General features: G+C 40.1%; 1 protein-coding gene across 4 annotated transcripts; it reads left to right on the forward strand.

Annotated features, from left to right (window-relative positions):
- Positions 1-3,304: 3,304 nt before the first annotated feature.
- On the forward strand, positions 3,305-76,199 carry Ibtk (inhibitor of Bruton tyrosine kinase). 4 transcript variants are annotated; one of them, XM_060384672.1, is made up of 29 exons: positions 3,305-3,443; positions 9,047-9,732; positions 24,048-24,144; positions 25,657-25,781; positions 26,695-26,805; positions 28,120-28,290; positions 30,378-30,495; positions 30,585-30,765; positions 32,917-33,040; positions 33,650-33,827; positions 35,310-35,487; positions 36,499-37,101; positions 37,879-37,965; positions 38,675-38,757; positions 38,837-38,874; positions 40,095-40,191; positions 42,729-42,830; positions 44,747-44,864; positions 46,259-46,319; positions 46,847-46,968; positions 51,485-51,597; positions 54,512-54,660; positions 56,206-56,372; positions 59,722-59,814; positions 60,308-60,451; positions 67,404-67,550; positions 74,104-74,175; positions 74,586-74,715; positions 75,019-76,199. In XM_060384672.1, the coding sequence occupies exons 2-29, from the start codon at positions 9,412-9,414 to the stop codon at positions 75,148-75,150; spliced, it is 4,062 nt and encodes a 1,353-aa protein (XP_060240655.1). In that variant the 5' UTR covers positions 3,305-3,443; positions 9,047-9,411; the 3' UTR covers positions 75,151-76,199. The 4 variants fall into 4 exon arrangements, with proteins under 4 accessions (XP_060240655.1, XP_060240656.1, XP_060240657.1 ...); XM_060384673.1 differs by having other exon boundaries at positions 35,313-35,487; XM_060384675.1 differs by lacking the exon at positions 3,305-3,443 and adding an exon at positions 18,782-18,938 and having other exon boundaries at positions 9,604-9,732.
- The last annotated feature ends 67,980 nt before the right edge of the window (positions 76,200-144,179 follow it).

The following is a 144,179-nucleotide window of genomic DNA, read 5'->3' on the forward strand; positions in this document are numbered from 1 at the left end:
TTTATTTTTCATCTGTTTATGTTACTTATATCATTTTTATCTAATTTTCATTGGTCATATACACTAGGAGTTTTTTTCTTCCAGATTTTCCTTTTTTTTTTTTTGAGATAGGGTTTCTTTGTTTAGGCTTGACTATCCTAGAACTAGCTGTGTAGATGAGAGACCAAAAGATAAATTAGTAGCTATTATTAAGACCTGAAGTAGGTGGGTGGAGAAGTCCAGTAATGCCCTGAGGGGAAGAACCGCCTTACTGCATTCTTTCCCCACCCACTAGAGATACAGTTGCTAGGAAACTGGCCCATCCCCCTAGGGAGGGACACCAGATCATTAATGGCCTGGGAACCTTCCTATAGCCAATTGATTCAAAATGTAGCATCTTGACCAATAGATGCTTGCCAGGCAGGAATCGCCCCTGCCTTGGGCATGCTGGGATGGGCCAGAATCTTTAAATCACCCAACTAACCTGGGCACAGCATGCTCAGCTCCCTCCGCTTTGGCGGTGGGGCTGTGTAGGCCCAAGCTGCAGCTTGTAATTTACAATAAAAAGAATCTCATGTATTTAGAGTGGACTCTGTTTATTCCTTTTGGGGTTCGTGAACTGGGTAGAACATAGACAGGAAGACTGGCTTCATACTCTTAGAATTCTGTCTCTGACTCTTAAATACTGGGATTAAAGACATGCACCACCATCACCAGGCTGATTTTCCAGGTTTCCTGAAATTTAAATTTCAAAATACTCCCCCAACAATTAACACTATAATAGTCTCCCGCTTTTAATCTCTGACTTTATTAATTTGGGTCATCACTTTTTTTATGTTTCTTATTGTGTATGTGTGTGTTATAGTTTTTACATCTCTTCATTGGAATATCTTTCAAAGCATTTTAGTTGTATTTAAGTATTTTCTTATTGAGAATCCTTCTCCTGAGTGCTTAATACCCAGTACCACTGAGAGAGAAAAAGATAAACTATTGTAACAGCAACCACAGCAAACTGTGCAAAGAAAATAATCGCCAAAACCAATTAAGTGTCAGTAGTATATCACCAATGACATAAAAAAGAAAAAGGCAAAACTAATGTGGAGTCTGCTAAGAGATAAACAGTTATTTATGGTTAATATTGTAATAAAGGAGTCAAGGACTTAGAAAACTGGAGGAGAAACAATGTTAAATGAAGGGAATAAAAAAGAGGAGTGCAGAAGAATGTTACAGAAGGAAATAAAAATAAGCAGTTAACAACAGAAAAGAAAAGAAGAATTCTTCAATACTGAGAAAATTCAGAAATAAAATTAGATAAGAAGGGAAATAAAAACAGAAAACATAAGCTTTTACAAATAAGGTAAAATCCAAACCATTTCTAAAAGAAAGGAAAAAGGGAAGAACAGAGAAAGCAAGTAGGAAAAGGAGGATCAAAAAGAAAAAGGTTGCCCAGAGGTGAAAAAAAAATGCATAAATTTTTTAGGCAAAGGCATAAAAGAGGAAACAATACTGAAAATATAATGAGTTAAATATTGATAAACATGTAATAAAATAAAAAGGGGGAGAGCAAAGGGGATGGGAGAAGAAAAAAAATGAGTTGGAACAGTGTCTCTCTATCTCATTTAAAGATAACCCAGGCTATTTACTTTCTGGTATAATGTGGTTAATTTTCACCTTGGGCTAAAAGTTGGACAGCTTGCTTTCAGTCTGCAGTAAAAGGTTAAATTTTCGTTAGCTTGCAGTTTCTTAATTGACATGGCCACCTAAAAACAGTGCAGTAATGATTCCGGTTAGTTCCACCAACTAGCATTCCTTCTGCTGCGTCATCTGGTGATCTTCTACTTCTTACCAAGTTTGTCATTTCTTTGGGAAGTCAGATGAAATCCTACAGTATATCATTTCACATATTTGTTAAGAGTTGCAATTAATTCTTATATACATGATTATGGCTATATGAACATGTGTACTTCAATGTCTACAAGTGTTGAGACATGGCAAACTTCTAGATGAATGAATACTTAGAACAATTTAGCTAAGGACATATTTTATGTGTAAAAATTAGTCTTTTTTTGTGACATGTTATTGTGTTCTTGCCACTCTCCTAAATGCTACATATGTCTATCAACACATTTTTCCTACAGCAAAACACATTTTGTTCCCACTTTGCAGATGAGGAAATTAAGGCTTCAAAAAACCTCAATGACTTATCCAGATACAAGAAAGAGACAGAGAAAAGATGTGAACTCAGGTCCACGCATTTATTTACATTATTAGCTTCTGGATCACTGAGCTTCTTTGTTCATGAATGTGTCATCACACATAGCTTCTTTTCAAGTCATTGTTCATATAGTACAAAGTGGTTTTTGTGACATGCCAAAGTAGAAGTAGGAAAGCAAAGAAAATCTTTACACTGGGAGAGCTGGGAAGCTAGGTCTCAAGCTTTCATTTCTCCTTCACTTTGATCTAGCAACTTACCTTCCTACGAAGTCTGCAAAACAGGCAATCAGGCTGAACTAGTGTAAGAAAATACCGAGTTTAGAGTTTAACTCCGTTTAATAGATTAGAGTGGTGATGGCTCATACAGTAACACCATCAGGGCAGAGGTCCAATCAACTCTGGGCTCCTGGTGCTGCTTTTCTCTGAGTCACGCTACTCCTCCCTGAATGCATGTTTACTAAGGCGCTTCTCTATCAGACTTCAGCAGCATATGTTTCCCATTTTTGGCTGATCATTGGCTTGCTTTCCTCCCTAACGGTTTCCAACTTTTAGAATGGCCTTTAAATTTAAAGGGAGAAATCCTCTTGCAAGCCTGGCATCAGGCACTGAGTGATGTGACCCAAGTCAGCAGCTGGTCGCACAGGGGCGATCTGCAAAAGCTATGGTGCCTTCTTATAAAGGTAGTGAAACTCAAGACAATCCGGGAGGCAACTTTTCTAAATGCCTCTGTTTCTACTGAGTGGTGACGGGTGCTTGGGCGTCTAGCCAGGTCCTTGTTTCCTCCATCCTGGCCTGAGTCTCGACCTGCTAGGAGACAAGTCTACTAGGATGACAGCTAGCACCAAGGGGACAATACTGGTTGTGTGCCTAGGGCGGCTGCCCGACTCTACGGCTCCAAGGCCAGCAGGGTCAAGTTGCTCTAGGACTCCCGGGAAAGGCCACTGCTGAGGTGCTGCCACGCTAGGCCTTGTGGGCAGGCCCCGACCAATCACTGTGGGGCATACACGAACTTCAGCCAATCAGCGCCCGTCTTATTCCCGAGTCCCGCCCGCTCGGAGCCCAGGTTCCCCCGAACCCCGTCCCGGTGCCGGCAGTCGCGGCCGTCGCTGCAGCCGCCTCTGGAGCTGACTCGGGTAGCCCCGGCTCCTGGCTCCCCTCGCTGTCCCCGGTCGCCTTCACTGAGGATGAGTCCCCGCGCGGCCACGCGCCTTTCCCGCGGAGACCGCCGGCGCACCTTCATCTAGCGACTGGTGAGGGCGGGGGCGACCGCGTCCTGCCGGCCCGGCGCGGGGGGGAAGCGGGGCCGGGGGAGGGGACTCGCGTGGGGGCGGCCGCGAGCCGGGAGGCGCGTGGCGCGGGCGGGTGGCCCGGGAGCGCGGCCCCGCCGCCCCCTTTGCCGCTAATGAATGGCCTGGTCCGGCGAAGTGCTACGTCGCCAGGCTGCCGGACACGCCCTCCGGCGACGTCGCGTTTCTGGTTCCGAGGGCTGTCTGGTGTCACTTCCCTTGGAGCCCTTCCTAGAGACGCCCAGGCCCCTTAAACCCGCGGTGGAGTTGACAAAGTTTTGAGTTCGCGTGGGCCTTGCTGAGTTTGCAGAAGCGGGTCTTAACGCGTACATTTTGCTGCTAGGTGGAAAGGGACCGGGGTCTGTTCTGCAGAGACAGGATAGAGGGGTCTTTTGTTCACGTGTACCGGGTTGCAGGGGAATTTTAGTTCCAAGGGGAAATGCCAGAGATAAGCGGTCTCCCACTCCTATCTAACGTCATCGTAAAACTTGAGTTGTTCTAGCCAGAGGGGGTATTTTTTTTTTCGAGGAGAAGTTGAGCAGCACCTGTTTCCTTTTACCTCGAAGTAGGACTTTTGGAGTAGATCTCCAGAAATACCGAAAGGGTCAAGAGTGGTGTTGGTCTGTCCTTCCTCTCTCTATCTCTCCGCCCCCCCCCCCATAGTGTCACTACCTTCCTGATCTGATACGCAAATTCGCAAGCGTTTTTGGTCAGTTTTTCACTTCTCTCTTGAATTAACATTTGTTTTTATCGTTTAGAGGCCCACTTCACAGTACGTTACAGCAGACCTATTTTTTTTTTTTTAAATAAAACGTGTTTTTTAAAAAAGTTTTTGCAGAACTTTAGTCACATCTCAGCTTTAAAAAAATACAATTAGCTATGTTGATTTTCACTTCTTTTTTTAGTGAAACTTGTTTGAAGGGCTTTCAGTATGCTAATTTTTGTGTACTGATTTCATTTCATTTTTAACTGTGAAGATGCTTCTGGATTATAAAATTCTAGACTAAGTACACCCATTAAAGGATGTCAGTATGATTTGTTATGTCCAGTGACACAAACTAGTTTCTTACCACAGAGGAATAATTCCTTGCTGCATCCAGAGGTGCACTTACTCCCTAAATTTTGGGCAAATTTTCTTTTATGAAAACGAGATGAGTATTGTAAAGTATTGCACTAAACTAAGTTTCTGGGTCTTTTACACAGCGAATATTTGAGAAAAGCATTAGAATGCAATTATTAGTAGTGCTAAGCTACTTAATGTCCTAACATCTTAAGTACTTATTTTTAAAAAATGTCTTTTAGGGTTTATAAAAACTTCTCTTTGATTATGACTCTGTATTATAATCTGTAGCTTATAACATTTAAATTAGTACAGATACAAGTGTACACGGAAGGTGTTTTGGTTTTAAAGAGCCCAGTTAACAATTTTCCTGCTAACTGATTATGAAAACTATGAAGAAGTATAACATTCTTCCCTTGTATGTGTGCAAAGCATATATGCCCAAGGGAGGTTATGGTCACTAGTCCATAAAGGAAGAAAAGGAGGAATGGAGAGCTCAAGTCCCCTGTCCATGGTCTTAGGGGTAGCAACCCAATTCGTAGGACCTCAAATAACAGTTTTTCTTGACTACCCTACATTATATCCTGTTGACATTCCTGTTTTGAGAGAGCCAGTTGATTGGCAAATGATATCTAGAATACTCATTGTATGATTTTTGTTTCCTTATAACAAATGAGGTGAAGGTGTTTTATTATTTTTTTTATAGGGGCAATAATGGAGTTGAAATGAGACATAGTTTATTTAGATAAAGTTCTGTACATACATGTCCACATGAAAATGTAAAAGATGGTAGCATTGTGTTTATAACACTGAGAAGTAGCCTTTTAAAGATGTAGATGAAAAATATTTCAAGTGGTAAGGGTCCTAGTATAGTATTAATATTTTCTGATTTATTTACCAAGATGTCTTATTTTCAACTTTAACTTTTGGTAGATGTTTGTATCATATGGATGAAATATTTCTTTTAGAACAGGTCAAGAGAAAATTTTTAATCTTGTTTTTGCAAATGAAAATATTGAAGCTTAGAGAAAATTCAGTGGTATGCTCAGGATCCTTAGGTAGTTATGTACTTGGGTTACCAGCTCAGGTATTCTGAATCTGAGCTTTATGTGTGATGCATAATGTAGTCTTAGTTACTGTTCTATTGCTATGATGACACACCATTACCAAAGGAACTTACAAAAGGAATTATTTAATTATTGGCTTACTTACAGTTTCGGAAGATTTGTCTATGATCATTTTGAAAGGGGGCATGACAGCAGGCAGGCAGGCATGGTGCTGAGCAGCAACTGAGAGCTCCCATCTGATGAGAGGGAGAGGAAGAGGGGGGAGAGGGGGAGAGGGAGAGACCGAGACTGGGCCTGTGTGGGCTTTTGATACTTCAAAGCCTACCTCCAGTGACACAGCCCTAACAGGGCCACACCTATACATAGCCTCACCTCCCAGTCCTTCCCAAATAACTCAACTAACAGAGGGACCTATGGGGTCCATTATCATTCATACCACTGCAAATATGTATGCCCTTCTGAAACTACATGGGCTTTCAAGAATTGTTTTTCCTTTGAGAATTTCTTATATGCATATATTATGTTTTGTTTAAACCCACTCCCCATATCTTCCCTTCCAATTTCTTTCCTGTCCTTCCTATCACCTTTCTCTCCTGTTTTAATGTGATCTAACAAACAAACAGACAAACCCACTGAAACCACTTAGTTCGGCCAGGTCAGTATGTGCATCTGCTGGGGTCATCTGCTAGAGCATGGGCAGCTTCTTAGGAGCCACACCCCTGATGAAAACTGACTTTCTCTCTCCCATTAGTTATCAACTGTCAGCTAGGGAGGTGACTTCATGACTCTCTCCCTGCACGATGCTAAGATTTTGTCTGTTCAAATCTTGTGCATGCAGTCAGAGTGGCTTTGAGTTCTTATGTACAACTATCTTGTGTCCAGAAAAACATTTTTTGCCTGTAGAATACCTCTGCTTCTTAAATTATTTTATCCCCTTTTCCACAACCATCCCTGAGCCTTGGGGGGATGGGGTATGATATTGATGTCCGCAGTCTCTTACTTAGTCTGTGTGTTGACCAGTGTGGGTGTTAATCACCATTTACTGCTAAAAGAAGCATCTCTGATGAGGTTTGAGGGGTGCACCAATCTGTGGCTAAAGTGAAACGTCCTTAGAAGTGGTTAAATATTATGCTCATTTATATTGTCTGCTATGGCCAAGACCTACCCAACCATGGGTGGCTGGCCTCTTAGTGGTGCTAGATATGAGTTCTATTTTATGGAGCAAGCCTATCATCCAATCATAATGTTTACTCTGTGACATTTGTGACACTCTCACAAGCATGTCTTGTCAGGGTGGTTGTTGAAATTCAGAGTTCACAGTTGGGTAAGGCTGTAGATTACTTTCTTCATTAGTAGCTAAAGCTGTTTTTAACATGTGAAACTTTTTTTTGTTTTGGAGAGGGATTGGGATATATGATGTATTAAGGGAGTTAGGTGATTAACTATGGATAAATGTAAGGCTCACGAACCATTGTTCAGGACTCAGTGTTGACTGCCTTAAAACCTTTGTGGGGTTGAACCATTACCAGTAGCTAAGCTAGCTAGCTAGATTTTGCTCAATTTCTTGTTAACATTTCGTCTGTGTCACATAAAGATAAAGTTATTTATAACTTACTTATTTGTGGCTTTAAGCTTTTGTCTTAGTTTCTTTTTTACTACTGTAATAAGACATTATGACTAATACAACTTGGAAAAGAAAGTGTTTATTTGGGGCTGTCATTTCAGAAGGGTAGAATTCATGATCATGGCAGAGCTAAAGCATTGTAGCAGGAACAGCTGAGAGCTTACATCTTTACCTACAAGTAGGAGCCAGGGAGAGACAATGAAAATGGCTAGAGTCTTAAAACTTTAAAGTTGGCCCCCAGTGGCATGTTTTCTCCAAGGCCACATCTCATAAACTTTCTGAAAATGGTTCTACCAACTGGGCACCAAATATTAAAAAATATGAACCTGTGGGGCCATTCTCATTCAAACCAATATAGCTTGATATATTTTTTTTCCTTTGATTTTCGAACTATTTAGCTACCACCCCACCCTTTTTCTTACCCCATCACCCAAACCAGACACCTTGCATTATCAGTTTATCCTGCCATTTTAGGATTCTGAGTATAACTTTGAATTGTCTATTTCAAGCACAAAGGCTGTTTAACATCTGACCCATCCTGATATTAAAAAAAAAAAGAGTGGTGTAGTTTTTTAGAGCTTGAAAGAGCAGAGTGAATAATTTGATATTTTGCTATATATTGTGGTTTTTAAACTACATGAGGCATTGGTTCGTGTGTGTGTGTGTGTGTGTGTGTGTGTGTGTGTGCGCGCGTGCGCGTGCACGTGCGCCAGATAAATGCCAAAGATTTAATTTTTTTTTTCTTTTAGGTTCAAATTAACATTTTGAAGTGGGTGTTTTGTTGTTTTTGGTTTTGTTTTGTTTGGTTGTTTGCCTTAGTGGGACCATGTTCAGTTAAAAACTATAGGTTTTCAGAAACAGACCTGGAGTTAGAAAGAATTAGAAATCAAGTAGTACATTGCTCTCATTTCTAAAAAGTGAATCATAATAGTCAATATCAGAAAGCTAGTTAGATGTTAACTTCTGCCTATGATTGTGATTTCAAGTGGATGTGGAAAATAATATATTTGGACTCTTCCATTTTTGTATCTATCTATCTATCTATCTATCTATCTATTTGCAAGTACACACACACACACACATAAAACCAAAGTTTCCCCAGTTCACACAGTAAATTCATGCCTGTGAAGTGCCTTTTTTTTTTTTTTTTTTTAGTTCCCAAAGATCAGATAGTAAGGAAAGGTTTACATATTAGAGAATGTTTTCCATCTTTTGTATTTAAAAGTATCATGTAACTTTAATAGTTATATGGAATCTCATCATCACTTTATACGCGGAGGTTTCAGGTAATGCTTTTTGTATGTGGTGGTTATAGAAAACCCTCTATATGTTGATGGCTTAATTTTTTATCTTTGTCTCTGAGCCATCTAGAATTTATATTAATATAGGTATAAAGTGTCAAAAATTATTTCTTTCCAGTTGCTTTCTAGTCTAGTTGTTCTTATACCCTTAGTTTAATTATTTCTCCGGAAAATGGGACCTTTCAGGTGAGAAGATACATTGCCTACCATGAAGTAATGGGTGAAGTGTTGATTGTTTTGGTAATGGTTATGATGTAGTTTTAGGCGGTGGCCATTTGGAAGAGGGTTCTCTTGAAGATTATCGATTCTAATGTGCTCCTAGCTTCTGGGGACATAGCTAAGGGAGTGTAAAACACAGGAGATAAAGATTGAAGATTCTGGAAGAGGCCAGCATGAAAAGCTGAATGCTTTTTTTTTAATGAATTAAGGACATTTAGATGTGAAATTACTATATTGTCAAGTACTTCAAGGGAGAGTTAGATTTGTAATTTTACTTTTGCTTTGTCTCCATACAGGTCACCCTCGCAATTATGGATATTTGAAAGGCTCAGACAGTGTGGAGGGGGAGTTCCCCTCCTCACTCCCCCTTGGTGCTTGACTACAGGAATAATTTATAAACTGGGATTATTTTTTAAATGAAGAACTTGTATTTGATATGAACTTTCTAGAACTGTTTATAAATTTTTGATTTAAGTGCCAAAAGATTATACAAAGATATATAGTTTTATATAATTGTTGTGACTGTTTAAATTATAACACCCAAAGGGTCATCTCTTCTCGATAATTCTTCCTGAATGATATGCTTGTGTCCTGACTTTTCATTTAAAAAATTTACTTCAGTGACTGTTCTGAAGGAATAAGCAATATAAAAGCAGTTAGGATGGATTCTGCCACTCCTGACTGCACGGCAAAATGCAGATCCTTGAGGCATGCTCTGGATGTCCTTTCTGTGGTGACAAAGGGGAGTGAGAATCAGATCAAGAACTTCCTCTCCAGTCACTGTCACAATGCTGCAACTGTCAAGGATGCCTTTGGCAGGAACGCCCTCCACCTGGTTTCTTCCTGTGGGAAGAAAGGAGTATTAGATTGGCTTATTGAGAAAGGAGTAGATTTGCTGGTGAAAGACAAGGAGTCAGGCTGGACAGCACTGCACAGGAGCATTTTTTATGGACATATTGATTGTGTTTGGTCTCTGTTGAAGGTAAGTGCCATTAGTTTATTTAAAACTTATTTATCTAGGTACGTGCTTTTACTTTTTTCTTTCCTTTTATTGAAAATAGATTTTCCCCCCTCAAATTATATAGTATGATTATGGTTTCTCCTTGGCCTACCTCCTAGCTCTCTCCCCTCCCATCCAGATCCACCCCCTTTCCATCTTTCATTAGAAAACAAACAAGCCATGCCATTAATCCTAGCACTTGGGAGGTAGAGGGAGACAGATGTTTGTAAGTTTGAGGCCAGCCTGGTATACAGTGTGTGTTGCAGAACAACCAGGACTATATAATGAGATCCTGCCTTGAAAAAAAAAACAAAAACAAAAACAGAGGGAGAGGGAGAACAGGAGAACACACAGGTTTCTCTGGGATAATAATGAAATCTATTAAAACAAAACAAAAACTAACACAGTGCAATTAGACAAAACAAACAGAAGGAAAAGAGCCCAAGAAAAGACACAAAAAAACAGACCTACTTGTTTGTGCACTCAGGAAACCTATAAAAACACTAAACTGGAAGCCATAATATATGCATGAAGGAACTGTAGGGTAAAAAGAAAAATAAATAAATAAATAAATAAATAAAAGTGAAATTAAGCAGACAAACAAAAGCCCAGACATGGCATTGTGAGGCAAGGGACCTCCAACGATGCTGTTTAGTTCATTTTCTTTTCACCATCTACTGTTGAGCATGTAGCCTGTCCTTAAGAGTAGTTTGTTTCCTTAGTAAGACTTCCTAGGAGAAAACGAAATTGTCATTTGTAGGTGGCTATCAATTGGCGATAGTTTCTAGGTTAGAGATGGGGTATGTGAACACTTTTTTCATCTCTCAGACCCAATCTGGTGCTGACCATGGAGGCCCTGCCTATGCTGCCTCAGTCTCTGTGTTTTCATATGTGGTTAGTTCCTATTGTGTTTAGAAGGCCTTGTTTCATTTGTGTCCCGCATCCCTTCTGGCTTTTACACTCTTTCTACCTCTTCTTCTAAGAGGTTCCCTGAGCCCCAAGGAGAGGGATTTGATGGAGACATCTAGTTTAGGGCTGAGTGTTCTAAAGTTTCTCACTCTGCATGCTGTCTGGCTGTGGGTCTCTCTGTATTTGTTCCCATTTGCTATAGGACAGAGTGTCTCTCTGATAATGGCTGAACAAAGCACTTAAGTGGCTGGACTTTAGGCATGTGCTTTTTTTTTAAATTTATTTTATTTTTTTTTGTTAATTACAGTCTATTCACTTTCTATCCCAGCTGTAGCCCCTCCCTTGTCCCCTCCCATCCCACCCTCCCTTCCTCCTCTCTTCCCATGCCTTTCCCCAAGTCCACTGATAGGGGAGGTCCTCCTCCCCTCCCCTCTGACCCTAGCCTATCAGGTCTCATCAGGACTGGCTGCATTGTCTTCCTCTGTGGCTTGGTAAGGCTACTCCCCACTCCGGGAGGTGATCAAAGAGCCAGCCACTGAGTTCATGTCAGAGACAGTCCCTAATTCCCCTTACTTGGAGACTGAGCTGCCATGGGCTACATCTGTGTAGGGGTTCTAGGTTATCTCCATGCATGGTCCTTGGTTGGAGTATCAGTCTCAGAAAAGACCTCTGTGACCAGATTTTTTTGGTTCTCTTGCTCTCCTTGTGGAGCCCTTGTCCCCTCCAGGTCTTTCGTCTCCCTTTCTTTCATAAGTACTTTAAAGTCCTAGCTAGAGCAATAAAACAACTAAAGGAGATCAAGGGGATACAAATCAGAAAGGAAGAAGTCAAGTATCACTGTTTTCAGATGATATGATAATATACATGAGTGATCCCAAAAATCAAACAGAGAACTCCTTCAGCTGATAAACACCTTCAGCAAAGTGGCTGGATACAAAATTAATTGAAAAAAATCAGTAGCCCTCCTATATACGAAAGACAAAAGTGCTGAGAAAGAAATTAGGGAAACTACACCCTTCAAAATAGCCACTAATAGCATAAAGTACCGTGGTGCTAATAACCAAGCAAGTGAAAGACCTGTTAAAAAAAACCTTCAACTCTCTGAAGAAAGAAATTAAAGAAGATATCAGAAGATGGAAAGATCTCCCATGCTCATGGCATGTGCTTCTCTTAATCTGTTTTATGTTGTATTTTTTAAGAGAGGTTTGCATATGTTTGATACTCTTATAACTCATCTTTAGATTTAAAATCCCATATACCTTATTTATTTACGCAGTGTATAAAATTTCAAATATACATCAAAGCTTATAATATATAATGAACTATTGTGCAATTTTACGTTATGTGCACTGTATGTTATTGGAAGAAGAAATCTTAAGCAGAATTTATTTGAACAAAGAATGATTTATGAATTGGGTGTTACCTAAAACCAGAGAAGTTCAGTGTGGGGGTGCAGTTGAGGGGCAGAATACTTGCCTAATATTGTCAAGGCTCAGGTTCTCACCTTCAGCGTTCTGCTCATCCCAGAGAGCTGTTTTGGAAGCATGGGCAAAGTGGAGAACCTCATTAGAGGTTAATTAGTACCTGCGACTGGTCAGGTCTGTTGTCTGTTTCTCTCTGTTGGGCTTCTCCTTGCCTATCCTGAAACCTACTGTTAAAGTGACTTCATTGTAATGTAATTCCACTGAAAAAAATTAAATAAAAAGACTTGTAAATTACCAGTGACTACTTTATAAGGGTTCTGCTTGTTGAATATGTTACAGGTATGAATCATGGTTTTGAATAATATATTCACTTTTTGTTTAACTAGATTAAAATGTTTATTTTAAAAATTTGATAATTAAAATCAGCTTAATTTATACAAAATTTCTCATTCAGTAGATTCCATCTGGGTTTTTTATGAGAAAAGCCAAATCATGAAGTACTTTGAAAAATAACCAGTGAGGGGTAGGAGAGATGGCTCAGAGGTTAAGAGTGCTGGCTGTTCTTCCAGAGGTCTTGAGTTCAAATCCCAGCAACCGCATGGTGGCTCATAGCTATCTATAATGAGATCTGGTGCCCTCTTCTGGCCTGCAGGCATTCATGCAGGTAGAACATTGTATATGTAATAAATAAATAAATCTTAAAAACAAACAAAATACCTAGTGTCATTGTGTTAGTGAATACTGAGTCATGTGTTTTAAACACATAACTTTGCTTTTTCAAGTTTTTGCAGGCCTAGGAAACAAAAAAGGTCTTGTTTCTAAATTAGGAATCTTACCATTAGTATTTTCATCTATTTAAAAAAAAATCCCTTATTTTCATATTTTTGTGCTATATGTGCATCAAAATAATTTCTAATGTATATTGATAGTACAATATCCTTTTTTTCCGTAGCTAAATTATGTAAGTGTCCTGCTTACCCAGTCATCTTGGATAAATTTCTAAACATAGCACTGTTGTTTTTAAGAAAATTTCAATGATTCCATTTTACCAATAAAGACACAAGAGCCAGACACTGGTGTGAAACCTGCCAGCTCAGAGAGGCAGAGAAAGCATCCAACTGACCTTCTTCTTCAGCTGATGTCCCCAAAAGAAAAGGACACCTCCTTCCCCACACAGTCTCCAAAAACTTAATGTCCCTCAAACTTAATGTCCCTCCCTTCTACTTCCTGTGTGTCGCTTTATCCATCATCCTGACTTCCTTTCACTATGTTTTTTTCCTATGTTTGCTTCTTGTTAACTGGTTGCTTGCTCTGCCTCTTGCTCTGTGGTTGACTTTATTTAATCCTGTCTTGGATTAAACTTGTGTGTTAGGGCCAAGCTACACCATGACTAAAAACAGGCTTTTTCAGTAAATAACAATTTTGGGGTTCACAATGTGATCAAATATCCTGTGATATAGAACCTTGGTTCTATCTGTAGAAGGGACATTACTAGTCCTTCCTCATAGCTGTCCCTACTTCTGTCAGGATCATCACTAATGCCTTCTCTGTCCATGTAGGGAAAGCTAAAGAGTTAAAGCTTCATTTGGCTCCAGTCTTAACCCTTCTTCACCTCTGAATCCTTGCCTGGACTATTGGACTACTATTGGACTACTGCTAATTCTGTTGAGGTTTTGAAGGTTCTTTGATTTTCTTCTATCTGAGAGGTTACTAGTTAGGTGTCTCCATTAAGTACTTCAGTTTGAAACTTTTGTGATGTGCCCTGGATTATGGACTTTGCCTGCTTTAGATTTTCATAGTGGTGTGGGTGTGTGTTGGCTAAGAAAAGCTAGGAAATTGTGCTTTGGCCACCTTGCCCTTAGCTTGACTGTCTTATCAGAGTCTTATTGGCCACTGATAGATAACTAACAAAGAGTGAAGTTTACTGATACACCTTTTCGACCAAATAAATCTTTGAAAATTGTTCAGAATTCTGTTGTAAGATACCTCCTTAGTATGTTCTTTCTTTTGGCCTTGCAATTCTCTTTTCAGTGGAAGGGATGCAGAACTAGTCTTTCATTGAGGAGCTTCATGTCAGCTCCCTGAGGTACACCACAATTCTTCAGCTGTGTCTCATTGGCAAGAAGACACTGTAATCATGAATGCAGGTTCAGTGAATTTGCATCTAATGAAACTTCTGAGATAACAATTTTTATGTCAATTGCCAAAATGAATTGATCAGTAAATACACACCTGTACTGTCCACACTGTCAGTCCTTGATTGCCAAATACAGGAGACCTTGGCAGAAATTTTTTGCCTACATAAAGCTACAATAGAAATAGCAATTTTAAGTAACATTGCTTTGACAGCTTTATTCCATGATGAGATGGAATGTCAAAGACTTCCAGGATTCTGCTGCATCTGTTGCAGAGTACCTTAAATTTGTAGTTTCATTTGTAGTGTGGTGACTTCACACATGGTAGGCAAGAACTCTATGGTTGAACTATAGTCTTTTTTTTTTAATTTGAGACTGGATCTTTCCCAAGCATAATTCAAACTTGTAATCCTACTGCCTAGCCAGGGTTGTACTCAGAGTCACCACACCTTATGCTGCTGGTTACTCACTGGTCGGGGAAACTTCTTCCTATTGTTATAAAGACAGTAGAGTCCCAACATTTTATTGGTTGAATAACTCAGTAACTGCAAAGTATTTAGAACAAATATCTTTTGTATGGTACATGCCATAGAGTGATTGATGCATTACAGACATTGTAGTGAACATGACTGGATTCTTTTTTTTGATTAAATTTTTATGCTGGTATGGGGAGATAGGCAAAGATCAAATATAAGTAGCAAAGTGCTTTTAACAGATTGTAGTGTTAGGGTTTTGCACATAACAGAGACCAACGATGCTAAGAATAGCAAAAAGATCTTAAGAGGATATCAGACAGCACAAAAGAGACAGCCAGGACATCCAATTGACCGTAGACCTGTAGACAAAAACCACTTTTCAGGCTAATATAGAATTAACTATAAATCTTTAACATTGTTTAACAATTATAACTATTGATCTGAAATTTTATCTTCCTCTAAACACTAGGAATGAAATGTTTTACCTGACACTGTTTTAATACTTTATAATCAAAAGGAAAACAGAATTTGTCTCAGCATCCTTGAGAGTGAATCTTATCAGGGCCCCTTTAACTTCATTGGCGTCTGGTCGTTTTTAGCTCTGAAAACACACAAACTTTTGAAAGTAACAGTATAGGGACATTTTTGTATTAACACATGTATGAAATGCACAGTGTGCACAAATCAGCTAATGATGATTTTTTGCTGTATGCCTGAGCAGGTGAAAGGCATCTGTAAGTTAGTTTTGACTTCATAACCGAACTTTTATACCAATCTCCCGAGCTGTTCCCACAAAGTGATCAGCATTTGCATCACCTGCTTTGCTGTCCTTCTGGGTCTCTTCCTTTGTACCTTCCATGCTGGCAGACAAGATTTTCAGGTCTCTTGTGGTTAAATCTGATCCTTATTAAACTTTAAAGGAGTCCATTTCCTGTGGAAAAAAGGCATAGCCTCTTTTCCAATGCACTGTATTTTCATTCTGAGATTAACACATCCTTAAAGTATACACGTTGATTTTTATCAGTCCTTTTAAAATCCAGTGTTTTTCAGTAGCACTTGTGTTACCTGTCTTACTGACATTTAAAAAAAAATTGAAGTTAATACAGTGTTATGTAATCTATTTCTGGGAGATCTCATATTCTCTTTTTGTTTTCTGAGCATCTCCTTTAAAGTGTGGTTTGATCTTTCCACAATTGCTTGGACTGTAAGGACTGTACTGTGTTTTATGTTATGCTATATAAAAAATAAAAATAAAAGATTTATTTTCCTGATGCATAAGCCAGAGTATTATCAGTTTTAATTTGTAAAGGTATCCCCATGAGAGTCATCACTTCTAATAAGTATGTAATTACAGAATCACCTTTTCAGAACTCAAGGCAGAAGCCCTTTGGAATCCTGAATAGATATTAGTTGAAACACATCCATCTGTCAAACTTCATTTCTTTGGGTACTTTTAGGGATACCTCTTACATACATTTTTTTAAAAATAACATTTAATTTCTGCCCCCTTCTGAGTCCACTGATAGTGGAGGTCCTCCTCTCCTTCCATCTGACCCTAGCTTATCGGGTATCTTTAGGACTGCCTGCAATGTCTTTATCTGTGGCCTAGTAAGGCTGCTCCTCCCTCCGGGGGGGGGGGGAGAGTAGTTCAATGAGCCAGTCATTGAGTTCATGTCAGAAATAATTCTTGTCCCCCTTACTAGGGAACCCATGTGGATACTGAGCTACCATGGGCTATGTCTGAGCAGGGGTTATAGGTTATATACATGCATGGTCCTTGGTTGGAAAAACAGTCTCACAGAAGCCTGTGCCCTGGTATATTTGGACCTTGTGGGGCTTCTGTCCCCTCTAGGTCATAGTAACTCCCCCTTCTTTCATAGGATTCCCTGCACTCTGCTGAAGGTCTGGTTATGAGTCTCAGCATCTGCTTTGATATACTGCTAGGTAGAGTCTTGCAGGTGCCCTCTGTGAGAAGAGATGAGGGAGGGAGGGGAGGATTGGGAGGGAAAGAGGGAGGAGGCTACAGCTGGGATACAAGTGATTAAAAAAAATTGAAAAATGATTTCTTTGGCTTGTCTCCAGGTTATAGAAACATTGTTCTTTTTTTAAATTTAAATTTTATTAATTACAATTTATTCACTTTGAACCCTCCCCCCCCCCATAGTTCTCTTCCTTCTCCCCTCCCAATCTCATCCTCCCTTTCCCTTCTCCTCCCATGGCCCTCCTCCAGTCCACTGATAGGGGAGGTCTTCCTCCCCTTCCTTCTGATCCTAGTCTATCAGGTCTGGCTGCATTGTCTTCTGTGGCTTGGTAAGGCTGCTCCCCCTTCAGGCGGAGGTAATCGAAGAGCAGGCCAATCAGTTATGTCAGAGACAGTCCTGTTCCCATCACTATGTAACCCACTTGGACACTGAACTGCCATGGCCTACATCTATGCAGGGGTTCTAGGTTATCTCCATGAATGGTCCTTGGTTGGAGTATCAGTCTCAGAAAAGAACCTTGTGCCCAGATTTTTTTGGTTCTGTTGCTCTCCTTGTGGAGTTCCTGTCCTCTCCAGGTCTTACTATTTCTCACTTCTTTCATAAGATTCCCAGCACTCTACCCAAAGGTTGACCATAAGTCGTAGCATCTGCTTTGGTACCCTGCAGGGCAGAGCCTTTCAGAGGCCCTCTGTGGCAGGCTCCTGTCCTGTTCCCTGTTTTCTCCTTCTTTTGATGTCCATGTTCTTTGCTTTTCTTAATGGGGATTGAGCATTTTAGCCAGAGTCTTCCTTGATTAGTTCCTTTAGGTGTACAGATTTTAGTAGGTTTATCCTATATTATATGTCTAATAACCACTTATGAGTGAGTATATACCATGTGGGTCTCTCTGCTTCTGGAATACATTTTTCTTTAAGCTTCTTCTGTTTATATGATGTGCTTTATGAAAAATTGAAGCTTCTAATATATTTCTTATTAATAATAGATCTATCTCATTTCCTAGTGCCAATGGTCCTGGCAAACCTGTATGAGAATAAATATGGGTTATATATAATGGATGGCCTGTGTTTTGAATTACCTGTTGTAGTTGTATAAATAGCAAGGTTAATTCTGAATCATCTGGAATAAGTTCACAGTTTGGTTTCTATATGTAAAACAACTCTGCATATTGAGAGTCAGTAAGTATATTAAGATATTCTGCAAAATCTAATAGAACCATGAGAATAGCACATAGTTCCGATTTTTAAACTGAAGCATGTGGGCTTTGAATTACGTTACTTATATTTTCTGACTTACAACCTGGCATTCCTAAATAATTGGCATCTATATAAAGGGTAGGAGCTTTAGAAATTAGTGTTCCTCTTAGTATAAAAGGAAGAACTCAATTAGTTCTGTTTATAACTGAAGTTGCTTGTTTTTGGGGTCATTGTTGTTAATTTCATCCACCAAATTACTGCAAGCTTCGCCAGTTTTCACTGATTACTCATAATGAGGTAATTTTCAGCATTAGTATAAGGCACTACAATTTCTGCTGGGTCTGATCCCGATAGTTGACAAAGTCTTATTATTCCTTTCACAGTTAAATCAGAAACCTTTTTTATATAGTTTTAAAATTTTTAACTCTGTTTATGTGCTGAAAATATCCATTCTAATATATTACCTTCCCTCTGCATAAGAATTCCTGTGGGAGTATAAATAGAAGGCAAAATAACTAAAATACAATCAAACTTGAGATCCAAGGAATCCACATGTACATCATGTGATCTCTTCTCTATCAGAGGCAGTTCTCTATCAACTTCAGCTGATACATATATATATGTATACATGTATATATATATACATACATATATGTATATATATAATTATATGTGTCTATATATAAAATTATTTAAGTTCAAATTACCTTGTAAGGTTTGAAGTCAATTACCTCTTGAGTGGTTAATACAGTGGTGGGCTGGAGTCAATTAATATTTACCAGTAATTTTTTGAAAGTCATTAAGAGTTTGTAACTGATTTCTTCTGATAGGAACTTTCTGTGGTTGAATTTTCTGTAGACCTATCTTATATCCTAGATAGTTGATAGAATATCCTCTTTGTATTTTTTTCAGAAGCAATTTGCAATCCCCAACAAGGCAAAATTCTTTTTCTAAAGTATCTGTATCTGAATCAGCCATCAAGATATCATCCATATAATAATAAATTATCGCTTGTGCAAACTGTTTACGAGTTATTTCTAATGGCTGTTGTACAAATATTGACGACAAGGTAGGGCTGTTTAACATTTCTCGTGGCAAAACTTTTCATTAATATCTTTTTATAGGCTGTTTATTGTTAAATGTGGACATAATGAAAGCAAATTTCTCTTGAACCTGTTACTGCAGGGGTATTGGGAAAAAAGCATCTTTTAAATAAATCACTATAATAGGCCATGCCTTAAGCAACAATTTAAAGAGACTCCTGGTTGTAAGGAATCCATTGGCCGAATTACCTTCTAATAGCTCTTAGATCAGTTAACATCCTTCATTTTCCAGATTTCTTTTTAATGACAAAGAATTCCAAGAGCTGGTAGACTCTTCTATATGTTGAGCCTCCAGCTGCCCTTGGACCAGCTGTTTTAGGGCTTGTAACTTTTTCTTAGTTAAGGGCCATTGCTCTACCCAGACAGGCTTGTTAGTTAACCACTTTAAAGCAGTGTCCCTTCTTTTAAATTTAGAGAGCTAACACCTGCTGTTTCCTGCCTGTGGACAACCTGGATGGTCTGTAATTGTTTTTGATAACACTTTTTATTACCTTCATCAGGCACATCTCCCATTTGACAGCTTGTCCCTGAAGTTGAAGTAATGTTAATCTGTGTTTCCCAGTGTTGTAATAGATCTCTTCCCCATAAATTCATGGCTATATCTGCCACATATGGCCCTAATCTTCCTGTCTGATTTTATGGTCCTATACATTTAATCCATTTGACTTTGTTTTACGTGCGACAATGTCCAAATCCTTTCGAAGTGGCCAAGTTGGATTGCAAAAATCTTGTGAAATTACTGTTACATCTACCTTCACATCCATTAGACCTTCAATGTCAGTTCCATCGCTAATTGTAATTTAAGTTTGGTCTCTGATCATTTATACATTTATAGCAGTTTGCTAAAATACTTGTTTCCTAGTACCTTTAAAATCTCATGTTCTCTCCATTGGATTAGTTAAGCTTATAGTAGCATTATCTTTCAGTCACTAATTTCTTTAGTTGCTTCTAGAACATTCTCTCTTTGGCTCATGTTCCTTGGTTTTGGTTTTGGTTTTTTTTTTTTTTTGAGGGGGCAAGTGAAGCCACCTCTGCAGTTTCCCAATAGTAAGGAATTGCCTCACATATTTCTGGATGAACTACATTCATAAGTCCTGTATCTGTCCTTTCCACATCTTTTATCTCAGGAAGCTTTCTCCCTGGATTATCAGGAGGGAAGATGTTATTTTAAGGAATTATTTGTCTACAGTCCTTTAGGAAATAACCTTTTCTTCCACCGGCAAAGCATTGGTCATTTTGAGCTCTATTACGTTTGGCAATTGTCTGTCCAGTCATAGTGGTATTGTAAGCAATGGATCCAGTATCTGTGATAGTTTTAATCCACCCATAATTAGGCATAGATTTGGCCTTGAAAGGTCTAATAGCCTTCTTGCATTTAGCGTTAGCATTCTCAAAAGCTAACGACTCAATTAGTGCCTTTCTTACATCTAGATCTGATATTGTTCTACTTACTGCTGAAGTTAATTTGTGTAAAAATCAGTAAAAGATTCATCTGAGCCCTGGGTTATCTTGGTACATGATTCAGATCATCTTCTGTGTTGTGCAGTCTTGTTCCAAGCATTTAAAGCTACTGTTAGGACATTGCTCTAAGGTCACATCATCAAACAGAATCGTCATTTGTAACTCAGCATAGTCACCTTCACCTAGCAACTGATCCTTGACAATATTAATAGCACTAGTCCTAGTATGTTGCTCCATAGCTGAAGCTGAGGGCTAGCTTCCAACAGGGCTGTCATTAAATGTTTCCAGTCTTTGGAATTATATGATTTTACAAGGCCCAGTTATTTAGCACTTATTTCATATAGTTATTTAGTACTTATTTCATATAGGATGAATGCATTCCATATGCTACCATCTTCTCTTTAAATCACCTTAGATCTAGCATCTCTTTGTGTTTCCATCCAAATTCACTGTAACCTCATGGGTTTCTCTTGTCTGGGGGTAACTGTCTTATAGAAGCTGGGGAAGCTAGGGTTTCTAACAGGTTTGGGCTGCCATCCTGCAATCTTCTCATAAGGTGGGAATGTAGGTTTTAGATTGAATTCCTCTGACCTAGCTTGAGAAAATTCTTGTTTCTAATTTAAAGGATCTTTTAATTTTTCTTCCACCCTTTGCCACTTAGCATTCTGTTATGGCCAAGTCTCATGGACCCCAAAGAGCTGATTCTGATGCAAACACAACAGGGTCTTTATTACAAGCTCGAGCTTAGCCTACACTGGCACTGATGCAGCAGTTCTAGTAGAGCCCAGGGTTCAGGGAGAGAGAGGTATTTATTGAGATGACAGGAATTCTAGGTATTCCAGCTTGGCAGTTCTGTGATTGATTGACATTTAGCCAATATTAGATGTCTGGAGGGCCATAGTTGTTTTACTCAACCTATTGTAAAGAACACCTGGGTAAACTCCAGGTATTCACTGATTAGCCGTCGCTAGAGGTAATGATTAAATATTACCTGAGGTGAATGGTTGAATCACATTTTTTGTGGGTTATCTTTAGGCTATTCCTTCGGCAGGAGATTTAATGGTCTTGTTCCTGGAACTGGTGACCTATGGCCTTGTTCCTGGGACTGATGACTTTGGGGATGGGGAGGAGGCTCAGGCCTGGTCCTCTCAATTCCAACTTTCAGTTCTCTATTTAAGTCTATTTTATTCTGTCTTTCTTAAGAGAGGCACAGAAAACTGTGATCATTATTGAACATACTGTAATTAGCTCCATGACAATAACTGAAACAAAACCATTTGGGGTCCAAGTATCCTCTGCTATAGTGTTTTTCATTTTTTAATATGTAAATATATTTTTTAAATTTTTGCTGATTCTTTCCTTTCTTTGGAGACTTCACTTTATTATATTCAAACTTAGTATTTTTTTCAAGGACTATCTATACTCAGTTTCTTTCCTTTTTTTTTTTTAAGCATCTATGTACATTTACAAAACATTTCTCCTATATCTCTTTTACCACTTCCAAACATATTTATTTGTGTACTTAAGCATCTCTAAACTCTGTCCTTTGTGGACTGATTATTTGGAGCATACACTACTTTCTCTGAGGTTGGGGGTTTCAGATTCTCTGACTCCGCCACTGTCTTTTCTCCACACTGATGTAGCAAGGGTCATCTTGTGCCTGGATCTCGTGCCTAATGTGGATATTGAGCCTCACATTGGTGCGACAGATATTGTTGGATTTTTTTGGGGGGAGGCACTTGAAGTTTATTAAAGACATGGATCCATTTGTGAAGTATACGGCTGTTAGCCTTTTTTGCTGGAGGAATCCCTCAGCTAGTCTTCTAAACTTAAATCTGACTTTCCTGTCATTGTGTTTCCACCACATGGCTCTCTCTTCCGTCCTGCTTCATTCCCATCTTGGCTTCTATCTCCTGCCTCTGTCCTTCTGCCTGGTCATCCTGCCTCAGCTCCAGCTGCCAGCTCTTTATTCTGCACAAAACTATACTCCTTACTCATCCAGTCTGAACCCATCAGCTACACAACTCCCAATCCATCTCTCTGTGTTTCCTTTGTCATTGTGGGGTGATGACCTTCACCACAGCAGCTTACTTTCTAACAGGACAGACTGAGAGAATGATCTTTTGGGCAGGTGAGGAAAGGACAGGCATTTACATATAGGAAGCAAGTAATAGGTCATAGAAATGACAATTCCAAATATCTTGCCAACACTTGGCTCTGCCTGCACAGCAGTTAACAATTGGAAATACAGAGGCACACCTACAGAGCCATTTGATATATATGTAGGCCATATATAGCCTACATACATGGTGTAGGCCATCCCAACAGCATATACTATGCTGAACATATATACCTTTAGCATTCAAGATAAATATATTAGGAAGTATGGAAGTCCATTAGGGTGACCTAGAGAATAACCGTTCAGATTCTTCCATTCTATTGAGGGGCAGCTGGGGATGATGCAGACATATGTGGTAAGGAAGGTCTAGTAGGAATACAAACAAGAGAAACTTCAGGGATCTGAGTTACTAAGTTCTCACTTGTTGTGTTTATAGTTTGGAATATTGTGCCCCTCAGTCTGCCTTTCTTTTTCTTGTAAGACCAGGGCAGGTGAGATGAAAGAGAACGGGCACCGGTGATCACATTATAGGAGACAAAAGATAAACCCTGACCACTGCTGCCATTGTTATGAAATCTTTGAAACCCTTACATTTATAGACGTGAAATCTGACTACAAAAAGTTAGTGTGTCTGTAAATGCGCTTTACTACACGCATAGAGATGTAGGTTCTTCTAGGTAATCAGATCTATTTCATCTGCTTTGTTTGATGTTCCTGTAACAAAATACTTGAGGTAAGTTACCTTATGATGAAGAAACTTTATCTTTGTGTTTTTGGAGATTTCAAACCATCACTCATGGGTCCCATTCATGGCTCCGTGAAAATACAGTGCATCATTGCCAGGGGCCTGTTGTGGAGCACTGTACTCACTTTGTGGTACTTACAAAGCACCAAAGAAGAAGAAACCAACGTTTTGTAGTGCCTTCAGTCGTACCTGTGTGATGGGAGACCACCCATTGGCCCTACTTGTCAAATGTTCTCCCACCTTCCAGTAGTGCCACATGTGGTATTTCATAGTGGAGAAATATTTACCTTGAAAAACTATCATACCTATCTCACTCTGCTTTCAGGGTTGGAAAAATGGCTCAGCAGTAAAGAGTGTTTGTTCCTCCTTAGTGGAAGAGTTCATTTCACAGCATTCACATTGGTGGCTCACAAGTATTTGTAATTCCAACCCTAGGAGATCAGGTGCCCACTTCTGATGTCAGTGGGCACCTGTACACACACACACACACACACACACACACACACACACACACTAAAACCACATTTTAAAAATGTTATTTCTTTTTTTTGATCTACCAATAATTGAGCATTTGATATTTTTTGGTTCTTTTGTATATCAGAGAAAAATGTTTGTAGATATGAGAGATGATTGTTAGATGGTTATTTTTCTGTTTTCAATGTGTTAATGTGGTTGATCATTTGATTTTGATATTGAAGAATAGAAATTACTGATTTGGAGTAAATGATATGTATTTTTTTTTTTCCCTAGCATGGTGTTAGCTTGCATATGCAAGACAGAGAAGGGTTGTCACCTTTGGATCTCCTCATGAAGGACAGGCCAACTCACGTTGTGTTTAAGAATACTGGTAAGAGCAGCTCACAGTCACTCAGTCCTGCGAGGTGCAGCTTTGTGTCCTGATTGAAATATTGAGGATTTGTTCATTTGAATATATACGAAGAACTTTTACTTTCCTGGCTCTTGATTATTTTTATTTTTGTACTCACAACAGTTTGTTTTGTCTTTTTAAATATGTTTGTCTGTAAGAGTTAAAACACAACCCGAAGGGTTGGCAGTTTATAATTTTAACTTATTTTAAAGTCATAAGGTGCATCTAGGAATTCACATTAGCATCTGAAATAACTGAAAAAAAAAAGAATAGAAATAACTATTTTAACCACACATTTTAAAACTTAAAAAAAAATTACTGAGTGTCTTTGTGTGAGTGTGCACCTGCACTTGTCTGTGAATGTGGGTGTGCTCATGTGTCACAGTGCACATGTAGAGGTCAGAGACTGGCCCTGGGGTTGGTACTGGCCTTCAGCTGGTTTGAGGTCGCACCCCTTATTTTTCTGTCGCATCTGCCGGAAGTTCTGTGAGCTTCTGAGATTCTCTTGGCTTTGCCTGCTATCGCCTTGTGGTAATACTAGATTGATTGCAGGTACTCACTCCATACCTAGCTTATACGTGGATTTTGGGGACTTGAACTTAGGTCCTCAGAGTTGTATGGCAAGCAGTTTTGCCCACTGAACTATCTCCCTAGTCCTACTTGCACATATAACGTCACTTCTTCCAGTCTCTTTGCCTTTTGGTTTTGGAAATGTGAACTTAAGGAAAGGAGAAGAGAATTAAATGGGGTATTACATAGTTTGTATCTAAGCTAAGTGAGAACATTGTCATCATCTCCCTACACATACATTCACATGGCATTGTACATGACAATCAAAATTTCATTCTAGCATTCATTCAGTTTTTCAGAATAAACATGAAGACATCACAGACTTCTCTCTGATTAAATTTTATAACAGTTTAAAGGCTCTTACCTTAGTCAACGTGATTTTGTGTATCAAGAGTGAACTGTGAAGGTTAATGTTAGACTTGTATCTGTTAATTCACAGTTGTCATGCCAGAACTTGTGAGGTGGTGTCCAGGAGGTCAAGGCCATGCTGTTAGTTACGTAGTGAATTCAGAGGCCATCTTGCACTCTGGAAATCCTATCTCAGTCCCTGCATATAGTAACAGTGATACTATGCTCGCTTTTATAAATGCAGATATAATTATAAATCTTATAGGTAGGTTTTCTTGTAAACAAGGTAGATGGCGGCAGGTGGTGGTTCGCTGAGCTGGAGGTGACATGTTAGCTCCCAGTGAGGACCAAATACTGTGATTGCTCACATCAGATGCAGGCTTTCACTATGATTTAGACTTTCTGAGGTTTAGAATTTCCTAGAGTTATATACTGTGTTAATAGATTTATATTTATACAACACTACAATCTTTCTAAAGATGGGAGCTACTGATAATTATTGTATATCTATAATTAGGCTAAATTGTCATTTGCTTAATCTATAACAGTCTAAAATCTTAATTTTTGTTTCAGATCCCACTGAAGTCTATACTTGGGGAGATAATACAAACTTCACTTTGGGTCATGGAAGCCAGAATAGCAAACATCATCCGGAGCTGCTGGACCTCTTCTCCAGGAGCGGGGTTTATGTCAAGCAGGTATTTTGAAAGATCATCTGTGTACTTGAGAGATAAGGAAAAAACTTTGTATTTCATAGTTTAGATTTTGCACATTTTGACTCATTTGAAGATCTAGTAACGTAATAATGATAAAACCCATTAGGAATTTCCTTCCTTCCTTCCTTCCTTCCTTCCTTCCTTCCTTCCTTCCTTCCTTCCTCCTTTCTCCTCTTCCTTCCTTTTCATTAGCTTCAGTCATATCAGGATTATATGGCACCCTGGACATATGAAATGTTTGTGCCAGGACTATTAGGGCATTTATTTTTTTTCAAATGCTTGTGTTGTAGGCCAGTGTGATTTTTTTTTTTTTTTGATTGTATGATCCAGAATTCTTAACCTTGCATGAGAATGTACTTTGAATTGTAAGTCGTGAATCTTTGCCGTGTGCTCTTCGTCCTTCTGTTGAATGATGTGTTCTACTTGCACAGACTGTGCCACTGTGGGGTCCTCCTCCTCTCTAGCATTCTGTGTGTGTGTGTGCTGACTGTCATTATTGTTACTCCTCCGCAGCTTTGTTTTCATTTTCTTATGGCAGGCAGTCTTGTCTTTACATTTAGCAAGTCTGGAGTCTTAGTTTTGCCACCCCCATTGTACTTGTTTTGATGCTAAGATATTGATGTTTTAAACCGCACATCACATTGTTTGAGTTCATTTTTATCTTATGAGCTATGTTAATATTTCTGTTTTTATAAAAAACACCTGGGATTTATTGAAAGGAAGAGAAAATTTAATTTGGATCAACGTTGTGGAGTTTATGTTTAATTTGCCTTGCTTTGGGTCTGGTGAGATAGCCTGTTAGAGACTGTGGTGGAAGACACAGCCTAACAGCAGCCAAGAAGCAGTGAGTGGACTTTTCAGAGAGTTTTAATAATATAATTCTGATTTTCCTTAGGTGGTGCTTTGCAAATTTCATTCAGTGTTTCTGTCCCAGAAAGGGCAAGTTTACACTTGTGGGCATGGTCGTGGAGGACGCTTAGGCCATGGAGATGAACAGACTTGCTTGGTAATTGAGTCATTACATAGTAGATGTCAGTAAAGCCATGATGAATTAGAAGCATCGGTTAATTTTTTGTCATTATTGTAAGGCCAAAATAATGTGCAAAACTAGTAAAAGCTTTAAGAAATCTGTTTCCTAGTATATAGCATACAAATTAAAGACTTAGCTACAAAATGAAAGTATCTGAAATATTTTACCTACAGTAAATATTGAGTCAGGAAATATATGTTTTTATAATATGTACATATGTATCATATATAGACATACACATTTATCTGTGTATATGTGTATATAAATTATAGAGTTGAAATTAATTATCATAACAGTTTTTTATTTCCTTAAGCTATTTTATTAAAATGTGTGTAAGCAATATTTTCTTTGTATAATAAGAATGCTAGTTTTTATTTCACTGAAACTTAGTGGTAATTGGAAGAAACTATTACATACCAGGAAAAGGCTGATTTGTCTTTATTTTTCTTTTTTGAAAGAAGACATGTAGAGAGTTTATTATCTATTAAAGGGAAAAGCTACATTGTTGATAGCTTCCACTGCTTGAAGATTTGGTATATTGTTTTTACTTTTAGTGAGCCTCACAGTGTTTCTGGGAGCTGCAAGCACTTCTGTCTGTATTTTGTGCATTACAGTAACACTAAGAAAACAGTCATTTATTGACTGCTTAGCTCTCAGAAAAGGAAAATGAGGAACAGAAAAGTAAAAATTTGATTGAGGTCAAATAGCTGGTAAGCAGCAGAGGTGAGCTTTGAGTCTAGGGTGGGCACCTCCTTGAAGGGAGGCTATATGTTTTCTTCTCTAAAATATCCAGTAGTGAAGGGGTCCTTTTTCTTTTATTCATGCCAACTAAATTTGCATTTAGGATACAGTAAGGGTTTAAAAATCACTTGAGATCCAACAGGATTGCTAAACAAGTATTTCTAGGACTGACATTATGAAATTGATCACTCAGATTCACAGACAGATGTCTCAGAAGTTTTACTCTGACCTCCACACATATGCTATGTGATGCATACATATACAAATACACACACACACACACACACACACACACAGAGTAATAAACAGTTTTTTTTTTTAATGTTGTAAAACTTTCTTGAATTATTTTGAATTATTTCCTATTGGTCTTAAGTCTGATGAAATTGCTCAATTTCATCAGCTTACCTGCTCTTTGATAAAATGTATGCTTAACCTCTAGAAGGTACAGTCTTCCATACCATTTGGGCATAGTGCCAAAGATTGTGTGCATTTTTTATAAATGGTCACTACAGACTAATGGATCATAAACAAAGCAGCTTTGTTTCCTAGGTTCCCAGGCTTGTGGAAGGACTGACTGGTCACAATTGTTCCCAAGTTGCAGCTGCTAAGGATCACACTGTTGTATTAACTGAAGATGGATGTGTTTATACATTTGGTCTCAACATGTTCCACCAATTAGGAATTATTCCTCCACCTTCTAGTTGTAATGTGCCCAGACAGGTAAGCCTCTGTTAAAAACAGAGGTATTTATTTGCTATAAATTTATATAAATAAAAGATGTAACTTACTAATGAAATAATTATTTACTTAGTTAACTTTGTCTTCAGTGATACATACTTTTCTCATACATACTTTTCCTGTGGTTTGGGTCCTGGAACCCTGGCTACAGCAGTGAGAGAATGAAGAAAGGACAGACAGACATGTACAGGAAAGCTTGGATCAAATGGTGGTGTGCTTACTCTGGTGGAGAGCACCTTCCACCACCAGTATCCTGGAGCCTCAGCACAGGGCAGGGATTAGCTGGCCTTGGTAGGAGGTCTCTGAAGGTTACAGTCTCAGGCTGTAAGCATCCAGGAGAAGGAGGAAACTCCAATTTCTAGTCTTTGCACACTGCTCAGTTGTTAATAAATAGTTATACTCAAGCTTCTGAGAAAAACTTTGCCCTTCTACTTGAGCCTCATCTAGGTAAGGCTTTGCCTTGGGTCTGAGGAATTAGAACCCTCTGCATAGCTGTGCCTGTCAACAATACACATTAACTCAGGACCTCACTCATGAGGGCTTTCTATATTTTTCATTTTCCATGAGAAAATTATGTACAAGTTAGCATTCATCTGAAGTTAGAAATAAAAGCACAGAGGCTTTTATTGTGCGATTACCTTGGGCGATTACCTACTAAATTACCATACATTTCACTTTAAAGAGCTAAAAACAAACAAACAAACAAACAAAAAAACTACTTTTATATGTGTATGTGTAGTTACAGGTGGTTGTTGTGAGCAACATGGCGTCCAACATGGTGCTAGTAACTGAACTCAGGGTCTCTGCAACAGCAAAATGAGTTCTTAACCGTTGGGCCATCTCACCTGTGTGTAGATTTAACTTTAAAGTGTTTTTAGAAGCAGAGATGAACCTGGTTTGATTTTTTTTTTTCATTTTTGTTCTTCCTTTTTTGGTGCGAGGCATTGAAGTCAAGATTCTGACAAGTGAGACAAGATTTTTACTACTTAAATTTACTCTCAGCTCCAGATTTTTTAGTTTGAAACTTAAATGATTTTTTTTTCTTAAAAAGAAATCTATCAGTGTACCATGTACCTGCACGAGGACACTAAGAAAAAAGCCTTTGCTTACTTAAATGTGTCTCTACTCAAATGTCACACCTGCTGGCATTAGGGTATATGGTTCAAAGTCCACCTTTCTCCCACTCTTATCAGCACATGACCACTATCATAAGGTACCCGATCCCCAAACATGGAAACCTTGCACAGGGAATAGGCAGAGTACTCTAAATTAATGTTGTTAGACTCATCACCCGTGACACATAGTTTCAGAACATAACACTTTACATCTTATATGTTAAATTCCCTTTTGGTTTAATTCTCTTTTTCTAAAAGTATTACTGAGTTGACATTTTTGTTTACTCTGTAAGTCTTCCTCTTTTCTCTTCTGGATTGCTAATGAGTGAGCAGTAGTACTCATGCTATTTGGGTGTAGTCTCTAGTTGAAAACTTTCAAAATGATCTGTGATCTCTAAGTTACTATCCATTTGTGGGTATTTAGGTTTGTAGAGTTATGACCACCTTGGAATCCTAAGTTGATAAAAAGCTTTGATTTCCTAGGGCTTACATGACAGTATTTGAAGACAGTTTTAGCAGGAGTGGATGTCGGAGCCAATGACATCTAGCTAGTGGGCGGAGTCCAAGTATGTGTAACACAGTCTATCATGGAAGAAAATTAAAATGTCAAGCATGCTACCCTTGTGAGACCCTGGATATGACAGATTTAAAAATCACCCTGTATTGTTTTTAAGAATGGTTGTTTTTATGTTGTTTATTAATTATTGTCAAAATTTTAATGATTTGGGTTTTGTGCAGTGCTAGTTTGGTTTGTGAACACTGATGATTGAAAGTGGCTGCATCAGTGTTTTCTGGGGATTTGGTCTTGGCAGGAGTGGTGACTCGTGTTAGCTATTGAGAAGGCAGTAGCAGTGAGGAGCGTGTTTCTTACCTGGAAGTACTGTTATCTTAGAGAAGATTGCATTAGATTTTAGATATGTGGTTGACTGCAGTCTTACGTGTCATTTTGCACAGATACAGGCAAAACACCTGAAAGGAAGGCCCATCGTTGGAGTAGCAGCAGGCAGGTTCCACACGGCGCTGTGGACCCGAGAGGCCGTTTACACACTGGGACTGAATGGCGGACAACTGGGTAAGGAATATTTCATGGCAATATCTAAAAACCACAGTATGAACTCAGACTGGGTATCTTAGGGTTTGCTTATCTGTGTACATTTTTAGGCCACTTACTGGATCCCAATGGAGAAAAGTATGTCACTACTCCTCGCCAAGTCTCTGCCCTTCATCATAAGGATATCGCTGTGTCTTTGGTGGCTGCAAGTGATGGCGCCACAGTCTGTGTCACCACAAGAGGAGATATTTACTTACTTGCAGACTATCAGTGCAAGAAGATGGCAACTAAGTATGTGCATTTCTGGAAAACCTGTCATTGTAAGCTCTGAGAACTCAGTTCTCCGGCCACTCACCGAGTGCTGCCTGCCTGCCTGCTGTGCTCCGTGAGAAGACAGAGAGGAAGGGAACACTAAGGGAGGAAGGGAACACTAAGAGAGGAAGGGAACACTAAGAGAGGAAGGGAACACTAAGGGAGGAAGGGAACACTAAGGAGGAAGGGAACACTAAGAGAGGAAGGGAACACTAAGGGAGGAAGGGAACACTAAGGAGGAAGGGAACACTAAGGGAGGAACGGAACACTAAGAGAGGAAGGGAACACTAAGAGAGGAAGGGAACACTAAGAGAGGAAGGGAACACTAAGGAGGAAGGGAACACTAAGAGAGGAAGGGAACACTAAGAGAGGAAGGGAACACTAAGAGAGGAAGGGAACACTAAGGAGGAAGGGAACACTAAGGGAGGAAGGGAACACTAAGGAGGAAGGGAACACTAAGAGAGGAAGGGAACACTAAGGGAGGAAGGGAACACTAAGGGAGGAAGGGAACACTAAGAATGGTTTTCGTTGATTTTTGTTCTTTGGTGGAGGTTCAATAGTCATATAAAAGTTGTGTTTGCCAATTGTAAAAGAATATTTTTCACTCGTGTTTAACATATGTTTCACAAGGTTTAGTTTCTTTTTTAATATATCTGGCATACAGAACTAGACTAATCCTCATTGTTGGTTTATAAAACACTGTTTCAGCTGAAGACTTTGATATCGTATATACTAATTATTTAAAAACAATTGTTCACCGTAAACACTCTATCTAGGCTCACTTTTAACATGTAACTGGTGTGCTATCCTTGTACAGCATAGCCTGATCTGTTTAGCAGGCCATAGTAATGTACAGAATCAAATTAAAGCATGGTTGCACATGCCATTGTAGCTCTCTGCCTTTCACTTATACACACGGTGTTTCACCTGTGATTTTGTTTAGAGTGATACAAACAGCAGGTGTTAAAAGATAATTGGGATGTAGTCTTGTATTTCTGATTCATTTTAGTCCTTAGTAGTTGATTAATTCATATGTGATTTGACAGCACTGTGTTGTTTTAGGTCCTTCTCAACTATTTACCTTTATAGAAAACCTTTTTCTTTTCATATTGATATTAAAGGGTTTTGAGTAATGCTTCATTCTTTTATATTTCATTAGAGTAGGGAATATAAGCATGGAAATAATTTTGCACAATTGTAACTGATTCCTGGAAAAACATAGCTTAGCTCTTAGAAACACTGCATAATTTACAAGGCAGTTAGGGATTTAAATCTGAATGCAGCAAACATTTTCTTGCTCATGTGTGGAAGTGATGGTGCGAGGGTGACTTCATCAGTGCTTTAACGTGAAGCTAGGTCTGAGCTGAACGTGCCAACATCATTTACCACAGCCTCTTCCCTATGTCGCATTGATTGTAGGTTGCATTTTAGTTTCAGAATCATTAAAATGTATCACGTGTTTCTTTGAGCTGATTAAATAGGTGTGAGTTGACTTATAGAGTGTTACGTTGTAGTGTTAATTAATGTTCATAAAGCATTTTAAAGTTCCCCTGAACACATTAAGTTGTGTAAATATACCTTTCTTCCAGATTTTTACTAAGAAATTGTTTTGGTACAGATTAAATTACCATAAGGTAACATTGCAAATACTGTTTTTACAAACTTTCTGGGAGGGAAGACAGTTGTAGAATAGCAGGTGGCAGGCTCTAAAATGTGTTCTTCACATCAGACACACCGGCAAACAAATGTGTGGCCTATGGGTGAGTTATTTATTCGTGGTAGCAATGATTTTCATGGTATGTGTGCCTGGTTAGAACTGGCCATATTTAAGCATTTCTATTTTATCTTTAATTTTTTTTTTCCTGTTAAGGTGTGGGTATGCTTAGGAGCTGATGGCCTCCCAGTGAATGAAACTTCCAAGTGAATGTGTGTGTACTTTAGCAAGCAAGGTGTGAGCGGAGGCTTTGAGAGACTTGCTGTTGGAAGAAAGCTGCTGGGAGGGGCTGCAGCAAGCACAGATGGAACCTTTCTACTTTCTCTATCAGTTACTGTTTGACCAGCTGTTTCTAAGAAGCCAAGGATGTGTGCTTTAGAGAATGTTAACTTAATGATTTTTTTTTTCCCATTCAGACAACTAAACTTGAAAAAGGTTCTTGTGTCTGGAGGTTGTATGGAATACAAGGTTGATCCTGAACATTTGACAGAAAATGGGGGTCAGAAAATATGCATCCTTGCCTTGGATGGAGCTGGAAGGGTGAGTAAAGGTTTATGGTGCAGACTACTGTGATTTGCACAGACGGTGATAATGTGGAGTGCCCGGTGTTTGATGGCAGCCACCGATGCTCCTTCCCTTCTCTGTAGTAGAGAACCAGGGTTCCTGAGATGCACAGGACTGCCTCTCACATGATGGTGCACAGTACTGTTGTGAAACCACAGCCTAAAGTTTGATTTATTCATGAAATGAAAACAAGAAGTTTGAAATATTTGGCATATAATTTATCATTTAAAGGAAGGAAAATCCCAACCATTCTATTTTACCGATAAAGATTCAGGAGCCAGATGCCGGGTGAAAACCTGCTAGCTCAGAGAGGCAGAGACAGTAACCACCGACCTTCCTTCTCAGCTCAGGTCACTAAAAGGTTCACTAGTTCAGCTGGCAACTCAGGAGCAAGAGGTCAAACACACACACACACACACACACACACACACACTCTTTTGTAGTATCCCTCTTTTCTGTGGAGGAATAATCATCGAAGCACACGAGTTTAGGATTTTATTTTGACAGCAGTGTTTCTCAATTCAGATTTTGCTTGTTCTAATGCTGTGTTGCTTTATATTGTGCTGTGCTTTGGTTTCATTTCAGGTATTCTGCTGGAGATCACTCAGCAGTTCTCTGAAGCAGTGCCGATGGGCCTATTCACGCCAGGTGTCAGTCTCTGATATTGCTTTAAATAGAAATGAAATTCTGTTTGTCACACAGGATGGGGAAGGATTTAAAGGGAAATGGTTTGAAGACAAAAGAAAGAATTCTGAAAAGAAAGGTCAGTTTGTATGGCAGCACTTCAGTACTGTAGTCAGCCCTTAATGTGTCAGGGGCCGCTTGGCTGACTGCTAAGATTGTGTCTTTGCCTGTGGTTAGTGCAGTGCGTGTCTCCTGCAGACTGAGCTCACTTATGGTACAGGGCATGGGTGACCCTCTCTCTCATTAGTATTTAATGTATTCTTTACCATTGTGGTCCTTCATTATGTTCTCTCGAACTACTGAATTACTTGTTACATGCTTACAGTATATCTTAACATTTATGATTACTCTGAGAGTTACATACTCTTCAAAGTTATAAAACATAAAATGAGGAATTTTACACAATACTGATACTGATTTGTTGTGTTGTTTTTTTTTATAGATGACTCAAGTCTGTAAACATGCAAGGTGTGTTTGATTATCTGCTAGATACAGCTCAGGGTTTTACTGATATTAAAATGTGGGATTTATAAGCTCTAAGTTCCACATTCTATGTATTTATTTATTAAACTGTGAGACTTAAAACATATAGAGCCAAAAGATACTTTTTACTTAAAGTTTCCTGAGACAGATAAGTATTTTAGTAAAGAAAATAGGGATGGGAGTAACTGGGTGTTAGAGGAAGCCTAGTGAAGTAGACTATGTTTGAAAGCCTAACTAGAGCACAGGTCTGTCTCTTAAGGAAACTTGCAAGTCTTTAAAGTGTTGCATTACTCTTTCAGTGAATGACTGTTCTTGACACCCCATGCCCTTTCCCTTACATCAGTACCAAGTTGTGCTACTCCTATCTTATATTTTTTAAAATTGTTCCTACCCTGCCTCTTGATTGATTGCTATACTTCCAATCTATATCATCTTTTATTATTCCTGTTGACTTAAAGTAATAAAGTCTTTGTGTATATTGTCTGATTTAAAATTGTTTTCTTCTGTAGTCAGAATCATTTTTTTTTATCAGTGCTGTGTCTACGTGGATATATTTTATATTTTGTTTTTATAAACTGAATTTGGCTAGTTCTTGGTCATTTTTTTATTGTACATCTATTGGTAGGTTGGACTTATTGAGGGTAGGGACATTTCTGTCTGACTGACTATCACTTGTCTTATATTGGTGATCACAGACTCACAGTAGTACAATAGTGTGGTCATTTGGGTAGTCACTGAGTGCCTGTGAGAGAAAGGAGGGAGCGTGTGGTGCCACTTAGTTCAATATGGTATGGGCAGACATGCCATTTTGAAAATTAACTTTTGCTGCAGTGTGGAAGGTGTGTTTGTTGGGAGAATAAATTATGGCTAATACTGAAAATTCTCTGTGTATATAGAAAGTACACAGCTCATAGTAATGTGTTAAAGATAGAGAGGTTCTAAAATCTTTAGAAGGAATTAATGTGTATTAAAGATACTTTTATATTTTCAAATAATTTTTTATTCCAGTTACTCCTAAATTTTTGAAATAATTTCATTGTAGCCTTGATTAATGATAGTTCATTTATTTTCTTTTTAGCAGACATTTTACCAAACCTACATCATTCCTCATCAGATGTGTCTTGTGTCTCTGATACAAATAGTGTGTATGAAAGAATTCGACTTGAGAAACTTCCTTTTGCCCATAGAGCTGTTAGTGTCAGCACAGATGCAAGTGGGTGCAACTTTGCAATCCTACAGTCAGACCCTAAAACAAGGTATAATTGTCTTTAATATATTTTATTTTTAGGAGGAATAATCATTAGACCTTTTGTTTTCAGTAGCTCCTGATACAAATTTAATTGCGGAGCTGTTACCAAAATCTGTAGATATCTTAAATAAATACTCATTTGAGTGTGTTATAAGGGCAATCAGAGGGAGTGTTTGCTATACTTGGGATAGTGTATGTTCCCCTTAATTTATACTGGATTTTAAAAACATTCAAGACAAAAGTGTATGCCTACATAGGGTCTGTCTTTACCACATGCTATACTTGAGGGTCTCAGGTCCTGAAGAATGTATTATAGGTATGTCTTAGTGTGTAAAGTAGTGTGTAAAAGTTTCTGACTCTGATTATGATAATTGACAAATAAGAGATGGTGTGATCACATCCCGGTGAACATGTTCCAAGTACATTAGTAGAGAAAGAAGATCAACGTCATTGGCATTGTGGAAGAGAGGAGAGTCTAGAAGTCGGGTCACCATTCATTCTGGTTTGCCCAGATTGCCAGTTTGCACTGAAAAGTGTCATAAGCTCGGAAACCCCCAGCCCGAGGCACAGCAAGAGCATTAGTCACCTTCATGGTAGGGAGAATGGACAGGGTGTGACTACAGGCCTACAATACTCAGGGTCGTAGACTGATTTTACATATAATTTCACTTGTGTGGGTAACTATTCCTTCATCTGTGACCTTAGTTTTATTTGCTTAGCTCTTGTTCTTTTCTTCACTTGTAAAATAAGTTATATAAGAAAGGAAAAACTTGGGAGCGTTTCTTATTTTTATTGTTTTCAGTTATGTTGCTTAATATGTGTAAAAATGAGTAGAAAGCATTAGAGTTTGTTAGACTAGTTTACATTTTGGGGGGGTGATATTATTGTATTGTAGAAAATGCCAGAACTGAGTGTTTCTAAGTCTAATTTAAGTAAGCCATTTCTTTTCTAGGGAATCAGCTTGGGATCCATTTTCTTGTTTTCTTCATTGTAGTAATTATCTTTGCTTCATTTCTAGCCTTTATGAAATTCCAGTTGTGTCTTCATCATCCTTTTTTGAAGAATTTGGCAAGCTCCTGAGGGAAACAGATGAAATGGACAGCATCCACGACGTGACCTTTCAAGTTGGCAACAGACTCTTTGCTGCACATAAATATGTCTTGGCAGTGCGTTCTGACTTCTTCCAGAAATTGTTTCTTTCAGATGGCACTTCTTCAGAACCAACGGATGTTTACCGCAAAGATGAAGATGGTGCAGGGTGCCATCTTTTTGTGGTGGAGAAGGTTCATCCTGACTTGTTCGAATACCTCTTACAGTTCATGTATACAGATACTTGTGACTTCCTAACTCATGGCTTCAAACCAAGAATGATCGTGAACAAAAAGTCAGAAGACTGTAAGGGCTCCCCAGATTCTCACCTGCATACAATAAATTGCCATGAGGACGATAAACGGAAGTCAGCATTTGAGGTTTACAGAAGCAACCAAGCTCACACAGTTAGTGAAAGGCAGAAAAGCAAACACAAATCTTCCAAAAAGGGAAAAGGTGTTGGGGAAGATGACCCTGTAAGGATGCTGCAAAGTGTTGCAAAGAAATTTGGCCTCAGCAATTTGAGTAGCAGGTACAGCTCCTCATTCTGTGCTCGTGGGCTTGCCTCATTCAGCTCTCCTTTGAAGCATTTGCTGCCTTTTTGTTTCTTTTGACTTCCCCCTCTGTCTTTCCTTTTACTCTTGTCTTGGGGAGAGGTACATGGATGCTTACCTTTCTCTCGCTGCTCTCTGGTATTTACCACTAAGGGACAACCTCATTTTAAAGTGAAAGAACAGAAAGGCCGCTGGTGGGTTTCAGTGCTGTGTGGTGAGTTTATAATAGCACTGGCAAGTCCCATCATGTGCTGGAAAGGTCTTGGTGTTAGAAAGACCTGTCCAGTGTATGCTCTGTTGCTCGGCTCACCCTGGTCAGGGCAGTTTTCTATGGACCTCAGTTTCTCAGTATGTAAAGTCCTTTGTTGTCGATAAAGGCTTGCCATAGAGTTATCCAAAGTGCTCCTGGCACTTGTCACATTATGAGTCAGCATTGATGCTCTCTTTCTCTTACAACGCTTTTGCGTAAAGCTGCTTGTGCCAGGGTTGGGGCAAGGAGGATGTGTGTGGTGCGTCCTGTTGGAAAATACAGAAAGACTGCATTACAGCTTTAATTTGTGGGTTGTCAATAATGGCTCTAAGTATATTTTAAATTGTAATTGAAGCTGTGACTTATTATAGCTTAGAATGAGGTTTCTTGATATTTTTCCGGAGATGATGTAGCTGTTTTTAAGCCTGTCTTAGATTTTTGTTGTGTGTTGGTCTCAGGAGAGGACTATATCCACCTTTTGTTAATTTGTATTTTTCCTTGATAGGTTAGATGGAGTCAGATTTGAAAATGAAAAAATTAATGTTATTGCGAAGAAAACTGGTAATAAACTGAAGCTAAGTCAGAAAAAATGGTAAGTTAGTGAATGAGGACCTTGCATATTTAGGCTCTGGATTCACAAGATGGAAGTAGAGCTGCTTGCGGCCCACATGAGAAAGGACACCCTGTTTACCTCTTCTGCTTCGGGGGTGGGGAGCTGCTGAGAACAAAGCATTAACTGCTCAACTCATCAACGGAGGTTGTTCTTTTTGTTTTATTCAGTTGTTGCCTTTTCATTTTGACTCTTAGAAGTAGGATTTTCTGCAGACCTCCTCCCCCATCAGACCGTTTGTGTATGTTCATCATGATTATGTTTGTCTTGCTGAGTATGTCTTTTCAAGAATAAATATACTACATACAGTGTTAGAAACTTCATGGGTGAACAGTCTTGGAGAAAGAGAAACTGAAATTTTCTATGAATTACTTAGCATGTAGTAGGTTGTTCAAATAAGAGAGTTAAATAGCTGTGAATATGCCACTGACGGTCACTAATACCTTGCTTGCAATAAAAAGAAAATCAAGTGGAAGGCTTTAAAATTTAATATTAGTTCCCTTTTCAAAAAAAATGAGAATGATTTTACTCTTGTCTTTCCTGAGATACTGCGAGATGAGGTACATTCATCTCTATAGTTTATTTTTGCCAGCATTTGACCAAGACTGAAGTTAAGCCAACCCCGGGGCTCTTTTTCCCCCTCTGCCAGTATGCAAGAAATTGACCTTTATTTGATTAAACTTTTTTCCAGTTCATTTCTCTGTGATGTTACCATGAAGTCTGTGGATGGAAAGGAATTCCCCTGTCATAAGTGTGTGCTCTGTGCAAGACTTGGTAGGTGGCGCCTTGTTAACCGCTGAGTGCTTTCTTTGTGTTCTGCTTGCCCGGTCTCACCGCCCTGTTTTTCTTCCAGAGTATTTCCACAGCATGTTGAGCAGCTCATGGATTGAGGTGAGGTATAAATAGAAAGTGTGCTGCCATCTTCACATATAACGGGGGTTGTACATTAAGACATTCAGAATTGGAACTTAGTATTTTGGATTAGCTCTTCATTTCATTTGTGTTAAATTATGTGTGCTCAAGTTTGGAAGTTAAAATAGTTGTTATAAAGCTGCTTAAAATTCACAATCATCCAAGATTTTGAGACATACATTAGGACTGTCCTGTGTGTCTTTTTAAAAAATTTTTTTTATTAATTACACTTTATTCACTTTGTATCCCCCATATGGTTCCCTCCCTCCTCCTGTCCCAATCCCTCCCTTCCTCCACCCTCTGCATGCATGCCCCTCCCAAGTTCACTGATAGGGGAGGTCTTCTTTTCCTTCTTTCTGATCCTAGGCAATTAGGTCTCATCAGGAGTGGCTGTATTGTCTTCTTCTGTGGCCTGGTAATGCTGCTTCCCCCTCAGGGGGAGGTAATTAAAGAGCAGGCCAATCAGTTCATGTCAGAGGCAGTCTCTGTTCCTAATGGAACCCACTCGGAAACTGAACTGCCATGGGCTACATCTGTGCAGGGGTCTTAGGTTATCTCCCTGCATAGTCCTTGGTTGGAGTATCAGTTTCAGGAAAGACCCCTGTGCTCAAAATTTTTGGTTCTGTTGCTCTCCTTGTGGAGTTCCTGTCCTCTCTAGATCTTACTGTTTCCCACTTCTTTCATAAGATTCCTGCACTCTGCCCAAAGGTTGCCCATAAGTCTCAGCATCTGCATTGATAGTCTGCAGGGCAGAGCCTTTCAGAGGTCCTCTGTGTCAGGCTCCTGACTTGTTCCCTCTTTTTTCCTTCTTCTGATGTCCATCCTCTTTGCCTTTCTGGATAGAAATTGAGCATTTTAGCAAGAGTCCTTCCTCTTGATTAGTGTCTTTAGGTGTACAGATTTTAGTAGGTTTATCCTATATTATATGTCTATATGAGTGAGTATATACCGTGTGCATCTTTCTGCTTCTAGGATAACTCACTCAGGATGATCTTTCTTTTCCTGAAAATTTCTGTGTTTCTTTTTAATGTTATCTTTTAAATTAAATGTCTCTTTTCAGACTCATGTTTGATAAGTTCTTTCAAATGTCTTTGGTATGATTTCCTATCCAAAGTTTTCATAGTAGTAACTCAATTTAGAATATGATAGTATTTTGTTGTTTTAGATTGACCAACTTATTTTGTCCTATGTACTCATAGGCCTCCAGTTGTGCAGCTCTGGAAATGCCAATACAGTCTGAGATTCTGAAAGTTATTTTGGACTACCTCTATACTGACGAAGCTGTGGTGATAAAAGGTACTAACAAAAGGAAATTTAGTGGTTCAGTTATGATAGGAGAATGGTATAATCTACACAATAGTTCCTCTTAAAATGAACTATCTTTAGAGGCTTAATTTAAAATAACTAACAGAGATTATTACAGGTTGTAATCAAGCAGAAAAATTACATTTTTGTTGCCCTGAATTATTTTTTTTTAGAATTGTGTGTCATGTTTGAAATTAGTTTTAGAAGTTTCATCTCTCTATCTACCTCTGTTATTCAATTCAGTGAATAAAAGGTGTGTAGTTTTTGACAAATTCTCTTTGGAATTTCCTTCTTCCAATAATGTATCAGCAGTGATACAGTTGTCTTCAATGGAAGTTCCTGAAGGAAGTACTCATTTTCAAGCAGAACTCATGTTATAATTGCAGCATTTGATTTCCTGCAGTTCTGAGTGTTCCATGGGGCTTGCTATGACGTCAGTTTTTAGGCACAGATTAATTGAAGATTTTGTAAAGTGAGGAGGCCCTATCTTTCTGCAAAAAATTTCAGTCTAGTTGAGAATCAACTATGTAAGAAGACAAGTGTGATAAAGCAGGGCAATTCCCTGCAAGTAGGAATGTTTCATAACCAGTGTGCAGGAGGAAATCTGGGCGGTCTTTGTTAAGGATGTGGTGTTTGACCAAGAGCAAGACTCTGGAGATTTGTGTGCTTGACTGTGTAACCGAGACTTTAAAATATATTTAGTATATATATTTAAAATAAATATTTTAAAGGAAATACACATATTTCTTTTTTAAAATTGAGATATTCACATCCAGTGAATTATACATTTCTAAAGTACATATCTGTTATTTGCTAAAAGTTAAAATTGTTCTCTTGTCACCATTTTCAGATTATACAATACTTTCACCTGTAGATTAATGTGAGAAATTTGCCATTTTAACAATAACAATGAGATTAGGGCATGGATGTGCTTCCCTTCCGTAGTTTTAATTACTTTTGTATACAAGCTTGCAATCACCTCCTTTGTCAGAACAATTATTGTCAGAATTCTTTTTGCCACTATTTTTAAATGGAATTTTTAAAAATTTCTTGTGTGTATGTGTTTTTGTGTGAGCGCGCACACACACACACTTGCATGCAGGTACTCATAGAGGCCAGAAGAGGGTGTTGGATACCCTGATGCTGGAGGGCCAGGATAAATTACTGCAGCTGGTGCTTTTCTTCCACCTTGTGGGTCCTGGGGATTGAACTCAGGTCATCATGCCTGGTGGCAAGCACCTTTACAGCCTGAGCCACTTTGCCAGCTTTGCTATGCTTTAAAAAAGTAATTTTTCTTATTGTTTTTTGGGGGAGGATTTTACTCTCTTAAGACAACCCTATTTAATTAGTTCTAAGTTAATGTCAAGATTATTAAGATGTATTTTTATAGGCCCCTTTCTACTTGTTCATTTGTGCTACTGTTATTATATTTTTATATAATCTTGTGAGCCCAACATCACAGATCTGTTATTGTTGTATACATTTTAGAAAAACATTCTTACTGTTGTTTGGTGTGTAGTTACATGTATGGCATTCTGCTTTTTTGTTTTTTAATTAAAATTTTTTATTCTTGAGAATTTTGTGCATGTGTGTAATGAAATATCATATCCAGCTTTACTTCTCACCTACAACTCCTCCCATGTAGCTTCCGACTTGTTCCAACTTGTTTTTATGGTTTTCTTTCTTCCTTCCTTCCTTCCTTCCTTCCTTCCTTCCTTCCTTCTCTCTCCCTCTCTCTTTTGATGGAATACTAAGTATAGTTAATGTTTCCCATAGGTACATGGCTGTGTGGCCCTCCACTGGAGCATGGGGACTTGACTAGTCATTAATTTTAGGAATATTTCTTAATGAAACAGGAAATTAAAATAAGTCAGACATTCTAGTAACCTTGCAATAATCACTTCAAGCTGATCATTTTATGGTCCCACTGTGAGAATGTATGGACCAGTGTGATTAGTGTTAATTGCTCCCTTGACAGACCCTAGAATTCACTGGGAGAGGAATGGGCCTCTGGACACATTATACCTTTTGGGGATTATCCTAATCATGTTACTGGAGATAGGAAGGACATTAACTGAGGTACAAGAACTGTCCATTGTGGATGGAACCATTCCTGACTGGGACCTAGCTTGTATGAGTAGAAAAGGGGGCTGAGGAGCATCCATTGCTCCCGTCTCACTGTGGCTGTGCTTCTCACTCCTGCTGCTCTGACTTCCCTGCTCTGATTGTTGAGCTGTGAGCTGGAATATACCCTTCTCCTGAATTTCTTTAGTTGTTTTTGGTTTTTAGTTTTGTTTTAATCATAGTAATAATAAGAGAAGTTTAAATATCAAGGCATTTGGTGGTGGGTTTTTTTTTTCTAGTTATCCACCAAAAAAGCGCAGATACTTTGATGTGTTCACAATTTGTTGTAGTTGTATAGAAAAGAATCATAAGCCTCTTTACCATGATGTCTTAACTTGTTTTGTTTTACTAGTTATAATGGTTACAGAATAACAGTAATTTTCTTTTTCTTTTTCTTTTGTTAGAGTCTCAAAATGTGGATTTTATTTGTAGTGTTCTTGTAGTGGCTGATCAGCTTCTCATAACTAGGTTAAAGGAGATTTGTGAAGTAGCATTGACTGAAAAACGTGAGTAATTTAAAAGCAGAGTATTACTGTATTTTCAGATTGATGTAATGTTACTGTAGTATATTGACTTTTCTGTATTAACTTTATTATTCCATTTTAGTAAGCACCATTGTTTTGTGTGTCTGCCTTTAAAAAAAAGGCAAGACATGGGTAGGCATGGTGACGGCACATCTTCAGTCCCAACACTTGGAAGGCAGAGGCAGGTGGACCTTTGTGGGTTGGAGTCTAGCCTGGTCTACAAAGTGAGTTCCAGGCCAGAGCTCCTGGTTCACATAGAATTTCCAGAGCAACATAGTGAGACTGCATCAAAAACAAACAAACAAAAAACATAAAAAGGGCAAGACAGTATTTTTTTGAATTTATTTTTTTTATTAATTACACTTTATTCACTTTGTATTCCAGCTGTAGCGCCCTCCTTTGTTCCCTCCCAATCCCACTCTCCCTCTTCTTCTCCTATGCCCCTCCCCCAGTGCACTGATAGGGGAGGTCCTCCTCCCCTTCCATCTGACCCTAGTCAATCAGGTCTCATCAGGACTGGCTGCATTGTCTTCCTCTGTGGCCTGGTAAAGCTGCTCCCCACTCAGGGGGAGGGACATTTAGATTATTATATGCTGTCATTTATAGACAGTCTTTCTTTAGAAATTATAGAAAATGTACAGACCTTCGATTTAGAAAGTATTTTAGTTAACGTGCCGTGAAACCATAAACAACGAAGGTGTTTCCAGTCTCCGGGCATCGCAGTAGTGAAGGCTTGAGTGCCGTAGGCCGTCCTCTTCTTGGTTAGCAACTGCACAACAGCCCTTACTTTCTTTCTATAAGCAAGAAAAGACCTTAGGGCAAAGGACTTGCCCTTGCTTAGTTATTTCCACTGCCGCAGTGGTCTCTGCTGACCTCTCAGGCATTCTTTCTTCACCGCACAGTTGCTTTCACTGGTGGATACATCCTACCAGAAGGGTTCCAGGGAGGCTTGTGTAGGCATAGCATACCTCATTCCTAGCTGAACATTTCAAGGAAAGCTTTTGTGTGATCTGTGAGATTATCTCATCATCAATTGTAGTTTTAGCTTACTCAGAGGGAGGTAGAAACTGTTCCTGACTGCGGTTGCAACTTTTCACAGAGTTTAGGGGAGAAAGAGAAAAGAAATGGGAGAAGACAGATGTTAGGAAGCAGCTATTTTCTTCTTTTGGCTGGAACACTGTGTAGGTAAGGAGGCGAGAGCATTAGGTAGCTGTAGTTATGAGCAGGTAGAATATTTTTGGAGCATTTCTAGCAAAACATTACTTGAACATTATTAGGTGTTACTAATCCTGGGCTCTTGTATAGTCTTATGCACTGACATGGATTTAGATTTATTTTTGAATATACAAATTAGTAAACATTTAGAATTATCAGTTTCTCCTAGACTTAATGCCTGTTTTAATTGTTGTTGGTGGTCCCGAGAGCTGTGTAATCCACACTGGTGAATGCACTGAAGTCCTGCCTCAGCCTCCTGAGTGCAGGGATCACAGAGTATACACCACCATGCCCAACTTACTTTTCAGGGTTATAGAAGGGCTAGCTACTCTACTAGATGACTGAAAAGGAAAGGTGAAAGTGAGAAATATCCCAGGCTTTTGGGAGGAAGAACAATAGATCTTACATATTTCCTTTCAGCTAACACTAATCCCCTTCTCTATTTTGTTTTCTCTAAAATTTTGGTGTTAAAGCTTATTCCCCCCCCAAAAAAAACCAATCAGTTAAAATTACTTTAGCACACTATCATGAAACTCATTTCTATATTTGTCCCAGCATCATTTCTTTGTTAAGAAAAGTTTTCTTGTTTTAAGTGTTGAAATCCTGTAACTTTAGAAATGCAAGTATTTCACTTATTAAGTAATTCGCTTTCATTTAATTTTGCAAATCTCTTTTCTCTGTAGTTACCCTTAAGAATGCTGCTATGTTGCTGGAGTTTGCAGCAATGTACAATGCTGAGCAGTTGAAGCTGTCTTGTTTACAGTTCACAGGACTGAATATGGCAGCCTTACTTGAAGCAAGGTTGGTTGGTCCCTTTGCGGTATGACTTGCACGAGCAGATATTTATATGTAAATAAAAGATGCACTTGGACTTTAAAGCGAATAATGCGTTTACCTGGATGAAAGAATTTAACAAATGCTCAAGAGTCAGCACTTATAGAATTAGAGGGGCCATGGAAACTTCTAGTGTTTCTAACAGTGATTTAAATTTTTTTATTAAGACAGTTTGATGTGAGTAGACAAACATAACTTTGTAAAGTTAACTGTTCTTAATCAGGTATGTGAAAGTGAAAAACTCATATGGAAATATTAAGAAAGAGGGGGCTGTCTCAAAATTTACTTAGTATTACAAGCTATTCAAATTAATTATGCTACAGGTGTCAAAAGCTGATACGGTACAGATTTGAATATGAAAGCTGCTTTCTGCTAATTGTAGAAATAGCTTTAAAAAAATAGCAATTTGGCTGGAGGCCCCTGCATAGATGTAGCCTATGACAGTTCAGTGTCCAAGTAGATTCCATAGTAATTGGGACAGGGACTGTCTCTGACATGAACTCAGTGGCCTGCTCTTTGATCACTTCCCCTTGAGGGGGGAGCAGCCTTACCAGGCCACAGAGGAAGACAATGCAGCCACTCCTGATGAGACCTGATAGACTAGGATCAGAGGGAAGGAGAGGAAGACCTCCCCTATCAGTGGACTTGGGGAGGGAGGGTGAGATTGGGAGGGGAAAAGGGAGGGACCTATGGGGTGGGATACAAAGTGAATAAGCTGTAATTAATAAAAATAAATTCAAAAACTAGCAGTTTGTAGGTGAATGTATACACACATGCATTGTATGTATAAAACAACTATATATAAATATTTACACATATATAAAAATGGATGTAAACTTTGTCTTAAATTTTTATTGATGCCTAAAGTACCTGTTGGAACCTGTGAGACTTGAAATTTACCTTGAATATGGTTGCTGTAATCCAAACATTATTTAATACATGAAGATGCTAAGACCCAGGAGCAGAGTGAGCTACTCACCGTCATGGAGCTAATTGAGAGTAGTGATAATGCTAGCGGAAACCTGGATACTCTGAGGCTTAAGCCAGTGTTCCATTATTATCGTACTCCTACACAGTGCAGTTTGTGGGACATGAAGGTTGAGAAATGAATATGTTTCAGTTTTGTCAAGAGATTTGTGTAACATGTTTGCTGGTTACCTGAAATCCATAGCATGCAAGGTTGGTTGGGTTCCATACAGCATAGGAACCTATTTCCAAAAGGTATTTTCATAGTTTGTATATGTGAACTTGAAAAAGAACTTTGTTGCTTATTTGAAAATTTGAAATAAGCATGCTTAAAAATCTTGATAGCTACTACATCATTTGAGTCTTAAGCTAGAATTTTATTTCTTGTTTTTCAGGTCTCTTGATGTTTTAAGTGAAGATGTTTTGAAGGATCTTTCCATATTTTACCGAAAAATGGTAAGATTTTTGTTTTCTCAGTACAGATTTTGTAAGCTATGATATAACCATGTGAAAGAGGGTAGTAGACCAGACATGACAACAGAATAATGTTATAATGATGCAAACACATTATCTTTTAGAAATTAGAACATACAATTTCTTTCAAGTCCCGTAAGTGTGAAAATTAAAATTGAAGATATAGTGAAATCAATATATCTCTTATAATTTCTGTATAATAAAAATTCAGTTTTGTTACAAATGTCAGGACAGAATAGGGCATGGACTCATGGCTCCTTAGAGATGGATCAGTCTGCACATAGTAAGAAAGCAGAGCTGCTTTTCAGCCCTCACCCCCAACAGTTTTTTATAATATGCTTTTTAATGAGTCTATTTAAAATTTTCTTCCCTCTGTTATATTTTGAGAATCATTAGTTCTTGGACTTTTTCTAGTTAATGTTGACACCTGACATGATAAGTGGGTTAGTTTATCGATTTGAACATTTCTACAAATTTTTTTTTTTAAAGTGCTATCTTTCACTCTGTAGATTCCAGCAATGGAGAGAAGAGTCATTACACCATATCAAGATGGACCAGATATTAGCTATATGCAAGTTGAGGATGGAGATGTTTTTTTCAAAGAAGAAATAAGTATGGAACCAAATTACTCGTAAGCCCTGTTCTCTTCTTTTCCTTCCCTCGTCTCTTCTTACCCCATTGGACACCAGACACTTTTATATTAACATCAGGATTGATAATTGAGACGTTCTGATATGGGAAGTATAAATGTGCAGTTTTACTTTCAGTATACAGTAATTATATATAAATAATATTTTCAATGTAAAAAGTTTAACATGTAAGTATAAAAATGTCATAGTCTTCAGCTGGACATACAATTCAGTTAAGTGCATTTGTCTTAGTGGTCTCCTCCAAACATTCTGAAGTGATGGTGAAGACATTTAAAAAGGTGAGCTGCTACACTACAGCAGGAAGAACAGGACGGGTGCCTGCGGTAGTCAGGGGATGAGGCTGGTGTTGGAAGCTGCAAAGTTGGCACTTTGTAGTGATGACAACACAGAATTAAAATAGTTCTGGAAATGCCTGGCAATTATGGCAGCCAGGCTCATGAAGATTAGGACAAGTGTATATCGTCCCTTTCTTAACCCTGTTCAACCAAATGACTGTCTCTCCTCCATCTTGGTTTGCCTACTGGTTTTTACTTGGAAGATTGGACTAGAAATGTCAATCCACAAAGACTGACATTTGGGAGTCCTTCAACAAAGCATTTTGTCTAGCATTTTTTATTTATTATGATTTATTCACTTTCCATCCCAGCTGTAGCTCCCTCGTCCTCTCCCAATCTTGCCCTTAATGCCTCTTCTCCTATGCCTCTCTCCCAGTCCACTGATTGGGGAGGTCCTTCCCTCTTCCATCTGACCCTAGCCTATTAGGTCTCATCAGGACTGGCTGCATTGTCTTCCTCTGTGTACCCATTCCCACGCCCCTCAGGGGGAGACGATCAAAGAGCCAGCCACTGAGTTCATGTCAGAGACAGTCCCTGTTCCCCTTAGTAGGGAACCCACTTGACAACTGAGCTGCCATGGGCTGCATCTGTGCAGGGGTTCTAGGTTATCTCCATGCATGGTCCTTGGTTGGAGCATCAGTCTCAGAAAAGACCCCTGTGCCTAGACTTTTTAGTTCTCTTATTCTCCTTGTGGAGCTCCTGTCTCCTCCAGGTCTTTCTATCTCCACTCCCCCCACCGCCCTTCTTTCATAAGATTCCCTGCACTCTGCCCAAAGGTGGGCTATGAATCTCAGCATCTACTTTGATACCCTGCTCGGTAGAGTCTTTCAGAGGCCCTCTATGGTAGGCTTCTGTCCTGTTCCCTGTTTTCTCCCTCTTCCGATGTCTATACCGTATCCTTTTCTGAATGAGGATTGAGCATCTTACCCAGGGTCCTCCTTGCTTAGCTTCTTCAGGTGTATAGATTTTAGTAAATTTATCCTATATTATATGGCTAAAATCCACTAATGAGTGAGTATATACCCTGTGTGTCTTTCTGCTTCTGGAATACCTCACTCAGGATGATCTTTTCTAGACCCCACCATTTGCCTGCAAATATCATGATTTCCTTGTTTTTAATTGTTAGGTAATATTCCATTGTGTAAATGTACCACAATTTCTGTATCCAATCTTCAGTTGAGGGACATCTGAGTTGTTTCCAGATTCTGGCTATTATGAATAAATCTGCTATGAACATGGTTGAACAAATGTCCTTGTATATTTGAGCATATTTTAGATATATGCCTAGGAGTGGTATAGCTGGATCTTGACGAAGCACTATTTCTAATTTTCTGAGAAAGCACTAGATTGATTTCCAGAGTGGTTGTACAAGTTTACATTCCCACCAACAATGGAGGAGGGTTCCCCTTTCTCTATATCCTCTCCAGCATGTGTTGTCATATTAGCCTTCTGTCAGATATAGGATTGGTGAAAATCCTTTCCCAGTATGTAGGCTGTTGTTTTGTTCTGATGACAGTGTCCTTTGCTTTACAGAAGCTTTTCAGTTTCATGAGGTCCCATTTATTGATTGTTGCTCTTAGAGCCTGTGCTGTTGGTGTTCTGTCCAGGAAGTTGTCTCCTGTGCCAATGAGTTCTAGGCTTTTCCCCACTTTTTCTTCTAGCCGATTTAGTGTGTCTGGTTTTATGTTGAGGTCTTTCATCTACTTGCACTTTCCCTATTTCTTTATGCATTTTATTTGTTTCTTCCGTTCTCCTTTTCATAAGCATAGCTGTAAGGTCATCTTCTTGAATTTCACTTATGTTAGGGTGTCTAGGGCTGCTTGCCCCTGGATAACTGGGTTCTGGCAATGTCATATTTCTTTGGCTTTGCTTCTCAGGGAGTTGCCACAGATTACCTCAGGCGTAAGGACCTTTGTGGTAACTGTGCTTGTTGGTAGTCAGGGGTCTGTCCCCTCACCAGTAGAAGTCCTGGAGACAGCTGCCGTGCCACTGGGGTTCTTGCTCTGAATTTAGTGGGCTGCTGCTGCTGTTCTTACACTGTGTTTGCTGGGTGCAGCCCTCTTGAAGAACCACGGAGCCCCATGGTTTGGTCAGTTTAGCTAGGGAGATAGGTTGTGCCTTGGAACAGTGTCCGGGGGCTGATCCCTTGTGTCCTGGGCTTCTTTAGGTCTGAAGCTGAGGCTCTGTGCCCTAGTAACCAGTCAGTGGCAGGTGAGCACAGCACTCAGGCGAGTGGCAGGAGGCTAGAGCCTGGACCCTGCAAGAGCCCAAGAACTTTTTCAGGGATTAGGTGGGTGTCCTGAGGTTGGACCTGATGCTTCTCTCATCATGGGTTTCCTCTTGACAGGGAGACCCATCTGTTGTGGTTTGGCGACCACAGTTCAGTCTTGGATAGTGAGTACGGCATCCAGTTGCAGGGGAATGGCTCTGTGCTGGTGACTGGCACCTGCAAGAATCTGGGAACTTTCCCTGGGAACTTTTTTTCGTAGGGGGTGGTGGGGATGGTTCGGCTGGATGCCCTGAGATTGGTCCTGATGTATCCTTCACTGTGGGGTTTCCTTCCAACAGGGAAACCCAGTCTCTGGTGTTTTGAGGTCCATTGTTCTGTCTGGAACCATGAATGGGGCTCGCAGGATTGTGACTCTGGCCTAGTAGCTGAGTGCCTGCTGAAGCCCTGGACCTTTTTCCACATGTCTGGGTGACCTGAGTTTGGTCAGTCTGATTTCTTCCTTCACTGTGGGGTTTTCACTCAACTGGAAAACCCAGTCTCTGGTGTTATGGGGCCCACAACATACAGTCTCTGGGCTCTGGGCTCTGGGCTGGCGACCAAGTGCCTGCCAGGACCCAGGAACTCTTCGGGGTTCACCTGGGTGACCTAAGAACGGACCCGATTGCTTCCCACAACATGGAGTTTCCTCTCACCTGGGAGACAAAAATCATTGGTGTTTATGGGCCTACAGTTTGGTCTGTTGGTTGCTGTTTAGTCACTGTTGTCCTGCTCGTCAGACACAGTGTCCTCTCCAGGCCACCATCTTGCTCCCTTCCCCCCCCCCCCCGCCCCACCATTGTCTAGCAATTTTGACAAGCTCTGAATAGAATAAATTCTTACTTAGTATTTTAGGCTCACACCAATTAATTATAGAGTTAAAGATAGTTGTTGCACTTATAGATACCTACTTTCCCCTTTTATTATTTATAGTACTTAACTCAAGCAATTAAAAATCCACTCAAATGCTCTAAAAAAGTACCGTAAGGGCTAGGGAGATGGTTCCATGGGAAAGAACACTGCTGCACAAGCATGAGAGCTGAGTTGGGATCTCAGCTCATTAATAAAAGCCAGGTCTGGCCACATGCCTTAAGTCCAGCAGCACTGGGAGGTGAGCCACCAGAGGATCTCTGGGAGGTGCTGGCTAGCCAGGCTATAGGTGACATAATAAAAGCAAGCAGAGTGGTCCAGATTCAGAGAGAGATCTCGTCTCCTGGGAATAAGGTGGAAGGTGATGGAGCAGGATCCCCGATCCCCTCACATTTTACAAAGAAACATAGGTCTCCCTTTCTCTCTCAAAAATGTTTCTACTTGCAGATTATAGTTCATGTAACTATGTACAGTTTTGTATGGTTTTGTTTTATAAAGACTATTATGAATAGAGAGGGAAGAGGCAGTCTTTCTATGCAGCGGTTTCCTTCTCATAGCAAGGATGTTTTTCGGCTCTTGTCACTTCCTCTCGGTCCATATATGTGTCCTCATTCTGGTCCTGATGAACTTGAGGGTCCCCTGGCCCTTGGAGTACTTGAGCATGCTGCACATACATGACTAGGCCCACATCTCCGATCAAGTCCTAGTGTGCTTGTTGTTCTTGGGGAAGTGCCTTTAGAAGTGTGTGCGTCTCAACCTGCTTGTGTAGCTCTAGTAGCAACTCTTGGTGGCATGGTAGCATAGAACTCTCAGTGCTGCTCTTTCATGGCTTTTGTGGCCAACACCAGGTTCTTTAACTTTCACAGCAATGCTGGGGCTAAAGCAAGGAGTAGATGACACTGATGTATCATCTAGTAAGGTTAGTGATTTGCCCAGTCTACGTGGCTGTATAACTGGTACCTGCATGTCCTGGTTTCTGCTTGACCAAACTCTTTAGTGTGCTGATTCTATGTTTATTTTTTCTAGGGAAACTATGTTCAAGAAGGCGAAAACAAGGGCTAAAAAGAAGCCACGGAAACGCTCAGACAGTGCAGGAGGCTACAACCTTTCAGATGTTATTCAGAGTCCACCGTCTGCGGGTTAGTGTGTTTTAGCATATTTCTCCTCTGTGTGTGAAGGTCAGCGGAAAGTTTAAGGAGGGAGTTCTTTCTTTCACCACCATGTGGGTTCCAGGGATCAAGTTCAGGTCATCATGCTTGCTGCTCCATGTGCCAGCTTTACTTTGAAAATCTTTAATTAGTTACTGAAAATGTAAAAGATGCATGCAAACACACACACAAGTTATGAACACTTTTATACTATACTTAGAGTCACTGTTAACTCATTGCCACATAGTCTTCCTTCTCTCCCTCCTACGCTTTCCTCGTTGCTGTTCTGAGGACTGACCCTGGGCCACATCCATGCCAGACCAGAGTTCTCTGCACTGCAGCTCTTTGCAAACTGCATCCTCTTAGAAGCGCAGTTGCCTTTGTCCATTGGCCCTTTAAACATTCCACACATTTTGTACTAACAGACGCTGTTTTTAGCTGATCCTCTTAGAATAATTTGCAGATATGCTGTTTCTCCTAAATATAATATGACTTTCTTAAGAGTACTCTTCTCTAAATTCAATACCAGTATCAGATGGCTAACATAATTCCTTAGCTTTACCTACCGTTACCTTCTGGATTTCCATGACTCCTCAGCAGTGTTTTAGAGCTTTGTTTTAGCTGCCAAGGGGTCTAGTGCTCTATCAGGATGAGCCCTGCCTTTGTGTCTTAGTGTCCTCCGTGCTTTTTGTTTTGTACTGTCTTCTCAAACATTAGGCTAGCTGTTTTACATGTCCCATATTCTAGATTTGTCTTACTTATATTTAAGCTATGCAAAGTTTTAATGGATTCTTTAGATAAAATTGTGAAGTATGACCAAAAAATAATGAGACTACAGTATGGCATTTGAGGTGGTAGGTGTGTCTGCATATGGCAGTCAGACATAATGTGTATTTTCTGTCACAGCATTCACAGGCAATCTGCACTGTGTATTGACTTGTTTCCCTTAGGAAAAGATGGCTTTTATACAAGGCAAAGAAAGAATTTTTTCTTTAATGTTTACAAATGAGGTACTTAATATATTTGCTACAAGCGAAGGAAATAATGTCAAGAATAATTGGTTTAAGTAACACAAAAGATACTTTGAAAGAGAGATTATTTGCCTAGCTCGACATACCAAGAGTTAAAAGTAGATCTGGAAATGAGAATGACACATCTTAGGGTCTTTCTGAGTATAAAATTCTGTGATTTTTTGTTCTCTGTTGAATATTTTATTTCTAGCTTAAACACAAATCATAGGTAGGATGATAAAAGAATGGCTACGTGGACAGACAGTTGTTAAACTGGGCATTATTCAGTTACCTAATGACATTATTAACCCAAATGCTAGATGGATAGTGATACAGAAGTAATCCCACTGCACCTATGAGAGATGGGAGACAGACATTCCGTCACACAGGCCAGCTAGCCTGGCCTGGTATACAGAGCAGGAAAACAGCAAAGAAATCCTGTTTGAAACAAGATGCAAGGCGAGGTCTGACTCCCACAAGGCTATCATAACTCCTCTGCTATGATATGTTTAGTCATGCTCACACGTGAATGCAAACACACACACACACACACACACACACGCACGCACACACAAAATCTTGACATTTCAAAGCTGGAGATTTGTAAAGAAATTACTCTCCTTACTTTAAACCTTTCATTTAAACCTCATGAAATAAACCTGGAAAACTTAAAAATATCTGAGATAATGACAAAAGGAATAGGATTTGCTGTCTTGAATCTGGTTCCATGTAAGTTCTGATGTTGCATGATTTCTGTGGTCCACGCAGATAATGATGAAAGGGTGAAGCTTAATTGGGACCAAAGGGAAAAGTGAGTGCAAGGCAAATTTCATTAGAAAGAGTTGTGTAAAGACCTAACATGGATGTCGTTCCTAAGTTAGACACGTGGTCCACTGCTAAGGTGCTCGGTTTTGACCAGAACAACTGTTTGCTGTGCCAGTCATGTATTTGATCTAAGTGTAATAACCTGAAATGAAAGTTTGCCTAAAATACCTATGACGGTAAGGAAAGTTTGATGTCATTGCCAAGCTGCTTTTATTACTGGACAGCTGAAGAGGATATCACTTGCCTGGCGATTCCCTTAAAGGAACAGTACTTCTGAGTGTGTAAGAGACAGCATACGTTTTCCATTTTTAATTAGTTGTATAGCTTTTACAGATCACACAGTGTCTACATCTTCAAGTTTCTTTTGACACTTCATATAGGTTCTAATTAATTCAAAATATGTCAATTATTGCTTGAAATCGAGCAGAGTTTACATTGTATTAGTTGGTGATGAATTTAAATACTAGGGATTTCAGAGGCAGGCATGTAGTTCATCTCTGGGGCCAAGCCAACTAAAGGTCTCAAATGACAGATTTTTTACAGAAAACAAAGAGATGGTGAACCCTCTGACAGGCTGTGGCTAGGGTCAGTAGGAGCCTGTGCTCCTGGACTGTCTGTGGACACAGAGACCCAGAGCTGCTACCTCTTTCCCAGTAGAGCCATTGCCTGTCTGTGGTGTACAGTGACTTGTGTGCAGTGAGACTGCTGAAAGGGACAGCAGGGCCTGAGTTGCTGAGAAGTCAGTATCTCTTCTCCCTTCTTAACCCTTCCTGAGGAAGGTGGTTATCCATCTCCTCAAAGCACATCCTATGGAGCTCTGTGTCCTTGAGAGTGATTGATTAGCTCTTAGGTACTTAGGTAGAATAAACAATGTGCTACAGTCTTTTTCATGCTAGTCTTTTACTTAACCAGTGTCTTTCTCACCTTTGCTTAAATAGTACATGCTGGTTTAATTTAAGTTTTCTTACCATTTAGATCAATAAGTTTCTTGCTTTGCCTTTGGCTCACTGATGTAATGCATATATGTGTAATATGTCTATGGCTAAAGTTTATTTTATTTTACATTTTAGGATTGTTAAAGTCTGACAAGACCAATTCTGTAGAGTCTCTTCCAGAATATTTAACCTCAGACTCTGAAGGAAGCTATGCAGGAGTGGGTAGTCCCAGAGACTTGCAGTCGCCTGATTTGACAGCAGGATTCCATTCGGATAAGGTTGAGGTTGGTCTGAAAGCCTTGTTTCCCCACCTTCATGTGTGGATGTGTCTGCATTTTACCTTAGTTTTCATTATATTTTCTTAAACTTTGAAATACTTTCTTGGTGTTAATAGAAAAAAAATATATATATATATGTGTATATATATATATATATAAAAGGTTAGGTTTTCTTTTTTCCCGAGTTGTGTAATTTTTCTAATTTTAGACATTTTAATGAAGTTTTGAATCCTTTATGAACTTTATCTTTATTTCTAATCCTTTTGTAAGTAAAATATATTGATGCTAAATATGTATAATATAGTATTATTGAATAGATATATTGAAAAGTATATTTGCAGCCTAATTGCAAAAGTATTTCAGGAAGTGCCTGTTAAAATGGGATAGAATTTATCAGAGACAAATGACTTTGAAAGTAAGCCTAGTTTCAAATGCTGTGATCTCTCTTTCATGGTGGAACACAGCCAGCCAGAAAGCTGTTCGCCGGGCTGGCTGGGTGAATGACTTTAGCTGCAGTGCATCTCCTCTAGAGGCTTAGCTCTGAGGAGGCTTCGGTAGACATCCTCTCCTACCTGTTCCACAGTTGTTTCCACAGGAAGGAAAATAGGTACATTTTTTGAAACTGAATCTTTTTTCTGCAACCTTTGCCAAATTCACAAAACATTGAAGCCTGCCTTCCTTCCTTCCTTCCTTCCTTCCTTCCTTCCTTCCTTCCTTCCTTCCTTCCTTCCTTCTTCCTTCCTTCCTTCCAGTGTGCACATGTGTATGTGTTTTCTTTGTTCTTGTTTTTTGAGATATGGCTTCTCTTTATAGTCCTGGCAGTACTGGAACTCAGCTGTAGACCAGGCTGGCCTCCAACTCAGACATCCACCTGCCTCTGCCTCCCAAGTGCTGGGATTAAAGGCATGAAGCACCATCACCTGGATTTACACCTAGGAATTTTTTGAGACTATAAATTTATTCTTCTTACAAAGTATTCAAATTCAATACAGAGGTTTGGGGAAAATTGTTGTTTTCATAAGGTAAATCTGAAGGACAGTTGAGGTGTAAGCGAGGCAGAAGGCGTGTAGTGAATGTGAGAATAGAAGAATCTGTCCTCACAGTACACACGCTATTTAAAATCTTCCTGAGCCATTTGTACTAGCAGTGACCTTAGGGCCCCTCTGAAGTGCCATTATTACTTTACTTCCATTTTATTTAAAATGTCATATCATAGAGTGGATTATAAGATTTATAAGATACTTTTACCAAATTTTGATGTCTAAAGCTAACTTCTAAAATTTGGATTTTAATATTACTGCTTCATCTCTTGTATATACTTTTATTTTTATTTTTGTTTGCTGTTTTTCTAAGTAGAAGTTTAATGTGTGCATTTACTTTCCTGTGTCCACAGCAGCCAGCTGGTAGTATATGGTGCAGGTGGGAGCTTGAGCCGGGGGTGTGGAGACACAGGAGTTGAAAGTGCTTTCTGCTTGGGTGCCAGTGACCATCGTCTCCATGCTACTGAGCTAGGTGCCTGCTGTTAGTACTCAGGTGTCCTTTCTTTCACAGGGAAGATCTAAGCTGTATGTGAACGGAACTCCTCCTACTCCTACGTGTACTAGGGAAGAGTTAAAACAATGGGAAAGATCACCGACAACTAAGTCTGCTCCCCAGTTCATCCCCACTAACAGAGTGGACCCTGCAGGCGCTTCCAGTTGGGCTGCTGGCTCTTGCAGGTAGGATTTCTTATTCTTTATTTATTTCAATTGAAAATAATTTTTTTTTCTAATATATTCTGGTTATAGTTCCCCTTTCTTATCTCCTCCCAGATCCTCCCCACATCCTTACCCATCCAACTCCATGCCTGCCTTATTTCTTTTTCTTTTATTTTATTTTTATTATTAGTTACATTTTATTAACTCAGGTATCTTCAGGACTGGTTGCAAATTCCTCCTCTGTGGCCTAGCAGGACTGCTCCTCCCTTCGGGGGTGGGGAGACCAAAGAGCCAGTCATTGAGTTCCTGTTAGAAATAGTCCTTGTTCCCCTCACTTTGGGAAACCAATTGCTTACTGAGCTACCACAGGCTACATCTGAGCAGAGGTTCTAGGTTATATCCATACATGGTCCTTGGTTGAATGTCAGTCTCAGAAAAGACCCTGTGCCCGGATATATTTGGTCCTTATGGAGCTCCTAGCCTTTCCCCATCAGACTAACTCACCTTCTTTCTTATGATTCTCTGTACTCTGCCAAAGGTTTGGTCATGAGTCTTTGCTTTGAAAACACCGCTAGTTAGAGTCTTTCAGATGCGCTCAGTAGACTCCTGTCATACGTTCAATGCACATCCCATCTGTCTTTCTAAACGAGGATTGATCATCTTACCCCATGTCCGCTCAATTGATTATCTTTTTTATGTGTATAGATTTCATTATGCTTATCATATCGTATAGGTTATATAAGCGAGTATATACCATGTTTGTCTTTCTCCTTCTGGGATATTTCACTCAGAATGATCTTTTCTAGATCCCACCATTTGCCTGCAAATTTCATGATTTCCTCCTTTTTGATTGCTGAGTAGTATTCCATTGTGTAAAAATACCACAACTTCCACGTCATACTAACTTCCCCTTCTTTCATATGATTCCATGTACCCTGCTGAAGGTTTGGTTATGAGTCTTAGTATCTGCTTTGATACAGTGCTAGGTAGAGTCTTTCTTTAGAAAATAAACAGTCAAAAAAACAAATAACTCTCCAGAATTTAAAAAAAGAAAAACCACAGGAAATGCACATACAGATACAATACACAGACACAAATATTCACACTCATATACCCCAAACCAATGAAAACACAAAATTGGAAACCGTGATATATAAGCAAAGCACCTGCAAGATTCAAAAATAAATAAATAAATAAAAGCAATTTGAGACAAAACATCTACAAAAATACTATTGAGTTAATTTTGTATTGGCCATCAACTTCTGGGAATTACCCTTAAGAGTGCTTTGTTTTTTCAAAGCAACTTCATTGGCAAAACGTAATTTTTCCTTTGTAAGCAGTTTGGAGATGCATCTGGGTTAAGGATGGGAGCTCATACCACTTCTCCCTCTCAGTCCTGGGACCCCATCTGGCTTAGACCAGGGCACACCCTCTGCACGCTGCCACGGTCTCTGAGTTCATCTGTGCATCAGTTCTCTTGTGTCTAGAATACACTGTTTCCTTAATATTCTCCATGCCCTCGAGCTCTTAAAAGATCTCTGCCTCCTCTCCCTCAGTTCTCACAGCCCTGAGGGGAGAGTGGTTTGACTATGACACTTAAGACTGTGTTCCAGAGTCTCTCCTTTCTGCACATTGTCCAATTTTGGGTTTCTGTATTTGTTCTACTACAGGGGAAGCTTCTCTGATGATGGCTGAGTGAGAAACTGATCTGTGGGTATGGCAGAATGTCATTAGGAGTCATTTTATTGCTCTTTTCATTTAGCAGAATAGTAGCATTTGGCTTTTTCCCTAGACCTGTGATCTCTCTAGTCTAATGTTTTTAGCCACTCAAGCAATGTCAGGCATGGGCTCCATCTCATGGAGTCAGCCTTAAGTCCTGTCACATAGTTGTAATGGAGGACAGGTAAGAGTGAAAGTTGCTTAACTGAGCCCAGCCTGGTGTGGCCACTCCAGCGGGTAGGATTTTCACTATGTTCTCTATGTCTGAAAGATTGCTGTGCGTTTTTAGCCAAGTGAATATTTTTGATGAAGAATAGTAATTTATGTTAATACACAGAAATTATTTGTATAAAAATTGCTAACCAGCTATGGTAGGCCCTTCCTTCCTCAAGGCATGATTCATTGCAATATCATCAGTGACGCATAATTTGTGTGAATACTTAGAACCATCTTTTAATTGTTTTGATAAACATTTAAAGAATAGCTGGTGTAAAGCCAGCAGTAAGGCTGGCTTCGTGTTTGGTTCAGCATTGTGTACATTCATGAAGTGCTTAGCAGTCACATGATTCTCAGTGTTAGTGTATGCACCAGCATTTCTACATTCATGTGATGTGTTGCCTACGGAGAATAGTGAATAAGCTTTTTTTACGGGAATTTTTACTACTGATATTTTATAATTATTTTTAAAATTTATATTGTTATTCTTTCAAGAATTTCATACACATCATCCCAACTGTTCCCCACCAACTCCTGTCTCCCACCCTCAAATTCATGGCCTCTTCGTTTATAATCATTATTGCTTCATATTTATATGTATCTTCACACACACACTCCATTTAGTGTGCCTCATTTGTACATGTGGTTAGAGCTGACCACTTGAGATTGGATAACCAGTCAGGGAGCTTGCCGCTAGAGGAAACCTATTCTCTTTCTCTCAGCTGCCATCCATTTGACTGTCACTCTTCATCTGTGGGAGGGGCTTTCTGAAAGTTCCTCTGTCTACACTGTCATGTCTCCTGTCAGTGTCATTACATAGGCCCTGCTTAAGACAACTTTATCGTTAAGATTTCACGGGTGCAGCTTCTCTGCCATGTCTTCAAACATCTAGCATCATTAGAGTGTGAATTATTCTTATTTATAACATAGATTTCACTCGTATCAGGACCCTCATTGGGGGTCTCCAGTGTTGTTGAACATCTCATATTTTCTGAAAAGTGCATCTTTTTGTTAGTAATAACTGGTAATGAGAATTTTGTTTTTAAAAAAATGAAATGTGTTTTTTTTAATTCATTTATCTGGAAGGATAGACTTTAATTAGAATCTTAGTGGGTTCTTTTACCTAATTTAGATGACCCAGGATTCCTTCTGTTATTGGCTTTTTGTTTCTCTAGTAGAATAATTTCAGATTATCACTCACCTTGAAGAGCTTTAAAGTATTTAGTGTTCATATATTCCTCTGTGGGAGTAGCAGCCATTCAAAATACCTCTTTTGAGGTTGACTGAAGCCGACAAAAGTGAATTTAATTATTACTTAGACTATAAAGTAGTTATCATCGGTCTTACATATAATTACAGGTTCAGTTAAGTTTGGTGTTGCACATTATAGATAACGAATGCTATATTACTTTATTTTTATTTTTATGTCTTTTAGTCCTGTGAGTCCTCCTGTTGTGGATCTCAGAACCATCATGGAAAAAGAAGAAAGCAAACAAAAAAATGGCGCAGCACCAAAGACAAACTTAGGGTTGGTTAAAAAAAAGTTCAGGCCATGTTGTATTGTATTTCTGTCCTACAGAACTGGAACGATATACTGGCGCTTTGTTGTAACTTCCGTGCATTTGCTATAATAATTATAAGCCCTCTATAGGTAGCAGCCTCTGTACTGTTTGCTAGGTGTGCACTAATGCACAGGACAGGCTGGAGCACAGTCGTGCTGAAGTGGTTGTGGTGATTGTTGTGATGATTTATTTCTAAGATGTGCACAAGACTTAACTGTTTTTTTTTTTTTTTGAAAAGTGTATTATTCTGGGGGCACATGTTTAACCACTGTTTGATCATCAACAGTGTAAGTTGATATTCTAACCATTGAAACGTAATAGGAAACATGTGACGATGTCTTTGATTAAGCAGAGATTAATGCTGAGTGGCTCAATTTTGTTTTTAGTATAATGATTTCTTAAGAGACTAAGATTTCTCAGAAGCCAGTAGAAATAATTGGTTTACTCTTAAATTTTTAGAAAAATTATTTCTCATGGAATCAAACTTTCTCAGAAGCAACGGAAAATGATTGCATTGAGCACCAAAGAAAACAATTCAGGAACAAACAGCATGGAACCAATTCTAACAGCTCCTTCAAAGTCCCCCAAGCCAGTGAATGCATGGTATGCTCCCGTTGTTCAAATTACAGAGCTCTTGCTTTCGCTTCTGAGGCTCGCCTGCATGTGTTTCTATAGTATTTTTAAACATTTCATTTTCCCTGTTGGCTTTTAAGTTAAACATTGAAACTTTGCAGTACATGCTGGATTTGTTGTCCTGGTATCATTGGACTGGGGGGAGGGGGAAATGAGGCCAAGCACAGCAGGGGCCAAAAAGGATCCAGAGTGGTGACCCAAGACTGTGTCAGAGGCTGGGGTTGGGAAGGACAAAGGAACAAGTGAAGAAATGCACCTAATTTGCATGTGCTGACCTGATTGAAGACAGGCAAACATGAATGACAGACTGATTCAAATAGCACAGCATGGGAAGAAGTGCTATAGAGGGGCCAGGGACTCCCCAAGCCTATCAGTCACATTAGCAGACCTGCGGATCACATGATTTCTGAGAAGCCAGCTCTCTGGCAAGGGAACAGAAGCTTAACTGACTTTCTCTATGGAGTTGAGGAGGCCCAAGCTTGATTTGTGTAGGGAGCGACCCCATGCCTGCTGTGCTCTCTGAGAGAAGTATGGGAAGCGCTCTATTGTCCCTCACCTGGCTTGGCGACCCACAAGTACAGACTTAAAAAAAACAAAACTTTTGTTTTATTATAATTTCATATGTATTAACAGACATCATCGTTTCAAAAGTGTGGATTACTTTTTACTTTTGGATGCTATTCTTGCCACTCTGTAGTTTCTATTGAAAGGGGATTTAGTGTCATTTTAAAATAAGGACTGAATACACTAAAGTTTTATAGAAGTAATCTTGATGTTTAGTGTTTCGATCCCTTGGTCCTTCTGCAGGCATCCTTACTTGTCTGGCACAGAGCCGTTGAAACTGCTTTCTGAGCAGTTTGAGCAATGCCGTTGACTTCGTTTCATCGCGGAGCTTGTGCCATCAGTCTTCCCATCCAGGCCACATTACTAGGAATCTTCCAAAGATGAGTTGTGTAAAATGTTGTTCTTGCTATCTTCCAGCTTCCCTTTGTGGAAACTCAGGTCATAATGCTTGGAACCTTTAAGAGAAAGGTACAAGGATAGTGGGAAGGGCAAGGAAGAGACAGTAGGACCCTCTGTCTCATAGGATTCCAGGACATTCTGGGAGTGCTCATGCCTGTCTCTGTTTCTGAAAATGAGGGATTTTGTTGTTGTTGGTTTTTCCCCCACCATCAAAAATGCAAATTATTTTGAAGAAAACAGCAAGCAATTGATTTTGTTCTGTCGCCTTGTAGAACTGAGTCAGTGCCTACGAAAACCACCAGGAGGTGTGAAGTTAGTCAGTGAGAAAGGAAGCAAAGGAACAGGAAATGGGAAAATCCAGCCAAGAGATGTTGAAGATTTGAAGTGGGTCTGGTACAGCAGTGAGGTGTTTTCTCTAAACACAGGCATGGATGACCATTCTAGATGTTGTTGTAGTCTGGGAGAAGAAGGTAAATGCTTGAGGATACTTTGAGCTTAATAATGTGGATTTCACTTTGTCATCAGTTGGCTTACTTTAAAAGCCAGCAGCAAACAAGGAAAGGGAGTTTCAGGCTTTTTCCTGGCAATATGTTTCTTGGCACCTATGTTCTGTGGTCTGCCTCGTCTGCTGTGGTGCCATTTGGCCTTCTTATAGTGTTCAGGATGCTGATACTGTGGTAGATCCATCTGTTCTGTAATGTTTCTCCCATTTGGTATGTGTGCAGCAGAAATCTATTTACACACACTGTAAGAAAGTCCATATCATCATTACTTCTAATAACTAAGTATTGATACAGTCTTGTAATCTGTTATTATTGAATGGCTAAATATTTTTTAAAGTGAAATACTTTAAATGAGTAATGAAAGGTAATATTACTAAAAGTAACCATGAATCTTAGCAATATATTGATAAAGGAAGTCCAAAAATATCATAATGTGTGAGTCATTCATAAAATATTAAAATTAGCACTTGATTGACATTGCTTCAGTGATCTCTGCTGCTGTGGTTCATTTTTATGTCTTGTAATAGTTTATTGCTTACTTTGCTTTTATGCTCCGGTTGGAAATTATGTAACTGTCCCTCGGGGACCCCTCATATGTTGGTACTCTGTCTGGTGTTTTTTCCCTCATCTCCAGAGACTTTGTTTTCTAATGAGCTTCCACTGATGAGGTCTGTGTATTTAGGTGCTGGCATTCTGGAAGCTGATTGGGATAAGGAGGTTACCCTGGCACTCTGTTCTCAACATTTACTGTAGATTTTTCACATGCTCTACCATTTCAAATTTAGACTTGATGCGTAGCACACAGCTTATTCCTCTTTCCCGTTTGACTTGTGACTTCAGCTTTGTCTTGCGCCCTCCTTGTAGGTGATATTTAGCCCCCAAGCCACACAAAAGGTCTGGTCCTGAGAATGTCTCCAGCAGACAGTAGTTAGTGTGGGCCCTTTCCAGTTTCTATTTTCTTGTGCCCTCACCCTAGCTGTTCCTGTAGCTGTCTATTGATACAAAGTCGTGCTGGCCTCAGGCTGCTCTTTTTTTTTTTTTTTTTACCTCTTTTTTCTGATTACTTTCTGTTCACTTTATGTGGGATTTTAAGGAAAAGCAATCAAGTATTTGTCACCTTAGATTTTGATCTTCAAATTTACTGAACTCTTTTCTCTGGTCATTAGCAGCATGAGCTGAGCTCCATGTGGATGGCACTGTCTTCCTAAAATGCAAAGGGAATCAATTGCTCATTAAGGAAATTCTAGGAATATGGGGAACTGTCATTAAGTTTGGCAGAAACACCTTTGAAAAATAATTATGCCGTGTTCAAATAGAAATGATATTTATTATATACTCTTTATGAAACTTATACTCTTTATGAAAAACTTAAGAGCAAACAAATGAGTGATTAATTTTATATATCTTAAGATATCAAGACAATTTATTCAACTGACCAAATACCAGCTTATTTTGACTTCAAGATGGAAGCAGTCTCTGAATTAATTTTATTAATGATTAAAAAAAATTAATGTTTATGCTTAATGTTCTTTTATCACTTTAGACTCAACTATATTTTCATCTTAAATATTTATTCTTTCTTTAGTGCTAGAGCTTGAACCGAGGGCCTTAGGCCTGCAAAGCAAGCACTCTGCCACTGAGCTATACTCCAGCACTGTTTTAGAGCCTCCAAAACTGCTTTTCTGTGAAATTCCTTAGGATCCATATGTTACTTTTATTTATACTCATTAAACACTAAACTGAAATAATTTATAAGGATGTGCACATATGTATATTTGTGTCGATTCCTATTTAGAGTAATATTCATAATATATCTACATAATGGGCTGTGAGGTTATCTGCATTTTATCTTGTCACTGGCACAGACAAGAAAGTATTTGTTAGAAATTTAAAGAATACATTATATAAAATAGTTAATGGTCAGTTTTTAGGAGCTTTGAGGCATGTTGAGTACAAAGAGAAATACATTATTAGTTGTTGAATGATTTTTCTTTCTTGAATTTATGTATAAAGCTTAAACTGAGCTTGAGACCAAAAAAAAAAAAAGAATATAAGATGCTGCTTTTGTTATATTGTAATTATTAGTTCTATATAGAACACATACTTAAAATGGTACAGTTAATCACATTATTCAGTATAATACACAATTTTATTTTTAAATTAGACACATGTGCAGTGAAAACGCATTAGTAATGTATAGTGACTACTGCTGAGATACCATCCTTTATACATACTAATTGAAAAATAATTGGCAGAGTTTAAATTACATTCTAGTTTTAAAAAGTAGAAAATAAATCTAAAATTAGCATTTTAATTTGTAAGCTATCTTTATAGAAGGTATTTGTGATGTAGTGATTTTTTAAGTTACTTACATTTCATTATCTGCAGAGTCCCCTTATAAAAACGTAGGTTTGTAGATGTTTTTATATTTTTCATTATATTAATATTAAATGTGCAGTTAATGAAAGCACAAATGAGCCTGCTACATTTTACACCATGATTATGGTAGTGTTTTTACTCGTCTATTCAAATACACATACACTAACCCTATATACTTTCCCAAGATATAGTTGTGCCCTTGCTACCTACAATTAGGTGTAGCCATGGAGAATATAAATATAATGAGCTTTTACATTAGAATTAAGCTCTAGCCAGTTGAATTTTGAAACTAATGAAAAACATTAAGTGTATGTGGGATCTGGGCACTTTTTCTTTTCAATGTTTTACTTGGAGAAATATGTCTTTCACTATCATCTTGTGGAAAATGTATGGTCTTTGTGGCCTGGCTTGATATCTGAATGTAAATTCTTTTGAGCTAGCTTATATAAAATAATTGGAGTTATTTAACCTTTTTGACTTAGAAATTTTATTCATTAAAGTTGCTGAGGCTAAGGAACAAAATCCCGAGTAATATTTGCATGGATATAAATGTCTGCAAATGTTTCTCTATAAAGTTTCTGTGGCTTCAGGATTGAAAATAGCCAAAGCCCACGTTCGGAAAGTAAAGTTGTGGGAAACGAGACACTGTTTTAAGTCTGGGCGTACCCAATGGAAAGGGCTTTAAGGGCTTGCTAGACTGTCTGCCGAATTAGCTACTTTATAGGTGGTTACTGTGCACAGCTAATGAGTGTGAACTTAAGATATTCTATAACTGTTGGGTATACGCGCACTTAATTTTAGGTTAAAGATTATAAATAAATAAATATTTATTTCCCTATACCATGTAAATTCTCACAGTTTTTTCCACTGGGTTGATTATAGAAGTTCCTCATTACCTTTGTATTCCCATGGTGCATTGTATTATCTATTGTTCCATAATACATTTTCCCTACAAAGCAGCTTCAGTGTTTATTGTCTGGTTTCAGGGATCTTGGCTAGGTGCCTCTGGCTCCTATCTAACAGAGTCAAGGCCTGTTAATGGCTCCAAAGCTTCTCTTGGAGATGTAGGGGAGATTGACATGTTTCTTTTTCTTGGCGTGTCAATGATTTCTTCATGCTGTTTTCCTGGTCTCCCTTGTTTCTGAAACAATCTAGCCATATGGTCATATTGTGATGAATTTCTGGGTCTGCTCTCATGATACCTCTCTCCCCTGATACACACAAACACCAGATCAGTTCTTGGAATCAAACTTGAAGACTCTTGCATGATAGGCAGTCAAGTGTGCTGGGCCCCAACTTTTTCTTTTGTCTATAATTTAAAGCAAAGTTTTAGTTTCCCTAGGGCATTTTTCTTTGTATTTGTCTTTGAGTTTGCTAATATTTTGTAATCTTTAAATTTATGTCTCCTTTCAATTGTGGAAAGATTTTGTGGAAAATGTTTGATTTACATTCTTCTTTTTTGTCTGCTGGTTCTGGTTTTCTAGTTATATATGGTGGCCATTAACTGTCTCATAACTCTCCATGGCTGACTTAAATTAATGTCAGTCATCTGTCTGTTCTTCACAGTCAACAATTCCAGTTCGTTTATCTCCTTATTGACTTTCAGTCTGCAAGTCCATTGAAGTTAACTGTTTTTAAACATTGTGTTTTAGTTTTGAGATGCCATTGTTATTTTTTTATTTCTTTTTCTCTGCTGAGTTATTTATATGTCATTTAATTCATTTTGTCTGAGTTAGAGTTTCTTTCTTTTTTCATTACTATTCTCTCATACATATCTCCTCCCTCGATAGCCTCCCTCCCCTGCCTCTATCCACTCCTCCTTCACAGTTAGGGTTTCTATTGCTGTGATAAAACACTATAACCAAACACTATTTGGGGAAGAACGGGCTTATTTCTTCTTACAATTCTATATCACAGTATATCATTGAGGGAAGTCTGGGGAGGACCTTAAGACATGAACAGAAGCAGAAGCCATGGAGGGATGCTGCTTACTGGCTTGCTCAGCCTGCTTATTTATACAACCCAGGACCACTGCACAGGGTTGGCATCACCCACAGTGGGCTGCACCCTCCCACATCAGTCATCAACAGTGAAGTGCCACAGACTTGCTTATATGGGTCAGTCTTATGGAGGCATTTTCTCAATTAAAAATCCCTCTTTCCAAGTAACTCTAGCTTGTGTTGAGTTGACAAAAAGCTAACCAGCACACCTCCCAAACATATTTTTTCTTATTTGTTGCACAACTATAATAGCTATATTAGAATTGTTGCTAATTTTAACACCTAGAGTCTATCTTTAGCCTTGGTATGTAGTAATTCCTTTTTCTTACAGCATAATTTTCATTGTTGATTTGAAATCAATAAACTTCAACAACATGGAAAATTTAATTAAGCCAACTGCAGAAATTTTAATGTATATCCTCCTATTTTTTGCATATACTTTGAATAGCCATTTAATGGATGTGTTTTCATGTGTATTATTTTTTTTTTTACATTTGCTTTCTTTTGCTGTGTTAAATCAATGAGCAAACCCAACTTGGGGAGGAAAGGGTTTGTTTGGTTTATATATCCCAGGTCACAGACTGTTCTCGAGAGAAGTCAGAGCAGGAACCTGGAGGCAGACACTGAAGTAGAAGCCAAGGCAGAAAGCTGCTTATTGGCATCATCCCCATGATTTAGGACTACCTGCCTAGGATAGTCCAACAGTGGGCTGGAGCCTCCTGTATCAATTTCTAATCAAGAAAACTCCTCATAGATTTTTTTACAGGCCAACCTGATTGGAGACACTTTGTCAGATGAAGTTCTCTCTTTTAAGATGAGCTTAGCCTGTATCAAGTTCACAAACATAATTAGTATACCATGCCCTGTCCAACCATGCACACTGAAGTTCTGTTGGAATAGACAGTTGTAGGATATAAAAGAGAAAAGAAATATCTATGAAGCTGGTGTATTTGAAAATGTTTTGTTGAAAAAAATCTATAAAATCAGTTCTTACATTTTTTTTCCTGTTCTTTGACAGTTTCACTGTAATGTCCCTTTGCTAAGTGTTTTTAACATGATCTTTGCTTTCTTCTTCAGGGCATCTCTAAATTCACCTTCATCCAAGTCATTCCGGGATTTTTTACTAGAAGAAAAAAAACCTGTTACTGGTCATGGTTCAGGAGATCATGTCAAAAAAGTTTGTTTTAAAGGAGTTGAAAACTCTCAGGCCCTAAATGTCATGAGGTAATAAATTTAAAAGTAATGTATTTTCTACTTTAAACTATTCTGTGGTGGTTTCATGTTCTGAAATGATGTTAAAAATATAGAAGGCTGATATTATAGCTCTTTGTACATTTAGGATTAAAGTTAACAAGTCCATTTCCTCTTCCTCTTTTTTATCTTTTCTTTTGGTAACAGTTATGGAGATATTTGCTTATAACAAATGGCATATCTAAGCCACAGTTTTAAATTTTGGAGTACAACTACACCCATGACATGGTCACACACTCAGAGGAGTGAATATGATCACTGCTCCCAAAATCTTCCTCATGCCCCCTTTCCCTGTCATGTCCCATTGATTCTTAACATCACAGATCTTGTACATTCTAGCATCTCCTGCCAGTGAGACCATAAAATCGGACCTTTACTATAATTACTTTGGAACTTATCCATCTTCTTATGTATCAACTGTTGATTCCACTTACTTGTTGAATGTCCACCACAGTCTACCTCCACGTGTCTGTTACTGAACTTTGGGTGTTTCTGTTTCTAACTGAAGTTTTTTATTTATTCATTTAGTTCTCGTTTTTTTGAGTCAGCATCTCATAGTGCATGCTAGCCTGGGACTTCTTTGGTTGTCTTAACCTTGGGCCCCTCCAGCCTTAGCTTCCAATGTGCTGGATTACAAGTATGTACTACCTAACTCAACTATTATAGGTATTTTTTTATACTGTTTATTCAGAGATGCTTTGTATTTTAAATGCCTACATGATGCATGAAAATCTGTCCATAATTTATTAGAAGCATTTTAATTAATTTTTCAATATGGTATATAATTTTTTTCTTTTTTTTTGAGAGAGGGTTTTCTGTGGTCCAGCCTGGCTGGCCTTGAACTTATTATATAACTGAAGATGACCTTGAACTCCTGAAATTCCTTCCTTTAAGCTCCTACAGGCCTGTGCTATCAGACTTCTTAATTTATATTAACTTTTTTTTTTTTTTTTGCAAACGAATATTCCTGATTGCTAGAAGGCCAGTGATGGTTGGACTCACATGCTCATCTCCCCAGAATGTGCCCACAGTGTTGATAGTGAAAGAGAAAAGAAATAATGGCAACTGTAGCCAGATGAATGTTTTATGTAATGACAAACATCTTATTTCTGATTCTATTTGTTAATTTTTTTTTCCTTCTGATAAATCCATTTTTAAGAAGTCCTGCTAGGTGTGGTGACTCACATCTGCCATCTTACTGTTTGAATGGCTGAGGGAGGATTGCCGTGAATGCCAGCCTGGGCTTCCTAGCGAGTTCTAAGGCAGTCTGTGTCTCAGACAAACACATCAGCAACAGCAGAAATGTTCTGTTCAATTTCAATGCATCAAACAAATTATCTGATTAAAACAATAGAGCCCCAGAGGTGTTTAACCTCTGCTTCCCCTTCCGTGGAGACTGAGGGGCTATCAGAGGCTTCTAACAACACTTGTGTCTGAACTTCTGGTATATGTGAAGTGTTTAGAGACATTTCTTTTTGTTTTTGTTGTTGCTGTTGATACTGTGGTTGGTTTTCTTACTGCACACAGGTACATTTAGAAGCACTGTTTTTGAGTGATTTTGTTGCAGTACAGAAACTTAGACTCAAAAGGATCAGGTTACTATCTCCCTAGCTTTTCAAATAATTTTAGAAGAAGAATGCTCTTTTAAATTGAACTCAAATATAGAAAACAAGCCTACTCACATCTAAATTTTCAGGTTAAAATCTTAATGTTTCTTTTTTATTATCTCTTTCTGCTTCAGAAGCTGTCATCATTAATTGATCCTTTCAGTTCTTATACAGATTCAACTTTTTCTCATGCACTAGATTTTTCTCCCTCTGTGTTCTTGTTTGCTGAAGTATTTTCATCCAGTCTGGGTGGAATAATGAATCTCCCACTTTTCTTCCAAGTTTTATTCTAGTCATCCTGCCCTTGCCAGCCTTGCCCCACTGCATGGCCAGATCTCTTACAAGAGCTGTCAGTTACCACTTTATGTCTCTCTAGAGTCTGTTCCGTGTTTAAACTAGAGTAGCCTGGGTAACCTTAATAGTTCCCTACTATGGGACTGTTTATACCAGAACTGCATTGTGGCTCACTTTCTTATTTTATTTTCTCTGCTCTATACTATGTATATCATGAGCATTAGCATATATTCTGTTATACTACAGACTACTTTCGTCTATGATCTGAGCTTCAGATTCATTTGTGTTCTTGGCCTTTCCACCTTGTTTAGATCTTCAGAAAGACATCTGACCTTATGCGTGACACCAAAACTGCATGATATTTTCATAATGCTCTCACAAATCGAAAGTTAAACTGTAGATTCATCACAAACACCTCATTGTTCCTGCTCTTCATTCCTTAGTAAGCAGTGCTTGCTAGTCTGTTTAGCTCTTGAGTGTTTAATGCATACACTAAACTTCATAACCAAGGCTCGCAGGTCACCATGGCATCTTTGTTCTGTTGTTATTGTTGTTTGTTTTTGTTTGTTTGTTTTTAATTGGTTTTTGAGACAGGGTTTTTCTGTGTAGCCTTGGATGTCCTGGACTCACTTAGTAGACCAGGCTGTCCTCGAACTCACAGGGATCTGCCTGCCTCTGCCTCCCTGCACCATGACTTTTTACCCTAGTTATGAGAGTGGTTTCATGCCCAGTCTTCTTTCTTCTTTCCTTCACTACACTGAGCCAATGTGTTTTCTTTTAAAAATATAAAACTTACTGCCTTTAGAATAAAAGCTAGAACTTTTACTATGGCCTCCAAGCTCTACATATCCTGGCTTATGTCAACTTCTTTCACTTTGTCTTAGGAAATAATCCCTGTAGTATATTGTCTTTAAGTTTCTTTTGTTCACAACCGTCCCTCTTTCTATTACTTTAACCTTTCATTGCAACTTTTCACAGTCTGTTTAGTTGGGTGTTTTAGAGGCATCATACTTCTTTACTAAGTCAATTTCTGTTACATATCTCTGCTGTGCTTCTGAGCATGGCTATAGCTGTTGCTAGTGATTCTTTTGTTTGTTTGGAAACAGGATCTTACTGTTTAGTTCTGACTGCCTCAGAATTTGCTGTGTAAACCAGGCTGGTTTCAGCCCACAGAGATCTACCTGTCTCTGCCTCTGCCTTCCCCAGGGCTGAGATTAAAGGTGTGAGCAACCATGCCTGGCACTAGTGATTGTCTGATGTATGTGTGCTATTTTCATATCAACACGGTTACAGCAAGGGTGATGTTTCTCTTTGCTAGTCATTGCACACACATGCTTAAAATGGGCATTTAATGAGTATTTGATGATTCACTGAATAAATAAATGAATTAAAACTGTAACTTTTTTCAGATAATGTTTGTTTTGAATATAGTAAATTTTATTGGTCGTCTCTGGTATGAATTTGAAAGTATAAAAATTATGTTTGTTTTTATAGTATTTTATATTTCAAATGCTAGTGGTGTAGATTGGGATTTTAATTTTCATTGAGTAAGTTGCTATTGGTGATGAAACAGAAAATCTTAAGGATCTGTGGTTTGCTAGTTGGTCACTAGAGTGTGCTGTCATATTGGGACTAAACTATGAGAAGTGCGTGCTATGATATGACTGGAAATTTGAGTTGAAAGCTCATGTGTCAGAAGCTTGATAGTTGATGTAGGAACTAATTTTTATATAAATGACTCTCATTGGTAAGGTATTGTAAAAAGTATAGGCTGTTTTTAGTGTTTATTTAATCATAGAAAACATGTAATTCACAAGTAAATTTCTTCTTACTTATTTAAGAAGGACATATGAAACACTGTAGACAAACAAAATACTCACCAGATAATGGGATACCCGGAAGGGCATAGCGTTGTACTGGCTTCTGTTGGGCATACATAAAAACACAACATGCAGGCTTAGCCCTGAATGGATTTAAGTCTGATTAAACGGGAATATATATACATTATGGCCCATCAGAGTTAAATGACAGGTAAATGCAGCAGCAGAGGTCATGCTAGATTTATAGGAAGATGTAGAGGAAGAGCAGAAACTTGAGCTATTGTAGCCTCAACCATCCTGTTCTAATGTGTGATCATGGAAAAAGCAGAGAAATAACACCATTGATCTTTGTTGTCAAGGGCTTTGGAATGTGGGCTGAGATTTTTAAAGAAGAAATAAACAGCATAAATAAGCAGCTGTAATCAGAAATAATCAGCATAAACAGGAAATAATAGAAGAAAAGCAGGAAGACAGGAATGCTGGTGGTCCTTTGGGGTGGCCTGTAAGGGTCAGGCCTCAGCTGAGGAAAGTACAGACCACAAATTTTTGTCTTAATTGTAGAAAATGTGACTTAAAAATTAATTTTTGCCCCAAGGCAACGGCAAGCAAAGAAAGGCAGTTTCATCTGGAGGTGTAAAAATGCAAAAGGGAAGGGTTCGTGGTCCTTTTAGCGATTTGTTCCTTGTGTGTTTTTTTCATTTTCCTTTCATCTAAATAATTCTGCAGATCTGGACTGGGAAATGTGAGCCGTGTTTCTAATCACCATGAAAAGTGATTTCTGGAACAAAATTACTAGTATGCTTATATCAGTTCTAATATTAGGTAAATGTTAAAAAATAAAGCTGGTATAGTATCTCATAAATAAAAAGATATTGTCTAAGTAAAAATAGCTTAGTTCTTTTAATACCTAAATTTGACAGTACTTTTCAATTAAGCAAAAATCTTTAAAGAATATTTTACATAACCTTTTGGTCTATTTTTCTTTTTCAGAAGGCTAAATATATACAGGTTGTATGTTAGAAAGTATGTTATGTGTCTAGTTTTGTTTTTAGGACCTGAAGTTTAATAACTATGTATTATCTGAAAGCTTAGAACTCTTGAAAATTTCCTAGCTGTTTTATTTAATAGCTTTCCTGTGTTTTATGATAAAATTTTGACAAACTCCCAGTTGTTTGGATAAAGCAGTGATTAGTATAATTATCCATCAAAGATTATCAGTGGAAAGCATTGTGGGATTACAATCTTATGAGACATGCTTTTGTGATTTTTAACATTTTTGGGTGACTTGCTAGCCAAGCCCTCCGTTGCATTAAATCTACAATCAGACTGATGTTTCAGTGTCACAGTATAGCTGTTCCTTGGTGTCACCGTATATGAAATAGGGCCCAATAGCCCTACTGAGGCTTATAACCCTCCTGAGGCTCATTTCTCCTCTCATATATCACAGTCCATCACAAAATACAATTGTTATTCTTAAAGCTTTATTTTATATCAATTTAATAGACTCTGGGTTTGAAATCTCCTTAGACTGTTAATATAGTTTTGTTAGCCAGTAACATACCATTTTCAATCCCTTATTAGCTAATGTTAACTGTGGAAAATAACAGGTTTCCTTGTGATGTTTCAGTATACAGCTATGGTGTATACTGGTCATACCCATGCTCTATTCCTTTTTAACAATTTTTAATTGTTAATTAACAATTTGTTATTTAACAATTTGTTATTGTTAATTACTATTAATTAACAATAATTAATTGTAATTGTTATTAACAATTTGTAATTGTTAATTACTGACTTACTATAGTTATCTAACAACTACATAATTATCAACTCTACATTCTTTGTGCATCTTTTAGAGTGTCAATACATTTTTATTGGTTTCCAGAACCACCAGGATGATTTCCAGTATCTGAAGTGTGATTGCTGAATGAGCTATTCCCAGTAGGCTTGGGCATTTGAATGTTTGGTCCCCACTTGGTGATACTGTTTGGGAAGGCTTAGGAAGTTCAGCGGTGTTAGAGGAGGCGTGTCGCTGGGGGCAAGCTTTGAGAATGCCTTCTGCCATTTCCAGTGCTCTCTCTGCTTTGTGTTTATGATAGAAGACGGGAGCTCTCAGCGCGACGTGCCACCCTCACATTGCCATCATGGGCTCTTAAACCTTTAAATCTAGACAAGAGTGTAACATGGTGGAGAACAGTCTACATTCTGATGGGATTAACTTGGATGGAGACCTAATGCAACATCCCTTGGTTAAATTCTTGGGAAGATCTTGCAAGTGAGACCAGGGCTGGAGACCAGAGGCTTGCTGTGGTGTTAAAGCACAATAGAAGGACAATACAGCCAATACCTTCATGTATCAGTTACTTTTGTGTTGCTGTGATAAAATGCTGCAGCCAAGGCAGTTTACAAAATGGTTTATTTGGGAGTATGGTTCCAGAAACTTGCAGATTGCATCTTCTATAACATTCTGTCAGTCATCTGGAGCATACATTGTGGGTATATTAGTTACCCACAAGGTATGAGTGCTAACTATTCACACAGGCATTTGTACTTCTCATGTACGCCCGAACACCATACATAATGATATGTGAGCATCATTGGAAAAAGAGTGCTCCTTCTGAGGCTTTCTCTGTGCGGTTCATTTCTCTGTAGATGCCTTTGTTTGCCTGTCCTCCTTAAGCTAGGCTTGACTGCACACAGTCATTTGTCTCCCGAGTCAGGAGCTCGCGGCTCTGCTGTATCTGTTAGAAGTTTCACTAATATTACTGAAATCCTTAATCCCAATGTTTGGAATTTGTTTTACAGATGCTCAACTCATGGAACTCCAGTACTAGAAAGCAATCATGTGTCTGATTTCCCACTTCTAGACAGTCCCAAGTAAGCTTAATTGATTACCTGTGGGCCTTGAATGCTGAGCTGGTTCTTCACAGTGACACACACACACACATACACTATGTATACACACACGAAATGGGTAATTTTATAGTTGAAGGCACTAGGATGTATTGCTTGAACGTTCTGTTTTCTAAAGTAAGAGTTAAGTATATAATTTGTTACACCTTTTTAGAATTTTCTAAAATTTTACCTGTAACACTTAAATAAAATAATAATTATCCTTTGTTGTGTTTTCGCCTCACATCCTGTAATTTCTGCAGAGGTTCCCGGTTGCATTATGTACGAGTTGCTGGGTGGGGTAGGGGACAGCATTGCTTAGTAATATTTCATAGGAAATTTTATATGCAAAACTTTGAGGACATGAATTAAAGGTGGTATTGTCATTCTTACAGCCCCTGGCTATCTTCCTCACTTGCCACTTCTGCAGTCGCTCCAGTCACATTTGCATCTATCGTAGAAGAAGAGCGGCAACAAGAAGCTGCCCTCATCAGAAGTCGGGAGAAACCCTTGGCTCTCATTCAGGTGAGTGTCGTGTTCGCTCAGCTTCAGCTCGGTGAGGACCCTAGGTCTTTGGGTTTTGTTATTTGTTGTGGTCTCTTGAGACAGTATCTAACTCTGCAGTCCAAGCTGGCCTCTAACTCATGGTAATCTTCCTGCTCAGGCTCAAGATTTCTCACAAGGCCAAGGGACTAGCAAGGCTTCTGATTCAGTTCTGCTGTGTTGTTTCTATGTAAAGTCTCAGCTGCTGCAAAGGAAGCCAGAATACCACTCTATCCTGCTAACCTGTTCTCCTTAAAAACGAAATATCTCTGTCTTTCCTCCCAGGTTGAGGAACATGCAATACAAGATTTGCTGGTTTTCTACGAGGCATCTGGCAACCCTGATGAGTTTGTTGTGGTTGAAAGGACACCACAGGGGCCTCTGGCAGTGCCTATGTGGAACAAGCATGGATGCTAGCTCACTGGAGAGAGTATGCTGCTCCCAGGCCGTGATTGCCACACCCACATGAAGAAAACCCATGCGCAAGCATTCTTACAGATTTGGTAGCACAGTGTAGTAGTCAGAGCAGGAATGGATATGATTTCTTCCCGTAGTTTATAATGTTTGTATAACTAAAGAGAAATTTATCAAAATTGTGATTTTAGTAACTTTTATGTGAAAATGTGTCAGGAAAAATGTTAAGCTAAGGTTAGTAGGATTGTTTCTTCTAAATTACCTTATAAATGAAAATATGGGTGAAGTGTGAGGTTTAGGAATAATTCATTAAAAATAATTTTTTCACTTGAGAATGTGGAGTAGTTGAGAAGAGCTTAATTTTAAAATAAGATGAGCTTAAGGCACCATTGCTTCTGATTCACTAATGGCCAGCATGTTCTTTTTGCCGCAGCAGATGTGTTTGAACTGTTGTTTTTTCACTGGGCTGTTCATTTCTTAGGCCTCTTTGCAGTGGGACCTGATGAAGTTCTATGTGTTTCCTAACTCTTCAGGACAGTTTAGTCAACACCCATGGCTTCTGTGGGAGATTTGGATTCATGTTGTTTTGTTGGTGTAAGAAGATAGCAAGAGAGGACATATGAATACCTAATTGTGAAAGAATCAGTTCCTTAAAGAGTTAAAACTTTCTAAAACAAGCATAGGATTACCAAATAGTTCGACAGAGTGGTTATGTATAGTCACTGTTTAGTGTCAGAAGTTCTTTGGGCCTGGAGTATGTGTGTACATGTGAATTTTGATTTTTATAGTATGCTGTTTGGTTTGGTTTTCAGTGTTTAAAATTAAAAAGAAAAAAAAATGTTAAAATGTGTGCTTTGGTATGTAGACAGAATGAGAAAGGTAATGCTTAACTTCCTGGAAAGAATCCCTGGGGAGATATAGGCAGTTCACCACTTGACTTGAGTTGATGGGAAATTGGCTGAAACTAAGTCAGTGTTTCAGTTCAGTTCCACCCACAAGCAGCAGACATGTACACAGATGTGCAATAAAAAATAATCTTGAGCCAATCACTACTAATGTGTGTTTGACTTCGTGTGTAAGTGCTAGACTGACACCTTGAGGGAAAAGTTTCTAGCTATTCCTAATTATTTTCCCCCTGATTTGCCACACTGATGGTCAGTTATATATTTTTACTCCGCTAAAATTCCCAAGTTTTATATTCTGTATGTTTGAGTGATTCAAGGAAAAAGGAATTTTATGATGTGTGTCTTTTTGATGGCAGTAAAGAAGCTTTCCAGAGTCATTGGCTTGTTGGAGGATTTGATACTCTGAAGACACTGTAAACAGTGGTGTTCTTCCGGTTCGCCCTCCCTGTGAAGTGCCCTCGGCACTCCTTGTTGCAGTCAGAGTGTGTGAAGCGGGAGCTAGGCTGACTGCATGTGGGGCTCTCGTCCTCCCTTTATAAACCGTGACCAGATTGCTTGTACTTTATGGCCTGTTTTATACTGTGAGCTACTGTATAAAACTTCATATGGGAAGAAATGCTTCCGTGAGAAAAGTGAAAGATAAGTCCTTCTCTGAACTGTAGTTTTTTGTGAATGAGTCAAGAACATGACAGCTGTTATATTGCTTTGAAAAGCTAAGAGGAAGATGAGAGTTTTTCATAACAGTACATTCTTCCTGTAGTCACTCATCCATCTCTAGGTGCATAGCTTTAAGCAAATCCCATAGAACTGAAGAAAATCTGTAAGTCATCAAGTTAAGCGATTGCTGGGATGCAGAGGCCCTTTAAGAGCTATCTAAACAAGCCTGGAGCTTCAGTCTAGAAAGGTGAGGTGTATGAATGAGTGCTAGCAGTAGAATGTGCTTACAGTTAGTGAAGTCAAGAAAACTTCAAGTCAAGTGAAGTCAAATTTGTTGACAGAGTACTAGGGTTTAGGATTTTTCCTCCCCATCCTCCTATCCTCCTCCTCCTCCTCCTTTTTCTTTTGTTTCTGTTGTTGTTTTTGAGTCAGGGTTTCTCTGTGTAGCCTTGGCTGTCCTGGAACTCACTCTGTAGAACAGGCTGGCCTTGAATTCAGAGATCTGCCTGCCTCTGCCTACTGCGTGGCAGAGTTCTGAAAACACGTATTTAGGAAAATTCTGCTTTATGTGGGAGCAACTGCAGTCTGAAGGCCAGCCCTGAGTGGGCAGCTTGTCCGTGGCTCTTCCGGAGGACATGGTACATGTTTTTGCTTTGCTTTGTTTTTTTTTTTTTTTTTTTTTTTTTTTTTTATGACAGAGGCATTGAGAGCTGTTTCTTAAAAATCTTAGATCTAAGGAAGCCCTATTGATTTACCTTGGGCAGTTTGCTTTATATACTGAAGAAAGTGAAGTTCAGAAAGAGACCAATGAGAATGATGTTTTCTATCTTTGTAGTGTGGTTCTCCTCTGACTATAGCAGGCTATCTCTTAGAAATGGTCATTTATCTATAACAGTTTACCAAGAAAAAGAAATATAAAAGACCATGTTTATATAAAGAAACATAAAAGACAGTTGTAGTCCAGAGACTTCCCACTTTGTCAATACAGACATGATTTCAGGAAAAAGTAGAGCCATCTTCCAAGAAGAAATTGGCAACAGTGACCCGAGACATGCTGAGTCCAGGAATCCTTTCTTAAGATAAGGCTAAGCTGTGCCAGATATGAAAGCCACCTTCTTGGTCCTACACATTAACCACCCAGCTGTACCTCAGCTCCAAGGCACATTTTCCCAGCTGTGGTTCATTTTCTAGCTGTTTTCTCTGATTCCCTGGCCAGCCTTTGCTTTGTGTTGAAGTGAGATCCTGTTCCTGTACTTCCCTGTTACAAGTTAGTCATCGCCAAAATAACTCAGTCTGGACCTGGTCATTCCTGGTCTTTTCTTCATTTTTTTCCCTAGTCCACACACGGTGCTATTCCAGCACCTAGTGCCCCGTCTTATCCATATCTTCTCGTTAATCTTTCCTATGTTTTCCTTGCTGCTTCTGTTGTGTCTACTGCGTTTTATATCATTTAAAACAAACTCACACTTTTAGTCTCAGAATGCATTGACCCTCTTCTCACAAGATTTATGTGTAAGTGTGAATGTTTTGCCGATATCTGTCTGTACACTGCATTACCCACAAAGGCTGGAAGAGGGCATTAGATCCCTAGAACTGGTGTTACTGATGTTTGGGAGCAGCCGCGTGGGTGCTAGAAATCAAAGACAGACCCACCTGCTTCCTGTTGTCCTTGTTCCGTGGTAGTTTTCAGCTGAAGCCTGGAGATGTTTTTTCTCTGATGTTCTGAACTGGAAATCCTGCTGCACACTGAATAGTTCCTGCAGAGTGTCTAACTGAACAAAGGCACATCTTGACTTGAGTCTTCCATCATCTCAGAAGCCAACAACTCCAAAAGATGGAACCCTTTCCAGAGACTAGGCTGTTTATCCGCTAGCCTCTTGTGTCTAGCAGGAGCATTCTTGCACTATTATAGGATAACACCATTTTAACACTGTGTATGTATGTATATAGATGTATTTTAGGAAATGTCTGCAGTAGTAGGTTCCCTTAGGACTGTGTGGAAGTCCTTAGTGTTATTTATCCCTGCAAGTCTCCCACTTCTACTCTGTCCTCCCACCCCCACCCCAGTTTATCCCTTCCTCCTCTGTAATTCCTCCTTTAGCCTCTTATAACCTCTTATTCCAGTGTATTTTCTGTCCTCTCCCCTGAAAACCCTAGTCCACCACTTTTTAATAATTTCTGTACCTCTGTGGGTATTCCAAATGAAACAAATTATATCTAAAGATTCTAAATTAACCTCCACAAATGAGAGAAAATAGGTGACGCTTATCTTTCTGGATCTAGACCTGTGACTGATCTGCGGGCCCTTTACATGTTGACTCCGCCCAGAGTTAGAAGATCAAGCAATTTGTATGTGTTGTGGGAATATTCTGTAAGGACACCAATATAGAAATGCCAGCATCTTCGGTTTCTTAATAAAGTCCACTTGACTATCCAGTTTCTTTAAGGCAGTGATTCTCCACCTTCCTAATACTTCGACCCTTTGATATAGTTCCTCATGTTATAGTGGCCCATCCACAAAATAATTTTCATTGCTACTTCATGATTAATTTTGCTATTGTTATGACTCATAATGTAAGTTTCTGTGTTTTCTGATGGTCTTTGGCAACCTCTGTGAAAGGGTTGTCCAAAACCTACCCCCCCAGGTGTCACGATCCACAGGTTGAGAATAAAAGCAATGCCCTTGATTTCTCCTTAGCTGGAGCTGGATCTGCAGCTTGGTGGCTGAAAGAACAGCCAAGGGACACAGACCTTCAATTTGATAAGAACTATGGCCAGAAGAGCAAACAATGATGGCAAAATAAAACAAACAAAAAAGAATCAGAAGAACGCCACAGTGTACAATACAAAGTAAGAAAAACATGAAATAGGAAATCATCTTCATAAAACCACATATGCCTGACACTACTAAATCTTTAGCTCAGCCCTTTGGGTTCTTGTTTCTTTTAGCCATAGTCTCTGTTCAGGTTACATACTGTCTAGATGGACCTTGAACTTGGAATTCTCCTTCCTCCTTATGTGCTAAGATTACAGGCATTTACCAGCATTGGGTCCTTTGAATGTACTTTGTAAACTAGAAATAATAACATATTTCTGCTAAAAAATATCATGGGATGGTCTTACGTGAGCTTTTTTTTTTTTTTTAATTTACACTTTCTCTAAAGTGCTACTGTGTGTGTCACTGACCTTGGATAAGTCCTTTATGGGCTTTGAAAATATCTTTAACACAAATTATTAGTCAAACTTATCAGTAAGAAACATTCATGATATAATTCCAGTACTTTATTTTCAGATCAGCAAAATGGAAATATTAGTCAGTTGGAAAGAAAAAGTGAATTTTTCTTTTTCTTCTGACACTCAAGGTTTCTTGGTCCTCTGGTGCGATTACTGTAAAATAGAATCGTGCCCTTGATTAATTTTCCAGTCATAGTAGAAGTAGAACTTTTAGGGAAAAAATGGCTCACAGTGAGATTCTATGTGAGATGTGTGCCCATATCTGTACTTTTTAGTTGATTTTCATCATCGCTCTTACTGCCAAGTCTTTATTTAAATTCCATAGTGGGTATCGGTCATGGACAGGAAAAGGGGGTGTGGGGTCTCATGCTCAAGTTGGACATAGGAGAAAGTAACAGAGCATCCTCTCAGGCGGTGCAGGCCTAAACACTGGAGGTAAGGGAAGCCACTAGGACTTAAAGGGACCCAAAGTCCTTTGGAAGATATTAAATATTTACTTTATACTTTTGTATCTTCAGCATCCCAGGTTAGTAAGCCATTCAAGGTAAAAGTCAGGATTTTTATTAAGATTTTTGAGGCCAGGCACAGTAGAGCATGCCTTTAATCCCAGCACTCAGGAGGCAGAGGCAGGTGGAACTCTGTGAGTTTGAGACCAGCCTGGTGTACAAGGCAAGTCAAGGACAGCCAGGGCTATTATACAGAGAAACCTTGCCTCAAAAGAATAAAGATTTTTGTTGTTGTTCTTTTAAATATTATTTGCCCTCAGACTCAGTGCTCCTTTAGAGTGATCCTCAGAGTTCAAACACAACTACGTATTTTATGCAATATATGTAAATATATATCAATCCATATATGTAACTGGGTTAAATACATAATTTAATTTCACAAAGTTTGATTAGGGTTTCTTTCATTAATAACATGCTCTAGTGCCACTTAATAAACCATTTATTACTGAATTCTCATGAATTCTACTTTTGTGTCCTTCAAATCAGAAATAGTTTACAGAAATAGCAAACATTTTAAAACAGCAGCTTCTGCATAGTGTAGGGCTCCTTAAAATGGACTGTTGATTATGAGGAGTACTGATTTTAATTTATTTTTCTAAAATGCCCATGGTTAAGTTAATTAGGGGAATATTATGCTGAACAAAGATTTCTGTTTTCAGGGCTGCTTGGAACCTGTAAAATACCAGTGCAATTACAAACTCTCCCTTTTATTTGCTTATTCTGGGGAATAAAGCCTTCGGGGGAGGGGCTATTCTGGATCACATTTACATTAAAGCTAGACATAGAAACTTTGAAATTAGTCAAAATAGTAATATTCTGCCTTCCAAAGGTCTGGGTTGCTTGTGAACAGCATGTTTGAGTATTTTTTTCCTAAAGAAATAAAAGTTTGTTCTCACACATAACTTGTACATGGATGTTCTTAGATTCTGTTCTAATTCAAAAATACTGAAAGTTCCCTCGACCCCCCTCAGCCTGAATCCTTAGCTTTGTAGGTGGGTCATTTTCAGTTTTTGCTGCTATTTATTTACAGAGAAGGAGTGTGACTTCAGAGATGGGGAAATAGTCCTTGCATTCCTAACACTCTGCAAACTTAGATGCATAGTAATAATTCCTACTTGACCAGAACATGAAATACTGCTGATTCGTGTAAAAAACCTAGCAGTTGGTGAAGCAGAGATCACAGATGCAGCCAGTAGAATTCCTCAGCAGAGCAAGTCTGGAAAAAACGGGTGTGTTAAACCACAACTGCTGTGTAAGAGAAAACAATTTGATCTCTCTTGTATTAAAATGCAAATTTGCCGTGGCTTGTGATTGTCATTTAATTTTCATAAAAACACTGCCGCACTCACAAGTTCTCTGTGCAGGCCTGTCCCAGCGGCTACATAAGGTAAGGCGTCCCTCCAGCTCCCTATCAAGCACGTCCTCAGTTTCTGAGAGAGAATTACCTAAGAGTGACAGCTACACAACCAATGAAAATGTGTGGCAGTGAAAGGCTCCATTCTAAGTATGAACAGCAAGCTCCAGACACTAAATACACACACACACACACACACACACACACACACAAAACACCTATGAAAACAACCTGGTTGCAAAATAGTGGGAAAACAAAATAGTGGGGGTAGAGTTGGCAGGTAAGTTCATGAAAAAATGTTCATTAGCGAGTATAAAAGTAACAAAACCACCATGGCATATCATTGCACATCTACTGCCATGGCTAAAACAAGAAATAGTGAAAACGGAAGGTTGCAAGGGCGGAGCGCAGACAGGAAGGGATGAGGAGAGAAGTGAGATTGGGCTGCATGTTGTTAAACTCACAATCAATTAAAAGTTAGAGAGAGAAAAGAATAGTAAAAACGTTGGTGTGTACCTGGAAGAATCAGGTTTTCTATTTGCTTATTTCCATTCTGGGAAACTGATCTTGTGAACAGCAGTTGCACCTGAGTATTTTTACTAGAGAAAAAAAAAAGCTTTTACTTCCACATAACTTGTACGTGGATGTTCTTTTTAAATTAGTTGTGATAGGAAAATCCTGGAAGCTACCTAGATCTCTCAATGCACACCCCTTGCATTGTGGGTGGATTGTTTTCAGCCCTTCCTACTGTTTCCTTAAGTAACCAGAGGAGGAGAACGGAAACAGTCCCTGGATTCCTACACTCAGCAAACTTTCATGCATAAACAGTGAAAAGGAATGAGCTGTTGGTACATGAATCCAACCTGCATACATGCCCCACACCTGCGTACAGGCTAGTCTCATGGAGACATTGTCTTAGTTATAGTAACTCGAGCTGTGTCAAGTCGACAGGAGGGGGGAGGGAGAAAAGGAGAGAGGGAGGGACAGCGGGAAGGACAAGAGGAGGAAGAGGAAAAAAAAAAACAAAACACAGGCATTCTCCAGAAATGTCACCAGAAAAAACTCTGAGCCAGTGGGTCCTATGTAGGTCAGTGAGACTTATCAGATCCTACAGGTGGCTTTTGGTAGATGAAATGGACAGATTCGTAGAAGGGCTCCAACTTGGGACAGTTGATGGCAGAAATTGAGTGAAGGATAGTAACATCAAGCAAAGGTCAAAGCACAAAGAAAACCACAACACTTCCTCTTCCCCAGGAACACTGCCTTTGTTCCCTTTCCTTTGCTGGGCTCTCACGTCATTAATCACGAGGATGCCGTAGACCTGCCTGCAGGCCACTTTCATGGAGACATTTTCTCAGCTGTGGTTCCCTTGTCCCAGATAACTTCAGCTTGTGTTAAGTTGCTGTGGGGTCTCTTCCACATGCTTTCATTTAAGACGTGACTGCAGAGTTTTATACTTCTTTATATAGCGAAGCTACTGATTTACTAAGAAATGTAAGGCTATATTTAGTTGGAATCAAACCGCATCTGGTGAGTCAAGTTGCTGTCTTAGTTGTGGGTATGTGTATGTGTTAGAATGTCGGAGTCCTTCATGGTCACTGTGCATGCTTTTTCTTGAAAGCAGAAAGAGCTTTTGAAATAATTCCCAAGTTACCCTCCACCCAAGCTATGGCAACATATTTAAGTATGGGGGCTTAAATTTTTTCTAACATTCCTTTTTTTACACTGTGCAAGCGGGATGGATGGCTTTTGTCTTCACCCCTCCCTATATCCCAGGATTCTGGAGACTAGTGGCAGAACCAGTGTGTCTAAGAGCATGGGAACAAATGTTCATTGCTGTGTTCAGCATCCCTTCCTTTCCACCCTGTACTCACAGAGAAGCAGTTCTGTAGCCCTGCAGTTATTGCCACAACCCCGTCTTCAGTAGCCAAATTAATCCAGTACCCAGCCTCCCTTCCTTGCATGGCATGACTTTCCAGGAGAAGTATGACCCCCAAAAGAAAATATGTCCAAATACTCCTCGCTTTGTTCTGTGACTGGGAGGGAAGGGAAGGAGAAAATTTGGGAGCAGGACCTTGGGGGAGCATGTTTGCTCTGTCACAGCGACCAGAGCTACTGAGTAATTATGATGGTTTGATGTGTTCTGCACATCTATCCTGATCCTGTAGTTGTCCAGCTGCTTCTTTTCCCTGCTTTGAGACTAACTGTAAAATCCACCTCAAATGGGGGAAACATAGCCATTCCCAGGGCTGCTTCCAGAAAGCACCCACTGGAGTAGCTTGTAAATAGATGCAGGCTGCCCACATGCGTGGGGCATTTAATTTTCTTCCTGGAGATAAAAATCGGGTTAACGGTCATTTTTCTGGCAGTAGTCATTGGCTACTGCACAAATAGTATCGCTCCATGGTAGGCTGATGTGGGGCACTGCTTCAGTGCATCGTCTTCATGAAACTGGACTCATAAAAACCTGAACAGTGCGAACAGTAGATTTAATCAGAAATTCACTTGTCAGTGAACTTAGGAGTTTAAATTTGGTATTTTTATCTTGAACATTTCTGCTAGAATATAATTCTGTAGCCATACATATTACAAAGGTTGTATCTATTTTAACACCATAGGCTATAAAGGCCAGGGTTTTAATTAGCAAGCATTTTATACAGGAATTTCAGAGGAAGATTCTGCTGAGTCACACAGTGAATCAGGGTTGCTTTAGTCCATTACTGTTCCTGTAATGGAATCCCCAAGAGTAGGTTTAAAGAATAAAAGAAGCATGTTGACTTCATGTTCCAGGAAGGCTAAACCAGGAGGGCTTTCTGCTGGATCTTAACATGGCAGAGGGCCTCACAGGCTAAGACACAGCAGATAGGCCAGAAAAGAACTCACTTGTATAAGAAAGCCACTCCTACAGGAACCCATTAATGTGTGAGTGGCCCTATTTCAGTCCTGAAGGCAGAGCCCATAGGATTCAGGCATCTCCCACAGCCCCCCCACCCACCCCCCAGGATCACTGTATAAGCAAGCAAGTTTGGTTTGCAACTAGTGATCCAGTATTACAAGTCAATGTCAGAAGAACTGAAATTTCCACACTGATAGAAGAGATCAGAATTGGGGCTTTGTTGTTGTTTGCTTTAAAAAAAAAAATTAGGAAGAGAAAATATTTAAGAGTAGGGTCTAGATTTCTACTTGGCATTGATGAACCCATTTCATGACCTGCCTACAAATCATCTTTTAAATATCTCAGTGACTGAGATATCTGAGTATGCGTTGTCAGGCTTTGCTAACCACGGCATGTTTTAACTAAAGAGAAAATATGAATTCTGTTTGCATTCTGGGAATCAATAAAAAATTCCAATCCAAGTGTTTTGAACATTAAATAAAGGATTTAAGAGTCTGGGGAAATTGCTTGTTGGTTAAGAGTGCTTTTGTAGGAGCCTGGAGTTTGGTTTCCAGCACCCACATGAGGGAGCTCACAACTAACTTCCTGATAGCTCTAGCCCCAGACTTGATGCCCTCTTCTCCCTTCCAAAGGCATCCACACACATGTGGCTACACACAAGCAGACCACAGACATATAAGTAAGGATAAAGGAAAATGGTTGAAAAGAAAGACTAGCAGTCAGTCATGTGATGAGCTGCCCTGTTAACATGTCTTCACTGAGCAAATCTTTACTTGATTGAAGCCACCCAGCAGATGTTTATAACCAGCAGTTCGTTTCTTAGGATAGGACAAGTGTGGGAAGGTTTGGTTTGCTAATCTAACGATATCTTTGTTATTGTCACAGAGATAATTGCAGTCTTAAGATGATTTTGTGCAATTGATCTTGTGCCCTGAATGCCTTTCATTGCAATTTAACATAATACGTAATACCAAACAGTAATTTGCCTTCACAAGCACAAACTCACTCACTAGGTTTCAACAACTACTTGACTCCTTTGAAAGGGCCCTCTAGATGGAGAAGCATACACCAAAAAGGGTCTGAAGGGGTGACGTGTTTTAGCAATACTTAATGTGGATGAAAGCACAGTAGAATCCCAGGAACACTAAAATTGTTTTGGTAGTGAGGACTGTGGGTGTTTTAGTGATTCTGAGCTTTATGAAGAACCCATCTTGACACCTAAAGTGGTCTCTGATGTACGACTTCAGAACTTCCTACTAAGAACCAGTTTCCTCCTCTATGACTTTATGCTACTTTCCGTAAACTGTCAAGTGGAAGCAACATTAACTACTCACACACCAGAATGTCACCGGTTGTGGCAGATCTAGCACTTTGGCAGAAGTCTACTGGAACTGAAGAGCTTGAGGGGTAATTTGGAGTCTCGGTGATTTTAGACGCTCCTCTGCTTTGGATATAGAAGAACCAAAGACTTCTCAGTTTTCCTGAGGTATCACTGCTGAGGCCTCCTGGTGACCTTTGCCCTGCTTGCCTTACAGGACTAGGAGAACTTGAGCTTGGTCACCGGCTTTTTCTGGGCCCCATTGCAAATTAAGAGGCGGTCACTCAGACCAAATGAGGCTTGCTAACCCTTCCTTGCCCTTGTAGACTGTCGTGAGCACTGTTAACTAATTGTACACAATCCTAGGCATCCTTCCTGGCATGCTGGAAATAGCATCCAATTCTTTGGCTATTTCTAGATGAAGTGAAAAACTGTGGTAAGCAGCAGTATTGTCACCATGCAAGTCTAGGACATATGGGAGAAGTTAAAGATGTGGTGTGCCTGTGGGTTTTAATGGATGTGAGCAAGATGCTCATTTACCAATTGTGAAGAGTGCTAATGTTTGGGCTTCTAACTGGAACTCTTCCTGGGACTCTCATAAACTTGCTTTCTAGTTTCTTAAAATACTTTTGGAACCTACAGTTGAGATATGGATAGCAATAGTCACAATATTGATTTTGCTTTTAAAATGCATCAAGAAGTAAAGTTGACTAACACTCAGGTATTAAATAGGAGAGACTCACAGCCTGTCCATACATTCCCATTTGATTTGGACTTGTGTGTATGTGTGGGAGGTGTTTTTTGAATGTCTGCTAGAGTTTCAGTTAGGCAAGGGCTATCACCTTATTTACAGTCTTGCGTGGTGAAAGACAATTCCAGTTTCCCCTGAATCCATTGAAGCTGCAGTTCTGTGGGAACATTTATCATACCACATTTTTTCTGTCTCTCTTTCCCTAAAGGGCAACTGTGAGAACCAGTGTCTTGGGTGTTGTCATGAGTCAGTGAGCAGTCACCTCTAGTGAGCTCTTTGCAGGTGCTCCTGTGCCCCCGCCCGCACCATCCTGGATATCAGATCTTAATCGCTTACATCATGATTTTTTTCCTTAGAGGAAGTCTCTTTCTCTCTTTCTCCCCTCCCCCTATAGACGAAGTTATAGAAATAGGTGATTGCATTTGGTAGGGGAATCATATACTATTTCCAAGCCTGAGACATCCTGTGAGAAGCAGGTTGTGAGAAACAGATTTCATTAAAGAGCCTGAAATGACAGGGATGGCTTGGATTTAGCAAGGCAGAGGGGAATGCCTCTAGGTATCATGCAAAGAAAACGATCCCAAATGTTTTATCTGATGCCAGCTGTGCAGCCTTCTGGATAAATCATCCCGCTGCACACACTCAGAGGGTTTAGTGCAGCCGGCCCTTTCCGCCTCAAGACAAGCAGCCACGGCAGTGTGAGCAGCCCAGTAGTTCCCTCACACCCCATCTGTCCATCACAGCACGTCCCATAGCATCACCTCAGCTGCGGGCGAAGTGTGATACAGACCAATAAACTCTACCCGTTGGGACTGCGATTCCCTGAGTGTACTAGCCCCTCACTCCCACTCGTTCTCCCTGGGATCCGGTGAATCATCTTTTGTGCCATTGTGCACCACCGTGTGATTCATTTCTCTTTCTTTCTTATTCTTTTTTCTGCCCGGTCTCAGAGCAGTGGCTCATTTGGAGGAACAGCGTGCTCTCCTGTTAAATGTCATGGTTCACGGCATTGCACTTCGTCAGAACCCCGCACTCACTTCGCTGGGGATTAGGGTAGTTAAATAAGAAGATGACAAAAAAAAAAAAAAAGAAAGAAAGAAAGCTTTTGTGTGGGTGATACTATCCAGGCCCCCAGGCCTCCCAGGCACTTATTCTAAGACAATAACTTTCAGAGCTCTTTATGGTGATGACATTGTCAGGCTTCATAATTTCATTCCCTTTGCTTTCATCAGGAGACATATGTGACTCAAATGTGGAGCGTGAAATCAGCGTCCGTTTAGCATGTCCTCAGAACAAATGTGATTAGTGGGTCTTCCTGTTTCCTGATAGCCACCTTTCCCCTCCCTTCTCCTGCCTTGCTCTCCCTGTCCCTTGGGATTTCTTTTTTCTTTGTACATTTTGGAGCTAGCAAATTGTTTCTCCCATGTGCTCTTTAACATTTATGACATGATAGTTTTTCCACAAGAAGTATTGCTAGTTCCATCAAACAAAAAAATTGATTCCTCTAGTATGTTGAGAGATGATGGAGTTCATCTTCTATAGAGCTATTAAAGAGACTAATAGCAGTTGTTTCTATCCAAGGAGCAGAAAGACACCAGAAATTCTTATGGCTGTTTCGTCTGGACAGGGTAAGCATGGCTGAATTCCTACCTTGGCCAGGATTCCTAATGGCCAGGCTGGCTGGGGTCCTTGAGCTCTGTTGAATTTTCTAAGCAGAACAAAGAAAATATTTTTCCAATTGCTTTATTTAATCACACTTGTTTTTCAGGACAAATTTTAGTTAGATTTTTTTTTTTTTTTAAACAAGGGTAAGATTTAGCTTTTCCTAGATTAGGAACTAGATTATAAAATATTTTCCTGGGTCAGAAAAACAAAAACAAAAGCAAAAACTACCTCACTGTAGGATGAATTAGGGACGTTGAGGCCCAAATGCCTGGAAAACTTTAGGGAAAAATGAGACAGGAGACAATTTCATCTCCTCACTCGACAGTTGCCCAGTGAGCAGAAAGACCTTGTCTGCTCAAGGGTCGTCTTGAGTACAGAATTGCTTTCACAGAGAGCCCCTGCCTGAACAAGCACTGCTAAGGAACAAGCTGCCATTCCTGCAGCTGTAGCCCAGAGAAAAGAAGAAATGGCATGCTTTTGCTGAGTGTTTTAAATTAACTTCGTCAAGCTATAAATATTTTTAGTAATTTCTGAAAAACGAAATATTTCTGTCTACACCAGAAGACTGAGTTGTGCAACACAAATGAATTTCTTATGGAGGTGAGCACTGGAGAACAGCGTGGAGGTGTTTCTGACTCTGGCTAGCCAGATTAGGGTTACTTATAATTGGTGTCACTTGCTGTGCTGCTTAGTTTCTTCGTTAACTTGACACAATCTGGAGTCATCTGGGAACAGAGAACCTCAGCTGAGAAAATGCCCCGTCAGTGTAACCCACAGACAAGTCTAGGCCATTTGTTTGATTAATGATGGATGAGGAAGGGCCCAGTCCACTGAGAACTGGTGACACTCCTGGACACAATGTATACGAGTTGAATACATTGTATACAAATGTAGGTTCTGCAAGTCACAGGGAGCAAGCCAAGAAGCTGCACTCCTCCATGGCCTCTGCTTCAATTCCTGCCTCCAGGTTCCTGCTTGAGTTCCTCCCCTGACTGCCTTCACAACAGACTTTAAGATGTAAGATACAAGAAGCCATTTTGTCTCCAAGTAGTTTTTGGTCACAGTGTTTATCACAGCAACAGAAAAGTAACTAAAACCCTTGCTCTGAGAATTTCTCAGGCGTGAAAATCAAATTCTTGTCCATGAATTCCAAAGCTTTCTGTTGAACACGAGCAGCATCTCAGCGTGTCCACTCCTTTGGCAAGCATCCTGGTGAGCTGCCAGTTTGACTGGGTTTGCCTCAACTCAAGGCTGTTTTTTTTAATCTAACTAGCATCATTTCTGTCTTCCTCTCATGTTTGCTGCCTCCATCCCCCTTACTAATATCAGTGGAAATGCTCTACTCCCAAGGACATTTTCTGAAGAGATTTAAGACATACCCATGTATTAATTCACACCACTTCTCTTTTTACAGTGTAAATAACATGAATTATTGTACTGGTGGCATTCACTGGAGTTCTATCTGGATGCTCTTAGAACAACAAACTGCTCCAAGCAGCACTCTGGGTTAGAGTGATACAAAGTTTGAGAAAGTGGAGATAAAATGACACAAGCAAAGCCCCCTTTGCTTCTTCCCCTCATTTCACTTCTACTATTTTTTTTCAAGACTGTTTCTCTGTGTAACCCTGTCTGTCCTAAAACTCACTCTGTAGACCAGATTGGCTTTGAACCCAGAGAACTGGCCACCTTTGCCTTCCAAATGCTTAGATTTAAGGCATGTGCCACCACACCTGGCTTAACTTCCACTGTCTTAAAGCAGGGACAAAGTAATAAATGATGAAGAAAATATTAGCTAAAGCTGGAGTTTTGAGATGAAGAAACTTGATCAGGAAAGATCTTTGTGAACTGAGATTTTGGTTTGTTTGTTTAGACTTAGAGATGAGTTTTAATGTGACAACTGGAGAATTTGGTAACCAATATTCTATTAATGTCTTTGCAGTATTACCTGGCTATCCTTTATTGCCATGGTCAAGAAAACCAAATGTTATAGGGCTGATACTACTCAATAATCTTTGCTATCTGCTGGTCCCAGAGTGTGTGGGAAGGATGCAAAGAGGAATGACTTTAAGAAACAAATTCTACCATATTCAGATGACTACATTTATACTTTTTGTTGAGCTATTTCTTGCATCATGATGGATTCAGCCAACAGAAGTTATTCAGTCTTGTTCTTTTAGTTCTTATAATTACAGAGAACACAAAGTAGTGAAAATTGGGGTGAAAAATGGGCTGAGTGGAAATTTCAGAGTTAGAATCAAGACAATGAAATGTAGAAAGTTTGAAAAGATTTGGGAGAAAATGGCTGACAGAAATTAAAGGCCAAATTTAGTATGACAATGAAGCTTCTCCTCTGGAAACAGGGTGTCAGTGATTGGAGATGAGTATATGTCAGCCATGATTAGTGTTGGAACCGGGTCCAAATTTACATTGCTACCAAACACTGCAAAATTAAAGTGGACCAAATCAGAACTTTCTAATTCCTATTCCTTACTCCACAAACTTATCTCTTGCCTATATTTCTCTTTCCCAGTAGTGGCATCCACTCAAAGAAACTCAGTTAGTCAAAGACAAAAACCTCAGTAATTCTTAGTTCTTTTTTTATTTGCTACTTCTTCAACCACAATATATGTCAATCTACTTTCAAAATATACCCCAGAAACATCTCTTTTTGTATCCATTGCGACCACTTGTCTACCTCAAATAGAAGGTTAAGCAAGTGGTTTAATGTTTTAATGACATAATCCTAATTCTCTGCTCTCTTTTGAAAACAAAAATAGGAAACAATCATCATAATGCCAGGCTGTGAGGCTTCCGGGCTCTGTGCACCTGACAATGCCTTATTGTCTTTTGTTTTCCATCTCTGGACCCTTGAAAGGCGTCAAGAAATGAGAAACCTCTTCTTGACAGAGGAGAGAGGAAAGTAAGATGCTTAGTGCTTTGGACATGGTGAGCTTTCAGCCTTCCATGGTGGCAGTAGGGCTTCTGAGTTAGAATGATATTTATGGGTCTTTGGAAGAGTATTCCCTTTTTCTTGCTCATTTCTTTTCTGCCTGAATTGACCCCCCCCCCCCGCCCCTCATAAAGCCATCTTCAACCAGGAAACTTAAGAACATGAATTTTATTTGTCAGAGTAGAACTTCTGCTTGGGAATACTTGTGGAAGGAAGAACACCAAGGTAACACTTTCTCAGTCTCAGGGCAGTTCAGTTTAGAGATGAAAGATCAGAGCTAATCTTTGTCTTATTCCTTTGTGTAGATTGGATTATAATAAATTTTGTTAAAAGTTCATTTACTATTAAAGAAGCTGTCTTTTGGGGAGGGGCATGCATGCAGAAAGGGGAGGGAGGGTGGGATCGGGAGGGGAGGAGGGAGGGGCTTATGGGGGGAATACAAAATGAATAAAGTGTAATTAATAAAAGTTAAATAAAAATTAAAAAAAAAAGAAGCTGTCTTTTCTCCAATGTGAGTTTTTGCTTCTTTGTTGAAAGTCAAATGAGTGTAGCTGCGTGGGTTGGTCTCTGGGTTTTTGATTCTGTTTTATCAGTCTACGAGGCTGAGTTTGTGCCAGCTCAATGTTTTTTTGTTCCCATGGATATGTGGGGTAATTTAAAATCAGGATATCAAGATATCACCAGCATAACTGTTCTTGGTTAGGATTGTGTTGGCTATTTGGGGATCTTTTGTACATCACTGTGTAGTTTTGACTTGCAGTTACTTGATGGCTGAAAACAATACACATTTTTTTCATGCTTTTTTTCCCCATTTGGATAAAATACAAAGTTTATCCTTTGAGAAGCATCTGTCCATTTTTTATTTAGTTAAGGTTTCTACTGTTGTGATAAAACATCAGAAGAAAGAGAAACTTGAACAGGAAAGGGTTTATTTCAATTTACAACTCTCAGGTCTCACTTGATCACGAATGAGAGTGAGAGCAGGAACTCAAGGCAGGAACCTGGAAGCAGAACTGACAGTGGTCACAGAGAAATGCTTCTTACTAGCTTGCTCATTCTGCTTTCTTATAAATCCCAGACCACAAACCTGGGATGAGCTGGCACCACCAAAATCAATTGTTAATCAAGAAAGCACGTGACAGACTTGCCTAGAGGCTGATCTTATGGAGGCATTTTCTGAGCTAAGAGTCCCTGTTCTCAGAAATCTCTAGTGGTGTCAAGCTGCCATAAAACTAGCCAGCACAATTTCATTTGTGCATTTCTTAATTGCCCTGTCTTGTTTTGGGAGTTTTGTTTGAGTTCTTCATATAGTATAAATTTTTACCACTGTCCAGATATGAAGCTGACAAAGATGTCTCTCCCACTCTGTAGGCATCTCTTCACTCAGTTCATTATTTCCTTTGCTGTATAAAAGCTTTTTAATTTTATACAATTCCATTTATTAATTCTTGTCATCATACATCCTTCAAGAAAATTCTTATGTAGATATCTTGAAATGTTATTGCAGCATTTTCAGTTTTGGGATTTGTATTAAGATCTTTAATGTGTTTTGAATATTTATTTATTTATTATTTTCACTATTAACTCCTCAGAATGGCTATCTTAAAAACAAAACAAAACAAAAAAAAAAAAACAAAACAACTAATCTCAGCAGATCGTAGTGAATGCTAGGTCAGCGTGTTCTATAAAGTGAGTCCAGGACAGCCAAGGCTAAACAGAGAAACCTTGTCTTGAAAAAAAAAAAAAAAGAAAGAAAGAAAAGAAAGGAAATTCTGGTCTTGATGTTGGGTGAAAAGGAAAACTTACTGAGGTGTTGTAGGGCATGTACATTAATCTGCTCAGGATGGCAATCAATACAGAGGCTTCCTCTAGAATTAAAAAGTAAAATAAAAGTCATGGTTAAAGACACCTTTAATCCCAGGACCTGGGAGGCAGAGGCAGGTGGATTGCTGTGAGTTTGAGGCTAGCTTAGTCTACAAAGCGAGTTCAGGACAGCCAAGACTACACAGAGAAACCCTGTCCTGAAAAATCAAAAATACAAACAAACAAACAAAAACAACAGACAAACAAACCAAAAGGTAAAATAGAGGTACTGTAGGATTCTGCTGTATCACTACTACTGGCAAAATATCCTAAGGAGTCTAAACATACTACAGAGGTGCTTTTGTGTCTGTGTTTTTGTAACACTACTCAAGTTATGAATCAGCCTAGATGTTCATCAGGCTGATAAGAGATGCATATGAACACAATGATATTTTAGTCAGCTATGATAAAAGTCAGTTATGTCATTTGAAGGACAGTAGGTGAAACTTGAGATTATAATTTTAATCAAAATTTGGGAAGAAAAATTACATTTTTCCTCATATGTTGATTTTAGATAACCATGAATATATTCTCTTTCTCTGTTTCTCCCTGTCCATCTGTCTGCGCCTCTCTCTCTTTCTCTGTCTCTTTCTGTGTATGTGTTTATTGCTTTGTGTGTGACAACCATAATTACAGAGGATATCTTAAATTTAAGCGTATGGAATAAGAATATACTATGCTTACCTGAAAATGTCTAGGAAACTCATCACTATGTACAGTGAATATAAACTAGTAAAAGAAAACCCATCATAAAGGATCTAATTTATTTCAAGTACATATAGTTAAAAACTCTTCAGAAAGAATTCAGGACACATTCCGTTTATTTAATTTCAGCTCTAATAAAATTGGAGGCTATTTTGGTTTTGTTTGTTTGTTTGTTTGAGACGGAATCTTATTATATAGCCTTTGCTGGTCTGGAACTCACTATGTAAGCCAGTCTGCCCTCAAACTTAGAGCGATTCTACAGTCTCTGCCTCACAACTGCCACCCAAGCCAGTGTGAAGCCTCCTTTTTTAAGAGGACTCTACCCCAGGCAAAATAAGCCAAATGACAACTAACATTCATAAGGCAAATTAATAATCACAGATTTTTAAGTAGCAGAACTGTAAAAATGCTCTGTACCTGAAGAACCTAAAGTATTTTAAAGAATTCCTAAATATGTTTTAATCAAAAATGTTAAAAATATGACATGTAAAAGAAATAGACGGACAAGAGTTTTACAGAGTTATCCTAGCTTTCATAACCGTGAAAGGGCAGGACATTTGGGTCTTTATTCAACATGCCTGTTTTAATTCTTTGTGAATTCAAAATTATCTGGACATACTTTTTATTTGTTTAATTAAGACTGAAATTAATAAATATATGGATTTTATGTTGACATTTTGAGAAAATACGTTAAAAGCTTACCCATCAATATTTCCTATAAGCCCACACCTGTTTGTCTATATCCCCCATTTTTATTCATTATTAGCCAGATAGAGCCAAGTAATTGTGGTAATGATACTTGCTTTTTTGCCCAATGCTGGAATGCTAGTAAAGTTAGGTATGCCCTGGTTACTCGCATGCCTCACTGGGTGCCTATGCCCATTGATGCCCCTCATGCTATGACTCTCTTCAGACAGAAAAGGGATCTTGGAACTACAGCCACCATTGTTACTACCATCTCATTGACGGCTGTTGGAGCTACCACCAGGGCATTAGCCATGAGTCATACTGGGCAGACTGCTCAGACCCTGAATAATCATTTAGCCAATGTAGCTCATGCCTTAGTTGTACATAAAGGAATTAATGCTCAACTAAAAGGAAGCTTGATGGTGTTCAATCAGAGGATTGACCTCTTGCAGGAGCAAATTGATACCCTATGGCAAATCGCTCAACCTGGCTGTCAATGAAAGTATGCTGGACTTTGTGTCACTAGCATACAACATGAGAATTTTTCCTGCGCTGCAAATCTGTCTAAACAATTGTCGAGCTATATTTTAGGTAATTGGGACTGGAGAATTCGATACTACGATGGAGCAGCTGAGAGTGGCCATTGTCACAGTAAATTCTACCGGAGTGGACGCAGGACTAGCCACAGGATTATCAACATGGATTGCTGCAGCCATGAATCATCTGAAGGAATGGGCGGGCATGGGAGCGTTAGCAAGCCTTCTGGTGTTGGTCTCCTTGGTTTGCCTGTGGTATATATGCAAGATTAGAGTCTCACAACAGTGTGATGCAGCCATGATCATTCAGGCCTTTACAGCCATTGAAGCAGGACATTCTCCCCAAGCATGGTTGGATACCATAAAAAGCTAAAATGATACGCTCAGGATGCGAGGCTAAGCACTGCACTCAGGGTCAGCCGCTTTGGACCCAGAGAAGAGCATGTCTGATTGCATGCGGGTTGATGCCCCAGGTCCCGCCTCTGAGAAAAAGGTATCGGACGGTCTGATGCTCTTTGGGTGGATGACACCTAAATGAACATCTGTACAAAGTCCCAATTTATTTCTAATATCAGAGATCAGACCTCTACTCTTGCCTGATGCGTCTAAAACAAAAAGGGGGAACTGTAGAGAGCTGCGGAATGCTATGCCTTAAAGATGGAGCTGGTTTCCGCCTTCCACCTTCCCGATGGTGAGTGCTCTCTGTCACGAACAACTCCACATTTGGCTAAGGCCGAGGATCTGGCTTGCTTCCATGTATGTGGACCTATCTGCATTGCCCCCGTGGCACGCCTGGGTTGGCTACCCAGAGGCTATTTAAGCTGTGGGCTGCCTTTCCCCGGGGTCCGAGGATTGTTCAATGTTCCTGAATAAACTGCATTGAAAAAAAAAAAAAAAAAAAAAAAAAAAGCTTACCCATCTCTGTATTGGCAATTATCATTTTGTTGCTGTTAATGTTTGTGTGCATAAATGATCCTGATTATAGTTAGAATATGTTTTCTAAAGTTCTTTTTAGGACCCCCCTCCAAAAAAAAAAAAGAGTGAAAACACCTAGAGAGTGGCCTTGGAATCAGGAAACGAATAGCTTTGGTGTAGATGTGGGATACCTGACTCATAGACCCCACTAATGGTGGAATGACGGAAACCAAGTCAAGTTAAAATAATCTCTAAATTCTGGTCATCAGCAAAGTGATAAGCATTAAAATTTACTGAATAATATACCATATCTAGTGATGGAAAATGAGTGTAAAAGTTCTAGTTTGGACATCTCACATTGGGGTATGAAACATGCAGTTATGGAAAGGATGTGTCAGGTAGTGGTCCCCTCTCCCTCTGTCATTTCTTTCTCATCTCCATGTGTGCCACCTATCATATTTGGAGGACTCTGGCTCCTCACTTGGAGACTTTAACAGGTTGAATGGTAGTATCCTAAATCAGGTAATCTTTCTTCTTCTGTATGTAGTCATGGACTCACATGACATCCATTTAAGTCACTCTCCACACGACGTTCCTTTGTTCAAGGGACTTACATTAGAAGTAGATCTGTAAAGTATTTGGCAAATAAAATATTTATAGTCTCATTTTCTGTGAGCTTCTAAGGAAAGAAGTATTTCATGTCCTTCTGGGAGCACCAAGAAAGCTGCCCAAACCACTCTTCCAAATCATTTAGTATGGCATGGTTTGTGGGTAGGTAGTGACTGTGTCAGCACAAGGGACACTATTAAGGATGAAACTAAGAGCATGAATGGATACAAAGGTGGCCAGAAATCAACCTCCTGATGGCATCATCAAGTATCAATGCAGGGAGGCAAATAACATGAGCTACATGAGCATGACTTGGAACTTCCTCAAGATCCAGTATAGCACTCCTAGGCATATATCCAAAATAGGATCAAGCATACAGCAAGGATATTTGCTCAAGCATGTTCGTAGCAGCTTTATTTGTACTAGCCAGAATCTAGAAACAACCCAGATGTCCCTCAACTGAGGAATGGATACAGAAATTGTGGTACATTTACAAAATGAAATAGTACTCAGCAATTAAAAACAAGGAATTCATGAAATTTGCAGGCAAATGGTGGGAACTAGAAAAGATCATCTTGAGTGAGGTATCCCAGAAGCAAAAAGACACACAGGGTATATATTCACTTGTAAATGGATATTAGATATATAATATAGGATAAACATACTAAAATCTATACACCTAAAGAAGCTAATCAAGAAGGAGGACCCTGGGTAAGATGATCACTCTTCACTCAGAAAGGCAAATGGGACCGAAGAGGGAGAAAACAGAGAACAGGACAGGAACCTACCACAGAGGGCCTCTGAAAGAGTCTACCCAGCAAGGTATCAAAGCAGAAGCTGAGATTCATAGCCAGACTTTGGGCAGAGTGAAAGGAATCTTATGAAAGAGGACAGAGACAGGAAGAACTGGAGGGGACAGGAGCTCCACAAGGAGAGCAACAGAACCAAAAAATCTAGGCACAGGGGTCTTTTCTGAGACTGACACATGGAGATAACCTCGAACCCCTGCACAGATGTAGCCCAAGGCAGCTCAGCCTCTAAGTTGGTGCCCTAGTAATGGGAACACAAACAGTCTCTGACATGAACTCATGGGCTGGCTCTTTGATCACCTCTCCCTGAGGGGGAAGCAGTCTTACCAGGCCACAGAGGAAGACAATGCAGCCAGCCTAATGAGACCTGATAGACTAGGGTCAGAGGGAAGGGGAGAAGGACCTCCCCTACCAGTGGACTTGGGGAGGGGCATGGGAGGAGATGAGGGAAGGAGGGTAGGATTGGGAGGAGACTAGGAAGGGGGATACAGTTGGGATACAAAGTGAATAAACTATAATTTATAAAAATAAATAAATAAATAAATAATAAAAAGAGGAAAATAGAGGAAATAAATGGGATTCTTGCACCCAGGTTCCCTAAGAATAATAAGAGAGTTTCCATAGGGACAGAGACACTTTTATCATGGGTAAAAGGGAAGTAGAGATGGCTATTTTATTTTCTGAGTTATGAGGTCAAGAGCAATCTTTGCCAGAATGTAGGAAAGGTTGAAACTCTCTCAGATGTCTATCAACAGATGACTATATAAAGTATATTACATGTACACATGGAGTGTATTCAAATATAAGAATGGAGTTGTCATGTTCTGAAAAAATGATGGAACAGCATGTTAAATAAGAGAGTCTGAGACAAATACTACATGTTTTTTCTTATACGTACAATCTAGATTATAACAATAAGACATGAAAATAAAAAAGGAATTATTTGAGAAGAGGAGGAAAACCAGAAAGAAGTAGGGGAATTCAGAAGAGAGTAACAGTATATGAATATTATCAAAGTACATTAGATACATGTGTGAAAGTGTCACAGTCAAGCCATTGCTTATTCAACGAATATGCACTAATTTTGTTAAAGTCCTTAAATTATTACCATTGCATAGAAAATAAATTGTCTTTTCTAGACTCTTGGAAAATTACATTTTATTTTCATGAATTTACAAAACCCTTTGAAGTAAATTTCTCTACCAAATTCTAAAGATTTGCTGTGATGTAGTTTGAACATTTTGCTTTGCACCAAAGGGGTCTGAGAAACTAGGTGTGACGATGACAATGCAGCCACTCCTGATTTGATCTGATAGACTAAGATCAGAAGGAAGGAGAGGTGGACCTCCCCTATCAGTGGACTTGGGGAGGGGCATGTGTGAAGAAGGAGAAGGGAGGGTGAGACCGGGAGGAGAGGAGGGAGGGGCTTATGGAGGGGATACAAAGTGAATAAAGTGTAATTAATAAAAAATAAAAATAAAAAAAAGAAGCTAGGTTTGGTGGCTGTTTCTTGTGCTGTAAGTTTAAGGTTTAGGAAACTGGATTCAGATTCTTTTAGAGCTAATTTTAGCCAAAATTAAATTTAAAAATTTCTACCGAAATACAGTACAGCCAAGGACACCTCCTGACTCAGAGCACCTATTCATTATGACTGAATGACTTTGCATTGACAACGTCCTTACCCTTTCCACTTTTATGACATTTCCTTCAGTTCTTTGATTAGAAAACCTTTGTCAGAAGTTGGGAAAATAATCATAACAAAGTTATAACTAAAATACATTTCCTCTTAGAATAGATGGTGAATAAAATATCTATTTTAATTCTTTGGATGGTTTTATAGTGAGCATCAAGTTGAGAAACATGATGATATTTCAAGCTGATTAGTGGTGACTTCTAGTTATAATAGTGTGGGAGGCTTCTATTACAATTCAATCACAGACTTTAGCTAACAAATAAATTCAAGTTAATTAGAGTATTATGAAACCATGTGGAGGAGGGATGCGTGGGCTATTGTTTTGTGAACACACTGCTGTGTTTGTGCTCATTTTGGGCAATGTAAAAATGACTTGCTTTGCATAAAGCCACCTGGGGACTTCAAGTGCAGCTTCTTTGGCATGTGGCTTCACTGAAGAGGCAGCTGGTCCACAGGGCCTACCTGCAGCACAGCCTTCAAATCCCAGTCAGAACAAAAGATCCACTTTATTTGGGTGACGATTAAATCCAGCTCATTTATTTTCATTATCCACGAGCCAAGGAAGCTTTGGCAGAACTGAGAATATATAATTTTTAAGTTACTATGTTCAGAGGATGGTTCATAAAAGAATAAAACTATACATTCATGACAGCAAATTACCTTGAGGATGCTTAGTTCAAATAGAAGATTTCAATTACTGCCTGTTAATGCAGTTATTTGGAGTTACAGAAATGCATATAAGATACATGTATAATTTGTAATAAGCTGATTAAGAAATATATATAATTTAAATAAGCATATAGTTTGTTACGTATTATTTCTAGGTACATAATTTTATATCCAAACACATAGTTTAAAAATTTTTATTTTTTTAATTAATTACAGTTTATTCACTTTATATCCCAGCTGTAGCCCCATCCCTGTTCCCTCCCGATCCTACCCTCCCTCCCCCGTTTCCTCCCATTCCCCTCCTTAAGTCCACTGATAGGAATGGTCCTCCTCCCCTTCCATCTGATCCTAGCCTATCAGGTCTCATCAGAACTGGCTACATTGTCTTCCTCTGTGGCCTGGTAAGGCTGCTTCCCCCTCAGGGGGAGGTGATCAAAGAGCCAGCAACTGAGCTCATGTCAGAGACAGCTCCTGTTCCCTTTACTAGGGTACACAGTTGGAGACTGAGCTGCCTTGGGCTACATCTGTGCAGGGGTTCTAGGTTATCTCCATGCATGGTCCTTGATTGGAGTATCAGTCTCAGAAAAGACACCTATGCCCAGATTTTTTGGTTCTGTTGCTCTTCTTGTGGAGATCCTGCCCCCCCCCCAAGGTCTTTCTATCTCCCCCTTTCAAAAGATTCCTTGCACTCTGCCCAAAGTTAAGCTACGAGTCTCAGCATCTAATTTGATACCCTGCTGGGTAGAGTCTTTCAGAGGTCCCCTGTGGTAGGCTTCTGTCCTGTTCCCTGTTTTCTCACTCTTTTGATGTTGGTCCCCTTTGTCTTTCTGAGTGAGGATTAATCATCTTACCCAGGGTCCTTCTTGCTTAGCTTCTTTAGGTGTACAGATTTTAGTATGTCAAACATACAGTTTTAACTTATATGTAATTATTATTCTATGTACACATTTGTGTGTCTTCTATTGTGACTAAAAAATAGTGTGTATATTATCTTGCAGTATAAACATATAAACTATAGACATATAGTATGTATGCATAAGTGTTTGCATGCATCTATGTGCTTATTTCCTTTTTGGATACATCTGGAAGATCAGAAATTTTCTTATGTATAATATAATATATTATATATATATATATATATATATATATATATATATATATATATATAATGGTAGGGACAGCGGTAGGTAAGCTAGAGTCCCATCAGCTGTGTCTAGATATAAGCTGATTTTGAAGGTAATTCTCTTAGGACTACTTCATGTCATGGGTGTAAAGGTATTTCTTGAAGACATGGGACTCAGTTGAGCAAAACTTCCTCTCAAAATATTTGATACGGAATTGTTCTAGGAAATACTGTTGAATATTATTTGACATTATTTTTGGGTTTTAACCAGGAGACTGAATTTTATGAGTAATTAGCCAGTTTACAATTACAGTAAACTATATCTATTACTTTAATTTCTTAGCTGGGACAAATGATCTCTATTCTGTGCCGATGCCTCAAAATAAAGCAAGTAGGTACAAGATATGAGGGGTGAAAATAAATTCCTAGCCATTCACTGTGCCTTTTCTTTTCATCCCCAACCGCAACATTTATTTATTTTGAGTATGTGCAGGTGTGTGTGTGTGTGTGTGTGTGTGTGTGTGTGTGTATGTGTGTGTGTGTTTTTGTGTGTATTCCATGGACCCAATGCAGAGGTCAGAGACCAACATGCAGAACAGTTTGGAGGCTCCTCTCCTGTGGTGAGTTTGGGCAATCAGACTCAGGTTTATAGGTTTGTTAGCAAGCCCTTTACCAGCTGCACCACCTCGCCAGCCTCCTGAGATGGTTTTCTCAAGGAGGGAAGACCATGCTTCATGACTGGCATTCCAAAACCTCTCACCAGCTTTGTAGTAGGTTCAGAGACAGCTGAGAGTCAAGTTGTTATTTGTATGAGGCTGTTTGTTTCTCATCAAATCGTCTAAGCCTATCTGCAGTGACACATTGGCAGGGACACAAGGAGACATGCACGGCACTGCCAGAAGAGCTGACACTTGAGAAAGCAAGGCCTGTGACCCCTGGGGATTCCAAATGCAGGAAGCTCACCCAGGATAGCATAGAGAAGAAAACCAGAAGATCTGCTTCCTTCTGAGAGAAGAATGCTCACTGTGTGTGTGTGTGTGTGTGTCATCATCTGACAATCCAAAGTTCTGGGCAGAAGACAAATGAAGACTTAATTTTTTTTTAATTTAAATTTTTATTTTTTTCCAAATTTCATACATGAGTACTGTATTTACATATTTTCCACTTCTTTCAAGTCTTGCATCCCCTACTGTGTCTCTCCCTGTCTTGAACTCGTGAACTCCTCTATAATTGTCATACATACACACACACACACTCACACACACACACACACACACACACACACATACACACAGTCCATTGAGTCTATTTAGTGTGGTTCTTATACACGTGTTTAGGGATGCCCCCTTGAACTGGATAACTTGTGAGGGCATTGGCCACTGGGAAAATAGATTCTCCCTTTCTTCTCAGCCATGGATTTACCTAGAGCTCTCTATCTATGGGTGGGACCTTGTGAAACTTCCTCCATCCACATACGGTTATTATGCAGGTCTTGTGCAGGCAACCACACTGTTGAGGTTTCATGGGCGCAGCAACCTTGTCATGTCTAGAGGATAAGGTCATGTAACGGTCTTTGTCTGCTGTAAAAAGAAGCTTCTTGGATGAAGGCTGACAGCCACAATTATCTGTGGGTATAAGGATACATATTTAAAATATGCTAGAGACTATACTAGAGGCAAAAGTAGGTCTGTGAGCCCTGCAGTCCCAGATTGGCTAGGTTTACAGTAGCAGGCATGAGCTCCCTCCTGCTGAGTAGCCCTTTTCTCCAGGGAATACAGTGTGTACCTACAGAGAGATTTCATCTTCTGTGCCCCTCAGAAGGGCCCTTTCAAGTACAGTTCGAGAATCAACGTGGCTGGCTCCATCCTGGGAAAGGGTTATAGATCCTTATTCCACTTATGGCAGGCTTGGCCAAGCGACCTGCTTCAGACAGTGGAATGACAGGGGAAGTCCTGGGCTCTCCTTCCAGCAGCAATCCTGACCCTGAAATAATAGCTCAGCTTTTTGTTTCACCATGAATTAGTGTCTCCCTCACACACAAACTCCTACCGTGACACTATCTATGTCTCATGTGTGACACAGCTGGTCCAGTGCTTCTCAGAGACCGAATAAGATGAAACCATCCAATCTTGGGCTTTTACTGTAGAAAATAGCAGGATGCATAAACCTTTTCTTTATAAAGCCTCCAGAATGGGATAGTTTGCTAAAGCAGTGGGGAATGGATTAACAAACGGTGCTGCCTTTCTACAAATTCAAATTCTTGAGCATATCACCTGGACATTTCCTCTATGGCCTTGATTATGGCCTGCATTTCTACCAGTTGATGCAAGGGTCCGGGTGCTCCCTTAAGAGCATGTAGGTCCTGTGGCTAAGAGACACAGATGTGACCCAGTTTAGGATCAACCTCAACAGGCTACTTTTCCAGTAAGGCAAGCTTGGTTTCTTGTTTTATGGTTATAGTAGGCAGAATTCTGTGATGGTCTTCAACATTTCTACCCAAGGGTATACAAGTCATCCACTAAAAGAAGTAGAGAAAAATACCAGATGAGTAATATCCTTTAGTAACTTTTGCCTCACAACCCTCACTAGCTTAACAGCTTTTCAGACTACTTTCAAAAAAACAAAACAAAACAAAACAACAACAACAACAAAACAAAACCTGAAGAAGCCAAGTGAGCACCCATGTCTGGTCTTAGTACAATAAAATGGAAAGATGCATTAAAGAACACAGGAAGGAAGATTTCCTTTGTCAGCTCTTCCCCAACTCCAAACAGATGATATAGAATGCAATTCCGGACTTACTCTTGAAATGAGATCCCAGGACCCTATAGAGAATCTCTGTGCCAGTGAGCAGTCCCTAATGGCAGGCAAGCAGCCACAGCACAATTTCCCAGAACGTATCCAGTGTCTGCCTCCGCCATTCCTACTCCAAGTCACTCTGATGATGCAGCAGATGGAGGGACAAAACTACCTGAGGAGGAGCAGGAAATGAAAGGTAGCCTAGGACCATGAGGAGGGGCTCAGAGCTAGGTCCTTGATGGTGAGAAGGTGGAACAGAGAGAAATGGAAAGCTCTGCACTTAGGGTAAAGCTCATGCCTGGGACTTCTAGAGCTGCCTGGCATTGGGCAGTGACCTGTACACTTAGGGGATACACTCAAGAATCGTTGCCATCCTTGGAGCAGCCTCAGGTGGTAGTCAGCTTAGCAGCAGCCTTGGTGGCCAAATGAATCCTCCATCACATGACCCCTAAACTTATGCAGAGCAGCCATGCACAGGCCAGTACTCATGGATGTTGCCTCTAGACAGGCTACGATGGAGATCTCTGCGACAGTGGGACTGGCTTATATTTTGGCCTGCATTTCTACCAGTTGATGCAAGGGTCCGGGTGCTCCCTTAAGAGCATGTAGGTCCTGTGGCTAAGAGACACAGATGTGACCCAGTTTAGGATCAACCTCAACAGGCTACTTTTCCAGTACTCGCTCAGCTTCAAGTAGCACAGTATAGAGAAAGACTTTTCAGTGTGGGTAGAAGAGGCTAGGACTGCCAACTCTCTGGTTCTTGGGCAGATCTGGGCTTGGGTTGTATCAATTGCTGAAACAGTGACAAGGCTCACTAACAATGCATTTGTTGCAAACCTGAGAACTCACCTACTCAGGGTGTCATATCTAGGACATAAATACTAGATATGAATCAAATTTCAAGGAAAGTAGGCAACTTGAGTAGACTTTCTGGAAAGAAAGACACAACCAAAGCCTGAGCAGTAAGATGGAAATAAACATCTAGTTTTCAATTCTGAGAAAAGTTTGCACACAAGGAGTTTTCAGAAAACCATGACCTCACTCAGTGGTAAAATTGAGGCACCCAAAATTGACCAGATTATAACAAGTGTGGCTGGTCTTGGCTGGAAAGTTAAAACTGGAGATTTTTTTTTAAAGTTATTCCTTTTTTTTTTCTTCATAGCACCTCTACAATGATATGGTTTTAAGTGGGGAGGGACAATCCAGAAGAGAGGAAGAAAAGAAGAATAAATAAAATTAAAGATGCTTGAAAAAGACACAGACATATGGGATTGTTAATAATTGTGTATGTGTGCACAGGTGTATAATACTACTAGGGATCATAACATTCTGCCCCAAAGTCATAAAATATCTAACAAAAACTCTTAGTGCTGGGCATGAGAAACTTCCTTTCACGTGGTTGCTTACAGGGTCCAAGAAACTCTGCAAACAATGTAAGCCGTTGCTGTTAGCCTTGGTTGCCTTCCAGAAGCTGAAGGTAAGTTCCTGTTGCTGAAGACACCTTTTACTTTGGACAAAGGACTTGGGAGATTTGAGCTATAATTGTCTGGAAAGCCTGCGCCCTAAGGATTAACTTTTATTGCACTGCAAAGATATGGAGTCTGCTAAGGGAGGAAAGAAAGTCCTATCAAGCTGTGGACACAACAATGAACAGCATGGCAAGATATCCCTAAAGGTGCAATAGTGACATTTATATCATGGAGTCAACCAATAGCTATTTAAATGCCCTCAATCACTGGATAACAGTAGGGGCTCATGCCTGATATCTTAAAACTAGCTAACTGCATCTGGTTAGTGAGGCCATGAATTTTAGAGGAGAACTCATTACTGCCACTTACCTAAAGCAGTATGATTTCTAAGTGCACTCTAAATATCGGTCCTTATGCTCACAGATAAGTGTAGGTCTCATCCCTAGTCAAATAAGCTTATTTTATAGCTGATAGAGACCATTACAGAAAGCCATACTGGTCAAAAAATGCAGAGCATGACTGCCTGTGGGGTGCCCTGCTTCAAATAATCATCCACAACACAACTCCTACACCCAAGGGTCAGGAAACATCATGGAAGCGGGTGTGGGAAGATTACAAGAGTCAGAGGACCAGGATGTGTGCTGTGAGATTGTGCCTTCTAGCTATGACAGGGTGGAAGCTGCACCTATGAAATCTCAACAACACGATGCCTACACAGGACTCGAACAATTCCAGCATCAGTTGATACCTGTCTTTGTTAGGGTTTCTATTGCTGTGATGAAACACCATGACCAAGAGCAAGTTGGGGCGGAAAGGATTTACTTGGTGTACCCTTCCACATCTTGGTCCATCATCGAATGTAGTCAGGACAGGAACTCAAGCAGGGCAGGATCTGGGAGACAGGAGCCGATGCAGAGGAACCATGGAGGGGTACTGCTTACTGGCTTACTCATCCACTTTCTTACAGGACCCAGGACTACCAGCCCAAGGATGGCATCACCTACAGTAGACTGGGCCCTCCCCATCAATCACTAATTAAGAAAATGCCTTACAGCTGGATCTTGTGCAGACATTTTCTCAAATGAGGTTCCCTCTTTTTATATAAATCTAGCTTGTGTCAAATTAACATAACACTAGCCAGCATAATATCTCAACCTACAGGAGGGATCCTTCCCAGCCCCAACCCCAGCTAAGGAGCTATGAGTGATTAATAACTGCAGAGATTGGTAGAATTATTCTTCTCCAACCCCTTGGAGGAGAATGAACCCCCTTGGTTCAGAAGCAGATACATGCAGGCAACACTGGCTGTGGATGAGTGATGTAATTATGTTTTAATTGAGTTACAAAAAAAGGGAAATGTTGCTAACCTTCAAGAAAGCACAGGGAACATTCTTATAAAGGACTGAGGCTTATTCAGCTTCTAAAATTGGAGCATCTCTGCTTTGCCTTCCTAAGTCTTACACCAAATGTTGATGCCCTGTCCAAGGTACAGAGCCTTAGTCAAAATGAAGGTCAAGACCGTGGTCATCAGAACAGGGTTTGAGTAGTGTGTCAAACCAACTGCAGATGAGTAAAACATATGCCAAGAAGTCTCGAGTAGTAATAACAGTCTGTGTGTGTGTATGTGTGTACACATGTGTGCTGAACTGTGAATGAGCCCATGGAGGCCAGTGGTTGACCGGTTTCATCTTTTATTACTCTACAATTCATTTTTGCCTGCATATACATGTCTGTGCACCATGTAATATGTATAGTTCCCACTGAGACCAGAAGAAGGCATCAGTCCCATGGAACTGGATTTACAGATGGTTATAAGCTGCCATGTGAGTGTTGAGAATTGAACCCAAGTCCTCTGCAGACCTACTAGAGCTCCTAACTGTTCAGCCATCTTTTCCATCCCTACTCCTAATTTTATTTTTTAAGACAGGGTCTCTTCTGGAATCTGAGTTTGCCATTTACCCATGGGAATCCCCGGGCCCTGAACCCAGGTCCTTATGCTTGCACAGCACTTTTTGCTCCTAGCTATCTCCCAGCCTCTAATACAACAATTTGATTGTTTCCATTCTCCTTGGGTTGCCAAAAATGTTCCTGCTTTCTTCCTTTGAAACCATTTCCCAAGAAGTGACTGCCCTGGAAACCTCTGTTTGGCTATCTGACTCCTGTCCTTCTGCACCTGAGTCCTTCAGTTTGCTGATCTCTCTGCCTCCTATCCTCCCTCTTTCCTCCCTTCTCCCCTTCCTTCCCTAATTTTTGCTTTTCCATCTCCTTCCCTTTGCTCTCTTTCCTCCTTTCCCCTATTCTGGCTTTCCTGACTTTTTGCCTCATCTTAGCTTGCTAACTGCAAATTGGTGAGAACTGCATGCAGCACACTGAAAGAAACGGGCTCTGATTGCACTGTGAACTCTAGGAGGCAGTTTTTTTTTTCTTTTTGTTTTGTTTAGTTTTTACACAAAGGAACAGAGACATCCCTCTAATGCCAGAGCAAGGTGTTGCTACTTGACATTTGAAAAGTGAAGAGAGCTTTAGGTTCTCTGCCATCATTACTACTTAGGTCTTAGTTTTGGAATAGTGATCCTAAAACACAGGAAAAAAATAAAAAGGAAAATGAGCAAAAAGTCTGTAAAATGAAATAGTGCTCCGCCCCTTGATGCTGACTGCTGGCTCTCTGTTAACTGGCTCCTTCTGTGAGAGAACATAGGAAGTAGGGTCAGGAATTCATTCAGTTAAGATCAGAAATTGAAAGGAAGCTTCCATTAAGAGGTAGGCCCTTTTTGAACACCTCCGTTTTGCTTCAGAAACCCTTTACAGCATCTGTCATTACAAAAATGACTCTGAATAAGAGCCAAGAATTAGCACAATGGATATTTAATATTTATCATGCAAGTTTTTAATAACTTTTAATCTTCACTAATCATGTAAATTCACCAAGAATGCCAACATATCCATGAGGAACCATTTCTTAGGTTGATTTATAAAACCACAGAGACCACAAAAGTTTAACAAATTATTCCATGAAGTGAAAATAAGTTCAAATGGATGTGCATATAAACAAACGTGGTGTCTGATTGTGACCCTAGTGAACTGGAAATGCAAATTCTTAGATGCTGCTTGTCATGTCATAGAAAAATAGCTTGGGTTTTTAATTATTAATAATACAGCAAATTCACTCAAACATTCATTATTGTGAAAGGCTTTCTTTTTTAATTTTATTTTTATTAATTACATTTATTCATTTTGTATCCCCCCATAAGCCCTTCCCTCCTCCCCTCCTGGTCCCACCCTCCCTCCTCCTTCTTCACGAATGCCCCTCCCCAAGTCTACTGATAGGGGAGGCCCTCCTCTCCTTCCTTCTGATCCTAGTCTATCAGATCTCATCAGGAGTGGCTGCATTGTCATTTTCTGTGGCCTGGTAAGGCTGCTGTCCCCTCAGGGGGAGGTGATCAAAGAGCAGGCCAATCAGATTATGTCAGAGGCAGTCCCTCTTCCCATTACTATGTAACCCACTTGGACACTACAGGGAGGACCCTGACTAAAATGTTCAGTCCCCATCCTGAAAGGCAAAGAGGAAGGACATCAGAAGAAGAAGAAAATAGGAAACAAGCTAGAAACCCGCCACGGAGGGCTTCTGGAAGGCTCTGCCCTGCAGACTATCAAAGCAGATGCTGAGCCTGATGGCTAACTGTTGGGCAGTGTGCATGGAATCTTATGTAAGAAGTGGGAAATAGTAAGATCTGGAGAGGACAGGAACTCCACAAGGAGAGCAACAGAACCAGAAATTTGAACACAGGAGTCTTCCTAGAGACCCATACTCCAACCAAGTACCATGCATGGAGATAACCTAGAACCCCTGCACAGATGTGAAAGGCTTTCAAAGTCTCAGTGGGACTGTTTATGCTCTGTAAGACTTCAGTGAGAAAACCATTGCCTGTGGCTGTGAAATTTGTTTTATTCTGGCTCCATACTTAGCCAGCAGTGATCAAATTTATGGAAAAGATATTTGCCACCATCAATGGATCATATATCAAAAATTATGAATTCATACTTTTTCTAATTTGTGTACTTTGGGAGTTAAAAAAAAAGCAATAACTTTGAAAGAGAGCTTCTATTCTCCTTCTGTAGCCCACATGCTTGCTTCCCGGTTGCAGGATATTTGATCCCATTGTGAACCCTGAGATTCTGAACTGTAAAAACCTGTTTCTAATTGTGACATGGCTCAATCTTTGATCCTAGAGCTTTCTGTTTACTGTAAACAAGCAGCTGTGTGGCCCAGCCCCAGCACACACCTTTAGTCCAAGAGCATTCTGTAAACAGGAGTAAATAAAATTAACCCTAGGTCAAGGGGTAGAGCAAGCAACCACCTGACTGGGATTAAACAGAGAGAAGGGACATTGAGTTGAAGGGTATTTAGGACAGCTTGGAGGAGAGGGAGCTTTTTCCTTCTGGGATTAGGAAGGTCAGCTGGGTGCTCTCTCTGCCTCTCTTTGGCTCTTGAGTCTTTACTGGTAAAATCGAATAACTGAGGTTTTCATTCATTACAACAACGCTTCCCTCTGTGGCTCACACCAGCACTTTCACTTGCAGATGAGTTCCACGACTGAAATGCTGGGTTTCTTCTTATAGGGTGGACTTCCTGTGCATGACATTCAGGATGGTGACAAGGGATCTTCATAGCCAGTTATTCCTCCAACCTGCAATGGAGGAGTGGGCCATAGACTATATTTAAAATAGTGGAGTTTTGTTTGGATAAAATTTGCATAATTATAGCCTTGATATACTAGATTTCTGAATATAAACACTAAGATGAAAAATTGAAAAATTTCATACAAATTTAATAAACACAAAAGTCAGAAGAAATTTCACCCTGAAGAGAACTGTTGCCACCATATTTCATGTTCTGTGTAATTTTTCTCTCGACCATAAATAATACATGTAGCATCATGAATAAAATAGAGGTGTCCAGATAAATGTGAACTTCATATAAATGATAAGACCCTTTTAGAGTTTGTACATCCCAAAGATCATGTTACATTTATGACAGAAAAGTTTTCATTGTTTATCTGAAATCCAAAATGAACTGAAGTGGAGTTCCTTATTTGTTAAACCTGTCAAGTCTGAATAGATGCTTATCACAGCAGAATTAAAAAAAAAATAAAACAAAAGAAAATAAAGAAATGTGAATCCTAGGTTCCTCTGTGCCTACTGCCTGCAGTTCATTTGGTAAGCCTGTGAATAAATACTTGGAACTAATTTGGGTGTTTTGCAAACAAACATGAATGAAAGTGTTTCAAAAGTGCTGGCATCTTTGGCTCCTTTGAGTCTTCCTGCCTTCCCCAAAGCATTTTGTTAAGAGGAATGAAAATTGACAAAGTTGGAGCAAAGCCAGATAGAAGCATGGTCAGGGTTATAGATTTTTAGGCCGCCAAGAATTTGCTAAAATATTGAGGTGATGCAGGATACAGACAACTTATTACCTTAGCTTGGCAGCTGGCACAGTGCAGGAGCTGCCTCTGTCTGTAAGGACATGTGTAGGTGTGCATGTCCATTCTATTCGATGGAAACCTCATTGGAGAGAGAGAGAGAGAGAGAGAGAGAGAGAGAGAGAGAGAGAGAGAGAGAGAGAGAAGAAAATATATCCTCCAGCCAAACAGTTGTTTGGCTGTCTGCCTGTGCTTCTGATAACGAGAGGGTTAGTTCTGCTAAGATCAAATGGGAGCACTGCCATTAATTTTCCAAAGGATTTTTGTGCTCTTCTTGATACCAGGACACTTGCACAAGTGGAGAACTATGTTGGCAGAGGGCTTTGGCTGTTTTCAAGGAGTAGAGAGAGAGAGAGAGAGAGAGAGAGAGAGAGAGAGAGAGCAACTGGAGTTGGGATGGCTAGTCAGGCAAGATGGAGGGAAATCAGCCTAGAATTTCTAGGTAATACTTTAACAATTATAATAAATGTCCTGGGCAAGTTGATACTCCAATGGATTTCTAAAATTTGTTAAGCAAGGAAGAATTTTCTAAAAAAATGTTTAAAAAGGCTTTTGTTTGTTTGTTTTGTTTTTCCTGGTCCTTTCTTGTGCAAGGAGATGCTATTTCCAGGGAAGCAATGAATGGCCTTTTGCTGGTTTTCAGGGCCACGAGGACTGTCCAAGCAGTAGAAGAGTCACAAACAGAACTACAAAAGGATTTAGCCTCTCCTTCTCTCTTCTGACTTATATTCAAAGGGCAAGATTGGCTTTGGACCTTGGGCACACTCTCTCATTGACTCGTGGCATTTAGTTGAAGGAGAGGGACTCTCTCCTGCTTTCTGCGGCTTCTCTTTAGCCTCGAAACTGAAGGATACCCAGATAGTTGTGTACATTCCTTTAAAATGTCATTGGTCTAGAGAAGACCTGTTATTAAACTGTTGACCTGCTTTTATCCATCTGCTGGCCAACCTCAAGGTCATGCCTAATTAAAGAGATCCTTTTCCTGTCTGGGAAGAGATTCAAAAGAAAATTCCTTCCGTGGAGCCGGTCTCCCCTGCTTTTACTACCTGATCAGGGTCAGGAGTAGTCTCTTTCTGTTCCAGGGGAAGGGGGATGTTGGAGAAAAAAAAAAATAATACCTCCCTCAGGGAGCACATCTGGTTAAGAAAAGAGACTGGAAAAGCGGCTTCAGGTTCAGAGTGTCAGCAAAGCCCAGCTGTGGAGAAGCGAGGCTAAAGGCTTTGTGTGTTGGGTGTGGTGTGAGGCAGTTTCCTTTAAGAGGTGACACTAACATCAAATCTAAGTGTAGGTATGTAATATCATGGTAGAGCACTGGCCCAGTTCCAGCTTCAGGACCACCAAACCTTACTGAAGGCTAAAAGATCTGTAGGCGTGAGCTAAACAGCAAAGCTATTGAGAACGTCCCTGGTAGCACGTGGACTCAGGGAGGCGGTTGTGCATTTGGGAAAATGCAAATCAGTGCAGCTGGATTTTGGAACAAGAGAATGAGTAAGTGGCCAGGGCTCTGGGGAGGAGAGTGGGCAAGATCCTGAAGGGCTTGTGAGCTATGCTACAGGACTTTGGTTTTGTACTGAGCTCTGTGAAGAATTTAAGAGTATCCTGATTGTATTTGACTTTTAGAAAAATAACATTTGTTATAGCAACAATAAGAAGCCAGAGAGGGATAAACAGAGGCTGGAAGACTAGTTAGAAGAAGCAAGAAACAAATGCAGCCATGGCTGGGGCAGATGCACATGCTGCTCGTAGCAACAGAATTTGGGAGTGAGCGGATGAGGGAAACCAACTCACTCACAACTTACTCATTTGTGACATTGATGGATGGTGATTATGTTCACAAGGGAAGAACAGAAGGATGAACCGACTTGAGTTAAGCTCTGAGCTTAAGTGTTTGAAATACTGAAGTAAGTCTTCCAAGTTAGAATGAGGGCTAGCTGAGTCAGTGGGTTTGCATATCAGGAGCATTTCAATAATGAGTTGGGATCTACCTGGGTGTTTAGGAGTCTGGCGGGCAGGAACAGGCTTCAGTATACTTCTGTGTTTCTTTGTTTTGTTTTTGAGACAAAAAGCCCTGGATGTCCTGGAACTCACTTTATATACCAGGATGCCATGAGCTCACAGAGATCTACCTGTGTCTGCTTTCTGATTGCTGGGATTAAAGTGCCACCATGCCTGAACCAGTATACTTTTTTTTTTTCTCAAAAAAATTTTAGTGTGCGTGTATACTTGTATGGCACACATGTGGAAGACAGATGACAACTTGTGGGAGTTGGTCTTTTATCACGTGGATCTTGGGGATTAAATTCAGGTTTTCATTTTGGTAACAGACACCTTTACCCATGGAGCCATCTTCCCAACCCCCAGTAAATAATTCTTAACATTACCTTATATGGTGTTTTAATGAGAATGGATTTTTTATATGTCCTTATTTGTCACTTTTACATATCTCATTATGGTAACACTCCAGGAAAATGATAAAACTAGAATTAATCTGTTTTATAGCAGAGGATGTTAGCTAAATGGCCTTCCTGAGGTTACTAGCTAGCGAAGCTATTCCAGCCTTCTGGGACTTCTAGGACTTCTGTCACAATGGGGCCTCTCGCATTACAGTTTTACATCGCATCACTAACCACATCCTCCGTCCTGGAGCTGGCAAGTGTGGATCCCTTAAGGGTTCTCAAGCCTGAAGGTAACAGAACCCACATGAAGAGGACAGCGAAGTGTGATTGTCCTATGTGGAACCAGAGAAGGCCTTCTTTTGTTGCAAAGTGCCTTCACAGTTCATACATGCTTGTTATATGAAATATGCTGTAAAAATGCATGCTTGTATAAAGGATTCAATTATCTGGGTCCAGGCCCTTTCTTTCAGTGCCATGGCAAATAGCGTAGACTATCCCTCCTGTGGCTCTTTGGCTCTGAGTGGAGGCTCTGGAAATACACTCTGTGAGAAGAAAAAGCACATAGAATATAGTATTGCCTAGTTCTTTTTTGGGGGAGTGGGGCAAAAAACTGGTTGGGCTGGTGAGGAGGTTCAGTAGGTGAAGGAACTGGCCTGGAGGCCTGGGTTTAACTTCTAGAACCCACACAAAGGAAACAGGAGAAAATGGATTACATGAAGTTAGCTTTTTACCTCTAATGTGGTTATGGTATTCATGCATGTTCTTATTACAGACACACACACACACACACACACACACACACACACCCCAATGATCAGTACGAAAACTGATTTCTCGCACTGTTACTAACCCTTAATTACCCCCTACACCAATGGATAACACCTTTGATATTCTGAAAGTCTCCCAGGGTGGTTTCTTGAGGGCTGGGCCCCCACTCTCTCTGACTTCTGTTCATCTGGCATTCAGGCCCTGCCTCGCTCCGTGTTTGGGCTCCCTGAAGACACACGTAGGGTAGGGTTGGATACCCAGCACAAGTCTTTCGGCTCACTCCTGAACTTCGAGGGCCGGCCATGCCCTTCCTCACATGCTGCTAGATTCTTGGAAACCCTGAATAGGCCGGCAGCCATGGCATCACGAACACAGAGAGGTGTGGACAGTCTGGTAGGTGTACCAGGAAGGGAGTAGCCCTTGGGGTTTGTGGCACAGATTTGGCTTCAGCTATCTTTTTAGAAAAGTGACTAAGTACTGCTCTTGAGTTTTTGCACAAGCTACTTACCTATTTCCTTGTCGTTGTCATCATTTTGCTTATTGTAACTTCTGCTTATCCATAATAGTACAAATGTGTTTTCTCACAAAACCAATTATGTTCAGTTTTAATAATTTATCATAGTTGGCATAGCTACGAGGAGTTTTGTAAATTCTTAAGAATTCCTTTGTATTAGAACCTTTATTTCTGCCCAGTCCCTGAATATCTTTATTTTCTCCCCCTTTCTTACCAGTGTTTTTATCTCGTGACCTCAGTTTAACATCACATCTTCCTTCGAACCGAACTGTTATAATCTCCCTATCTTCTCTGCCTTGGGACCCATACGCAAACATCCATCCTGACACACCATCACAGAGGTCATTCCTGCTAGCAGACATCTAATATCTGAAGAGGTCCCTCTAAATTTTCAGGAGAATTCTCAAACTACATAGCCAGGCAGCCTCAGAAGAAAGACAGCAGTCCCTCAGAAACGTAGTCTCTGTGTACCTGGTGGGTCCTCTTGAACAGTCAGCAAGTGGGTTTCCTGCAGATCGCTTCACGGATGCTATCACAGGCTCCTATCCAACACCAGTCAGAAAGCAGTGATGCCTTCTGCTTGTGCAGCTGATGCGGCCTAAAGTTTCCGTCTCACATCACAACAAGATTAAGGAGAATGACCCTTTTGTGCAAATGTTTTTAACTACATTTCCACCTAGGCCTATGCAGATTCTCCTCAAATTTTTAAAATGCATCCTCAGTGCTGAGACTCCCGTCCTGCGTGAAGTCTACAACATCTGTGATCCAGAGACAGAAGAGACTTCCCTGCACCTGGAATCACATGCTGGCTGGCTTTAGGTCAAGTTGACACAGGCTACAGTCATTTTGGACGAGGGAATTCTCAACTGAGAAATTGCCCCACCAGACTGGCCTGCGGACAAGCCCGTGGTGCATTTTCTTGACTGATGATTGATGTGGGAGGACCCAGCTCAGCCCCCCCGAGCTGTGGTCCTATGTTATAAGAAAGCAGGCTGAGCAAACCGTGAGGAGAAATCCACTAAGCAGCATTCCCTCTAGGCCTCTGTTTCACTTCCTGCCTCTAGCTTCCTGCCTGGAAGGACTTCCTGTCCTGACTTCCCTTGGTGACAAATTGTTATCTGGAGGTGTAAGTGAAATAAACCCTTTACTTCCAAGTTGCTCATGGTGATGGTGATCATCACAACAATAGAAACCCTAACTTACACACCTATCTAACCTATCTATCCTGGGGTTTTTATATTTTTATATGGTTTTGTGCCTTGACTGTTATCTCTTAGTCCCAGTTTTCAGGCCTGGTTCAGCTCTCATGCTCCATCGAATCAGGGCTTTGGGGAAACACAGCACACTGAATCATGATCAGGCACATGAACCCATGACGTAGCTAGAAGTCAAACCACGTTTTCCGAGTTTTACATGGGCTCTTTAGCCTACTGAAGCACTCTCATTCAGCCTTAGAGAGCCTTCCATCTTCTCCAAGTGATTCCAGTTTCGTCACTTGTACTTTACACATTCTGACAAAGTCCTTTCAACAGAGAAAAAAATATTCTACCTCATGTTAACCGCACATTTAATTCTACTTAAAAAACTGAATAAGAGAGTGACTTTTTATTCTCCAATATACATTTTCCTATATAATCTGGTTTAACAGATATCCTTAGTCTTTTTACAAGTCAATACAGATGGCCATGGGGAGAAGGAACCCACACAGTTGAATGAATTCATGCTGGAGAGCAACCTGCATTATCTATAATTCCTTTCCTTGAAGGTTCCTGCACATCACCTCGGCTCTCAGAGCCAAGAAAGCCTGAATCAGAGCATTATAATTAGTGCCCTGACTCTGAATTGTTCTTTGAACACCCATGGACCTGCTCAGGGGTCTTCTACTACTCGGTAAAGAAGCCACGTGGGCTGAGCGTGGTCCCCGTCTCCCCAGCAGAACAGCACTGCTCATATGGGGTTTGTATTGTGCTTCAGAAAAGGACTCAATTTCTGCGTTTACACCCAGAAACTTGTAGCACAGAGTTTGTGAGGTTTTAAGATTTTTTTTTCTGTGCTCTCACTTATTCTTTTTGTATCTTTGTATGTGTGTACCCTTACACACTCAGCTGTCAATCCACCCACTCAGCATTTTAATATATCTGTAAGACCAGACTGTAACACCTTTTTTGGGGTGTACGTGTTGTGGGGACCTAGTGAGATTAAGCAGGAAATGAATGTCCATTGCATGGTTTCTGCCCATAGCCTGAGTTTCCTCATCCCCAGCCTCTAGGACTTGGAATTCTTAGAAGTTGCGTCTTGTTTCTGTCTCAGTTTCCTGATAGAGAAGTACATTTTGATATCTATTCAGTGTTACAGTAGAGTCAGGGCCAGCCTGCTGCAAGTGGAATTTCCAGGCTTGATTTTTTGTAGACAGCTCAACCGTAACCTATCGTGTTGCTTTGCAGTGAACGTTCAACGGCTTCAGCTGGATGATTGGGAGACTGTTGCTCCCTTTTAATAAGAACAAGCACATTGAGCCAGGTTTGGTGAGTCCAGGATAGCCAAGACGACACAAAGAAACCCTGTCTTGAAAAACCAAAATAAATAAATATGTAATTACGTAAATAACGAACTAGCACAGTGGAATGCTTTTGCTTCTGAGGCCAGAAAGCTCCGAATCAGTTTGGCATTTAAATTGTGGTAGTCTTCCTTAGTTTAGGCTTGTCTCCTTTACCAGCTCTGCCACCTGACCCTCTATATTTCATCTTCATATTTCACTGTATGCCTTCTCAAAATTTGGAAATAGTAAGAAAATAATTTTCAAAAACAGCCCTCCACACACCCTTTGCTCTTGCTAAAGTCTTCTTACACCTTGGTAAAGAGTTCTCTTTGCTTGAAAAGCCTTTCCTTCCATTCCTCAGTCACCAAAGTCCTGACCCAGGTCATAGCCTAGCCAAAGCTTGTCTGGAATGACTTCTCTGTCCGGCCCTGAGCACTGAAAAAGTACCTGGGCCACACACTGGTTGTGAGGTGGTTGAAGACAAGGTAAGCCTGTCATGATATTGTGAAGTCGCTCAGTGCTAAGGACATATATGCTGGGAAGATGGTTTAGTGGGTAAAGTGTTTGCTGCTCAAGTAAGAGGACCATTGTTTAGATTCTTAGCATCCACATGAAGGCTGGTGTGACAGTGTATGCCTGTAATCCCACGAGGGAAGAAGGCAAGTGCATTCCAGAGGTTGGGCCAGTCAGGTGAAACGAAGAGCGACAGGCCAGTGGGAGATCCTGTAACAAAAATAAGGTAAGGAGAGACTGTAGAAGTCCAACATTGACTGACCTTTGACTTCTACATGTACATGCATGGGTGTTTACAGGCACACAGACAGACAGACAGACAGAAAGACAGAAAGACAGACAGAAAGACAGAACTTCTCTCAGAGGATTTAGTTTTACAATGAAACAAAATCCAAGAGTAGACACCAAAAAAAAAAAAAAAAAAAAAGGCAAAGCTGCTTTGGAAACAGGTGTGGGTTTGATGGACTCCGCCTATCAAAACTGGTTAGCTCAGCTGTACTGTAGTCTTGGAACTGTCAGCAGAGATTGCCTTTGGCTCAAATGATCAGAGCAACACTGACTGAGGCATGCAGGCCCTCATTATCTCAAGTGCAAATAGGCCTAGAGGAAACAGCCCCAAGACTCAGTCTTTCTTCTTGGCTATCATCAATTAGCTCCTATGCTACCAAACATGCTAAGAAGAAATGTAAAAGCAAAGGAGCAGAGTCGAGTTGAATTCATTTCCCTTAAACTGTTTTCTAGCGGCTCCAACCCCACCTTACAGACATGCGTGCACACACATACACACACTCACACACACGTAAATCATGCATACATATGTATATGCAGATGAAAAATATTCCAACCCCTGAAGTGGAAGTTTTGCTTATGTTGTGTAGATCTGTTTTTGTTGTACTCTCAGGTGTGGAATGAAGAAAGGTTTTATCCATAGCTGATAACAGCTAGCCTCCTGAGAGGCTTGTGATTTTTGGCTGTTGATAACAGCCTCCTGAGAGTGTGTGTGATTTTTGTCAGCTGGAAAGTACCTTGGGTGGGGAGGGGCATGTTTTTTTCCAGCTCCTTGCTCAGACTCTGAGAAGGTATAAATAGGAGCCCAGAGAGCTACAGGGGGGAAAAACGTTGCTTCCAGAGGCTCCTAGAGAGAATTATTTCAAAGAAGGCTTCAAGGAGGTTGCTGCTGCCCCTGGTCCTTGTTGCTGCTTTTCCTATTGTTGGTTTGCTGGACTACTGGAGAGCCTGATGATAAGGAGTGGAACTACCCCGAGGAACTACATCTAAAGAGGTTTACATCCCCTGACCCTACTAACCTTCTTTCTCTCACACTGAGGGTTACAATGACTATGCGAAAGAAAAGCATGTTACCCAATACCCTTACATGATCAGATGTTTTGCATATTATGGGTAAGAAACAAACATGAAAAGCAGATTATTCCTAATAACTTTTATACATTTGTAACTAAACAATTTGTTATGTATTAACAAAGTGTGAGCAAGCAAGATAATTTTTCAGCCAGCTTTGTGATTACAAAAAAATATCAATTATTTTAAAAGGTAATCTTATAAAAATCTTAAAAGAATCACAAATCTAAACTTTTATATTAAAAAAATCACCCATTTATACTTTAAATCTTTAAGGTGTGCATCTATCTACTCATTGATGATTTTTATTAAACCATACCAAGAAGCTAAAGACAAAAATTAATCATCATCTCAGTCACCAACTGAGCTTGAAAGAGTCAGGCCAGCCAGTGTTATTCTGGGCTATTATTCTTGCTCACCAACCTCAAAAAGTCCCCAGCTCAACTGTTAAGAGTGTACTTTTCTGAACTTCAAATTGTTCCCTAAGATTTTCTTCATGAGAGCCACCAGCAAAAACATCTTTCCCTAACCTTGCCAAACAATCTATTTTTCCAAATTCTTCCTAAGGGTGGTGGTCATTGCTAACAAGGTTCTTTTTAGTGTTGGTGTTGAATCATTAGTCTGGCTCCAGCAGCAATGCCTGAACGAGATCAAGCATTGTTATTGTGAGTGCCAGTGATACTGCCCAGTGAGGGGTTGGAAGCCCCCTTAGAGTTCATACAACTCATATGTCATGAGGGATGTGGTGACCACAAGGGCAACAAGCAGAGCTGTGCTCCATAACAGCATGAAGTCTTCAGGACACATAGTCCTCGGGGCTCTGCCTCCTGAGGCATACCCGTAATGTTGTGCTAACTGGTGGGCTATGTTCCATGAGTTCTAGAGCTGTTTTGCTGTTCCTTCTGCATGGTCCCCAACACCTAGCAAGCCACCTGTCAGTAGCCACTTCTTGGCTACAACTGTGTCATTTGGATGTCTAGAGTTAGAGTTTCAGGGGAAGCCAGGAAACTGAGTGTGTGCATGCATTTGGAATTTAGCCTGGACTTCAAATTGTTCAAATTGTTCAAATACAAAGATAAGTCCTCATTAATAAGAAAGAGGGAGAAATAGATACTCTGACGTCATGCCTCCAACAGAGAAAAATACACTTCTTGGAGGACATGGAAATATGAACACAAAATCTTTTCCCAACTTTCTGGGTTGCTCTGTGTCTGAGTCAGTGTTTTGTTGTTGTGAAGAGATACAATTACCATGGCAACTCTTATTTAAAAAAAAAAGAATTTAATTGAGGATAAAAATTAAAGTTCCAAGGTACAATCCATTATCATCATGGCAAGAAGTATGAAAGCATGCAGGCAGAGGCAGATCTAGAAAAGTAGCTAAAATTTCTACGATAGGATTCTTACACAGTAGGAAGAGACACAGGGTCTGGCTTGAGCTTTTGAAATCTAAAGCCCACCTCCAGTGGCCCACTTCATCTAACAAGCCACACCTACTCCAACAAGGCCACACCTCTTAATCCCCCTCCAGTAGTACCATTTCTTGATGGACCAGTCATTTAAATATATGAGCCTAATAGGGACATTCTTATTCAAACCACCATATTCTGTAACTCAGTCCTGACTCTTCTTCATTGTTTCTAAATATATGCTGACTACATAAAAGAATAACCAGGCAATATCATTTTAAATCATATCCCTTCACATAAGTAGTTAATTTTAAAAATCCCCAGTTAAATGGGATAGAGAGCAAGAAAGGTTCTCACATAATTTTATCATTTGACAAACACTTGTTTTTCTTTTAAGTAAAAACACATTTGTGCTCAGTACTAAGGAAATAGCTGATTCATGAAGCACTGTAGAAACTGCTTATTTTAAGATTTAAGTCTGATGAACTCAATGGCTGGCTCTTTGACCACCTCCCCCTGAGGGGAGAGCAGGCTTGCCAGGCCACAGAAGAGGACAATACAGCCAGTCCTGAGGAGACCTGATAAGCTAGGGACAGATGAAAGGGGAGGAGGTCCTCCACTGTCAGTGGACTGAGGGAGGGGAATGGGAAAAGAAGAAGGAGGAAGGGTGGGATTGGGAGGGAATGAGGGAGGGGGCTACAGCTGGGATACATAATGAATAAACTGTAATTAATATAAAAAATAAATAAAAAAAAGATTTAAGTCTGTGGGCAGCCCAGGCTGGATGGAGACCTGCTTAGCGACTGCAGTACATCACATGGACAAGTTACCCTGGACTATCCTAGGTCCTGAACCACTGTGGGTGTCCATGAGCCATAGTGAAAAAAGAACTGAAGCGCTCTTTAAGAGAAAATCTCATCTGATACTCGACTTTTCATTCCTACCCAGACTCTCTTAGAATGCTCTTTCTAGCCTTAGCCTCATCTCTTAGTCTCAGATAAAGCCTGTTGACTCAAGCACCCCAGAATGAGTGAATCTGAGGGAATATATTGTAGGAAGTAGGATCAAGGAAATAAGACAGTATTCTGGGCCTACGGACTACAAGACTGATCGCTTCTCAGCCTTTTTGACAACCTTGCAGGCTTGGAGAAATTGGAGGAGGCATCAGAAACGTGGTGTTTGACTCTGTAATGACCTGAAGGAGAGACAGACAAAAACAATAATGGAAAACAAACCTCCTGTCTCTGTCACAACCATTTTCAAAATGCACTAGCTCATTTCTAGTGCGAGCACAATCTTTGCAGTGATGGTTTCTGACAGTGTTTATGTTTAAAACAAATCATTCCTGATTCTCCTACAGGAGTCATAATAGGATTAGCAGTAGATCCCTCTAAGTGACCTTATTTACGTGAGAGAAGAAGAAAAAGGAAAGCATGGGTTATACCACATTCTAGCCTTGAAGTCTTGCATCTAGGAAGTTATAATTCTCATTTAGAATGTGATTGAGTGTCTATTCCATGGAGAAAGGGTATTTCTAAATAGCCCTGGCTGTCCACACCTCCCTACATACCCTTTTCTTTTTTCTTTCTCTCTCTCTCAAAAACAAAAAAAAAAAGGAAACTAAAATAAACAAGTGAATGAACAAAGACCCAACAAGTCAAAAACTACCCAAACAAGGAAACAAGAACCAAAAAAAAAAAACGTTTGTCTCTTTGTTGGCTATCTACTGGAGTGTGGTTTATAGATCCAGTTGTTACTCCGTTGAAGAAAATTGATTTCTCTTTCCCAGTAGGTATGCTCTCTCTGTGCGTCGTAAGCAATCAGTGAATACTGAACTGATGCAAGAAATTTCATTCACATAATTGAATGACTGACCTCACACTACAGGAACAGAGGTACGACGAGAGGATAGAGCAGGGAGAGGGATGTATCAAGACTAATGAACAGGCTCTTGGCCTCACTCTTGGTTACCCACTGTCTGGTTACTGAACCAGACAGTAAGAGTGTTGCTTTGGGTATAATCACTCTGGATACAGGACACAGGGAAACTAACCTGGAACTGGTCCTGGAAGTTTCCTCTCCACTGGCTGGCTCTCTTGGTGCTGGAAGGGACTGTGCTGGCGCAGGGAGAAAAGCCAACAGTGGTCTTCCCCATCCATGTACACTGTAGGCTCTACCACCAATATGCCATGCAAGATGTGCCCGCTGTTACAATACTGGCAAGAATATTCTGGGGGCTATCACACCGCTCTCCAGTTGTATTTGATGCCTCCTCATTGGGAAAGAATATGTATCTGGTACTTTTAACTTGCACAAAAGCTTACAACTGGAGCAGTCCCAGGCCCTGGGAGAGAGTGAACCCCTATGTGTTACAGAGTGGACACAGAGCCACAACTTCACTGTTGGAGTAGGGTTTGGTGCTTTGTATTTGTTAATTGCTTGTCCCCAAGATTCTTACTGTTCATGAGCCCCAAGAATTGCTCTAAGCCAAAACGAATATGCAAACAAACTGCAGAAAAGTAATATCTGCAAAATGGGAGCATACAAACATCAGCAGAGACACCATCTGAGGCTACCCCATTAAGGCCTAGTCTGAGGTGTTGTTCCTCATTTAGAGTCCCAGGCAAAGCAGTGTCCCCACAGGTGGGGCTTCCGGGTAAAAGAGCAGATGACAAAGTAAATGTTACACTGTGGATTCAGGGCCTTTTACACCCAGCAGAAATTAACGGGGGAAGCTGAGGAAGTCTGATAAAACTTCTCACTGAGCTGTCTTCATGGCTGAGCCTCCCATGGCTGAACTCCCAGCATCTCTTTTTCACGACAGACACTTTTATAACATGGGATAAACAATGGTAGCATCTGTTGAAAATTGTTCATCTTCCAGCTGTTTTTGGGGACATGGTGTTTTGACTCTTGGGTTGTTTTATCCTTCCTATCAGAGACTTAGGGGAGCTGTCCCTTCTCCAGACAAGCGGGGCCTTGGAAGACTCTTTGAACCAAACGTTTGGTCTGAAATGGGATGAGGGGAACCAGCGAGTTTTCAGAGCCAGCTTCTCAGTGAGCTCAAACAGCACATGGAAATTTACCACTGTGATGGACAGTACAACTGGAAACCCCTTCCTCCCTAGCACGCTTACATGTAAGGGATGGCACTTGTGAAAGAAAAGTACATAACACACAAATGTGGGAGAAGGTGGGTGCTGCATGAGTGATCCATAAAGGGTCATGACTCCTGTGACCCAGGACCTTTGAACCCAGGACCTTTCCCAGCTCTCTGTCCTGCTTCCACACTCATGAGTGTTTTCTTTCTCAACAAGCTGTTTCAATTTGTACCACCATTCGCAGACTCTGGTTGAATTCTTTTGTTTTGGGACAACAAGAATCTGCAACTCTCAGCAGTTGCTCTCCTAACTTCCATCAATGCCTGAATTAATGGGCCAGTGATCTTAGTTCTAAACATTCTTTTCCAATACCTAATCATATGTTTTATTTTATATGAATAAGCTCCATCTCTGTGAGATAAAGCAAAATAATGTAACTGATGGTGTTTCGAAAGCCATTAAGCAGATAGGTTACCACTATAGATACTTAAAAAAAATACAGCTGGATGTGTTGGTGCATGCTTTTAATCCCAACACTTGGGAAGCAGAGGCTGGCAGATTTCTGTGTGTTCAAGGCCAGGTTGGTCTACAAGGCAAGTTCAGGAGAGCCAGAGCTGCACAGAGAAACTTTCTCAAACAAACAAACAAAAATTATTATTGGTGATACTTTAAAAAAAATTCTACTCCATTACATGGTTCAGCTTTAAGGAAATAATTAACAGGTCCTGTGAATTCCAAACATCTATCCCTTAATCTGTTCAAATTTGAGCAGGATGTGCATGTAGACCACAGGACACTTTATTTTTCCATGAGTTTATATCTAGGAAAGTTATAAAATTTTATGGAAAACAAAGGGGTCACATATCAAGCTTTAACTAAAATTTATGACAAGAATGAAATAATTGCAAAACCTCAGTTTTGGCACAGTAACCAAAAACCGTTATTTTTTCTAATAACTTACAGTCTTCATAGAACACAGTTTTATGTAGCTTACAGAATAGTTTCCCTGAGACAGAAGGTACAGTGCTTGGATGGGTTTTGACTTTTTCTCCCATGGATTCAGGAGTTGAGCTTTAGGCCTTGGTGTGGCCATAGAGGGAGGTGATGTGGGCTTCTCAGTTTAGTGGCGGCCTTTTGGGTATTGACTGACCTCTGTCTTGAACAAGAGTAAGAAAATACTTGTGAGATATTGAAGTAGTTTGCACAAAAGCAGGTTGTCCTATGCTGAGCACAACTGCTGAATGGCTTGCTGGTCTCCTGCCTGGACATAGGACATCTCCCTCTCCTATGTGAATCCCTTCATGTGATTCATTTATAATGAGGTCCTTAGCAGAGTTGGCACCACGCCTTTGAACCTCCAAAACTATAAGGTGAAGAAGGCTCTTTTTCTCTGTAACATAGACTGTTTCGGATATTTTGTTAGAATAATAAAAGTATGCCAATAAAAGCTACATAAAGAAAACTATCCTGCGCGCCCTTAAATGTTCTCTATACCATTACGTCTGACAGTCTTCCCACTCTAAAATCATATTTTGTCTAGAATTCACAGTTTTCTGTCAATGGAAGTGGCTCAAAATTCAATCTAGTCCAATTTCAAGTGTAAACCTTTGTTTTCAATTATAACCGATTTTATATTCTTCTCACCTTTTATATAATTTATGTTATGAAGGAGATCCAGCCTTGTGGATACTGAAACTAGTTGGGCCTCCATGATGCACAGTAAGCAAGAGAATGCAGTGGAGAGAATACTACAGAGTCCTTCTTTCTGCTTAGAGATACTTGCTTCTGATGAATCCTGGAGTCAGGCCCTTCAAGATTCTGGTCATCTCTTCCCCTTCCCAGGGAAAATAGTAAAAGAGGTACACTGCTCTTGCAGTTAGTCTCTAGGTAAGAAAAGATACTAATTTTCTTTCTGCTCTACAAAACACATGACCCTGCCCATTCCTCTTTGGTTGGTTCTTGAGGCTCCCTTAGTGAGAGATCTGGACTCTAATTCCTGGGTTTTTTAGTTTTGCTTCCTAGGGGTGAATGCATTTATCACTAGGACCCTAAATTGTCAAGGACCAATATAGGAAGCCCAGGCAAGTCACCCAGCTAAACTCATTCACCCAGAGTTAGAGGCAGGTGCATCTTGACATTCGGAGAGATTCTTGCTGGTTCTCTAGGTGGACCACTTCCCCCTTTAGTATACAAAATTTTGAATGATAGTTTTGGAAATTTGGGAGGGAGGTAGTAGGAGAACAATTTCCCTAATGAAACTCTAGGAAGTCTTATTGAGATTTAATATAATTAAGCTTTTGTCATGTACCTTTCCAAGCCTAAAGAAGTCTTTATTTGCTTAGTTAGTATTTTGGGGTCTAAGGAATCACGAGCATTAAATAAAAATGTCTGACTAAACAAACCCCTTGACAGGTGGAGAGGGAAAATCCCAGAGGGGGAAATATCCCCTTGAACACTATTCTCAGTTTTGTAATGGGCTCTGCTAGTGATGTCACCAACTCTAAGGGACTTCAGGTTTGTTGGCTTCGTGCCATGTCAAGTGTGTCATTAGGCTGTCAGTGTTCCTGTCTTAATAAGAGTATGTTGAGCACTAATCAAGGTCAGAACTTTTGGAGGCTGTGGCAGGGCTGGAAATTGCCAAGCTCTGTAATAGAGCAGCTGTTTATTTTAGGCTTTTGGAAGTTTTGTGGCCAGGCCCCTCTCTGCTCGCTCCCTCCCTGGCCCCAGCCCACTGATCACCTTAACTGCACCCTGTGGAATAAGTACAGACTCTCAGTTTTCCTCACTGCAAAGATGTACATGCATACCTGCAGAGTTAGTTGGAAAAGCCGAATTTCCAGATTGTTCCCAACATTATACAATAAGGGGTAGGATTCAGCCAACTCCTTGCTGGGTGAGTTCAAGAGCCACATTCTCTACTTTCTCTTATTTACTTAGGTAATATCCATGCAACTCTAACTCAGGACCAAGTCAGAACACCTGTCTGTTTTTTTTTTTTTTTTTTTTTTTTTTCACTGCAGGGCTTTACTGAGGTGATCTTTAGCCCAGGGTGACAATTCATCCAAAGCAGTCTCAGGTTCCTTTTCAAGTCTTTTGTAGGCAAATATTTGAGCTCTGAAAGCCTTTTCTGTACTCCACACAGGAACTTCTAATTCCATACTGTATCTCTGAAAGAGACTGAGAGCAGATGGCTCTAGTTCTTAGCTTGAGCAAACAGGCTCGCCTTAGAAAGCACATGATATAAAGTCTACCAAACAGACCCCAGGAAGATTTCTAAATAAGGACACAGAGCCAAGGTGTCATCCTAACACTGAATTATTGGTTCCAAAACCTGGGCTCTGACCTTTTCCTTGTGATCAGTGAGTTTTGTGTGTGTGTGTGTGTGTGTGTGTGTGTGTGTGTGTGGCGGGGGAAGTCATGTGAGATAAGGGCTGGTAGGGTGTATTGAACAAACATTGTGGTTAAAGGGTATTAAAATAATTATTTTAAGCTTATAATTGATGAATTTTATATATGTTTTAGTATATAAGATTTGGAAAAGTCTATATATTGCTCAAGGGCTAAGCCAAGTTAACTCTCATGTGTCCTACCTCAGCTACTTAATTTCCAGTGAGAACATAAAACTCTGTAATATGACACATTGCTATGCAATAAGGTAGAGCCTGAGCTTATAGCTATCTAAACAGAATGCTGTGACCTTCGAATAATGTCTTCTTCAACCTCTACTATGTATCTGCTCTTGTTGACCACCTCTCTGCTCCCTGATTCTATTATTTTGACTTTTCTATTCCAAAATGTTGTGGTCTGAATGCAAGGAAGACTCCCAAAGGCTCATATATTTGAATTATTGATCCCTAGTTGGTGAAACTGTTTAGGAAGGATTAAGAGGTGTGGCTTTGTTAGAAGAACTTTGTCACTGGGCAGGTTTTGAAATTTCAACGTCCCATGCCATTGTCTCAAGACATAACCTCTCGGGTACTGACACTACCATTCCTGTCAGCCTGCTACTGTGATCTCTGCCATGATGCTTATGGATTCACCTTCTGGAACTGTAAGCCCCAACAAATTCTTCTATAAGTTACCTTGGCCATGATGTTTTATAATAGCAATTGAAAAGTAAGATAAGATAACAAATAAGTGAGATAACACAACATCTGGTGCTCCCACCCCTGTCTGTATTTGGTGAAAATACTTTGTAATTTGTTTACTTAAAAAAATTCATTTAGGTTCTTTTTATTTACCAAAATGTAAAAAACAAAACAAAACATATCTACTATTTTACTACTTTATACTAAGATTAATGCCCTGTATCCCATTTGGACAACACTATGAGGGAATCTAATCACAGACATGTCTGAAGGGTATCATAAGACTCCCACTTCAGTGTTTCCTGCACACATTTCACAGGCCATAACTACAATATTAGGATGGTCCAGTGGTAAACTTCATCCTTCCACATGTGGTTTGTTATAGAAGCCGACTCTCCAGAAGCCACCGTGAATGGATTCTCTGTGATCCTAAGGGAGTCAGCAAGAGGCAGACAGGCTCTTTGCCAGATGAGACTGTTCCCTCTGCTCCCTAATGAGCAGAAGTGCGAGCTCAGAGAGCAAAGCATCACCCACACATAGAATACCACAATGCTGACTCTGGGTAAGCAAACATGGCCACTGTTAGTCAAGATTTAAGGGTGTGGGTCCTTATGGATCCAAATTGATACACATCATCAAGGTATGAACATAAAGAAACCTCCCTCTAACAATTTTTTTTAACAAATGCATCAAGCATCCTGTATGTAAAATTAAAAACCTGTCAGCATGGGATGAGGATGGCTTGGTGGATACAGCGTTCACTTTGTAAGCAGAAGGAGGTAAACTTTATGTGCAGAACTCACTTAAAATGGTTGGCATGGCAGCACATGAGTGTAATTTTCTAGCACTGGACAGGCAACGACAAGGAGGATTCCTGGGCATCACTGGCCAGTCAGCCTAGCCTAATTGGTGAGCTGTAGGCCCATGAGAGTCTCTGTCTAATAAGGAGGTGGACAGTGTTATAAAGATGAAACCTGTTTTAATCAGGGTTCTATTGCTGTGAAGAGAAGAGACGCTATGATCATGACAGCCCTTACAAAGGAAAACATTTAATTGAGGCTGGCTTACGGCTTCATAGGTTTAGCCCATTATCAGCATGGTGGGAAGCATGGTGGCATACAGGCAGACGTGGTTCTGGAGAAGAAGCTGAAAGCTCTGTGTCAGGATGTGTAGGCAGCAGGAAGGACAAGACGCTGGGCTTGGCTTGAGCTTTCGGAACCTCAAAGCCCAACCCTAGTGACACACTTCTTCCAATAAGGCCACACCTCCTATTCCCTCTCAAATAATGCCACTCCTGATGACAAGGCAGTCAAATATATAAACCTGTGGGGGCCATTTTTCTTCCCTTCCCCCAACACTCCCAAATATTAGCTTTGATAATCCTATACATTAGCTGAATACTAGAATTATTCATCATAATTTTAGGATTAGTTATATTTTTGGACAGGAAGTCTGTCAGTGAGGACCATGTGACACTGTGCACCCATAGTGCTTTAGGCCAGAAAATGTTGTCAGACTATAGATGCTACTGATTCTCTGAAACGATTTACAATTTGGAGCCCTCATGTAGAATAAATGCTCACTCCCAGAATATTGTGTATAATTCGACTAGAGCTTTCATTGCCTTGCCCAGACAAATAAGAGGTATTGAGGATGCTTTGAGATGTTCCCAGGGTGGTGATTACTGAGCCCTGGGTCACCTGATTGGCAGCTACACACAAACCTATTGTGACTTGATTTTGCTGCTGATTAAAGAGCCAGGGATAAGGACACCCAATACCATTAACCTGAAAACACATCTGGCAAAATGGGTGCCAGAGCTTTTGACCTAGGACCATCTTTGTATTTTTTTTCTCTTTTATCGTAATAGCTTAAGATTATCTTTTACATAATCCTTTATACTCAAATGTGTGTCTTCAGTTAAGCAAAGATGAGCGACTGCCATGTACCGTCTAGACACCTGGATTGTTATTTTCATTGGGAGGCTCTTAATGACAACTTCATTATTTTGTGCACTTCCTGTTTGCCAGACATAAAGGGAATAGATCCTCTATTCTTTTCCTTATGTAATCTGTTATCAAAGGATATCTGATTGTGGCATTTTTGTACTTTGGCTGAGAAAATGAATTTAGAGGAGGCTGAGAGACATTACAAAGTTTAGTGGAAGGAGTAAGGAATAGTACTATGCCTACTTCCTAGTTACCCAATATTTTCATATCTGAAAGAAATTTAACAAAGGGACATTGTAACCAGTTCTTACTGTATGTAAAAAACGGTAGACTTTCAAAAGAACTAAATTCATATACATATATCAATAAGAGTTAAGGAAGAGGAGGCCAAGAATTAGAGAAGCAATGGGGAGGCACACGGAAGGAGTTGGAGAAAGGGAATGCAGGAAGTGATGTAACTACATTTTAATACAAACATTAATAAAGAATCACTATTTTTGCTAATGGCAAGCTCTTTTTTTTTTTTTTTTTATTGAAAGTACTCCTCTGTTCACTTTCCTACAAATAAGCAAAGACTTTGGGAGATGGCAATTGCAGCCTCAGCTGGCCCTGACTACCTTGATCAAAAGGACCTTCAGCCAAACATCCAACGGGACCACGCTTACTGCCAGCAGCAGCTGTTTTAAGGACTCCCCGGTTACCTAAGTAAACTGCACTGGATCGTAGCTGATATCTCCAGCTTCTGAGGAGACAGGCTTAGTGGTCCACCTCACTTCCTGCTGCCTGCCAACGCGGATGTAAAACTCCCAGCTTCCTCTCCAGCACCGTGTCTGCCTGTGCGCTGCCGTGCTTCCCTCCATGATGATAACGGACTAAATCTCTGAACTGTAAGCCAGCCCCGATTCAATGTTTTCTCATAAGTGTTGCCGTGGTCATGGTGTTCCTTCACAGTGATAGAAACCCTAAAACATTTTCCTCTTGTAAATAGTTTCTTGAACATGACTTAGCTGCTTCTTGGCATTCAGCTGCCATTGCCCTTAGTATTGAAGAGGGGTGGGGCCGCTCTTTTCCAGAACGTTGTGCGTGTGTGTGTGTGTGTGTGTGATGTTCTTACAAAAAAAGCTTACAAAAAGTCACAAAAAGCTGTTTCATTATTTTTGTTTTGTTTTGTTTTTCTGTTTTTGCTTTTTTTGTGGTGTTGCCAATGCCATTAAAATACACCCAAGACAAAAGAAAATGGTGGGAAACTTTTATACTTCCTTTTGAAAGCAAACAAATAAATGGTATCAATATTGTTAAGCAGCAACTCACCGCGTTTACCAACTGCTTACGCTGTAGCAGGTGCGACTTTGCAAATGCTACATTCAAACACTGCTTACTATGTCCTTTCATTCTTACAAGTTTCTGAGGCAGCCATTACACTCTTAGCTATTGCAGAACTGCCCTTTAAGGAAAAAAGATTTAGGCATGGCAAGATGGCACAGGGGGCAAAAGCTACTAAGCCTAAGAATATGAATTTGCCCTGAGTCTTACATGCTGGAAGGAAAGAACCAACTCTTGCACATTGTCTCCTGGTGTCCACATGTGCATTGTCTCACACACACACACACACACACACACACACACACACACGCACACGCGCGTGCATGCACATGCACACATACACCTAAAACATGCAAAATAAAATAAAAAAGATACTAGGTATGAAGTAGTAGAGGCACACATAATTTGAGTGATTTCCCCCATAAAGATAACAATTATTTAAACTGGGGGAAAAAATCATTGAAAATAACTCTGAAGGTATTGGAAAATGACCAAAGGCACTCAAATTACTCTTTGAAAACACCTAAATTGAAATTTATTTTTAACTAATAAATAAAGATTGTGCATAGTTAAGGAGCCCCCAGAAGATGAGGTCCCTTGAGGTATCCACATAAAGTTCACAGAGGCTATGTGGGAACATTGAGTAACACTGAAATATGAGCAAATATTTCTATCTTCTCTAACACTGATCATATCTTCAAGATTCAGCATTGAGATTTTTTTGAAACGTACAGAGCATTGTTTCGCATTGGAATGCTGCCCTGTAATTGTGCATAGTAAGGAGGACAGCTCACCCCATCCTGGTTCACACCTTCATCACCAGTACTGAAATGTGGCTCTCTCTCTATCTGGGACTGTAGTTCTGTGTGTTTGTGTGTGTGTGTGTGTGTGTGCGTGTGTGCGTGTGTGCGTGTGTGCGCATGTGCGTGTGCATGCATGCCCACACAAACGCGCATATTTGTATGGGATAAACTTATGTGTGCCTGTATTAAACAATAAGTTGTATTATTTCTGCGGAGTCATTCATTCCTATTTCATAGAAGCCAAATTTATGACTTCTGGAGGTCGGATGACTCCGCTCCATTTTATTTTTACCTCTGCAGTACTGGTGATTGAGCCTAGGGTCCTGTGCCTGTCTAGCCTCACTACCTCTCAAGCACTTGGTGTTTTTCAGGACAGGGTTTCACTATTAGTTTAGACTTGCTTTGAACTCACCATATGGCCCAGGCTGGACTACTTCTGCCCTCTTCACTTTGAAATTTCAGGTGTACATTAGCAGGCCTTTGCTTTTATGTTTTTTTTTTTCCCATTAGAAGAAAGCAGCTTCCCAACATTGTATTAGAGGAAATAAGTGAACTATAATTTCTATTGCTTTGATCCAGTGTGTGTGTGTTTGTGTGTGTGAAATGGAGTTTTAGAAATATGGTGATTTTTTTTTTTTTATTTTCAGAATTTTGAGACAGAATCTTACTTCCAGTCCAGTTGGCCCTGAACCTTTCTGCCTCAGTTTCCCCAGCACTGACTGGGATGATGGGCCAAGTGACACCATGCCTGGCTGCATCTTGAAATGTTAACCATAATGTTTTGCATTTCAGCTACTAGTTTCATTCTCTAAATGCTTGAGTGTTTTGGACATGGCGACTTTATCATACAGATAACTTGGGGCTGTTATTATTTTTAGTATGATGGTTGTTATCTTGTAGCCTTGTTGATCATTCCGAAACTGTCCTGACTAGCTTCAGCTAATTCTTACAGAAGGCAAACAGTATGTGTCAGAGCCTAGCTATCAAAGGAAAGGCAGCTAACCCAGCACCAAATCAACTAGGTTTTTGTAGGACTGTCATTCTCTGGGATATTATCAACCTGACCTTTTCATCTCAGGGCCAGTTCCCAGAGTAAGAGCATCTCCTACACCCTAGAGCATGTTGATATTATGGCCGACATGTCACTTGCTTCCCAGCCTTCGATATTCCTTCTCACAGGAACTGCAAGAAAGGTTCTTGTCTGTGGCTCCTGTCTCTTCTGTATCTAATTATTATTATTGTTTTTTACTTTATCCATGGGTCTCCTACATAGTGCACTCCTTTTTCTTAAGATTTATGAGTAACAAACCTGTTTCCAATGATAAAAATCTCTTTCAATACATCTTCCTTTGATGAACTAAAATAATATGATTTATTTTTAAATTATCTTTAATTTAGCTATTTATTACCTACCATTATCTAATAAAATAAAGAGTAAGCATTCTCTTTGGAGGAAATGACATTCCTTGTAGGCTCTGAAGGACTTTCATACACAGTGTTATATAATAGAAGAAAGTAAAAACATGATGACGCAGGGAAAAACCTTTATTTATTTGCTTATTTATTACAATTTATTCAGTTTATATCCCCACTGTAGCCCTCTCCCTCATCTCCTCCTAGTCCCACCCACCCTCCTTCTTGTCCCTCTATGCCCTTTCCCTAGTCTCCTGATAGAGGAGGACCTCCAACCCTTCTATCTAACCCTAGCCTATCAGGGCTCATCGGGACTGGCTGCATCATCTTCCTCTGTGGCCTGGCAAGGCTGCAGGAAACCTTACTGAAGAAGAGGGAGATAGAAAAACCTGGAGTGGACAGGAACTCCAAAAGGAGACCAACAGAGCCAAAATCCTGGGCCCAGGGGGTCCTGCAGAGACCATACTCCAACCAAGGACCATGCATGGAGAGGACTTAGACCTCCTGCTCAGATGTAGCCCCTAGGCTAGTCAGTTTCCAAGTCAGTTACCTAGTAAGGGGAGAAGGAGATGTCTCTGACATGAACTCAATTTGTTCACCAATTTGTTCACCTCCCCCTGGCGTGTGCAGCCTTACTAGGGAAAACCTTTATAATGTTGATTTGTAACTTATGCGGTAGGGTTAACAGAAGATTAGACATAGAAGATAAATGAAAGAAGTCCATAGGAAATATCTAATTGAAGCATTTTAGGAAGGGAAAATAATGAAAGAGAATAGGATGGAAGAGAAGTGTGAGACCCAATTTAAAGACTGACAAGCATGCACTGAGTCCCAGAGCATGGAGAAAATTGAAAGAGACAAGGACCAAAAGATCTTAAGACTGCTGAACTTAGCATTGAAGTACAAACCAAGTTGCTTATTAACCCCAGAATGGGGAATAGTAACTTAAAAGGGGAATATGCCACATTAGGCACAACAAACAGGAAGGGAAGGTTGCATAGATATAGAGAAAAAACATTCCAAATTCCTTGAAGCATCATGTTTAATGTAACAGAGACAATTAATTTATGATGGCAGAAGTGAGATTAGTGGAATGCTCTGGGTAGTATTGACTTTGGAATGCTGGACGTATGCATATTCTGACGTGGTAAGTGATTTTACCTGCATATACATGTATGTACACATACATGCATATGTTTTATTTGTGCTTGCATGTATATGTACGTATATATGTATGTGTTATGTTGGCTATTCACAGCAGGGAAAGCTTTCCCTGCAGGACTCCCTTTCTTTACTTTGCATACTTTGTAAACTGTATACTTTGTAGGAAAATGCTATGGAGCTCCAGCAGCCAGGCTTGGCTGCTTCAAGTTTTTCCCTCTGGACTCTCCCTACATCTTTCCCTGGGTACCCCTTCATCATCTCTTCAGTTCCCCTGGGTGCCATCCCCTGTGTTCCCTGAAAGGGGTGCTTGGATCTTCAGGCTGTGCTGCTGGCCTCTATACACCTCCAGACAGCAACACCTCAGGACTCCAGAGTGGCTAAGGTTAAATCTCCACAGCCCTGGGACTTGAGATCAGACACCTGGAAAACCTAAGAAGCTGACGCCACAGAGAAGGCAGCAGCACCTGAGGCCTCAGTTATGGCTGCTGTTACGCAGGGAACTCAGGGTGAGAGAGAGGTGTTCAATTGGAACTAGTCTGTGAGCTCTGATGCCACCTTTGTGGCAACAATGTATAAACTAGCCGTTCCTATGAGGCAGGGAGCTTTACACGGCCTGACACTGCCAGCCACGGACCAGGACCTGATCCCTAGTATATACTTTTAGGCGAAAAGTCTGGACAAAACCCCACCAATCCCTAAAGCTCAGGACTTGAAATCCCACCAATACTCAGTCTGGAACTCTCTGCCCTAGAAAGCTCCACCCCCTAAATTTTTTTTATATAAAAGCTATGTTTGCCCACATCTCTGCTGTCTTAACCTGGGGGCCAAGGCAGCCAATCCTGGATTCGTCCTTCCTCTCCTGGATTCATCCCTCCAATGAATCACTTTTAAGAGATTTACTGCCTGGTGTGGCTCTCTCATTGGAAGAAGCCAAGAAGCCCAGAAGAGGAGAAGTAAAGAAGGAGCAGAGATTAGGCTCCTAAGCTAGTCAGCTGAGCTAGGGTTGAGGGAACCATCCCTTGGGAGCTGCAACGTCTCTGCTGAGGAGGCCTCCCCTCAGCTGTGTGGCTCCTGAGCCCCCACGTCCAGGATGCCCTTCCTTGGGACGCAGTCTGACCTCAGAGCTGTGTGGCTCTTGGGCTCTGGCGTCACAGGATAACCTTCCCTTGGGACATTGTCCCACTTCAGAGCTGAGATACCTTCCCAGGACTCCGAGTTGTGGGTTTCCTGGACACCTTCTCACCTGAGCAGAGAGGCCAACATGTTACCTTTGTGTGTATGTGTATGTGTATATATGCTTATGTTACATTCTTCCATGTCTATGTATGTATTTGTGCACATTCGTGTACATATTTATGCATGCTATGTTTGTGTGCATGTGTATGCACATAGACATATCTCACAATCATGCATGCATATATAAGTTGATATGTATACCTTGGGTTTCTGTAGTTCTTGAATCTCAATAAATAATGAGAAACTAAAGCATATTGTCTGCATTGACCTAGAGTTACAATGGAAGAATTGCTTCTAGTAGTCTGTAGAGGGAAATAGTCTTTTTCTTTTCCTTACTGAGAAGAAGGTAAGGTGATTAAATGTGATGCTTCAAGGAAAAAGAAGACACTGGAAATAAAAATGACTTCAGGAGGTGAATGAAGCATTGTTGTTGGGCCAAGTGCTTTGCTTTTTATGTAAGGAAAATAAGAAAATGAATCAAGAATAATTTCAGCAAGATACACTTTTCGACAGATCGGCAATACCATAAACCAGTGTGCAGCTAGAACCCAAATAAAAACCCACCCAAATCCTTGGAATCCTCGCTCAGGCTTCCAATAGTTGGTTTGGAAGGCTGACCAAAACACTGTATGTTTTGGAAAACGGAATGGCAAATGATTTTTTTGTGTGCTTGCTTGAAGAATTTAATTTCATAAATATAATCCCAGAGAATATTTAGAAGGCTGTGGTAAACCTGGTTGGAGGATATTTTCAACCCAGGTGTGAGTAAGAGCTAGAGAGAAGGCCAAGAACCTCAAACAAAAATTTGCCCAGTTGCGCGTGGCTGGTAGTAGTTTCACAGAAATTTATCTTCTTTCTTTGGAGACTTGGCATTCTTGAGCGGTGATTGAGTGACACTTGTTAAAGCCAGACAGACACAAAGAATCTGAGGGGCATTTGGTTCTGTATTTAATTTTTTTTTTTCTGGAAAGGCTTATTATTCAAAGTCTTTGACATGACAGGAGCTGTAGTCGGTGGCAGCCAGCACCAAACGGAATGGAAGTTCTCTTGTTCCAAGATTACACTTTTCAAGGAAGTAGATGCGGAGCATCAACCCAAGCCCAGGGCTCTGGTTGCTGGGGCCTGTGCGGCTGCTAGGGCTGTGTGCACAGAGATGGCTCTGTGTCTCAGCTCTGACTCTGTACCCGGTGTGACTCCAGGGTCACACTGAGCTGTGTTGTGTCTACCCCCCCCCCCACATTATACACAGGGACACTTCATGTTTCTTCATATGAGCATGTCTCTGTGCATAGCATTTATTTCCATCTCGGAATGTCCCTCAGCATCTCCTCTGTCTGACATATATATTTGATTATTTGTGTTCACTACGTCTCCTGAGAGAAGACCCCTGCTTCCTTAAACTGTTTCTAAGCTTGTGAAATCTCCTGAACATATATACTTTATATATCTTATTGATGTATTTCCTGCTTCCTTCTAAAACACAAGTTCACTGAAGGTAGGAATTTGCTGTAGCTAGAAAGTTGTTGTTGGAAATAAATGGAATTTGGCTAAATATTGTTTGTTTTTAGAGCTATAATTATTATGGTGGTATTTTTCTAAACCCCTATCACAATTAAAAAGACTGAGATGCCTGTTCGATTTTATAGTTGCTTTATAACACCTTGAGCTGGGCAGACATTTCTACCTGCACTGTCTCAATAATCTCCCTATCCATTTCTCAGCCCCCATCCAATGCCATCATCTGCCTTAACCATTCCTATCTGGCCGCTCTTCCATCCATAACTCCATAAATACTTACTTGTTCATCCTTCATCTGGATCGCTCCTTTCCACACCATCCTCAGAACCCTTCCTCCCAGACCAAGTAGTTCTTTTTCCATGCTATCCCATCGTGGCTTCTTCCTCTCTCCTCTCTTCTCATCTGTCTCCTTCCCATGTTTATCCTGTGATTATTCTGTTCCCAAAGTCCAGGAACCTTAGCCACACCTACCTCCTTCTGCCCTGCCCAAGTACAGGCATTTTATCACTAACCAATCAGGAAAAATGTCTTAGGCAGGTTTATACAACAAGGATTGGTGTATCTGGATAGTAACCAGATCTTGAGGGCCAGTAATATGCATCAAAATATAACCAAACCAACCCCAAACAGAAAGTGGTTATCCAATAGACACCTGTAAACAAGCAAAGGAATAATATTCTGAAAACACAAAATGGAGAAGACCCAACTGTATTCAAAACTGCAGACATTACGTTTTCTTCTACGCCTTTTAAAAGGAAACCTCTGAAAACCACTTAAGATGAGAAACTGGACCTCGCTTCTTTGTTTCTTCTTGACTCCGCTTGAATCTCTTCCTAAGAACTTGGACATTCAAATAGTTACATAATTTGATCAAATCCCTCCTATTTTCCTATTTTTGTCATTCAGCTCTAGGATTAGGAAGTCCATTCACATAAATAAAATGACAAGAGTGTTATTAGGAGTAATGCGTTGGAAATAAACTTTTCCCAAAGAGATCATTTTACCCTAAATGAGTAAATGAACCGGCAACTGAATGCTACTTGTAGCTGTGCTGTAATAACTACTTTCTTGAATCCTTCATACACAGAACCGATTTTTATTGCTATTTCCATATGTCCTGGCCAAATTCCTTTTTGCTCCTTCACAATAATTTCCACCAGGCTCTGGAAAGTTAACAGGTATGAGCTGAGTCTAAAATGCAGTTTCTCTAGGCTCCTGTGCCTGTTTTTTTTTTTTTTTTTTTCCTCAGTGAGACGTTACTTTCCAACTCCAAGGGTCAAGATCATGAATCATTTCTTTTTTTCATTTTTAAAAAAAGAAATAATAATTCATCTGAGAAGGATAACATACTCTGGGTAATATTTAAAAAATAACAACAACAGCAGCACTGATTAATAGCAGGCAAACTGAAGAAGGAGAAGACACCCTTAGCAGAACAAAGCCTAAGCTGAGGAGCCTTCTTGGCCCTGACACAGGCGTCTGGAAGAAAGCAGCGAAACAGAAGCCGGTGGAAATAACTCAAGAAACATCAGCCAGAGGCTGTGATCTGGAATAAGGACAGGCACAGAGATCCTCTGCTTACTGATGTTCCAAATCATGCTGGACATCCACACTGAGACAGGTCTCAGGCCCTTTGGATAACAGCCTGAGACTTGGTGACTTGGCATAGCGCCCATTTCTTTGCTAGGCTCCAGAAGGTATTGATTCTGATTCTTGTGGGTGGTAAATGCTGTTACTTTTAAATTAAAATCGATTCCATGAGAGAATGGTGGTGGATTTTGAAATAAAAGAGGCATGGAGAGTGATATGAAGCATGGGGAGCGGGGGAGGGGGAAACTTTTATACAATTCCAGAGTTTTCTATACATGAATGCTTGTTTTCTTTCTTTCTTTCTTTCTTTCTTTCTTTCTTTCTTTCTTTCTTTCTTTCTTTCTTTCCTTCCTTCCTTCCTTCCTTCCTTCCTTCCTTCCTTCCCTCCCTCCCTCCCTCCTTTCTCTCTCTCTTCTTTCTTTCTTTCTTTCTTTCTTTCTTTCTTTCTTTCTTTCTTTCTTTCTCTCTCTCTCTCTCTCTCTCTCTCTCTTTCTTTCTTTCTTTCTCTCTCTCTTTCTTTTTTCTTTTTCTTTTGCTTTTTTTCTTTCTTTTCTTTCTCACTTTATAGCCTGATCCCAGCTCCCTCCCTTCTCTCCCCTCCCAGTCTCACCTTCATGGCCCCTTTCTCAATCTCCTTTTTCTCACAGAAGGGGAGCCCCCAGGGGTAGCAACCCTCCCTGGCACCTCAAGTCACAGCAGAACTAAGTATATCCTCTCCCACTGAGACCTGACAGGCAGCCCAGCTAAGGAAAAGGGATCCAGAGGCAGGCAACAGAGTCAGAGACAGCCCCTACTCACAATGTTAGGGGAACTATATGTTGAACAAGCTGCCCATCTGCTACATATGTGTAGAGGATCTGGGTCTAGCCCATGTATGCTCTTTGGTTGGTGGTTCAGTTTCTGTGAGCCCCGGTGGGCCCAGGTTAACTTATTCTGTAGGTCTTCTTGTGAGGTTCTTGCCCTTTCCAGCTCCCTCTATCCATCCTCCCACTCCTCCACAAAAGTCCTGGGAGTCTATGGGGGTGACCCTAGCTGAGACTCCTAGCAGTGGGAGTTAAGGGGCCTGAAGTTGGCACATCCTATAGCCAGGTGGGACTTCCAGTGGAGGGAGGGAGATACCAACCCACCCACAAAACCTTCAACCCAAAATTTGTTTTGCCTACGAATTTTGTAGGGATTAGGATGGAGCAGAGATTGAGGGAATTGCAAATCAATGTCTGGCCCAACTTGAGACCCACCCCTTGGGAAAGAGCCAACCTGTCACTATTAATGATACTCTGCTATGCTTGCAGACAGGAACCTAGCATAACTGTTTTCTGAGAGGCTTCATCCAGCAGCTGATGGAAACAGATGCAGAGACCCACAGCCAAAGAATGGCTGAGCTCAGGGAGTTTTGTGGAATGCTTGTTTTCTCACTGTAGCACTTTTCTTGCAGTCAACTCAAAGGCTTTTCAGTATGTAAAAATAAAACATAGGGACGTAGTATTCTTCACACTGGATAAAGTTGTACTAATGAATTAACTCATTCATTCATTTTTCTTTGGGTTCCCAAATGATTAGCAGACAAAAATGTTCGTCCTTTGGCTTCTTTAAAAACAAAACATAACATTATCTCTTTTAAAGCATTTTATTGATTTTTATGTATATAGATATTTGTTTGAATGTCTATCTGTGTATCATTTGCATGCTCAGTGCTTATAGAGCTAGAGACAATTGTGAGCCACGATGTGGGTGCTGGAAATTGAACCTGGGTCCTCTGGAGGAATAGCCATTGCTCTGGATCATTCTTCATTTTTTTCTAGCACCCCCTTTTGACTTCTGTTTACTGCTTTTTAAATGGAGCAATAAGAAACTAGAGCTTCACTTAATTTTCCTCATTGCTCTCTTTAGTACCATTTCTCAACTAATTTCATCTTTTTTTTTTCTCAGCTGACTTTTCTATTTTCCATAGGCTGTCAATATTAAATGAAAACTACTTACTTGATGAAGGATACAAAATATCTATCACATAAGGCATTTTTTTTACGTATGTATAACCAACGGTGTAAAATTAAATTGCTGCAAGTAGAGTCTGGAGGGATGGGCCAGCAGGGCAAAGTGCTTGCTTCACGATAATGAGGATGCGAGTACAGATCTGAGAATCCACACAACAAGCTAGGTATTTCAGGAAATGATTGTAACTCTAGTTCAGAGGGAAGAGGAGACAGAATGATGTCTCCTGCTGTTAGCTTCTGGCCTAGCCATGAAAACAGAGGCTTGGAACAGCCTCTAAGTGATAAAGAAAAACACCCAAAGCCCTCTTCTGGCCTCTACACATGCGCATGTATATTCTCTCTCACACACGTGTGTGTGTGTTGAATAACAAAAAGCAAAATGAAATATCTGGTTATTTTTATTAAATTTTCTAGGCCATTTGTGAATTAATTATTTCTCGTAGAACTTATATGATAAAAAAATTCCTATTTGCACCTGGAAGTCATATAAATAATATTGATCTGATGGCTATCAACATAATGGTGAATATATTTTGTGCTTCCTACATGTAAATATTATAAATAAATTAAGCCAATAAATACAATTTTATCAGGAAAGAACTGTTTGTAATATTCCTTTCTCTTTTGAGACAAGATCTCATGGACCTTGAAGTCGCTATGTAGACAAGGGTGACCTTGAACTTCTGATCTGCCTCACCTCCCAAGTGCTGGGGATATGTGTTTGCACCACCACAATTGGTTTTTGCAGCACTGGAGAGCTTCAGGCGTGGCAGGTGTGTACTGGGCCATCCAAGCTGTCCTCTCAGCTCGGTAACTCTATTTCCTATTTGAGGAAACTGAGGCTTATGTTTAAACTCTTTGCCAGAGTGACACAGGCAGAAACAACCTTGTGTTAAGTGTAGATGGGCCAGTTCTTGCAGCGCTGAGTTCTTATCTTCTGGCGTGGATTTGTGATTTCGCACTGGTATTTAGGGAGGGTGTGAGCTGCGGGAGTCTTGTCAGTAGGCCCTCAGGGCATAGAGAGGCATCTAGTGTGTCACCCCAGAGAAGTGGAAGAACACAGGCTTGTCCGTCTGTTCCTGATCTCGCCATTCTAGTCATTTAGGAATTTCACCATTTCCTTCTTTGGCCCGAGGACTAGGGTTATTTTTCATACTTACAATTCAAAGTCCCCACAGGAATGGTACGAGGAGGTTTTTCTTTTTCCCTGGTATGTAGCCAGACAGCTGACAGGAAATGCTAGAAGGAAGCCTAAGAATTTGAAGAAACGGTTGCCAAACTTACCTAGCAATTTCTCGTTTAACTCTTTCTCTACAAATTTCTCTCTTGAAATTCCATCTGACCCAAGAGCATTAGGCACCATGTTCTTATCCAGAACTCTGATATCTCTAATCAGATGTATTTAACCACGACGTAGTTTCTCTCCTTCTTCCCTCCCTTTTTCTTCTCCACCATTCATTTCTTTATTTTTCTCTCTATCCTCTCTTCCTAGGTCTTAATGAGGAATTCACTTCCGTTTCTTTTTTAAAAATATCCCTTAAAAATCATCATCACAATCAAATTCACAATTTATCATGACCCATATCTTTTTTCACTTTCCTGAGGAAACAAAACAAACAAACAAGAACAAAAACTCAAACCAAACCAAACCAAAACAACACACACACACACACACACACACACACACACACACACACACACACACAAACAAACAAACCCAAAGTAAAATACTTAGAGTATAATGAAAATATCATGGCCATGTTTTCCTTCAGATGAGGCTTTGAGTCAGCAACTGAACCAGAGAAGACAATTTGGCAGCTAAGTATCAGTCATGATAAGAGCTGTGCAAGCAGTCATTGCTGTAGAATGAACTCATTTCTGATGTGGATGGGAAATGGAAATCACCACCACCACAGACCATGCTGTGGGCAGGACAAGAGCTGGCTGCTTCTGCTGCGTGCGTGCTCATGTCCCACAGGGTACAGTCACGTCTGTAAATCATGCCTCTTACTCACTCTCTGAAGTCATCAGTTCAACTTCTTCTTCAGCTGGGTGCCCGCTGATGTTTTCATTCGTGCTGTGGTGTTGTCGCCTCTCTATCCTCTCTCACCATGTCATTTGTGAATTCCTCCAATTTAATGCTCTGTTCTTAAGGATTAAGGAGAAGACTGTGACAGCAAATCTCTCCAAGTGACAGGTGAAGGACAGGCTACTGCATATTGGTGACAGCTGCGTGAGTAGGAGTTCCACGCAGGGAAAGAAGCCACGTGGGTAGAGCTCTCTGCGTGTACAGCAGATGCACCGGACCCAGGCAATAATCCTTTCAGGGATTTTATGCCATGTGCCAGAGGACTTTTAGATCCTTAAGGATTATTTTTGGTGTCAAAGCATCATATTTTGTTAACTTTACTAATGAATGAGATTTATTTTCAAAGCATCATGAAAAGAACATTGTGTTCTTTTTTCTCTCTCTTCTTTCTCTCTTATTTCTTTCTCTGTCTTTTTCCCTTCCTTCCTTCCTTCCTTCCTTCCTTCCTTCCTTCCTTCCTTCCTTCCTTCCTTCCTTTTTTCCTTCCTTCCTTCCTTCCTTCCTTCCTTCCTTCCTTCCTTCCTTTTTTCCTTCCTTCCTTCCTTCCTTCCTTCCTTCCTTCCTTCCTTCCTTCCTTCCTTCTTTCCTTCCTTCCCTGTTTTGGTAGCCTTGGCTGTCCTGGACTCACTTTGTAGACCAGGCTCGCCTTGAACTCACAGAGAATCCCCCTGCCTCTGCCTCCTTGAGTGCTGGGATTATAGGTGTGCACTACCACACCCAGCTGTTCAGCTGTTTCTTTGTGAGGCTACTTTAGGTGTTCATTTGTAAAGTTTGTAAAGGTTTAGCCATGGTTATATGGCTTTAGGTAGAGCTGTGAAAATCTCTCTCTCTCTCTCTCTCTCTCTCTCTCTCTCTCTCTCTTAAGTGTGTGTGTGTGTGTGTGTTCTCAGTGCCTTGAGTCCAGGCCACAGATTCTGTCTGAGCACACCCATAATGCATGGCGTCATTGCTGTGGAATGAGCTCTTTTATGATGTGGATGGGAAATGGGAATCCCAGTCTGCTTTTACTTCAGCATATTTCTGCTTTTTCTTTTTTCTTTCAGTTTTTACTTAAATGCTATTTAAATGCAAAGCACAAGCAGATTTCTTCCCCACAACATACCTCATTTCATACTCAGCCATTTTATGGTTAAATCACCTCTACTTAGTGGTATAATATTCCTGGAAAAGAACTTTGTGCTTAATAATTTTGGGTCATGTACCTGATAATCTTTTTACCATGGTCAGGTCACTAGTTTGAAATCAAGTGTTCAGAAAAACAATTTTGCCCATTTGGCTTATTTATAATCCTTTTTTTTTTCCTCCCCAAAAGGACTCTTTGTGGTTACTACCGATTTTCATCAGAGAAATATACTTACTTGCATTGTTTAGTTTTTCCTGAAGGATTCTGAATGTGCTCAAGGAGCTATATTTAGGCAACATCTGGGTAGCTGGGAACCATCTGGCTAGCAGCACCGGAGAAATTTGGTTCAAACACAGCACTCCGGTTGAGGAAGGGCCTGGTGCCTAGTTCCTAAATCAAGGAGAAAGCAATATGGGAGGGAGGTAATTATCCCATTTAGGATATTGCTTAGTTGAAAGAGTTACTGTGTTAATAAAAGTATAATGAGGTCATGACCCCTGAGGCCCCTGTTCATTTTTGCTTATCTTCTCCAAGAGATATTTCCAGATGCAAGG

The sequence above is a fragment of the Meriones unguiculatus genome, chromosome 6 (genome assembly GCF_030254825.1).
Source record: "Meriones unguiculatus strain TT.TT164.6M chromosome 6, Bangor_MerUng_6.1, whole genome shotgun sequence".
Lineage (NCBI taxonomy): Eukaryota > Metazoa > Chordata > Mammalia > Rodentia > Muridae > Meriones > Meriones unguiculatus.

Coding starts and splice junctions, on each gene's coding strand:
- Ibtk (XM_060384672.1), top strand. CDS start 9,412: ATGGATTCTGCCACTCCTGACTGCACGGCAAAATGCAGATCCTTGAGG. Junction 37,102..37,878: donor CTCAGCAATTTGAGTAGCAG/GTACAGCTCCTC, acceptor TTTCCTTGATAG/GTTAGATGGAGTCAGATTTG. Junction 44,865..46,258: donor GCAGCCTTACTTGAAGCAAG/GTTGGTTGGTCC, acceptor CTTGTTTTTCAG/GTCTCTTGATGTTTTAAGTG.